The following is a 144,179-nucleotide window of genomic DNA, read 5'->3' as shown; positions in this document are numbered from 1 at the left end:
CACTTTGGTGGCTTTAGGAATTTGGACCTGTTGTCTTTCCTGGTCATGCCATGTTTCGTGAAATCATGGAGAAAAGAACCCATTCTGTTGGGGGAGGGAGTAAGTCTTTTATATATGCTGGCTTACTAGTGGCCCTATAAGGTCACACATCAATTTTATCGAACCCTAACCCTAACCCTAACCCTAACCCTAACCCTAACCCTAGCCCTAGCCCTAGCCCTAGCCCTAGCCCTAGCCCTAGCCCTAGCCCTAGCCCTAGCCCTAGCCCTAGCCCTAGCCCTAGCCCTAGCCCTAGCCCTAGCCCTAGCCCTAGCCCTAGCCCTAGCCCTAGCCCTAGCCCTAGCCCTAGCCCTAGCCCTAGCCCTAGCCCTAGCCCTAGCCCTAGCCCTAGCCCTAGCCCTAGCCCTAGCCCTAGCCCTAGCCCTAGCCCTAGCCCTAGCCCTAGCCCTAGCCCTAGCCCTAGCCCTAGCCCTTGCCCTTGCCCTTGCCCTTGCCCTTGCCCTTGCCCTTGCCCTTGCCCTTGCCCTTGCCCTTGCCCTTGCCCTTGCCCTTGCCCTTGCCCTTGCCCTTACCCTTACCCTTACCCTTACCCTTACCCTTACCCTTACCCTTGCCCCCCACCAGAAAGCCAGCCTTTGGTGGTGAGCCATTTTCAGTATATAATGTCTGGCTCTACATTTTGCCAGACCTGTTAGATTGACTAAGTGCCCTTGTGGCATAGTGGTTACAAGTTGAGCTGACATCCCAAAGGCCATTAATTTGATACCACCATCAGCCCTGTGGCAGAAACCTGGTGCTTTCTGCTTCCATGGAGTTAGTCTTGGAGAGTCACAGGGACAGAGCTACCCTGTACCATAGGATCCTGTTCAACAGCGTCCCTCACTAAGAGCTAGTATTGACTTGATGGCCATGAGTTTAAGGGCCATTTTGGCTTCCTTTTCAAAGGAACCTCATTCAGTGAACTGACTCTTTCTGGTCAATCCTTTCCTCTGACTCTGGTCTGAATGTAGCACCTCACCGGGGGAGTGAAGAGGTCTGAAGCTTGGAGCTGCCTCCCAATGAAAGAAAGTAAACCATGATAGTTCATAAAGGCACTTGTGCAAATTGTAAACCACCAACCTTGGCTTAATTCATTTTTTAATTGGATAGAAATACTCTATTTATGTTGATGACAAATAAACCAAACATATATATGTGGATATACACATACACACACACACAAATACACACACACACACACAAGACGGATGTTTAGGGGCATCTACCCAGCTCTGTCAGAGAGATTTGTCCCAGGTCTGGGCATAGGAGTCAGTCTTCTTGCATTTCAGTGTCTGGCTCTGTACCTGACCTTAAGCCCCATGACCTTGATCAGATTGCTTAACATCTCTGAGCCCTTTTGGCAACACCGTGTATCAGGGCTGAGAAGGGGCACTGGGTAAGCCCTGACACATGATGGTGGAGGGACTCAGCCAAAATAAAGCATACAAGGGTAATGACCATGGCATTCTCTCCAGTGTGGGCCTCAGAGCAGCCCTGGTTCTAGATAATCCCACAGAAATAATTTTACCAACCTGGGCCTTCAGCCCTCACGCCAAACTTAACACGTTTTTAATCCACACAATGTTTACAGCTTTGGGTTCTCATCCCTCTCCTTCTTCCAAGAGACCAAGGAGAATGGAGTGTTTGAGCAATATCCAGGCCACATGACCATCTTTCTCAGTTCTTAACTCACCTTTTCCTCTCTCAAGCACAACTTTAATGTTTCCATGAGTGTCCGTGGCTATGATAAAGAATACGTGTTATGGGAGGTAATCAGGGCCTGTGTCTTCCATAAACCAGTTGCCAAAGACTCTTTACAGATAGGTAATGGTAGGCCCATATGTTTTACTTACCTATTGCTGCTTAGTGACTTTCAATCCCACTCGGTGTATTATTTGCTCATAATTTTGTAATTTGAGGAAGGTTTGGCTGGGGCAGCACATCTCCACTCCACGTGGCATTGGCCAAACCAGCTCAAGCAGCGAGACCCGGCAAGATGGGTTTGCTTTGGTTCATAGGTCTAGGGCCTGGGTTCTTGCTGTTGCATTGGCTCCCCAATTTCCCTCCATGTGATCGTATCATGTGCTTGCCTTTAGCTTCCTCACAGCAGGGTGATTTTCAAGATAGATTTTTTTGTCAGGATAGTTGGGCTGTAGGCCCAGTGACAAAATCCCTTAAAGGGATTAAATTGAATGCACAATTTAATACGTGACTGCCAAATATCCCCCAGAGCACACAAGTTGAAACCACAAGACTTCTCCCTACGAGAGGTTCCTTGTAGCTTTTGGTTGTCTTCTAAGTCCCTTTTCCTTTTCCACAATAATGTCTGGGTTGCTTTATCAATCATCTTCTTTCTTTTTATGTAGCACTATCTCTGGCTGTTTAGTCCAAGCCAATGCAGTTCCTTCCCAAAGTTACTGGGTTTCCCTTGCACTGGATTACATGATGCATTCAATTTTATGAAAGCCATGTCCCCACATCTCTTTGAAATGGGTCCCTCTCTGTTTTAGGCTGCAATTCAGCCTATTTAGGCTGTAGCACAGCCTTCTGGAGACTCTTAGAAAACCTTTTGTGTACACGAGACTGTCTACAAGGCACTGGATTACATTCTTTTGTGATCTTAGTACAGGGCATGAAAGCTATCTTCTTGATCTGATACAACACAGAAGCCCTGCTCATGCCATTCCTATTATGGGACATTATTTTTTGGCAAGAAAGACTTGGGGTTGAAAAATAGGTTTTGTTAGGCAGATAGGCAGGAATGAGATGTCCATTGACGCATGCCCAGGAGAACCAAGCATAGAACAAAAGCCTAGGTTTTCCCGCTGGTGGGTACGGATGGGCGTTAAACCTGGATCAGCCCACCTGGGCCAGGTGATTGCAATTCAGCCAATGGGATCGACCTGGGGTCATTCACCATGCCTCTCCCCGGGAATCCTTGAAAAGGCAGGAGCGAGGGGGAGAAAGGAAAAACTGGGGACAGGAACTGGGGAGAGAACTTGAGAAAGAACATGAGACAGGTCTTTTTTTGGAGGAAAACTTAGGAGAGAGATCTTTGCGTGACCTCGAGCAGTCTCTGCCAGGCTGCATGGTGGGGAGGAATCCTAGGGGTGGCGCGTAAAACCTGAAACTTCTTTTAACTTTCATTAAACTCACTTGGATCACGAGCCAGGCTTTGGCGTGAATTCTTTCTCATGCGGAGCCAAGAACTGAGATGTAACTCTAGCCCGGATAGAGATCTTACAGTTCATATTTAAGTCCAGCAAGTCCCTGCTCCTTCATAGTTCATATTTTCTGCTAAAAAAAGCACACAACTAAACCCCAAACAGAAGTAACTTCTTTAGCTTTTCTTTACCCTTCTGTAGTTTATAATTATTTGTCTGTTGCCTCCATTGTTAATGACGCTGAGAGTTCAGATTCTAGATAAAGCAGAAGAATGTCACTGCCACCCAAAATAGTTGTTCTTAGTGTTAGTTGGTGCCCAATCAATCCCTGCCCATCCACTCACTTGCTGCCATTGAGTCAATTCTGACTCATGGCAGCAGAGTATACTTGCCCTGGTAGGTTTCTGAGACTATACATCTGTACAGTAGAAAGCTTCAGCTTTCTCTCTCAGAGCAGCTGGTAGTATTGAACTACTGACCTTATGGCTAGCAGGACAATATGTTACCAGGGATCCTTTTCAAGACTGTGCCCTTTCAGAAACAGATCACCAGGCCTGCTTTCCTAGGAACCTGTGGGTGGGTTTGAAGCATCAACCTTTTGGTTAATATGCAAGTGCTTAACAAATGGTCTTTATCCCGGTTTGGAAAACCTAAGTCACTGGTCTTTTGCCTAAAGAGTCACTTTCAATGGCCCTGGCTTGTTTCATGGGAAGGGCCAGTTCAGGGGCTCCCGGACAGATGGTGGGGTAGGATCCTTATTTAGTAGGGCCATATTGGGTGGGGTGGCAGGGAAGTGTGTGTGTGCTGTATGTGTGTGTAATCTGCATCTTTAACAAATGCCCCCCCCCCACTGAAATGAGAAACACTGGCCCCAATTGTCCTCTGCCTCTCTTGTTGCTGCCTTTTTTGGGATTTTTCTGGCTTTTAGCAGCCCTGGAGGCCCCTCCTATCTAGGCAGGAAAAGGAGCCAATAAATAAGTTCACACTAAGGTGCTAGAGAGTGATAACAGCTAATCCCTTCCAAGGGCAATTGCTCTCAGAAAGAAAGAAAAAAGAGAGAGAGAGAGAGCTCAGGGGGTTGGGGGGAGCAATTTAACTCCAATGAATAGTGTCTCCTGGAAGAGTCCTACACTTTGTCGCTGCAATGGGAGTCATATATGAACACGTGTGTGTGTGTGAAACCCCTCGCATCAGTCTCTTCTTCTGCTTTTGTGTAAATTGGACTTTAAACACATTCTCTAGGAAGTGTTTGAATGCCTCTGTTTATGGAAGCTTCTTGACAGAAGGGGGATTTTTGTCTCTTTTGTTCAGTGAGAGAGCCCCAAGGTGTGGCATTTAATAAGTAAGTAACAAGCTGGTTGAATGAATGAGTGAATGAGTGAGTGAGGTAAAGAAGCCTTCAGCAGCCTTCCAGGTCGAGACTGGCTCCCTCAGAAGCCTGGCTCTTGTCTAAAGTGAGGTAGATCTCTCCCCCTTCCCATTTCATGCTTCCCCGTGGTCTGCCTGGGATTGAGCTGAAAAATGATTTTTCATGCATGTCATCCTCATTATATCATTATCCCTCACAGCAAAACTCTCTGACCACCCTGAAGACCTGTATTTAATGTGAGGAAAGGTGATTTAATGGAGTGGAGAGCGCAGCATAAACCAGACAACCCTTTCAGAATAGCAGAGCAGGCTGTCCCTCCAAGGGGAAAGGGACAAAAAGGGAAAAGAAAAGAAAAATGGCGAGGGAGGGGGGGCAACTCTCACTCTCCTAATAGGCTGAAATAAGAAGTCATTTTGGTCAACTTCATCAGAAGACAAACCTGAAAGGGGCCCCTTGCCCTCCCCGCCAGCGCATAACTGACTTACCATGCATTTTACCGTGGAGCTGATTATGCGGTGAGTTGTGGTAGACGGGGAGAGTTTATTGACATATGGTCTCCCTTCACACCTTTTGTTACAGCCAGACATCAGGGACTGAGCTGCAGGATATTAAAGGATTTGGAAGCGTTATCAAGGAATGGTACATATTTATCAAAACCAGGGTGATATTACAAAGCTGGGTTGCTGCTACACCTGGGTGTGTTATGTGATTAAAAATAATGACAATGCATCCTCTTGATGGATTTTGCACCTGGGCGAATACTGAGCAGGTCTGCTGGACCACCCTTGGTCGAGAATTCACACCTAACAACCCCTTTGGTCTCAGAAGAAAATTGTGGCTGCTAGCTCACACTTGGAATCCAGGTAGGGCAATGTTTAAGCACTTCACTGTTAACCGAAAGAGCAACACTTGGAATTCACCAGCTATCCCGAGTGAGAAAGATGTGACCATGTGCTGCCACAAAGATTACAGCCTTGGAAACCTTCCGGGAGGTTCTTTCCTGGCCTACAGGGTTGCTCGAGTCAGAATTGACTTGACTTCCATGGCATTGAGCTGTTTTGAGTTTTGAATGGCTGAATTGGAGACTTCAGGATTGCAGGAAGATTTGAGAACAGCCTGAAATATGCAGGCGACCAGCCTTGCTTGCTGCAAGGGAAGAGGAGTTGAAGCACTTACTGATGAAGTTCAAAGATGATAGTCTTCAGTATGGATTACAACTCGAGGTTAAAAGAACAAGAATCCTCACCACTGAACCAATAAGCAACATGATAAACAGAGAAAAGATTTAAATGATGAAGCATTTCATCTTACTTGGACCCATCCACAACCAACGCTCATAGAAATATCTGTAAAGAAATCACTGGATAAATTGCTTTCAGTGAATTTGCTGCAAAAGGCCTTTTAAACATTTTTTTGAACCAAGGTGACTTTGTCACCTTAAAAATTCAGGAGTATCCTATCCCAAGGCATGATTATTTTCATGTGGAAGCTGGAAAATGCATAAGGAAGTCCTACGAGAAGAATTGATGCATTTGAAATATGGTCCTGGTGAGGAATATTGAATACACCAAGGAACTTCTAGGAGAACAAACAAATCTATGTTGAAAGAACTACAGCCAGATTGATTCTTAGAAGCGAGGATGGTGACATTTGGCTTCATGTACTTTGGGTGTTATCAGGAGGGACCAGTCCCTGGAGTTGGGCAGCATGCTTGGTCAAGCCAAAAGGAGGACAAACCTCCACAAGATGGGTTGACACAGTGGCTCAAATGTAGGAATGGCTGTGAGAAATGCGCAGGGCAGCGTGTTGTTTTGTTCTGCTGTACATAGAGTGGCCATGAGTTGGAACCAAATTGACAGCACCTGGTTACGCAATGGACTAATGGCAAGATCAACCATTCAAAACCACCAGCCACTCCTCAAGAGAAAGATGAGGCTTTTTTACTCCTGTAAAGAGTCACAGTGTGAGAAAGTCACAGGGGGAATTCTACCCTGTCATATAGGGTCACTGTGAATCGGCATCGACTCTACGGACGTGAACGGCAACAACAACAACAACAACAACAACAAGAACAACAAACACACTAATGGTGGCTGGGTACATGTGCAGACACCCATCCACTCGCACTGGAGCTAAGTTAGTGGTTTCAGCAGGAAGCTTACCTCGGTGGTTTCCAGAACTCCCCTGGGCTGAACCAATTTACACCAGGTCTTTCAAATATTCCTGGTACCCCGGGCATCTCTCATTTCCCAGAGTTGGTTGCATGACTTAAGGCTTGATGATCATGGGGCCACATGAAGGACGCCTATGTGCTCCAACCACTGCCTCCTAGAGAGTGCTGTGGACAATTGCCTTCAAGTCAGCCAGCTCCTGACTCATGCGGACTCCATGTGCTACAGAACTCAATGCCCACTGGTCCTGCCCCATTCCTTCAATGGGTTGTAGATTTGACCCCTTGTCAGCTGGGGGGTTTTCAGTGGCTGATGGCTTGAAGGAGTTCACCAGGCCTTTCCTCCTAGTCTGTCTGTAGGCAGAAAACATCGCTAAAATCTGTTCAGCATCATAGCAATATGCCAGCCTCCACTAGCAGTTAGGTGGTAGCTGTAACAGGAGGCGCACTGGCCAAGAATCAAACCCAAATTTCCTGCATGGCTAGTGAGAATTCTGCCATGGAACCACCATTTCCTCTCTCTTGGTTTCTAGTGTTTATGTATATAAGATTTCAGTACCTTCTAACAAGCAGTAAGTAAGACTGCACCACGGGTCACCTCTATTTAGCTCTCCCTCAAATTTTTCCACATGAATTATAAAGTGTGTGACAGTTGTAATATGTTTCTCTTTTTAAAAATTGCTGGGTGAACTTAAAACAGCACAAGGAAGTGCCAGCATAGCAAAAGGATACCCACCTGCTTATTTATCTTAAGAGAAGAAAAGTCGTGAATGCATTCACTCAGGTGAAAATATCATTCATGGAAAGAAGTGCCTAATGGTCACCAGGACCCATGGTTAATCCAGGCGTGGTCATCTGATTCCAATCGATCAGACCTAGCTATAAATCACTTATATGTCTGGGTAATTAAAAGCAAATATAAATTTTCAAAAAAATAACGTTGCATGGGATAGAAAGAGAATACATAACAACATCAGACATAAATATGCCTCAAGACAAACTCATTGTGCACATCCAGAATACATAATGGCTCTTGCTAAGATGCGTTTCCCACTAGACCCTACCCCAAGCCAGTAAAAGCCAGAAACTCTACAGGAAACTGTGGATTGTACTACTCTGAAATGGGAGCTGTGTCTCTAGACCGAATTTGGGGCTGTTCGTGCTGAGGACTCACCAATACCTGCTGCAGTGACAACAGTCCAGGTGAGAATAAGGAAATCTAGATGACAGCCAGGATATAGGAGCACTGAGACCTCAAATTGCTTCTAGGCGAGCATGGCCTGATGGGCTTCCATTTCTGCACCTCTGGCAGGAGGAGTTTGTTCTGGAAAGTAATGGTTTCTAAGGAAGTATTTCTTAAACTTTCACATGCATGCACTTACCCAGGTTCCTGGAAATCGGGCTGGGGGGCAGATTCTGATTTTGTGGGTTCAGGGTGGGGTCTAGGATCCAGCAGTTCTAGAGGCCCTGGTACTCTTGGGCTGTTAACCACAAGGACAGTAGTCCTAAACCACCAGCCACTCCTTGGGAGAAATATGAGGCTGTAGACTCCGGGCAAGAGTGACAGTCTGGGAAACCCACAAGGGCAGTTCTACCCTGTCCTGTAGGGTCACTATGAGTCAGCATCAACTCGATGGCATTAGCATGGGAGAAGCTAATGCTGATGTTGCTGGTTCCTTGACCTATCGTACTTTGAGTGGCAAAGTCCCAAGGGCCTTCCCGGATGTGATGGCCAAAATCAGTAGTGTTCACCCTTGGTCATACTTTGGAATCCCTTAGGAGCTTTCAAGCCTCCCATTGGCCTGGCCCCATCCCAGACCAATGAAGCAAGGCTTAGTGGAAGCAGGATTCAGGTCACGGTCAGTGAGAAAGCCCCCTTGGCAATGCCAACGTACAGCCAGTGCAGAGTCAAACTGGTCGACAACTCCACATGGTTCCATATACTTTGGTGAAGCCAGCTGTTTGGGCAAGGTTTTCAGAGTTACCACCCATGTAGACTTGTTGGTGATAGTGCATTAAATAGAGCACATGCAGTGCATTGCATGAGTGGCCTATGTCATGCAACCACATCAGGGGGATGTTGAGCCAATTTCTCTGGGAAACCAAGGGTGTTGGCTCCATCCTGAACGTTGGCAGGGTAATGGACTGACACAGAGGAAACTCGTTCTCTTTGTGGCAGTGCACTAATGGGTTCTTCACAGAAGGCCAAGTCCATGGCTTCAGATGCAGATGCTCACGGGGCTGAGGGAGCAGGTCAAATCCTAAGTCCGAGGTGGGTGTTTGCATATTTACATGCCCTCACTGCCATCAAGTCCATTCCAACTCACAGGCCCATGGGACTGAGTAAAATGGCCCCCGTGGGTTTCTGAGACTGTGATTCTTTAGAGGAGTAGAAAATCTCCTCTTTCTCCAGAGGAGCGGTTGGCCATTCAAACTGCTGACCTTGAGATTAACAGTCCAACTCCTGACCACTCTTGCCGTCAGAATTCTATTTATATACACAAGTATATATATATATATATTTATACTTTCCCAAAAGAACTCCACATTTTCAAATCATTCTTGACACTCATGGCCTTTTTTCCTTTATAGCCATGCCTTTGGTTGAAACACAGATATAAGAGAAATATTTATCTACTTATAGGGGTCCAAAAGGAGCTTTGGTGGCATAGTGTTTGCATGTTGGGCTGCTAACACCAAAGTCAGCACTTTGAAACCACCAGCCACTCCGTGGGAAGAAGAGTCTGTCTACTCCTATAAAGAGTTACAGTCTCAGAAACTCACAGGGACAGATCTACTCTGCCTCATAGGGTCACTATGAGTCAGCATCACCTCCCTGGCAGTGAGGTAGATTTTGGTTTCATAGAGATACAAGTCAGTCTTGAGCTGCTAAAGACAAGGTTGGCAGTTTGAACCCACCAGCTGCAGAGAAAGAGGAGGCTTTCTATTCCCATAAGGCGCTACAGTTTCAGAAATACCCACAGGGGAAATTTTAACCTCTCCTGTGGGATCAATATGAGTCAGAATCGACTTATCGGTGGTGAGCAAGTGGAGGGGACCCTAAACAGGTTCCGGTGGACCTTAAGAGTTCTACTCATTGTGCATGCTCTGTAAAATGTAAACCAAGATTTTACTTTTGCAAACATTATTTTTTTCTAAACACGTCTAACTGTGAAACTATACACGCATGCGGGTCTTTGAACCTGGTCAGTGGTCTGGGGAAGTGAAGGGCCCTGACACCCTTTGTTGTTGTTAGTGCTGTCCAATCATTCTGACATCACAGGGACCTTCTTTGCAACACAAGGCAGCACTGCCCGGTCCTTTGCCAGCCTCAGGGGTAGTATGTTGGAGCCCATGGTTTCAGCTACCGTGTCCTCCAGTTCACCAAGGAGTTTCCTCTTTGTGCTGCTTACTAAACCCGTTTCTGAGGAGTCCATTCCAACTCACGGTGACGCCGTGTGGGTCAGCACCACGGGACCCCACAGAGCTTTCAAAGGCTGGTCGTTCAGAAGTCAATCAGCAGGCCTTTCTTCTGAGGGGCCTTAGATTTGAACCGCAAACCTTTTAATCAGCAGTGGTTGAGCGTGCTAACTGTTCACATTACCCGGGGACACCCAACCCTTCTTACCCTCATCGCTTCATAGGTGATCCATCTCCAATCCAAGAGGGCAGAGAAGATAGATAATACAGCCTGAGCTGCGTATGTCAGGTCCAAACTTTTCAGTGTCATGGAACAAATAGCCAAAAACCTTGATGAAATGGCTGGGAAAACTCAGTCCAAATCATTCCAAAGAAATGAGTAGCGGTGCACTCTTGGGAACTTGTGCTGTGACAGCAGCCACCAGGAAGACCCCGGTAGTCCAGAGCCTTGCCACCCCAAATATGGTCACAGACTAGCAACATCAGGAGCTTGTTAGAAGTGCAAATTCTCAAGCCCTACACAAGGTCCACTGAACCAGCGTGTGCAATTTACCAAGACCACCAACGGATCGGGGTACCTGTGAAAACCAAACCAAACCCATACTCACTGCTGTCCAGTCGAGTCAGACTCAGAGCAGCCCTATGGGCCAGGGTAGAGCTACCACTGTGCATTCCCAAGACTAATTCTTTAAAGGAGCAGACAGCTTGTTGTTCTCCTTCAGAATGCCTGCTAATTTAGAACTGCTAGTTTGGTGGTTAGCAGCCCACTGCCTAACCGCTAGGCCACCAGGGCTCCTTTTGTGCTTGTGAGGGGTCGAGCAAGTACCATTAGCAACTAGAGAAGAACCTGGAAGAAGAAGAGCAGGGTGGGAACTGTGAGTCAACTTGGTCATTAGCACATTTCTGTGTTCACTTATTCTGTTCCTTCCCTTGTGTATTCAGTCAACAATTCTTCTTTGAACATCACCTCTGAGCCAGGATCTGTGATATGCTAATTAAGCTGGTTTAGGAAAGGGGTCTGCCTAAGTGACTCCTGCTTCCTGGCTTTTCCTGCTTCCAGATCCCCTCTCTTTACTTCCTTCCACATTAGAAGCACATCCTTACATGTGCAGCTGATCCCTAGTTCAGGACCGGAAGTTACGTGTTGGCATGCATGCATGCTCATAGCTCGCTCAGTGGGAGTGCAAAAAGTCAATTCCTTCAAGAGCCTAGCACAGTCTGTAAGGTTGGGATGGTGTTAAAAGTGGTGGGGTTGGTGTTAGTTCCCGTTGAGCCCATTCTGCACAGGATGCCTTCATGTGACAGAGTAGAAATGTCCCCATTGGGTTTCCTAGTCTGTCATCGTTACCAAAGGAGCCCCGGGGGGTACTTTAAGGGAAGTGTTGGACTGTCAACTGCAAAGTCAGGGGTTCACACCTACCAGCTGCTCCGCAGGAGACAGATGAGGCCCTCTGCTCCCATGAAGATTTACAGCCTCAGAATCCCATGATTGGGTCGCTATGAGCCAGAGTTGGTTCCATGACAGACCCAAAGCCCACTTTCTGTCGAGTTGATTCCAACTCATGGTGATCTTATATACGTGTTGTTGTTGCTGTCGGGTGCCATTGAGTGGTTTCTGACCCAAAGTTACCCTATGCACAACAGAACCAAACACTTCCAGGTCCTGCACCATCATCACATTTGTTCTCTGCCTGAGTTCATTGATGCAGCCACGGTGTCAATCCAGCTCGTTGAGGGCCTTCCTCTTTTGTGCTGCCCCTCCACTTTACCAAGCAGGATGTCCTTCTCCAGGCAATATGTCCAACGTATTTGGGAGGCAAAATCTTGCCATATATGCTGTCAAGGGCACTCTGGCCTGACTTCTTCCAAGACAGATTAGGTTGTTCGTTTAGTAGTCCATGGCAGGGTAGAATTTTCCCTATAGGTTTCTGAGATATTATGTCTCTATAGGAATAGATAGCTTCATCTTTCTCCCACAGTGAAGCTGGTGGGTTAGAACTGTTGACTTTGCATTTAGTAGCTCTGTGAGTAGCCCGCCATGTCACCAGAGGTCCTTTGCGTTTGATGGCAGTGGGGTGGAATGCTTACAATGGCAAGACCTTTTTCTCATGCATTGCTACTGACCGCGGTCTAAAGCCCAAGTGCTTAGCCATTGGGCCACCAGGATTCTTCGTGGTAAGGATGTGTTCCTGCCAAAGTTCATGAACACTACACAGCAGTGGGGTTTTGGAGCTGCTAGGTAGTTTAGCTTAGGGACTGAGGCATCCATTACACATGGTCTGCAGTCTGAGCCTTTGTCCCATGAACGAGTGGTACACTGCACATGCTCAGAGGCTCAGGTTCCCAGCCAGGAAGGGGAGGTACACCTGGGTGTGTTCTGCACCTGAATTGGCCCAACAAGGCCAGGTGAATTCAGTTCAGCCAATGAGTTCAACCAGGGTCACCAGCACGCCCCACCTCTTGGAGTAATTTAAAAGGCAGGAGCACAGAGCAGACCTTGTGACTTTCAGGGAAGCTTCTAAGGAGATGCACATTTCTGAAGAGCCCTGCAGGTGCCTTTATAAACCTGAAACTTCTTCTAATTCTCATAAAACTCACTTGGATCACAAACTAGGCTTGGAGGTGAATGCTTTCTCGTGTGTAGCCAAGGAGCAAGGTATATCTCTATCCTGAGAGATCTCACAGAACCATAGATTGCCCTGGCATGTTTTGGAATCCTGATGGTGTCATGGTTATGCTTTGTGCAACAGTTTAAAACCACTAGCCACTCCACAAGGGAAAGATGGGGCTTTCTATTCCTATAAAGAGATACATCCTCAGTAACTCACAGGGGAATTCTACCCTGTCCTATAGGGTTGTTATGAGTCAGCATTGACTCAATGGCAGTGAGTGAGTGCCCTGGCAAGAAACCCTTGGGTATCTACATTGACTCTCAGTTTCTGGTTAGCTTTTCACCACTTCACCCCATGAACTTGAACTGCAGAGTGGATGAGGGTTGGGAGCTCTGGCTCTGGGGCTGCTTGCTTGAATTTTCACATCATGGCCCTGCCCGTGATGGGACCTTTGACAGTTGGGCAAATGAGCTCAAGCCCGAGTTTCCTTTTCTGCAGCATAGACTGAGGAAGGAGATGTCTTCCTTCTTGTGTGCTAACTGACTTTTACCAGTTAGTATGAATTAGATCTTTCCACGAGGAAGATCAGGGAGAAGGGGGAAGGATGAAGCAACTTGGATAGAGGTGAAGGCAGCGTGAGGGGTCAGAGAGAGATGAAAGGACCACCATGTCACCTTTGACTACTCTTAGTGAGGCTGGCTTGGAGTGCGGGAGACGGGGAGAGTGAGGACACGGGCTAAAGGCAGTGCTCATTCATTACTTCCGGGCAGAGTTCAGCCTTTGGCATGCTTGTTGGATGCTGGCGCTGTGTTCATCCAATGAAACTTCAAAATTCTGTCCTGTCATTAACCCTTTGTCTCTCCTTTGTTCACGATTTAGAACTTCTATTCTCGGGTTCTCTTTAGAGCCCCAGGAAATCAAAAGTCACAAGTCACTTCTGTTTACAGAGAGGCCCCCAGCATGCAAAGGCAGGAGGGTGTGTTAACAGCACACCGGTCCAGTGGCTGGTCACGTCCATGCAGTACATTCTCCATCCCTTAGCTCAACAAAAGGAAAATCACCAAAGAGAAAAATTTTTCTTTTTCATGGATATTTACTTTTTCAGTTCCCTCCCCCACCCATAATCTGTGTGAATTACAATAGAACACGCACACACACACACATACACACAATTTTCTGCCAGAATGTGTTACTCCAGTACATTCTACCCTCCTCCCTCACTGCCTCCTACCCTTTTTTCTCCTATCTACTTTCTTCCCATGACACCCAATGGACAGGTAGGGGAATTCACAATAGACCCCAGTCTCAAATGTAGTTTAAAGCTCAATCACGAACTGCTATTGTGCCAGTTCTGACCCATAGTTACAGGATACAACTGTCCTTGTGGATTTCTGAAACAACAATTCTTTGTGGGAGTTGAAAGCTGCCCTTTCTACAGGAATGCAGCAGGTGCGTTTGAACTGCCAACCCTGCAGTTAACAGGCCAATGTGAAGGGATTTTGCCACTTTGCCACCAAGGATCCTAAAGGTAGCATGAGGAGAACATTTATTAAATCTTCCATGGTACACAGGCAAGGGGGAGACCTGAACTACAGCTCTCGGGATTCTTGGTGCCTCGCAGTGGACAGTTCCAGCCGCATCGGATCCAGGCTTCCCAAGATTTGCAGAGCCACCAGCATAGTCTTTGCTCCTCTCCAGGATTCACAATTGCTTCCTGGTTGCTCAGGTATATAGGAGTTTAGTGGTTCTCTAATGCAATCATCCCATTTTGCAAAGAAGATGCTGATGCCCAGACCGGGGAGAAGATTATCTGAGGCCACTGAGAAGGACACCATCACCTCAAGTCCTTCTGACCCCCCACAAGTTTCTGCCAACAGCAATGAGCTCTGGGTTACCTACTCAGTCTTTTGAAGCCTTAGCCAGCTGATGCAGCTGCCAGTTGGATTGATCAGGGTATGTGACCCAGAGCTCCTTAGAACGCGCCCCCTCCCAAATGCAAATTTACTGCCATAGAGTTGATACTGACTCATAATGACCCTATAAGACAGGGTAGAACTTCCCCTGTAGGTTTCTGAGACTAACTTTCAGCCTTTCTCCTGAGAAGTGGCTGGTTGTGTGGTGATTTAGATTTTGCAGTTAGCAGCCTTTCAGCATGAGAGGTAGGGTCACATTTCTGTTCTGATTATGCTCCATTTTCTGAGATGCCAGTGCCGAGGCTCCCCCCTGGCAGGTAGCAGTGAGATTTTTCTCACTAAACTGCGCTGGATGGGAAACTTGGGGCAAGTAGTGCATCGCAGCCAAGGAAGATCTCATTGACAGTGCAGTACTTGAATAAGGCAGGAAGACACAGGAGTGGCCATCTGGTGGTGGGCAAAGTGTTCCAGGTAGGAGACAGTCAGTGCAAAAGACCTTGTGATTGGGTTCTCCAAGCTTCTTCCTGGAACAGCAAGGAGACCAATGTGAGTGGGGCATGACACTCTGTGTAGTGAGGAAAGATGATCACTGTGTGGGCCTCCTGTATGATTGAGAAGCCAAGGGGAATTTTTAAACCCTAAGCCAGATCAATGCTCAAGGAAGCATCAGTCAAGACATCAAACGACACGTTGCATTGGCTAAATGTGCTACAACAGATCTCTTAAAAAGACTGAAGATCAAGGATGTTACTTTGAGGACACTGCGTGATCTTGTGCCAAATCTCGCCATGGTTGTTAGGTTGGAGTCCATTGTTGCAGCCATGGTGTCAGCCCATCTCCTTGAAGATCAGTCTCTTTTCTTGTGGACCTTCAGTTTTACCGAGCATGATGTCCCTTTCCATGGACTGGTCTTTCCTGATAAAATGTAGTAGCTACCAGATTGGATGTCATGCCTTTAGAACAGTGGTTCTCAACCTTCCTAATGTTGTGACACTTTCATATAGTTCCTCATGTGTGGTGCTCCTCCCAACTATAAAATTATTTTTGTTGCTACTTCATAACTATAATATTGCTACTGTGATGAATCGGATGACCCCTGTGAAAGCATTGTTCGACCCCCCCCCCCAACGGGGTCGCGACCCACAGGTTGAGAATCACTGCTCTGGAACATTTTCATCATAGAAGAGAGTTCGGTTGCACAGCTCTGAGTTAGAGGGTGAGACGGGTTATTTGACATTCATTTGCTGATGTGTTTGCGAACCCAGTGGAAACACTCGGGAATGAGCATGTTCTTTAGCCATTTTCCTGGATCATTCAAATGCCATCTCCCCTGTGAATGCCTCACTCCATCCTTGGCTTTCCATATTTGCCATATGAAAATGGGATAATATTTCAATACTTAGCATTATATATAACCCAGTATTTGGTATTCTGCCTCAAACAGATGCGAGTCTCTCTCTTTTTCTACTAGTATTTAATTTTGATATGTGAAAACATACAAAGCAAAATCTGTTCCATTTCAACCCTTTCTGGACACAATGTTCAGTGACATTGGTCACACGCTTCATATGAATTAGCATTCTTGTTCTTTCTATTCTAGGTGTTTCCTTTCTTTTTACTTAATCTCTCTGCCACAACCCTCTCACATATATTTTGACTTATCTGTAGCCCATTTAGATTTGTGCTGATTTTTTAAAGACTGCAATACTCAAGGATGCAATCCTTTAAGAGCTAAATTGTTATTTAGTTTAAAGATGACTTCAGGGGACAGTTTCAATTAAAGGTTTGAAGAGTAACTCAGGGTCATAGTCTCTGGGACTCTTCCAGTTAAGTAAGTCTAGATAATTAAAGAATTTTAAATTATGTTCCACAAGGTTCTCCCTTTCTATCAGCATCCTTAGGAATCATGGTGCTATGGTGCCTGCTAACCTCAAAGTCAATAGTTGAAACCACCAGCCACTCTGCAGGGGAAAGAAAAGTTTTTCTGTTTCCTTAAAGAATAGCAAGCGAGGAAACCACAGGGGGTGTTCTATACTGAGTCAAAATTGACTCCATGGCAGTGAGTTTATGTTGTTATCAAAAAAAGAACACATTTTAATGGGGGCTCTGACAGATAATATAACAATCCATAAATCAATTAGATCAAGCGAGTTTGTACATATGCTGCCACCATCATTTTCTAAACACTATCATTCTACTTGACCCCTTTGATATCAGCTCCTGTTTTTTCCCTCTTTCCTCAACCCTCACACCCTTACTAAATTATATATAAATTAATATCTTTATACACACCGTCTTCTGTGTCCCTCTACCCATATTTCTGTTATTCGGCCCCTAAGTTGTGTGTGTGTGTGTGTTCCATTGTTATCAGTTCCCTTTTCCTCCCCTTCCCTACACAGCCACCCTGTGCCCTCATGGTATCTGAGTCAGTTCGAGTTGACTAGAGAAGCACATTCATAAACACTCATGTGTCTTAAAAAAGCTTTATATAGAAGAATAATTGTATATTAAGAAAACATGCCAGCCCAGTCCAGACCACGTCCATAAGTACGAAATTAACCCATATAGCCAATAACAGTGTGTAAATTTTTTTCAGACTTATGCAACACATGCAATGACACCAAGTGCTGGAAGATCACAGGGCAGTCGGTGGAATGTCTTATGGACCCAGTGGAGGTGGAAAGTGGCATGGGTCTCCACATGACTCCTCCCCGTTCAAGGCTCTGGCTGCCGTCAATGTAGATCCATGTATCTTGTCAGCAGGAATATCAAGTCATGGGTGTCTCTCACCCCCAGGAAAGAATACAGGAGTTGCCAGAATCCTCAAGAGAAGGCCATGCCCACATTGAGACCTCACTGGCTATGGCCTGAGTGACAGACTGGACTCCACCCCTATGCAAGATGATGGGAGATTAAAAAGCTACCACAGTATCGCTACTCCCATTACTGTTCCTGAGGATTTTATCTGTCCTGGATTCCGTGCGTGGTTGCTATTTCTTTTTATGATTTTTCTTTCAGCATCTATCTGTGGTGTCCCTGATCTGAAGGCCCTGATGCAGTATCTGTGAGTCTCCTGTGAGCAGGGACTGTGTTCTCTACATCTGGGTCTTCTTAAAGCTTTGCAAAATGTTGTCATTTGAATAACACTCAACAAATATTTATTGAAGGAATGGCATTGCAGGTGACAGTCAGTACCTATTCTCCCATCAGTTATATGGTTGGCGGTCTTTTTACCTCTCAGACATATAGCTGAATCATTACAATGTGAGGGTCTGAGCCTGGTTATATTATAGGGACATGTAGTCAAAAGACAAAATATGTTTGCCTAAAGCACCTTTTGAGTATGATGTTTCAATAAAATAAATCGGACAGATCCTGGCAGCAGACATGTTTCAGCCGCTCACAAGCTATGTGGCTTTGGGTAGTGTACCCTAAGCTCTGAATTCAAGGTAAGTAGTTTCAATGGTCAATTGCATGTGAGAGCTGGACAGTGAGTAAGGAAAACTGAAGAAGAATCAATGCATGTGAATGATGTGCAAACAATACCGAAAGTCATCTGGGCTGTCAGAAGAACAAGCAAATCCCTCTTGGAGGAAGCACAGCCAGAATGCCCCTTAGAAGTGAGGATGGCAAGTCTTCATCTCACATCCAGTGGACATGCTATCAGGAGAGACTGGTTCTTAAGAAGGGACATAATGCTTGTTAAAGTACAGGGGCAGCAAGAGGGAAGAAGACCCTTGATAAGATGGATGTCCACAGTGGCTACAGCAATGGGCTCAACATGGACCAACGACTGTGGTGATGACACAAGAACAGGCAGGGTTTCATTCCGTTGTACAGTTCCGGTCTCTGGTACAAAGGAAAATAAGTTGCCCTATCCTGTGGGGTCGAGGCTATTGTGCCTGCTGTGTATTTTGTCCTAAGGACTTGCAGTGTTGTTCTTTATACAGTGTTGTTGTTATTAGCTGCTTTTCGGTCCATTTTGACTCATAGCGACCCCCATGCATTTCAGAGTAGAACTGTTCCATAGGGTTTTTAAGGCTGTGACCTTTTGGAAGCAGATATTCAGGCCTACCTTCCTTAGGCACCTCTTGGATTCTGGGTGGGATTTAACTGCCGACCTCCTGGGTGCTAGTCAAACACTACCCAGGGAGTCCTCCCACTGAATAGTGTGAGTGTATTCCCACCTAGGGTGCTCCTCTTCCAGTACTTGTTTGGACGGTATTCTCTTTTGATGCATAGGGTTCAATGGACTCATTTTCAGTAGTACATCATCAGGTCTTTCTTCCCAGTGTGTCCTAGCTTGGATGCTCTTGTGAAGCGTGTCCAGAGTGGCTTGCTCTGGTTATAATCGTAGCTGGTGACACCGCTTACAGCAATCACAGCTATAGACAAATGACAACATGATGACAAACTGACAGATGGGTGGCAGCCTAGGGAAGGAATGATCAACACAACACAACCTGAGTGGAAATCGAGCTATGGAGTCTCTGAGAGTCCAGGCTCTTCGTCCTGGCACAGCCTGGGGCAGGGCCTGGAGCCAGGAACTGTGGCTGCTGGGGTGAGGACCCCCAGCTTCCCCACTTGTCATTCCCTCCCCAAAAACAGCTGGCAGCCTGTGGGAATTGTCTTTCCCCTTGCACATGACGGCACTGACGAGCATAACGCAACCCTGCTGGTGGTTAATGACTGGTGACATTATGAGGCCACTGCCCACCTTTGGTTGAGGGAATTTGCCAATGCTCGGAAGTTGTTGGGCTCTAACGAAATGCAACCCCTGCAAGCAAGCACTGAGTCAAGTGCACGAGGTGTGGGGCACTCTGACATCCCCGCGTGACCGTGAAAAGCAGGCTGCGGAGCAGTGGTGGCTGCTGAGGCTCCTTTCTCCTGGCAATACTGGCATGCTGAAATGGCGGGCTGATTTGCCATGGAAAGCAGGGTTTCATGGGAACTTGAGGATTAAGAATCCACATGCCTGCAATCAATATTGTATGTTCATCGTATAATTTACTTTGAAAGGGAGACGACACAGTTCTCCAAATTTTGGGGTGAAGTAAACCACTTTTTCAAAGGAGTAAGTGGATTTCTGTGTTTATAAATCATGCCCACCACTTGGGGGTGCAGAGGAGGATATGGGAGGATGGTAAAGAAGAGCAGCAGGAGAGGACCTGAAGACCTCATGCTTCCTCAGGGTCAGGGGCCAGGCAAAACCAATGTCCCTGGAACACCACTGTCTCTGTGGAATGGTATTAGCACAGCTTGTTACTTGCATACTGTACTGAGTTCATTCTGACTCGCAGCGCCCCTATAGGGAAGAATAAACATGCCTCAATGAGTCTCTGAGACTATAATTCTTTACTCAAATAGAAAGCCTCATCTTTTTTCCATGGAGGAAATGGTGGATTCACAACTGCTGACCTGGTGGTTAGCAGGCCAACACTTAACTTACTATACCACCAGGACATTTCTGTTTAGCCTAGAGACTTTCAAATGGATAGAACAAGACCCATACCAACCCTGTTCATGGCTATCAACCCCCCTTTCTGTGAAGTCCCCACTACGTTCTGTGAAGTTCACCACTTTCTCCGTATGTGTGTGTGTGTGTGTGTTACGTAACCTTACCCTTGATCATTCCCTACCAGGCCTGCCACTTCCCCCTCACTACCATATTGAGTCCCCTGTTGTTCCCTTGTCCCTGTGTTTGTTAACACCACTTCCTTACCCCCGCACCTCCCCCTATCCCAAGTGCCCCCGGAACTCTCAGTCCTGTTGTTTTTCCTCCAGATAGTTCATCCAGCCTCTCTTATTTAGACAGACCTGTGGAGACACTAACATGCACGAAAACAAGACAGAGGAAAACAAAGCAACAGTTTACAACCAGACAACAAAACAACAAAAACAAACCACTGACAAAGAACAAAACAAAACACATCAAGAAAGAAGACCTTGTAGTTAGTTCAAGGATCATTTGTTGGACCTTAGGAGTGTTTTCCAATCCAGTCTGTTGAGGCACCACAACCTGGCCCCAAAGTCCACTTTCAGCATTCCCTGGGGACCTTGCCACTCCATTCCCTTGCTGTTCCACTGCACTCCACCACACTTTGCCTCGGTGTGGTGGAATCAGGTTAGGTGCAATTCGCACACTGTGTCTCCAGTGCTGTCCCCTGTATCACCCTTGGTCACTGAGGGGCATCATGTCTCATAGTGGGGCCAGCCATGTTGTTCTCTTTGTGGACTGGCTTCTCTGAGACTGGAACTCTTTAGGGGAGTAGAAAGCCTCATCTTTCTCCCTTGGAGTGGCTGGGGATTTCAAATTTGCCATTTCAGACATTGCGTTTAGCAGCCCAACACATAACCCCTATACCCCACCATAGCTACAGAAAACAATAAAGAAACAAAATCCAACAACATTCATTGCCATTGGGTGCATAACAATCCTATCGAGAGAAAATACTGCGGCCTCCTGGGTTTCCAAGGCTATAACTCTTTGTAAAAATAAAATTGTGTTATGTTTTCAGTGAAAGTTTACATAACCGATTAGATTTTCATTTAACAAATTCTCTACTTGTTTAGTGACATTAGTTAATTTTTCAATAAAAAGGAAAGCAGAAAATTAAAAAAAGAACAAATGAAAAACGTTTTAAGAGTAAAGACAAATGATAAGATGTTAATTTTTAACCTAATCATATCTGCAACAATACACTTTCTGATGTACTGACGGTGAGCAGGGTTTAATCCCATCCCTGGTGAATGGTCCCAGGGGATTTAATGGAGGCTTATTCTCTGTGGAATCTCTGCCAATGCATTTTGAGTTTTTATACTCATCTAAGGCTATAACTCTTTATGGGAGAAGAAAGCCTCATCTTCTCCAAAGGAGCGACTGGTGAATTCCAACTGCTGACCTTGCAGTTAATAGCCCAACACATAACCCATTATGCCACCAGAAGAGAGATTTGTATCTGGGTGCCTTCCAAATCAAGCACTACAATTATGCAAGGAGGATATTTTTTTCTGTACTGGAGCCAGGTCAAGTCAGAACCAGTGTGTCCATGGTTTGCAGCGAAGTCGGAGGAAGAAGAGGGTAGACTGTCTATAACTTCTCATAGCCCAGGGAAATGCTAGGCCTGGAAGGGGGCATGTGGCTCAACCATATTCAGAAAATCTGCACACTAACCTCCCCGGCTCAAATAATTACCAGCACCATGTCTCTGAATATCACCTGAAAGCAAAATAGTGAAAGCACCATTTCCATTTCATAATACTTTTATTAAAAGTAAAGTTCAATTCAGTGATGTGAAGAAGCTGGGAAAATTATCTTTTCATTTCTTTCTTTTTCTTTCCCTCCCTTTCCCCTTCTTCTCCACAGAACTGAGAGGCAGAAGGAATAAAGGCAGCATGGCACCAGCTGGAGGACACCGTGGGGTCAGGGTCACCATTTAACTCATGCTTCTCCAGTTTGGAGGGGCAACTGGATGTCCTCATTTGTGAATTTGCTTATTAATCTTTTTGAGTTAACAAGGTCATGGTAAAAAATGATTGTTGGCGTTTTTGTTAGGAACCTTCTAGTCCAGTCCAACTCATAGTGACTCAATGCATCAGTGCCGAGCTCTCTAGACCAATGGTTCTCAACCTGTGGGACCCTTGCACAGGGTGACTGTAACAAAATTACAGTTATGAAGCAGCAATGAGAATATTTTTATGGTTGTGGAGGTCACCACAACATGAGGAACTGTATGAAAGTGTTGTGGCATTAGGAAGTTTGAGAACCACTGCTCTAGGCTTTTCTATGCTGTAATCTTTACAAGAATGAGTTGCCTGGTTTTTCTTCCAAGAACAGAGCCACTGGTGGGTTCAAACCTTCAACCTTTTGGATAGCAGATGAGCACTTAACCATTGTGCCTCCAGGGCTCTTTGATAAACTCTATTAGAGGGTCTTAACCATTGCAACCCCATGGATCCTTTTGGCATTTAGGATTGGCTATGGAACACCTGCCCACTCCCCAGAATAATATTTCCAAATACCTCCAATGAAATACAGAATCACAAAGGCACAAATTGTATTGAAATGCAGTGATAAAAATAAAAGACATTGGATTTGTGGCTAATATACATGTTAATAAATCCATTAAATATGATCTGATGGTGGGTCTAATAAACCAAACCCACACCATTGAGTTGATCCTGACTCACTGTGACCCTATATAAAATTCCTCAGGCTAAATCTTGACAGGAGCAGATCATCTCACCTTCCTCTCAGAGAACAACTGGTGCCTTTGAACTGCCAACCTTGAGGTTACCTGCCCAATGGCTCACCCACAGCGTCACCATGAGTTCTAGATAGTGATGAGCATGAACTGTACTCAACGATGGCTGCAACGACTAGCATGGGGTGTGAAAGCATGTAGAATTTCTCTCGGTGGTAATCGCATGGCTATTCTGAACACAGCTGTGGACATGCTAAACTGCCCTACGAGCTTAGGGGAACTAACTCAACCAGGATTGTCCCTCATCCAATTTGACATTGCTCCCCAGCCTGCTGGGGCTCAGTGGTTCAGTGTTAGGGTCCCTTGTCTAGATACCAGGGCTGGCATGGAGAAAGTCATTCCTCTGCAGCCTTCTAGTGTGTGGGGGAAGATATTAGTGTTAAGCCTTGGCAGGAAATTGGTGGATTTTCCTGGCAGCCACATTCTTAATAACCATTTACTGGATACTTATTATATTCTGAGGGTAAATTGTGGTTCAGTTGTAGAATTCTCCTTTTCCATGTGGGAGATCTGGGTTTGAGTCCAAGACAATGCAACTCATGTGCATCCAACACTCATTTGTCAGGGGGATGCTTGGTTATTGCTGTGGTACTGAACTGATTTCTGTGTTGCTATGATACTGAAATGGGGAAGCTTGGTTGGGTGCGGCTATGAGACTGAACCTGTTTCTGTGATGTGTCCAGACTAAGATGAGCGATGAAGAAGAGCCTGGTATTCTACTTCTGAAAACCAATTAACGAAAACCCCTGTGAATCACAATCTGATGCACAACCAAAGAGATGGTGCAGGACCAGGGAGAATATTGCCCATGGAGTCACTGGGAGCTGGTTGTCACAGTGAGTTGGACTGGAGGCTGACTCAACAGCAGCTAACAACCATTGTGTTCCAGGCACTCGATTTGCTTTAAAAATCTAGCTCAGCCTTCTGGTACAGGGAAGTGATTAATCATGCCTACTTTATAGCACACCGTGAACCCTGATAAATGTCAGGCCCTGCTTGTGTTTTGTCCCTCCTTTTCCACATTCACATCACTTCCATTCCCCTCTTCAGACTAGTACCCCCTGCTGGGTGCTTGGTGTGTGTGTGTGTCCTTATAGGCATACAGCCATGTGCACTAGACCATGCTGCCATGTGCACTAGACCATGCTGCTTGGTGAATGGGCTTTCAGCTTCCATGAATGGTACTGCAATATAAATCTCATTCAGTTTCTGACCTTTTCAACTCCTTGCAATGTCATTAAGAGTTATTGCCATGCTGCATATCAATTGCATGTGCTGCTGCGTGCCACTTGGTCATGAGCAATCATCATCTTTCTTTTGTTTCCTTCTTCAGTTGTCTGTTGATTGGCATCCAATTCGGCTCCAACTCTTCTCTACTGCAGGTATCATCTTGGTGACCATTCTTGTAAAAATGCCCCAAGGGCCCTGTGAATTAGATAAATAGCTTGGCCTATATACCCAGGAATTATGCGTTGGGCTGCTAACCCCAAGGTGAGCAGTTCCAACCCACCAGCTATTCCATGGAGCAAAGAGAGGCTGTCTGCTGTCATAAGAATTTAGTTTTGTAAACCTATAGCAGCAATTCTACTGTGCCTTGTAGGGTTGCTAATGAGGAAGAATCAACTGGGGTTCTGTTTGTTTTTATACATCCAGGAGAGAGCTTTGATGGGGGAGATATTAAGTGCTTGGCTGCTAACCCAAAGGTCAGTAGTTTGAAGCCGTCTTCCACACACTGTGGGATAAAGGCATGGCTGTCTACTTCCCAATAGAAGCCTTGAAAGCATCATGGGACCATTCAGCTTTGTTTGATAGGGTCATGAGGAATGAAAGTCAACTCAGTGATTGCGCTTCTTTGGTTGTATGCCCAGGAGGGGCTCACTAGGTCCCAGGGTCCATTCAATGGGCTTTCACTAAGCTCTGCCAGATTGCTGTGCAGCAAACCTGCATCATTAGCAGTGTTTCTCTGCTTTCCCCGGATCTCCAATGACACTTGGTATGTTTGTCTTTCTAACTGTTGCCCGTTTGATGATTTTAAAAGGTCAAGCACAATAAACTCATCTATCCCAGGCACTTTATGGTTCTGTAGCAGATTCTTAGGATTGCCATGCCACATTCCTTTGACCCATCTCTGACACCATCTCACTGCCTTCCAGTCAATACCGACTCATAGCGATCCTGTGGGGCAGTGTACAATTGCCCCCTGCGAGTTTCAAACACTACAACTCTTTATTGGAGTAGAAAACCCCATCTTTCTTCCTTGGAGCTAGTAGTTTTGAACTGCTGACCTTGAAGTTAGCAAACCAACTTGTAACCACTGCACTTCCAGGGCTCCTCCTGATATCCATCATAGCAGTGGCGAACGGCTCTATGTAAGTGCAGGCTCCTGCTGAAATGGTGTCTTATCACAACTGTGCAGCACGCAGCTCTCCATGTCCTTCTGCCTCGAAGCCTTTTCAAAGGCATGGAAAGCCAAACCCAGGAAGGTAGGAGAGGTCACCTTACTAGGAGGAATGCTCAACACCACTACAGGCGAAGAAGAGCCCAGCCTCCTGTTTCTGGTAGACAATTCTAGGACAGAACCCATGTTGCTCAGAAGTCCTGGGGGAATCAAGCTCCTGTATCCTACATTAAAAGCCTCAACACCCCGTTCCCATTGTGATTGCTTCTCCCCCTAACTCAGTCTTGCGTCTGCTTTCCTATTCCCACTCCCTGCCATCAGATCTCAAATAGACTCCCTGCACCCAGGCCTGAGGAATAAGCTCGGCATGCAAGGGCACTCAATCCAAGACACACACATTACTCTGAATCTCCAAAACAACCCTGTGGGCTACGTGTGTAATCCCCAGTTCACAGATGAGAAATGGATTGAAAAACAGTGACACACCCAAGATCACACAGGCCAGGGTTCAAGTCTGTGTCTATCAGTTATTCTTTTATTCAAGTATGCCAGAGAAGACTGGGTCTTAACACTTGAGCAATCTTCTTGGAAGAATAAGGCAAACTACAGAAAACACAAAATGAATATCGCATTTGTTCGTTTATCCATTTGCAAAAGACATAATACCTATAGTGCTAAGAATAGTATTCAAAGTACCTATTACTACCCCCTCAAAGCTTACATACTAGTCACCAAACTCAAACAAATACAATGCTATCAAGTTGATTACAACTTATAGCAACCCCATATAGGGCTTCCAAGACTATAAATCTTTACAGAAGCAGAGAGCTTCACTTTTCTCCCCCTGAGTGACTGGTGCATTTGAACTACTGACCTTGTGGTTAGCAGCCCATTGCTAAATGATTAGTTCCATAATCATTACGCTTACTTAACTCTACATTCTTTTAATTATTTCTCTATCAGTCCAAATTGCATCTGGCTACATGGGAAAAAACAAACCGACTCTAGTGGTCTAATCACAAAAGCTTAATTTTTCTTATATTAACACCAAAAATACCAAACCAGTTGCCACTGAATTGATTCTGATTTACAGTTACCCCATATGATTCAGGGTAGAACTGTGCCCCATGAGGTTTTCAAGGGCTGAATTTTTAAATGTAGATTGCCAGGTTTTTCTTCCAAGGCATCTTTGTCTTAGCAGTGAATTGTGTTAACCCTTTGCACCACACAGGGGTTTGTCTTATACAACAGTAAGTCTTGAAATAGGTAGCCTAGGTCTGGCGTATTTGCTCAGGGACTCATCTTGGATATAGGAGAATGCATGCTTTTTGGTCTGCCAAACTCATGTAACCTATGTGACTCTCTCATCTTTCAATATTCTGACTAGGGAGCATGACAGCAGAAGAGCCAAGGACAAAAATGAAATGGGTTATGCCAGACAAGTGTTTTGCCTTAAACAACAACAAAAACTTTCTTGGGAGTCCTACTCAGTATCTTTCACCTACACATATTTGGCCCAAACTGGGTCAAATGCTTATGCATAGCTGCAAGGGAGCCTAGGAGTGAGCGATTTAAGTAGGTACATTATCACCCTAAACAAAATTGAGCTTCTATTAGTAGTAAGAATGAGAAAAATGGATACTGTTTAGGCATATAGCAGGGTTGGATAGAATTCTATTTTGTGTCTTAATTTACATTTTGAATGAACTCAGAAAAAGTCATAGAGAGTAGAACAAAGGGATGGATGTGCATCCAACCACCTCAACTACTCATTTCTTTTCATGCTCTCCCTCTAGCTTCCCTGAATAGTTCTTGGTTACACATTGGGCTGCTAATTGCACGGTCGGTAATTTGAAATCACCGGCTGCTCTTCGGGAGAAAGATGGGACTCTACTCTGTAAAGAGGTACAGTCTCAGAACTTCACAGGTACAATTTTACCCATGTCCTGTAGGGTCGATATGAGTTAGCATTGATTCAATGGCAGTGAGCTTGGTTTGGATAGATCTGTGGAATCTTAGGATGGAATAGTTTGAATACACAGAAAAAAATTCAGTGGAATCATAACCCTCTAAATAATTACCCTCTAAAGCCACAAAGATCAACTGTGTCCAGCATGGTGACAGTTTAGCATATGCCATGGGGACATTGCTCATATCCCAGTGTTGTTAATCAACAAAAACTCACGCACTGCCACTTATAGTGACCCTATGCACAATAGAATAAAAGCCTTTCTAGTCCTGTGACATCCTCACAATGGTCATATTTTAGCCTATTGTTACAGCCACTGTGTTGATCCATCTCATTCAGGGCTTACCTGTTTTTTGACGATGCTCTACCAAGTGTTTTGTCCTTTTCTAGGGACTAATTTCTCCTGATACCATGTTCAAAGTATATGAAATGGAGTTTTACCATCCTCACTTCTAAAATACATTCTGGCTGTACTTCTTCCGGGATAGACCTCTTTGTTCTGCTGGGCATTCATGGTATATTCAATATTATTTGCAACATCATATTTTAAAGGCATCATCATATTTTCTTCAGTCTTCCTTATTTATGTTCCATCTTTCACATGCATATGTCAAACATTACCATCAAGTCTATTCTTATTCATAGTGACCATCTAGGGTTTCCAAGGCTGTAAATCTTTACAGGGTCAAATAGCTTCCTCTTTCTTCTGTGGAGCAGCAAGTGGGTTGAACCACCAACCTTGATGTTAGTCATTCAACCCATACCAGACACTGAAATTAAGACTCCTTTCACATGCATCTAAGGTGATTAAAAATATCAAGGCTAAAAGCAGGCATAATTTGCTAATCCCCAGAGTAAAACATTTGCTCTTTCACATTTTAAAGAGGTCTTTTACAACAGATTTTTCCAATGAAATACGTTGATTTATTGACTGCTGCTTCTGTGAGTATTGATTGTGGGTCCAAGTAAAATAGGGTTTAGCTACATTTCTCTATTTGTAATGATGTTGTGTGTTTATATTTGTCAAGTTGAGAAGACATTTGTATTCTTAGTGTTGAAGACTAATTCATACTGAAGGTGTACTATATGAGCTTTATCAGTAAGTACTTCAAGGCCTATTGACTTTCAGCCAGCAAGATTGGGTCATCTGCATAATACAGGTTGTTAATGATTCTTCCTCCAATCCAGATGCCTCAACTTCTTCATACAGAGCAGCTTCTCAGATTATTTGAATAAGTATAGTGTGATAGATAGGTAGGTTTATAGTGCCAACCTGGCCAATAAGAACATGTGGGATTAATAAGTTCGCAGTTTGATTCGTGGGCAAAGAGATAAATGGCTCAGCAAGCCACACCTATCTCTCAGTTGCTCTCTGGTGATCAGACCAGTGTGTGGCTGCCTTACCTAGTTCTGCAGTTTGCTGCCTGGCTGTACTGCCATATTTACTGTTGCATGGAAGTGAGTTAAACTGAGTCCTCTGTACTGCTATGTGGACTAATTAGCTGTTATATTCCTTCGTGTTCTATCTATCTATCAAATCATAAATGTCCTGGTTTTGTTTCTCTAGAGAACCCTGTCTAACACATATGGTGAAAGGATATAACCACAACACACACTCTCCTGATTTTAAACCACGCACTATCCACTTGTTCTATTCGAACCACTTCCTGTTGGTTTGTGTACAGGTACCACAGGAGCACAATTAAATGTACGGGAATTCCCATTGTTCTCATATGTATTCATATGCTACCCAAAGTTTGTTATGATACACAGTAAAATCCTCTGCATAGTCAATAGTACATAAGTAAGCATTTTCCTTGTATCCTCTGTTTTCAGCCAAGGTCCATCTGAAACCAGCATTGATATACCTTGCCTCATGCCCTCTTTTAATACAGCCTGGATTTCTGGCAGCTTCCTGTTGACATATTGCTATAACTACTTTTAAAGGTATCGTCAATAAAATTGTACTTGCATGTCATATTAATGTTATTTTAAATTAATTTGCAAATTTTGTTGCGTCATATTTCTTTAGAATGGACACAAATATTAATCACTTCCAGTTGGTTGGCCAGATAGCTATCTTCCAAATTTCTTGACATGGACTATCACTGCATGAGCGTGTTGAAATATTTCCATTCCTATCCCTTCCTTGCTTTTCACTAATGCTTACATTGCAGCTTCAACTTCCTCTTGGCCTTTTGAACTAGTAGAACCTCAACTAATTCTTGGGAACAGAGACTCTGTACACTCCGTCCATATTCTTTGGATTCTCCCTACATCATTCAATAGTTTGATAAATAATCCTTGAACATTGTAATCCGAGGCTTGGATTTTTTCTTCTGTTCTTTCAATTTATGATATGCTGACCGTACTCATTCCTTTTGCTTTCCTAATTCCAGGTCTTTACATGTTACAATATAATTCTTTACTTTATCTTCTCAAGCTGGCCTTTCAAATTTTTCTGTTCAACTCTTTTATTTCATCATTTCTTCCATTTGCTTTAACTGCTTTAGGTTCAAGAGCAAGTTTCACAGTCTCCTCTGATATCCACTGTAGTATTTTCTTTCTTTCCTGTATTATTAATGATCTTTTTGAGGAGCCCCCAATAAAATGATTTATGATAAATAAATAAATAGCCACAGGTGACATGACAAAAAAAAAAAAAAAGATTGATGACCTTGATGCTATTTCACAAGTCTTCTGGTAGCTGATCATTAATGTTCAATATGTCCGAACCATTCTTGAGATAGGCTCTAAATTCAGGTGAGATATTGTGATAGTAAGGTTTGGTGTCAATTTAGCTTGACCAGGATCTTCAGAAGGTGCAGGTCACACTCTCCTTGGAGGTATGACCTATTTCATAGCTATAAGTAGACTGTGGAGAATGGGCTCACTCTTTTTCTTCCTGATGAAATGACCCTGGACCCTACGTCTGGCTTCTTGGGATGGCAATCACCATGAGACCTGCTGACCCTAAGAGCTGTCTGTGGCCTGCCAACTGCCTGTTGACTTTGGATTCTCCCAACTCTGCCTCCACCAACCTGTGGTTTTCCTGTTTCTTGGGCTATTCCTCCAACAGCTTCAGGAGTCTGGAAGGGCCTCTAGTTTGCATCTGATTTATGGGCTGGAGTTGGACTGGGGTTTCTTGTTGTGTGGACTTCTTAATGTAAAATTCTTTATTGATATAAATTTCCTTCTTCTACATGTATCAGTATCACTGGTTTGTTTCTCTAGAAACCCCAGCCGACCACAGATATAATATAGGCTGTATTTGGGCTCTTTTGCGTTCTTATTTTAATTTTCTTCAGGTTTGACTTGAACTTGCATATTAGTAATTGATAGTCTTTTACATAGTTGGCCCCCGGTCTTGTTTTGTCTCAATGATATTGAGCTTCTCTATCATGTCTTCCCACAGATTTAATCAATTCCATTCCTGTGTTTTCCACATGTATATATGCCGCTCCTGTTGTTGAATAAAGGTGTTTGCAATGAGGAAGTTATTGCTCTTGCAGAATTCTTTCATGCAGTCTTCAGCTTCTTTTCGATCCCCAAAGCCATAGTTTCTAATTATTCTTCCTTCCTTTTTGTTTCCATGTGTGCATTCCAATTGTCAGCAATTATTAATGCATTTTCAGTACATGTGTGGTCAATTTCAGACTAAAGAAGTTGGTACAATTCTTCATTGGCTTTAGTGGTTTGTGAGAAAATTTGAATAATGGTTCTATTAACTGGCCTTCCTTGTGTATGAAGATAGATATTATTCTGTCACAGGCAGCATTGCACTTCAAGATAGATCTAAAAATGCTCTTTTTGAGGATGAAAGAGACATTCTTTTGAATTTGTCATTGTCAGCATAGTCATTCTTATCATTTTAAGATTCAAAGGGACTATTTCAACTCACCAATGCCTAGGATATTGATCTTTATAGGTCAGATTCCGTTTTTTTATGATTTCCAATTTTCCTAGATTCTTATTTTGCACGTTTGATGTTCTGATTATTAATGAATGGTTGCAATGATTTTTCTCATTTTGAATTATAATCCATTAGCAAATGAAGGTGCCAGAAGCTTTAGTACACTTTGTTGCTAGATGCCTTCAAGTCAGTTCTGTCTCATAATAATGCCTACACAACAGAATGAAACATTGCCTGGTCCTACCCCATACTCAAAAATTTTGTTATGTTTGAGTCCATTGTTGTAGGAATTGTCTAGATCCATTTGATCGGGTGTCTTCCTCTTTTTGCAACCCCTCCACTGTAATGTGTATGATGTCCTCCAGGGACTGGTCTGTCCTGATAACATCTGCAAAGTACATGAGATGAAGTCTCGCCATCCTATCTGCCAAGGAACATTTAGCTGCACTTCTTCTCAGACAGATTTGTTTGTTCTTCTCTCCACCCATGGTACTTTCAGTATTTTTTGTCAGTACCTTAATTCAAATGCACCAGTTCTCCTTCAGTCGTTCTCATTCAATGTTCAAATTTCACATGCATAAGGTGTGGCGGAAAATGCCATGCCTTGGGCCAGGCGCAACGTAATCCTAAGTGAAATTCTTGATCTTCAGTACTTTAAAGTGGTTATGTGCAGTAGATTTGCCTAATGCAATATGTTATTTGGTTTTTTGATTGTTGTTTCCATGAGCATTAGTTGTGAATCTAAGCAAGACGAAATCCTTGATAACTTCCATATTTTCTCCATTTATTATGATGTTATCTACAGCTCCTGTTGTGAGGTTTTGAGTTATCATTAAGGTGGACTCTACTTTGAGGAAGCTCTCCTTCTCGGTGATATTTTGATTGTTTTGCAATCTGAGGGGCTCATTTTCTGGCATTATATCAGACAATATTTTACTGCTATGCATAAAGTTTTCAATGGTGAATCCCTCAGAAGTGGACTGATTGTTTTGTCGTCCTGTCAGTTCTTAGTCTGGAAGCTGTGTTGAAATCTGTTCACCGTGGGTGATCCTGCCTGGTATTTGAAGTACTAGTGGACTAACTCCCAGCATCACAGCAAAGCACAAGCTACCACAGTGCAGCAAATTGACAGATGGGGCACGGGAGGGGAGTTGTCATTGTTAGACACTGTTAATTTGGCTCTAACTCATAGCACCCACAGCCTGTTTCCTCACAGTGAATGTTGGAGACCATTTTTGCAGCCAGTATGCCAATTCATCCCATTGAGGACCTTCTTCTTTTTTTCACCACTCCACTTTACCAAGTATGATATCCTTCTCTAGGGACTATGCTCAGCTGTTAACATGTCCAAAGTATGTGATATGAAGTCTTGCCATTCTCACGTCTAGGAAGCATTCTGGCTCTACTTCCGCCAAGAAAGATTTGTTCCTTCTTCTGAAAGTCCATGGAATAATCAATATTCTTCACCAGCATCATAATTCAAAGACATCAACTTTTATTTTATCTTTCATAATTATTGTCCATTTTCAAGTACATATGAGGTGATTGAAAATGCCATAGTATGATAGTTATATAATTTTATGTCAGTTTGAAGATATGTAAAAGTGTAAGGTTGGTATCCAATCTGTCAATCACACCATAGTCTGATGGTGCCTCTTTGTGGCCATGGCCTTCTCATAAGGAGGGCCCTGGGAACCTCCCCTTCTTTTTGCATTCACCTGACTGCTTCCTGCCCACGTTGAGAGCTGCCAGAGTCTTGCCATGCTTCCATCGACCTTGGGTCCACACGACATTGCAATCACTGGCCTTTGACATCCCTGCATTCTGCATCATTGCATGTAACTGCGTAAGTTGGAAAGGAACTTATGGGCTAGTGTTGGACTTATGGACTTGAGTTGGACTGGCCTGGGATATTTCCTTGAAATAGAAATACTATAATGACTTCTTGATTAAAAACTATTTATTGCACATATATGAGTGTCACTTGATTTGTGTCTCTAGTCAGCCTGGATTACATCCAGTTCTCTGCCATCAAGTTGATTCCAACCCTTAGCAACTCTATAGGACAGGGGAGAGATATCCCTGTGGGTTTCCAATACTGGAACTTTGTATGGGAGCAGAACTGCTGATCTTGTGTTGAGCAACCCAACCGGGTTGGTTCTGATGCATTATGTTTGTAACCACTATACCACTAGGGCTCAGCTGTGCCTTATTCCTCAAAGTGACATCTTTTAACACTGGAAATTGGTCTTCAGCAAGATCTACCAGTGTACTCGTTCATATGACTTATTTTCTTTTTACACTGTTTTGATTGTGATGTGAGGGAAAATCTACAGAGTAAATTGATTTTCTTTACAATTCATGCAATGTTTTATGATATTGATTGCAATACCTACAATGCAATACTACTTTTCCTATTCCCTCCCTTTGTTTGCCGTTTCCATTGGTCTTTCGTTCCCATGCCTTCCTGCCTTCTGAGTAACTCCCTGACAAATGCTGGGCTCTGAATTGTACATCGTTGACAGTATAGGTCTCCTATTTGGGGGCTGAAAGTTGAGCCATGGAGGTGAGGTCAGGTGTCAAATGGGAATTCCACTAGTGCCTATCATATCCTAAGGTTAGTCTTCTTATTTTGAGTTCTACATTTTCCCCAGTTGATCCAGGGCCTACTACTGTGAGCACTTTCAGAGCAATCTGCAGTGAGAACCCTATGCTACCTTGGTCTTCTGGACTCAGCGCTGTGGAGCCTGGGCTTCATGTGGTCAGTGAATCCCTTTCATCTTCTTTTGATGCTATCTGTGTAATTCTGTATTTTGAATTTCTCTTCAATTTTTTCAGCTAGTGAAATGCACATGCTTTTCATTTTTGCTGTCCTAATTCCAGGTCTTTGCACCTTTTAATATAATTCTTTATTCCATCTTTTTGAATTCCCCTTTGAAATTTTATGTTCAGCTTCTTTATTCAGCGTCTTTACTTCATCAATTATTTCTATATTTCTCTCTCTCTTTTTCGTACTTCATCATTTCTTTCATTGGCTTCAGCTACTCCACATTCAAGGTGACATCCGTTTTGTCTGTTCTTTAGTTTCTATCTTTTTAATTATCTTTGAATTTCTTTATTTATGATGTTCTTGATATTATTGCAGAACTCGTATCATCTCAGGTGATTTGTGTTCAATGTGTCAACTTTCTTCTTGAAGTAGCCTCTAATTTAGATGAGATATACTCAAATTCATACTTTGACTCTTGGGGACTTGTTTTAATTTTGTTGGAATTCGAGTTGAATTTGCCATTGATGGTTTGTTCCACAGTTCGTCTCCAGTCTCGTGACTGATGATATTGAACTTCTTTATACCGTAAATACTTGAGTATAAGCCGAGATTTTTCAGCACATTTTTTATGCTGAAAAAGCACCCCAGCTTTGGGGGGTAAAATTAGTTGCCTTGGGTTATACTCGAGTATGTATAGTAGATTATTTCAACAGATATAGTTGATTTAATTCCTGTGTATTTCTATCCAATATACATAATCCATGTCTATGGTTACTGTTTACATCCCTGAAAAATAAATGTTCAATCAATAAGCCATCCTTATTGGAAAATTCTATCATGAGATCTCCCATGTGGCTTCCATCCCCATGGCCATATTTTCTAACTAGTGATCCTCCTCCTTAGTTTCCAATTTTTGCATTCAAGTCATCAGTAATCTTGATTGCATGTTTCATCAATTTCAGACTGAAAAGGTTGGTAAAAATCCTCAATGGCTTTATTGTTAGCATTAGTGGTTGGTGTGTAAATTTGAATAATAACTTTATTAATTATTCATCCTTGTAGGTGTAATATATCCTACACCTAACAATGGTGAACATTGGAATCGATGTTGAAACATTCTCTTTTTTAACATGAAAGTCATCCATTCCTTTCAAATTTGTTACTCTGGTATGTAAACCATATTATTGTGACATTCAAAATGGCCAATACCAGTCTATTTCAGTTCAATAACACCTAGAGTGTTTGATCTTTATGTGTTCCATTTTTTCATGGCTTCCAATTTTTCTAGATCCATATTTCATGCATCCCATCTTCTTGTTAGTGGTTATTGCAGTACTGCTGTTTCTTCTCATTTTGAGTCATTGCCACATCAACAAATATAGGTCCTGAAAACTTTATATCACTAAGGTCAACTCTACTTTGAGGAGACAGCTCTTCCCCAATTATATTTTGAGTGTCTTCCAACTTGAGGGGTTCATCATCCTGCACTATATGAAACAATATTCCACTGCTATCAATGTGCTCCACAAACACCACTATTTTTTTCAGATGTAGATTGGCAGGTTATTCTTTCTAGTCTATTTAGCTTGTAAGCTTTTCTGAAAATTTTCCACCACGGGTAACTATGCTTGTGTTTGAAATACCAGTGGTATATCTCACAGGATCATGATGACTTTCAAGTTATGATAGTTCAAGAACCTGACATGTCTGACAACTTGGCATGCTAGCCTAATTCCGAATGGCCAGCACATCTCTCTTCTTGCTTTCTCTAGTTTCTGTAGACCACTGTACCTGAGCATGCATGGCTTAGGAGGTTGTGGAGTTAATTCTTGCTTCCTGGAGTAACCCTTAACCAATGACCCATAGGAGTTGTTGGACAAATAGCCACACTCCCTCACATTCTAGCAGAATAACTAGTGGATTTTCTACAGTGTCTCCAGTAAGATTAACCTTCAGTTGCTCACAATTTTAAATTGTTTGATAATGTACTTTTCATTGGCTGCCTTCTTTCCCTTTTCTATTTCCCATTTCCTTATTGATATCTCCCCCAGAAAATGGCTTAATTAAAACCTTTGTCTCAGGATCTAATCCTATGGGGAACCCAAACTCAATCACACAAGACATTTGTCAAATCATGGACTTAGTGGTTATATCTATTATATGTGTAGGTCATGGAAGAGGAGAATTCATACCATCCCTTTGAATAGTCACTCGGAGTGCCAACTGGGTCCCCAGCATAGATCCTGGACATCAAAACTCACTGTTTCCTGTATCATAACACTTCCTTTTAGACTTCAGTCATTCAAAAAACTCAACAAATAGCTTGCTGTCTCACTTCAAATTTTGTAGTGTGCAAATATGGCTATGTTTTCATTGTGTGTTTAGCCCTGGACAAATCAGCTTTGACCAGGAAGGTGAAGTCATGTGGAAAAACAAACCAAAAACACTAGCAGCTGTGTGTTGTGGAAGAAAACCCTGTGGATGAAGTGCAATTTTTAGGGAACAGAGACCAGTAAGATAAACCAATAAGTGTCCACTGTTCTGATGTTAAGGAGAACCCTGGTGAGGCAGTAATTAAGCACTTAAGGGCTAATCAATCAGCAGTTCAAACCCACCATCTTCCCCAAGGAAGAGTTACGATGTGGCAGTCTGACCCCCTTAAGATTTACATTTATTACCACTACCAACTGATCTGAGAGGGATAGCATTAGGGGATCCTGGATTGCATTCTTAACGAGCTCTAATGGCAGAGTGGACTCCTCATTGATCTCCTAACCGCAAAGAAAGTGGTTCTAACCTATCAGTTGGTCCATGTGAGAAATATGAGTTTGTCTGCTCTGGTAAAGATTTAAGCCTTGGAAAAATCAAAGGGTGAAGTTCTATTCTATCTTGTAGGGTCTCTATGAGTCAGCTTCAACACAATGATAATGAGTTTGCTTTGGAATTTTGGGATAGAATAGGAGAAATATGTGCAACAAAGTTTAAACTTATTTTAAATGTTCAGTGGTATTGCTCAGAGAGAGATTCTTGGAACCCACAAGACTGTTGTCCTTAGGCACCTTCAGATCTGGAACTGAACTCACTCCCTTGGCTCAATCTTCAGCCAAACAATAGGTAGATCTATAAGGTAAAAAGTAACACTAATCAACTATTTGAATCAAAAGGATATAATTTATTCAAAGATAAAGTTCAGAAGGGTCAGGAAAGAAGGGGGAATGGAAACAGGAAATACAAGGAGGAAGTGCGATAAGTGATATTACGTTGAGCAGATTGCAGTCAATATCATGAAGCAAAATATGTGTGAACTGTCAAATGGAAAACGGATGTATTCTGTAAACCTTCACCCAACTCACAATAAAGAGATTTTTTGTCAGCCTTGGAAACCTATGAGGCAATACTATTCTGTCCTATAGGGTACCCATGAGTTGAAATTAACTCAGTGGCAATGGGATATTGATACTGATGCTTTCTGCCGATTCTAAAAAATAGGGTTATTAGCAATTATTGTGGAAATAGCATGAATGAGACTATGTAAATGGGGTTGGTTACAGATAAATTCTTGCAAATGTTAAAGGATAAGTGATTGAGGATGGACTTACCCAAAAAGAGAAAATTATTGCAAGACTTTGTTCCAGGGATAAAATAAAAATAGGTTTCCTGTGGGTAAGACTTAAGCCTATAGATATGGAATTTAAGGAACTGGTATTCCATGATGGTCACCTTCCCGACACAATCACTCAAGACAAAAAGTGGGTGTATAAACAAATGAGGTGAAGAAAGCTTATGGAGCCTAGCTATCAAAAGATAAAGAGTCTAGGGTTTTAAAAACTAGAAGGTTCACAAGTGGCCATCTAGCTTAGAAGCAATAAAGCGCACATGAAAGAAGCACACCAGCCTGTGTGATCACAAGATGTAGAAGGGATCAGGTATCAGGCATCAAAGAACAAAAAAATCATATCATTGTGAATGAGGGGGGGTACAGTTAGGGGATCCAAGATCTATCTGTAGGCAACTGGACAACCCCTTACAGAAGGGTCGCTGGGAGGAGATGAGCCAGTCAGGATGCAGTGTAGCAACGATGAAACATATAACTTTCCTCTCATTCCTAAATGCTACCGCGCCCACTATCATGATCCCAATTCTACCTTACAAACCTGGCTAGACCAGAGAATATACACTGGTCCATATAGGAACTGGAAACACAGGGAAACCAGGACAGATGAACCCTTCAGGACCAGTGCTGAGAGTAGCAATAACAGGAGGATGGAGGAAAGGTGGGGTAGAAAGAGGGATCTGATTACAAGGATCTACATATAACCTCCTCCATGAGGGAGGGACAACAAAAAAGTGGGTGAAGGTAGATGTCGGACAGTGTAAGATAGGACAGAATAATAATTTATAAATTATCAAGGGTCCATGAGGGAGGGGAAGGGGGAAGGAGGGGAAATGAGGAGCTACTACCAAGGGCTCAAGTAGAAAGCAAATGTTTTGAGAATGATGATGGCAACAAATGTACGCAGTGGATGTATGTATAGATTGTGATAAGAGTTGTAGGAGCCCCCAATAAAATGATTCTTTTTAAAAACCTCAAAGAGCAAAACACACTATGGTTTATTATACATCAATGATACTTCAATAAAATTACATAAAAAAGGGGAAAAAGAAATGGAATTTAAGGTAAAGAAAGTATTCCCTTTGAGGACCATATTGCAAATATATATTTAGGCAGGCAATTAGATAAAGACATTTTAAGTCTGGGCTTCTATACCTGCCATCTGTCTGTTATGAATAGTATAATTAGCAACTAGAATCTCTCACACAAAATCAACTCAATATGGTATTTCTGGTCTGACCTCCGTGGTGTTCTACTCTGCTTTGATGGAGCTCATCATATCATGACTCTATAACAAGATTGAGGAGTTATTTGCATTCTTATGTGGAAGGTAAATCTGTTTGGCCATTCTGTTAGACTAGTTCATTTTCTTTCCTACCATCCCATCTGCCATTTTAATTCAAAACAAGGAGAAAAGCATGTATGTGCCTTTTGAGGAAGGAGAAGATTTTGGTGTGGAAGAAATTCTCTTCTAGACTGCAAGGTAAGTATTTACCCCCTCTAGCCCTGTTGGAGGAGGGGAAAAGGAAGAGAGACAAGGCAAAGAGAACAACATAGTTAGTTTCATGCCTCCTTACTTGACCTGGGGATTGAGGGGAATATCAGTGACTATGGACCTGTTGTGCTCCCCATTTGGAAGCATGAAGAATAGAGGCTGCCAGGCAGAGCAGCCCTCTGGGAAGTCACTGAAGACAAACATATAGAGAGTGCCATCAAGTCTACTGTGATCCATGGAGACCTTATATGAAATGGAATGGAGTGCTGTCTGACCTTGCACCATCGTCACACATTCCTGAATGTTGAAGTCCATTGTTGCAGCGATTAGGTCAATGTGCCTCAATAAGGATCTCCCATGTCCCTCTATTTCATCAAATATGATGTCTTCCTCTAGCAATTGTCCCCTGATAGTGTGTCCAAAACACATTAGTCAGTCAGTGTTCTCTTGTGATCCATAAGGTTTTCTTTCAGTAATTTTTGGAAGTGGACTAGCAGGCCCCTCTTCCTTGTCTGTCTTAGTCTAGAAGCTTCACTGAAACCTGTCCACCATGGGCAATCCTGCTGGTATTTGAAATTCTGGGAACAGAGCTTCCAGCACCATAACAATACACAAACCATTATAGTACAACCAACTGACAGATGAGTGGAGGATATCTATATCTATATATGGAGAGAGAGAGAGTAAAACTGGCAATGCAGTCTGATTAGGCAGTATTCTGATAATCTGCTGCTAACAGAAAGTATCCCCACAAATAACATCTTAAAGTAATGATAATATCAATTTTGCTCACAAATCTGCAATCTGGGCAGAGCTCAGCGAGGACACTAGTTTTGGCTTCATCAAGCATTAGCTGGGGTAGCTCAAAGGACAGAGGCTGCAGCTCTCTTAAGACTCACTCCCTCACACGACTGATACTTCTATTGGTTGGAGCTCAAGAAGAACCCTATATGTGACATTTTCATTTGGCTTGGTCTTCCTTGCAACATCCTGACAGGGTCCCAATGGTGAACAACCCAATACGACCAGGTGGAAGTCACAGAGCAACACTTCTGCCATAGTCAAAGGCCTGCCAAGATGCAAGGAAGAGGGAAAGCAGGCCCTGTTTCTGGAAAAATGAACACAAATTCATCTTGTAACAAGAGAATGTGCGATGTGCAACATTAGGACAGTCATCTTTGAAGGACACAACCTGCCATGAGCCAAGAGACAGATTTCTACGAAAACGAAAGGGCAGGACTTAGACTTAAAGATAAAGCCACAGACTTCATAGGACAAGAGCAATAGGGAGACAAGCAAAGGAAAGCTCTAGGACGCAAGCCTAACATGGCTAAAGATAGGGACAATGTCAGGACTGAACTGGAAGCAAGCAGACACCTGTGCAAGGCAGAACCCGTGAAGTTGTGAGTGCCTTCAAAGCTAAGTCAAAGTACCTTGGGGCGTGAGAAGGGAAGGAGCAGGAGAAGGAATTAATGGGTAGGTTTATGGAATTTGTAAGTCTGGAGACAGAGCATCAGGAATAGCTGGGTTCTGGCACTCAGTTGAGACCATCAGAGTTTGAACCTTTTCCTTTCAGAGCTGTTTCCTTTTGAGTTTCACGCAGGCTTCCTGATGACAGCTGTAGTTTTATCTAGAAGCTCAGGAATTCTATTAGAGAGAGGCTCTTTTTCTTTCTAATCATTGGTGGTACTATCAGGTAAGCATTGGATTGCTAACTGCAAGGTTGGCAGTGCTACCCTACCAGCTACCTCATAGGGAAAAAGATGGAACTTTCTGCTCACATAAATATTTACAGTCTGAGAAACCCCACAGGGACCTTCTATGATTCAAAATGGACTCATTGGCAATGGGGCAATTGTTTCTGGGGCATTTTTTAGGGTTAGATATCATTAACCTAGCATGAGTCTCATACTGAGTCTGACCCAGTCCCTTTGGACAGAGGAAAGTCATGCCCTGACTAGCCAGGCCTGGAGCTGGCAGATTGGGTCAATGCCAGCAGAAGCATGGAGATGGAGCATGGTGGAAGAGTGATCCCAAAGATACAAGCCATGTGCTGTGAGTGGAAGAAGGGCAAATGAATGCTGCATTAATTAACCAGTCATTGACAAAATGAGGTTGCATGACAAATGGCTCCAAAACCCAGCAGTTCAACAAACAGCCCAACCCCTTCCCTCCCACACACACAGTTCTTAAAATTCAGGATCAGGGAGATTAACTGGAACTTTGAACTTGGCACTTCAGGGCTTGGAAGAGGTGACAGTGCATGTAAAGGCCTTGGGGCAGGAGAGATCTTGGTGTGACTGAAAGCCCAGAAGAAGACTAATTTGGGGGAGGTGAGATAATAGGAATGGAGTTTTCAGTGAGCATTTCCTTGAGAGCCTTCAAGCGAAAGCGATTTTTCTATATTCATGTTTTAGAAGTAGATCTCCACCCATTGGGTAAAGCTTTGGGTATTGGATTGGTGTCGGTATGCAGGAAAAAAATAAATGGGCTTGTTATGGATTAGGAGCCTGTGGTAGTCACCTAATCTTGTGTCAAGTTAAGGATTAGGAGTGTAGGCGTGGAGTTTAGGCTGCCAATCTGGAGAAAGTCAGTGAGACTTTTATGTGGGCATAGCCTCCTTCTGAGAACTCTGAGAAATCTGGTACTTCCTCCTTGGAGGTGGAAGACACCTCTCGCTCTCTCTCTCTCTCTGCTACTCCTTGGGAGACATTGCAGAAGGCAAGCCAAATGGATGCGACCAGACCTCTGAAGCCAAAGAAGCCTCAGAGAGATCGCTGCCAGCACTGAGATGCTTACAATGCCACTGGATCCACAAGACTTTCCACCCATTGGCCTGTGAGTATCCTGCATTCAGCATCACTGCACATGTTTTATGGGTCTGAAAAGGAATTTATAGATTGGTATCAGACATATGGGCTAATATCAGACTTATGGATTTGATGTGCACTGGGCTGGGACGTTTGCTTAATGTACAATTACTGTTTGATATAAAACTCTCTCTCTGGATTTATAAGGTAGAATTAGACCAGAACATGTACTCTGGTACAGAGAGGAGCTGGAAACACAGGGAATCCACGACAGATGATCCCTTCAGGACCAGTGGTGAGAGTGGCAATACCAGGAGGGTGGAGGGAAGGTGGGGTAGAAAGGGTGAATCGATTACAAGGATCTACATAAAATCTCTGCCCTGGGGGACAGACAACAGAAAAGTGGGGGAAGTGAGATGTTTGACCTGTAAGATATGACAAAATAATTTATATATTACCAAGGATTTATGAGGGAGGGGGAGGAGGATGGTAGTGGGGAAATGAGGAGCTGATACGAAGGGCTCAAGTAGAAAGCAAATATTTTGAGAAGGATGAGGGCAACACATGTACAAATGTACTTGACACACAATGGGTGGATGGATGATGGATGGATGGATGGATGGATGGATGGATGGATGGATGGATGGATGGATGGAATGACTGTGATAAGAGTTGTATGAGCCCCCAATAAAATTATCAAGGGTTCCTAAGGAGGGGGGAGTAGGAAGGGAGGAGAAAAATGAGGAGCAGGTGCCAGGGGCTTATGTGGAGAGCAAATGTTTTGACAATGATGAGGGCAATGAATGTATAAATGTGCCTTATAATGGATGGATGGATGGATGGATTGTGATAAGAGTTGTATGAATCCCTAATATAATGATTAAATAATAGGGAAATGATTTTTAAAAACCACCAACTCTCTCTCATACACATGCGTCTCCCTCGATTTTCCTCTAGCATACCCAGACTAATACACAGTTCGCCCCTGTCCTATAGGGCCGCTATGAGTTGGCATGGACTTGAGGGCAGTGGGTTTGTTAGGGCTTTGGAGTTCAGCAGGCCTTTGTTGGTGTGTTTGAGTCTATTTTTGTAGCTGTTGTGTGCAGGTCAGTGGCTCATCTTCCAGCACTCTATAGGACCATATTTTGTTGTGACCCATAAGGCTTTCATTTGTTAATATTTGGAAGTAGATCACCAGGTCTTTCTTCCTAGTCTGCCTTAGGCTAGAGCAGTGGTTCTCAATCTGTGGGTTGTGACCCCTTTTGGGGTCCAGCGACCTTTTAACACGAGTCACCTGATTCATGGCAGTAGCAACATTACAGTTATGAAGTAGCAAGGAAAATGATTTTATGGTTGGGGGTCACCACAACATGAGGAATTGTATTAAAGGAAGGTTGAGCACCACAGGGCTCGAGGTTCCACTGAAGCCTGCCCATCATTGCTGACCCTTCTGGGGTTTGTCATATCGGTGGCACAGCTTCCAATTTCACAGCAGCACTCTAGCTACCACTGCACCACGAACTGATAGACAGGTGGTGGACTGTTCTTAAAAGCCACCTGATTTACGATGCTTTGTTTTGACAGCCCTGGAAAATGGATACAGAATCTAGTTTCATAGTCAATGCAAGACACACCTTGGGGCAGTAGGGATGGCATGAAGTGAATAGATTCAAAGTATATTTTAGGGAGAGGAAGGATGACAGTTAATGCCTGGGGGGTGTGCAAGAAGGAAGGAAGCAGAGACACCATTGATATTAAGTGCCTGAGTTAAGACAGGAATTTCCAGGGAAGCTGGTGGGTCATGATGGGAGAATTTCACACTCCCCGGGGACAGGGGGAGCATTGATTAGTTCATATGTCTGCGCATCTTCTCAGACAATAGAGGCTTTGTCATCCTCAAATGAAGCATGCAGTTGGAGCTCAGAGAGGGCATGCAGTGCAAATGAAGACTGGCTTGGTTGAGATGGGTGGACCAGGGCCACTAGTCAATTCTGAGGAGCTTCAGAAAACCTGCCCAGTGTCTCTTGGAGAGTGGGCATGTCTCATGGCCACAGAGGGCCTTTTAATGTTTCACCTCCCACTGCAGCAGCGAGAGGCTCTATCAGCTCATCCTGGAAAGGAAACATACTACCTGCCATCAGGTTCATTTCTTCAAAAAGGATGGAAGAATACAAATGAAAGACTACAGTTTGAAGGGGTCTTAGGCAGACTATCAGGCTCATTAAAGCTTCATTTATTAAAACTTCATTATTCAGAGACATTCTCCAAGTAGGATGTATGCTGGGGTGGGGGTGGGCATGAGGAGGAACGCTTGGAGCAGGGTAGGGGAACAACCCCACACCCCCAAAAAATACCTTCCCAAGAAGCAATTCCAGTGGGCACAGATTAGATAGAAGTTTCATCCTCTGGTCACTTGATGTTTGTCCCTCTCTTTTATCTGAATGCTCTTTCCACATTGCTCAGATGAAGCATCAAATTTATATTAAAATGCAAGTTAGGAAGCATCATCCCCAACCAACCTTGTTCATCAAAATGGTAGTGCTCTCTCCGGGTACCCTGAGTTCAGTTTGTCAACAAGCTGAAGCAGTTGAGCTGGGGCTCTGTGAGGCCCAGGAGCATGAGTTCATTAATATCTGACCCATAATGCCTTGCTGGGTTTATGCCAACAAAGCCCTGTCACTCCTTACCTTAGGATTTACTCACTCTTTGAAACAGGCATTTATTTACACACAGTTTGACCTCATGATGGTGTTCAGCAGATGTGGATCTTACTTATTTGCATTGTTCTGTGACAGTTGCAAAATTCGTTAGTGGCTCAGGGATCAATCCTCTGTGGACTGCCCCGAAGCTAGATGAAGCAAGCGGGTTCTCCCTGATTCATCCTCCCTCCTTAGCAATGCTTGCTAGTCAGGATAACATAGTGCCCATTAAAGAAACTGCCTGTGTCACTTTAAATTTGTGACCTGGGCGGGAGGGAGGGTCATGATCACAAGTGACAGAAACTGACGCTTGACTAACTTAGGGAAAAAGGCCTAATGGTGGATAAATGTTGGGAAGACAAGAAAATGTGGCAAATGCCTGGGCAATCTCAGGGCTGTGAAGCAGGTAATGGCGAAACACTCCTCCTGAGGCCAAAGCGTGCCCTCTGTAGTACATTAAATCACATTCACACACACCCATTCATGTTCACATAGGACCTGAGGCTATGGCCTTACTTGGAGAGGAGGTCTTGGCAGATGTGCTTAGATAAGTATTTCAAGAGCTCCATCTTTCTGGGTTTAGATTTCAGATGGATACTACATGCACTGATTGGTGTGTTCTTATAAGAAGAGGAGTGGGCACACAGAGACCCCGTGTGAAGACACTGGCAGAGATTGGATCAGTGCATCTATAAGCCAAGAAATATCAAGGATTAGCAGCAGTGACCGGAAGCAGAGAGAGGCTACTTTGATTCTCCTTCAGAGTTCTCAGAAGGAATGAATGTTGCCCACACCTTAATTTTAACCCATTGTCCTTCAGAAAAGTGAGAGAACAAATGCCTGCTGTTTAAGTCACTCGATTGGTAGCCATTTGTTACAGCTACCCAAAAGAACCATTATGGATTGATCTGTAGCCCCCTCAAAATATGTGAGAAATTTGAACCTTGGTGGACATGATCCTGTTTGAAAAGAAGGGAGTTCTTTTGTAATATAAATGAGGCCGTATGGCCACTGGAGATCCCTTCATAGAGGGGTTTAGAAGAGGAGATGGGTCAGTCAGGGTGCGAGGTAGTACCGATGAAGAACACAGCTTTCCCCCAGATCCTGTATGCTTCCTCCCCCCAACTACCATGATCCAAATTCTACCTTGCAGGGCTGGATAGGGCAGAGGTTGTACACTGGTGCATATGGGGGCTGGAGGCACAGGGAATCCAGGGTGGATGATACCTTCAGGACCAAAGGTGTGAGGGGCGATGCTGGGAGAGTGGAGGGTGAGTGGGTTGGAAAGGGGGAACTGATTACGAGGATCCACATGTGACCGCCTCCCTGGGAGATGGACAGCAGAGAAGGGGGGGAAGGGAGACTCGGGATAGAGCAAGATATGACAAAATAACAATGTATAAATTACCAAGGGTACATGAGGGAGGGGGGAGCGGGGAGAGAGGGGAAAAAAAAAAGAGGACCTGATGCAAAGTGCATAAGTGGAGAGCAAATGCTTTGAGAATGATTGGGGCAGGGAATGTGCGGATGTGCTTTATATAATTGATGTATGTATATGTATGGATTGTGATAAGAGTTGTATGAGCCCCTAATAAAATGTAAAAAAAAGAAAATGATTAGGGCAAAGAATGTACAGATGTGCTTTATACAATTGATATATGTATATGTATGGATTGTGATAAGAGTTGTATGAGTCCTAATAAAATGTTAAAAAAAATGAGGCCATATGAGAATAGGCTTGAGCCTAAACCTAAACACTTCTGAGTTAAAGGCCAGGATAGACCCAGTAACACACAGTACGGGGAGAAAGATAGAGAGGAATGCCAAGGAACTTTCTGGTATCCACAAAGAAGGACCCTGACCTAGAGTCGCACCCCAAATTTGAACCTGTAAGCTCCAAAGCAGGGGGAAAAGTGTTTTAAGGCTACTGACTTGTTGGATAATTTTTGGTTAAGGAGATTAAGACAGGAACTTAAGACATCCTCCAATCCTTCCTCTGGCTTCGTTCCATTTTTCTCACATTCAAGAGTCCTCCTAGAGGATTCAGTCAGGTTGTTGTTGTTGTTGTTGTTGTTGTTGTTGTTCAGTGTCATAGGGAGGGTTTGGATTCATTGTGACCATACATACAACATAATCATACACTGCCCGGTCCTGTACCATTCTCACCGTTGTTCTTAAGTTTGAGCCCATTGTTGCAGCCACTGTGTCAATCCCATTTGTTGAGGGCCTTCCTCTTTTCATTGCCCCTCTACTTTCCAGAACACGATGTCCTGCTCCAGGGACTGATCTCTCCGGACAACATGTCAAAGTTAAGGCGAAGTCTCATTATCCTTGCCCTGAGGAACATTCTGGCTGTACTTCATCCAAGTTAGATGGGTTTGTTCTTTTGGCAGTCCATGGTACATTCATTACTCTTTTACATCACTACTAATCAAATATATCTATTCTTCTTTGGTCTTCCTTATTCAGGTTTCAACTTTCACATGAATATGAGACAGTTGAAAATACCATGGCCTGGGTCAACCCGCCCCAGTCCTCAAAGTAATCTCTTGCTTTTCAACACTTTAAAGAGGTCTCGTGTAGCAGATTTGACTAGTGAAATGTGTCATTTGTTCTCTTCTCTGCTGCTTCCATGAGAATTGATTGTGGATTCAAGCAAGACAAAATCCTTGACAATTTCGATCTTTCCTCCATTTATCATGATGTTATCAATAGGTCCAGTTGTAAGGGTCTGGGCTTTCTTTACATTGAGTCATAATCCAAACTGAAGGCTTTAATCCTTCATCTTCATCAGCACGTGAATCAAGTCCTTCTCATTTTCAGCAAAATTGTGTCATCTGTATAATGCAGGTTGTTAATAGGCCTTCCTCCAACCTGATGCTCCATCAGGCACTGCCCCTTAATGAGTTTAGGTCATGAAGGATAGTCCTCCATAGGCACATTGATTATTACACTACCACCCTCACATAATAAATTCAGAGAGAGAAAATTTCCCCAAAGCAATGGAAAGCTTACTAGAGAAGTGGAGGGTGCTAAAAGCCAAAGGTGACACAAACTGGAAATCAATACTAGTTTTCAATACCTGCAGTCATCTAATAGTTCACTGCAATATCTAAGGAAAGGTGAGGAGAACTGGGGCAATTCCATTAAAAAAAAGACAATGCAGGGTATATAAGTCCGTCATTCCTCTGGAGAAGAAAAACACATAGTTGGGTTGTAGAGCTTTGTTTGCTAATCAACCGAATGTAGTTGTAAGGCAGGGGTGTGTGTGTGCGCGTGTGTGTGTGTGCGTGCGTGTGTGTGTGTGTTGAAGGGAGGGGCTTGCCATTCTATTTCATAGCCAGGAGAAAGATGAGCCTCTTCCCATATCTTTTGCTCTGTGGCAAGTTACTGATCTACAAGGAACTTTTATTTGACAAGGACATTGCCGAGCAAAAAACGGGAAGCTTGTGTTCATCTCTGCTGAGAGGTGGAGTCAAAGAGATGGGCTTTATGACAGACACCCTGATCGTGCAACCAAACTATGAAATGGCCTCATACATTCAACACACATTTGCTGCACCTTCCCAGTGTGCTGCCCAGATATTACCAGGCAGAGTGTTTTATGGGCAGCATTTTAGAGTTAGGCAGGCAGAGGGAGTGTCTTTGTGGGTGTTGCCTTTACCAGTCCTTGGATTGTTCTGGGACAGGCATGTCTTTTTCCTCTAAAGTAACTGATTGCGTGTAAAGAAGGAGTCTCCTCAGTAAGACGGGTTGAACCAAACCCAACCTATGACAATCATCTCAATTGGAACACATAGCGACCCTATACAAATACCTGTAGGGTTTCCAAGTTTGTAACTCTTTTGGGGGGGTCAACTACCATATCCTTCTCTTGCAGAACCACTACAGAGTTGAGTGTTGTGTTAGCAGCTGAATGCTTAATCACTGTGCCCATTTTGTTTGCTGAGCCGCCCTCAAAACACTGAACAGGTTTTCTGGGTACCAAGCATGTCCACTTCTATATCATGCCTAGGGTGTTTTCTCCAAGTTGATAGGAGGTGCAAATCAGTTACTAGGGGTTTGGCAGAGTCAGTATGGAAACTGGGAGGGTGTGTGAAATTTGAACCAGAGTAGAACAATTCCAAGACACTTCCTAGGGATTCCTGGCATATAATATGCAAATGATAGTCAAGATATATAACTGTGTCTCTGTTCTTGGTTCTGTCAGTACCTGGTGTGGCCACAAAGGAGAAACCTGGTCTCCTGCTATTTTGAGCATCTAGTGTGAATGACAGGAGATAAGTCACATGCTAATGAACCCTGGTGGTGTAGTAGTTAAGCACCATGGTGCCTGGCTATCAAAGCATATAGCGTCTGGGGTCTTAAAGGCTGGAAGATAAACAGGGGGCCATGTAGATAAGAAACAACAAAGTCCACATGGAAAAAGCACACCAGCCTACACCAACATGATCGCTGAAGACAAAGCGGGTGCATAAGCACATGTGAGCATGTTTTCTTGATGTGCACTCACCCTTTACATACAACTCTCTTATACATACGTGTTTCTGTGGATTTGTTTCTCGAATGCACCCAGACTAACATAAGCAGCGTGGAACGCATTTTAGAAGCCTAGACAAGGGCAGGGCAGGATATTCAGAGGGACTGGATCCAGAATTAGAGAGGAAGGAGCCCTGGTGGCAAAACGGGCTGCTAGCTCCCTGTCCCAAGGGGGACAATGAGACTGCTGGCTCCCATGAACATTTACAGTCTTGAAAACTCCATACAGGGTCACTGTGGTTGGAATCCACTGGACGGCAGTGACCTTTTGGGATTGAAGGTGGAAGCCACCAATGACTTCCTGCCATTGAGCCAAGGAGCCTCCGGAGAGTGTGTGAACTTCTGGAATGCAGTGAACAACCTCTGCACATCTGCTTTTCGTGCTGCCCAAGTCATGCCCTTGGCCTTTGCTTAAACATATTCATCCAGAAGTGAACCATCACAGCTGCTCCCTCGGGAAGCTGGGGGCTGAGCTCTCTGGTTCCACTCTGTCAGCATTTCTGGTCCGGGTACCTCCCCTCTGCCCGGCACAGGCAATGTGCTTTTGGAAGCAGTGCTCCCTGGGTAGTGGGTGTGATTTGCCTCCTCTGGCCTAACATGATGAATGCTGAGAGGGGGTGGATACTAGGGGGTTAAACTCCCTGAACTTTACCTAGCCCAGGGGAAAACTTATTATTTAAAGTAAGCTTTAGACAGAATCTTTAGAAAGAGAAATGGTTAACTTTATGTACACAATTACTCCCCAACACATAGGCTCAACCTCATAGGCTGTGGATGACCTTGAGCAGGTGCTCAGTCACAATGGGTTTCTATCAGGATTGAGAGTTCAGCTCTCTCAACTCTCCAACTGGTTATTGGCACCATAGTCTCGTTTCTATTTTTGTATTTACTTTGTTTTGAGGGGGAAAAGACTCCCATCCAACTATATTTTATTAGGAACTCCTTTGCTAAGTTTTACACAAGAAAAAGGCACAAACTGCTGTTCTGGATGAAGGAGAGGATCCGCATGAGGCCACAATGGTGTCGGAAGGACCCACAGCCACAGTGACTTAAATAAAATGACACCCATTCTGTCCTGCTGACTCTGACTCATAGTGACTCTGTGTAGGGATCCTGAAGTTGCTACCTTTACAGGAAGCAATAACCTCATCTTTCTCCTGTGGAATGACTAGTGGCTTTGAACCAGCGACCTTGCTCTTAATAGTCCAACACTATCCAGCATTACCACCTGGGCTCCTGAAAACTTAAACAAGACATAGAAAACAAACAACTTTGTCACAAAATTGTGACTGAAGACAGATCAATTCATGGAGTTTCAGGAGGGCCTGTGAGAGCATGAGCGGGACCTTCATTGGGATGTGCACACTACCGTATATCGTTGAGTGTGGCCCGGGGAGTGGATGCAAGCACACTGCTTGAGGGACAAGCTTTCCACTGCCAGTCAGCAGTAAGAAAGAACTCAATGGTGGCTGAATCTGTGGCCCCTCAAAATGGATGTAGCGTCTCCACATAGACTCGTCTGTTTCCTTAAAATAGGGTACTGCCAGGAACAGCTAGAAGTCTGCATGACCTATCAGATCTCAACGCCGATCTCAAATCACTTCACATGATCCATTCTACCAGGCATGTCAAGGACAACTAGAGGTCTGCATGAGCGAGCCCAAATCGCCTCCTCACTTACCCATTCCAGAGGCTGTGCCTGTATAACCTATCGACTAACACATTCCCATATGCCGTGGTTATGAAACCAACCATCATGCTGGAATAAGGACCAATCACGATGCAAGGGTCAGGGTCAATGGGAAAGCAAAATAGGGGTGAGGGGAGCCAAGAGGGGTCGCTTCACTCAATCCCTAAACCTGATCTAATGTCACTAGACTGGGGTCTTCCTCACATCTCAAGGGCACCTGATTCATGATTGAAGTGAATTGTGCTTATTCAATCTTTGTTCTGCTTGCTGTCCTGCTGTGCTGCATCCTCTTCTTGCTTTTTTGTGCATGGCTCCCTCTGTTGTGGTGACAAATGGATTGAGAGGGATTTGACATAGGGAGAAAGCCCACCCACATCAACTGTCACCAGAAGCAGACACTAAGTCCATTTCTCTCACCTCACAGAACTATGCACACCAGACACTGGTAGGGCTGTCTGGGAGGGGAACACTTAGTGCAGTGGTTCTCAACCTGTGGGTTGCGACACCTTTGGGAGTCATATGACCCTTTCACAGGGCTCACCCAATTCATAACTGTAGCAAAATTACAGTGATGAAGTAGCAAGAAAATCATTTAATGGTTGGGGGAGGGGGGCATCACCACAACAAGAGGACCTGTATTAGGAAGGTTGAGAACCACTGCCCGAGTGTGTTTAGGACTTTGCTGCCCTCAAGGTCATCAGACATTCCTGATGGCAGAGCCACTGCAGGAAGCCCTTCTGGGAAATGCCCTGAAGACAGGTCTCAACCAACTCCACCCTCACCCTCTGAGATCCTAATCATAGGATGCATGGAAATGCTCCCTGCCTCTTCGAAGGCTGTAAGTCCATGGGAGCAGAAAGCCTCCTCTTTCTCCCTTGGAGTGGTGGCTGGAGAGTTCAAACTGCTCACTTTCTGGCTAACATAACCCACAGACCAGCTCCCCCTGAGCTCAGTTTGGTTTGCCGCACAGCACACATTGTTTGGAACCTTCTGAAATAGCTATGCACATGTGCAGGTTGGGGGGATTTCGCACAAGATGCAGTTTTCCACCCTCTCTTGGCAAAAATAATTTTTGCAAAAGGCTTGTATTCTCTTCTGGATCTGAGTAGCAGCTACTCTCATGAAGTCATAGCACATACATTCATGCTACAGTCCTCCCAACTCCCAAATGTCTTACGCCGAGTCTGCTCCATGCTTTTCTGTGTCCTACATGGCAGCTGTAGGCACCCAAGGCATGGGCTCTGCAGCCTGGGTCCAAATCTCTCCTTCCCACTTCCTCACTGTGTGGTCCTAGGGTCATGACTTTAGAGTTGTATGAGCCCCTAATAAATTGTTAAAAAAAAATGATCCTCAATTCTATCTGAATCCTTGCCATAGCTCCAAGTTGCCTTAATAAACACGAGCAAGAAAAGTACCTCTGGCAGCAGACCGCTCAGGTTCAAATCCAGGCTCTCTAACTTATTGACTATGCGACCTTGGGCAAACCTGGACCTCTCTGTGCTTCCAAAGATTCACTTTCCAAAAGGGAAGTCATAAGCCAACTTTTCTTATTCCTCACTGGGTTGCTTTGAAGATGAAATGAGACATCTGTCTAAAAATGCTTCTGACCATCCCTTGGTTCTCACAGCTCCACAAATGCTATGGATTATTGTTATAAGATTATGAATGATTTTTTTCCAAGGGTAGTGCAAAGATTAACATCAGTGCTACTTCTCTCTGACAAAATATCAATCCAAATTTCTAAAGAGCAGGGTCTGAACGGATGCGCTGTTAACAGCATCTTGCTTTTCTCCCATCACTTGTCACAGTAAATCTGATAAGAAATGCTGGGCTAGGGCTGGCAGCCAAGCCCCTCACTGGCAGCGTGCAGGACCTCAGGTTGTTGACAGGCCAAGGGGCATCACAATGGCAAGAGGAGACTCCACAAAGAGCCCCTGATTCCTCCCCCACGCCCTCCTTCCTCACGTTCAGGGTTAAACGTCAAAATACTATTTTTTTGTCACCTGGTGAAATAATGAGCCCCCATTCCCGTTGCCTTGGTATCATCAGAGCGCAACAGCCACGTGGGGTAATCGCTGTCTCCGTGTTAATGCTGCTCACTTCAAACATTTTCACAGGCCCTGGCGAAATGAAACCTGTGCTTTCTACCTAGGTGGAGTTTGAGGCGATTCAGCCCATTTGCTTCTGCTGAAGAGGCTACCTCAGAAAAACAGGAAATAAAAACATAGAGGGTGCCATTGACATTAGGTTTCTCATTCTCTTCCTTTCTTCCCTACCTTTCTTTCTTCTTCTTGCCCTTCTCTTTCTCTTTTCTTCCTTCCCTCCCTTTGCTCACGTGTTCCTGCCTGCCTTCACCTTCCATCTTCCCTCCCACACTCCTCCATTTCTTCTTCGCTCCTCTCTTCCCACCGCCACCTTTCTCCTTTCCTTCACTTCCTTTTCCCTTCAGCCTCCCAGTCTCCCTCCTTCACTCTCTCCCTTTGCTCCTTCCTTTCCCCACCTTGTTTTGATCCAGTGATTTGTACTCCTTTCTTCCTCTCATCCCACCCCTCCCCATTGCTGGAGAAACATCAGTTCCTTGTGGTGCTGGTTTCTTGGCGCCAGACCCTGTTCTTTGGGTGTTCACAAGTTTGCGTCCTGTGTGCAAACATAAGACAGACATATGATCAGGGTTGGACAGAAGATGGGATTTGACAGGTGTACTGCATCCCAAATCTCCAGGAGGCAAAGGTAAAGTCAGGCTCCTGCCTTTAAGGTTATGTCTCCCATTGTAACTGCATCCCACAGAGGCTCCTGCCTCCTGGCAACCTGAGGCCTGCTGCCTGCCTTCCTCTAGCTCCTGGGGAATTGGGGCAGCAGTGGCAAGAACAACAAAAATCCCCAGGAGTTGTCAAGAAGGGAGGCTGCCTTGCTCGAGAGATGGCCCCCTCACCCACCTGCATGTTGTTGAGATGCAGGTTCTCATCCCTGTGGCTGGGCAAGAAACGCCCCCTCCCCAAACGCAGTGGCTTCAAACAAGGACCATCATCGTGTGGTTGCTGGGAGGCCACTGGGTGGTGCTTGGAGTCTCCCATGAGTTGGCAGTCACATGGGAGCTGGGGCAGGGGCCTCTGGTGACTCCAGTGCCTACATGTGCACTCAGAGGGCTGGAAGCTGAAGCTGGGTGCTTAGCTGGGTTGTTGGTTGGAGTGTCTCCACGTGGCCTTTCCAGGCGGCTCAGGCTTCTTTCAGCATAGTGTCCGGGTGCTGAGAAGTGTCCTGAGAGGTAGCACGTGGAGGCTGGACATTCTAAGGGTGAGCACTCAAGAAGAAGTCTTTGAAGGGATTTTTCAGAAGCTGTGAAGCACTTTGTGGGAGGGAAGGGGGTTGCCCAAACTAGATGTCACAGTGTCATCTTCTCCATAATCTATTGGTCACAGAGGTCATGGAACATCCCAATTTAAGGGGAAAGGGCATAGACTCTACCTTCCTATAGGTAACCTGTCAAGGAATTTGGGGGTCACATACGAAGACTGGGAGACCCTGGGTGGCACAAATGGTTAAGGACTCAACGTATCAAGAGGTGGGCAGCTGCACCCCTCAGAAGAAATAACTAATGGCCTGCTTCTAGAAGCCCACAGGCTTGAGAATCCTGTGATGTGTAGTTTCTCCCTGGCACCCAGGGGGTCCTCGGGAACCAGAACCAACATAAGAGCAATGGGTTGGGTTTTTGTTGGTTTTGTTTGGGCTAATATTAAAACGACTAGTATGAAATTATATATGTATTGTGTTTAACTCTCAGGACTCTGATTATGCTGAAGTTGAACAAAACCGTCTGCCTCTTCTATGAACACCAGCCGATGGAGGCAAAGGGTGAGGGTCTAGAGGAAGAATGAATGTCCCATTCCCGTCCTTATGTTTCAGTTGTCCTTAAAGGGCACAGGGGACAAACCAGACGTCTTTGATATGATTTTAGCCTAATGATGTGCTAGTATGATGATGAGCAGCCTGAAAAGTGGTTTTAACTAATGTGATCCAATATTTGAAAAGTTGACGATTTCACATCGAATTTTATATTCTCAGCATCTCAGTTACAAACAGAAAATCAGGCCTTAAAATCCTTGCATTTCCCCAAGGCAACAACAGTCTGGAGCTAGAATTTGAATGTCCCCTGTGGATGAGCTGACACGTGCCTGTTAACCACAGTCCCCAACCATCCCTATTGCCCCCAAAACAGAGGTTGGCTACAAGTATCCTTTATCTATATGGCTAAATAGGTTAGTTAGTTTGGATTGGGTTGCTAGTTTTTCCTGTTTTGTTTTGCTTACTTTTGATTTTTTGGGGGCTAGGAAATGGTGTGTATTTTGGTACCATGTCTTCCAAAGCGAGAAAACCAAACCCAGTAAGCCAAGAAGGTCAAACAGTCTAGATTAATGATGAAAGGAGGAGCCCTGTTGGTGAGGTAGATTATGAGTTGGACTTCTAACTGCAACATCAGAAGTTCGAAACTCCCCCCACCCCCACTCCACAGGAGAAAGATGAGATTTTCTACTCCTGTAAAGATTTACAGCCTTGGAAACCCACAGGGGCAGTTCTATACTCTGTCCAAGGGGTTGCTATATGTCAGAATTGATTCCAGGGTAGTGAGGTTGTCATGATTGATATAAATAATTTTTGGTGAGTATTGAAAAATCCAGTCAATATTATTTTTAATACACATCAAAGAAGGTCCACATTAATTGTTCCCACAACCCTGCCACATTCTTTCTTTATTCCCTTGCCTCCCACTCTCCTTTCTTCCTCCCTATGGTCTTTTATCTCATTCATTTTCTTTCAAGGGTTAGCCTAGGAGTGGGAAAGTCTGACTAATTCTTAACCAAAAGACTAAATTGGTTTTATTGTTGGTGTTATTACTTGGGTTAAATTTTTTTCTTTTCTCTTCTTCTATTGGTTTGCGTCATGTAACCCAGAAAATGGGGAAACATTTGGAACATCAAAACACTATCCTTTCTCAGTAGACTACAAGCATTAAAGGCAACAGAGATAAATACTCCAATAATAACAATAACATACAAGGATAGCTAGAGAGATAAATAGATAGATAGAAAAACCACAAAATCTGAGCAGTTGTGGGAAGGGGAATGGGAATAGCCCCATGAATAAATATAGGTTTGCCAGAGAATAGTTCTATATACATATTAGCATATACTACAAATATGACCATGAATATAATAGTGCATCCAGGAGGCATAGTTAGGAAATGTCTTAGCTAGAACAAAACCCCTTGAGGGAGCGTGTCCTAAATATCGGGGATCAGGAACATAGCTCTGAGAGACCTCAAGATCAATTGGTACAAACTAGCTCACAAAGACAATGTTCTATATCCATCAGGGAAGTGACTGGGGTCTTCAAAAGCTAGTGAGTAGCAAACTAAAAGTCGGTTCTTGGTCTCACCCTATGTGTTGGACAGGGTTCTCTAGAGAGACAAAACCATATTGCTAGTAATTATATATAAATATATTTTTAAAGCTAGATATGCAATACAAGAAATGAACCACTAAATTAATTACAGATAGATAACACAAGAAACTAACAGTTAAATTATAAAACAGTGAGACACTAGCAGTCCTTTAAGGCTTGAGAGCCGCCAGTTGCCAGTCCCTTTCTGTAGAGAGAGCTGGGCTATATATACCCAGGCAGCAAACAGCAAGGCAAGTCACCAACTGTCACCAACTGTCGGTCCCCAGCTCCAGAGACGAACATTCCAATCCTGTGGGATTAAATGGACCTCAACTTACAGCGACAGAGTCCACAAGCTAGGCATCCCACAGGTAGTGTACCCCTTTAAATTGAGGCATAGAACAAGCAAGGTGAGGCTCACGAAGCCATTTATCCCTCTGTCCTTTGATTAATCCTACTTGTGTTTATCGGCCAGGCTGGCACAATAAACTATTGCACCCTGTCTGGAGCGAATAACATTGAAGAAGCTCAAGATGCCTGGCAACAATTAGTCCAAATCAGTAATGGACTATGCGTACCTCAGCCTCTATGATGCTAAGGTCAGAAGAACTAAATGGTGCCTGCCTATGACAAACAGCTGCTCTGAAAGGGATCATGGTACATGGTCCTAGATAGAGTGGGGAGTAATGTGTAAGAAAACTGAAAGTCATACTACTACTACCAATAGTAATAATAATAATGGTAAAAGATGAGGTTTATTGGTTAGATAGACTAGTGAGATCCCCACTACTATGGTCCTTCATCACCCTTCAGGTCTGGAACTGAATTCAACCCCCTGAAAAATAGACAGGTTTATAAAGTGAACCTTATGAGAAAAGATTGCAGCCCTCAGTATGGATTACAACTCAATGTCAAGAAGACACACATCCTCACAACTTGATCAATAGGTACCATGATAAATGGAGAAGTTTGTTGTTTTTTTTACTTGGTGTTATTTGTTGAAGTTGTCCCGGATTTTTTGTCTTGATGAGGTCTATAATCAATGCTCTTGGAAGCTGCAATCATGAGATCAAATGACGCATTCCATATGGATACATTTGGTGCACAATACGTCTGTAGAGTGCTAAAAAGCAAGGATGTTACTTTGAGGACTAAGGTGCACCTTACCCAAGCCATAGTAATTTAAATTGCCTCATAAGTATGTGAAAGTCAGACATTGAATAAGGAAGGCTGAAGAAGAATTGATATGTCTGAATTGTGGTGCTGGTGAAGAATATTGAAAGTAACATGGACTGCCAAGGGAACAAACAGATCTGTCTTAGAAGAAGTATGGTCAGAGGGCTCCTTAAAGGCAAGGATGGTGAGACTTCCTCTCACATACTTTGGTCATGTTCTTAAGAGAGACTAGTCCCTGGAGAAGGACATCATGCCAGGTGAAGTAGAGGGACAGTGAAAGAGAGGAAGCCCCTTAAGGAGATGGATTGACAGTGACTGAAACAAGGGGCTCAAGCTTGGGAACAATTAGGAGAATTATTCAGGGCTAGGTAGTGTTTCTGTCTGTTTGGCATAGGGTCAATGTGGGTTGCAACTGGCTCAATGGCACCTGATAAGAACAACTACACCAAAATGAATCATAGCACTGAGGAGCACACATTCCTCAGAACCATCAACCATTCAAAAGCAAATAGGCAGTATTTGCCCAAGGCCAAATTCAAAAGGCAGGCAAGGTTAGGGCAGAAGGGTGAATGAAAACAGGAAGCAGAGTTTCAATGGCATGAGTGATATTACATTGCAGGAGATTGTCATCAATGTCACAGAACAAAACGTGTATAAATTGTTACGTGCAAAGCTGATTTTCTCTGTAAACCTTAACCCACCTTACAATAAAAAGTTTCTTTTTTTAAAACAAAGACACCATCGTTCATATTATAGACACAGCCAAAGAAAGATCTCCTGGACAATCCTAAAAGGATCTCCCAAATGATTTGGGTAGTTAGCCCTCCCCAGGGAGTTCTACCCATTGAAACGCTGGGCGGTTATGGCTGCAATTATATTTCAGGCCAGAAGAGGCAGCAGAGGCCTGGTTGTTCAAATGCTACAAAACTACCAGACAATGGGCAAACAGTTTCTTTCCACGGACGACTAGCGGCTCTGTCATATCCATGTCTGGTGTTCAACACTTGGCGACAGAATCCAGCCCGCTGGGTTTGGGTGGGGTCTGTTTCTCACCCATGCTTGGCTTGGGATTGTTCTATGGCATCCACAAAGTGGAGTCCTTTCCTTTCTGATGTCCCGAGAAAGCTGTTTTCTCCTTTTTCTCTCTCTGGCCCTCTTCCCAAGAACCCTGGGGTTCACTCTGCTTTCCTCTGGTTGATGTTTCTCAGGCAGTTACTTGACCTCGGTTCATCTACTGCAGGTGACCATAAGCAAGTAACTGTACCGTCCTTGGATGGTATTGTTCATGAGCTAGGCTGCGAACTACGGGTTAAAGGTTTGAGTTCACCCAGAGGTGCCTTCCAAGAAGGGCCTGGTGCTATGCCTCTGGAAAAAAACCCACCCCAGCCATGGAAAATTCTAGGGACCGGACTTCTCTAAAACATTTGGGCTCTCCATGAGTCCGAGTTGACTCAATGGCAATTGGTTGCTGGTATTCCTGTAAGTAGAAGACAACAATCTTTAAGCAGTCCCTCTTGGATTCATGGGAGGAGGGTGGCTTCCTCTGAGAGAACTTCTCAGGGCTCCAAGGGCTCAATGATCTTACAAAAAATGAGAGAAATGATGAGCCTGATGACAGATGATATTGCTATGCAGGCCTCGTTTCAGGATGCTCAAGTTTCCAGGTCTTTCCCTGACTCACAGTGTAGCCCTGTGAGGTTCCAAATAGAAGGGCACCCTTGCTCCCAGGACCTGGAGCCTTGTAGCTGAGCAGAGCAGTCATGATGAGAAAGAGGACCCAAGGGGGAAGTCAGGGGGCTGCTTCACTTGTCTCAGTGTCAAGCAAACAAATGTTTTGGCAGGAAATTTCTCTTCAAGAGTGTTCTGATTTCTTGAAGGAAATATTTTTCTGAACCATTTCCTCAGGGGAAAACCACTCAACTACCTTGGGAAGGAAGATTTTTCTCCTTCCAAGCTTACCAGGCTGTGCTAACTCACAGAGGAGGTGTGACTAGCAGGCAATGAAACTGATTTCCAGACTCCTATGAAAATCAGCAAGTGCTCGGCTGCTAAGTGAAAGGTCGGCAGTTGGAAAACCCCAGCTGCTCTGCAGGAGAAAGTGGTGGCTGACTGTGTCTGACAAGATGACAGCTTTGGAAACCCAATGGGGCAGTTCTCCTCTGTGTTCTACAGTTGCTTTGAGTTGGAGTGGACTTGACAGTGATAGATCTGATCTTTTTCCCCATGAAAATCAACTTTCACGAATTCATGTGCATTCATGGATGTCTGTGTCTGCTTTGGCATGCATGTGCACATATGTGCCTATTTGCACGTGGATGAATACGTCTGTGAATGTGGGCGTCTCTATTTACTTTGCCATGTGTGTGCACATGTCTGCCTTTGTCAGTATGCATGCGGGCTCAGGCAGCATAAATAGATCACAGAGAAACTTGGAGAGAAAGAGAAAAGTAACCTATTTTCTCATGGGTCTCCCATACCTGACGGTCTACTGGCATCCACCGCCACGAAGACCAGAGGTCACTTCATGCCATGTGTCCAGCTGCACATTGCTGGTTGAGGTAGGCAAGTGAGACTGGCCTCGCCAACCTACCACCCACCTGCAGGAGTGATTCCCACCATCTGTCCTGGAGCCCCTCCCACCTTACTCAACCTCCCTAGACCTTGAGTGAAAGGCGTTTCCAACGTTTTTACATAAAGATTTCTGAGATTGACTGAAGAAATAATTTCATTTGACAAAACAAGAAGCTTTGAATTTAAAGATTTGAGGCAAGTGCCCTTCAGAGAGGGGGACACAGGACGGGGCCATGCTCCCTTCCGGTATGCACAGGGGTTGCTATGAGTTGGAACCAACTTGATGAGCACCTGCCAGCAACAACAACAACCAGAAGTTGTCCAAACTTCTGTGGCCTCAACTCGGAAATGAGAATATTATTATTGCCTCCTAGAAAGAACTCAAGGTATGTACAATTGGTTAATAGGCGTTTGGAAAGTGAGTACATTAAGTGGACTGATGACATTGATAAGGCAATAAGAAACTGAGAAGGCTTCACTAACAGGTGCTTTCACATCTGTAACCAGTAGATTCCTTCCTTCTTCATCTCTTGCCATCTTAATCAGCTCCCACACTTTCCAGGCAGCTTGAGGGATTAAATGTTCAGTCTGATCCTATTATAAGCCTCAGCCTCAGAATCAGAGGCTTTACCTGAGGTTTGAGGAGCTATACTGGGAATGAGGGAGAGTAACCTGTCTTTTCTATTGCTCTCCTATCGCTCCCTCTTCCCTAGCCCTTCCCTGTCTCTGGGCCTGCCTTTCCTCCCTAGAGCATTGGCTTCCGGGAGAAGGGGATGGAAACAATGAGCACAATGAGCACATTCCTGACCAGGCCTCTTACCATGCTATGTTCCAACCCTCTCTTGGAAGGGCCTCCACGAAGTCCTCTTATGTCATCTCACAATAACTTGTTAGATACCATTGAGTGAGCTCCTGACTCATAGCAAAAGTACACACAAGAGATTGAAGCACCACCTGGTCCTGCACCGTCCTCACAATGGTCCTTGTGTGTGAGCCCATGGTTGCAGCAGTGTGGAGGAGATCCTGTCCAAGAAGGCTGCCAGTGGGTGGGAGGGGCTGCAGCTTTCAGAGACTTTGGAGGATGCCAAGGTGGATAGTTCACGGCGTATCATATGAGGTCAGCCAGCGGGCCTTGGGGCCCCTTCCCATTATCCATAGATATATGAAATAAATGGAGGCCCTCAGCAAGATGGGCTGCAGACACCTCCAGGACTCACTTGATCCTTGGCAAGCTCCCTTAGCCTTAGGACACCACCTGCTGGAACTGTGGCTTTGCTGCCTCTCCTGGCTCTCAACTTCCCTCCTAGAGGACTCCAGCCACCCTTCTCCTTCCAGATCCTTCCAGCAGGAGGCAGATATTGGTCTCTATGCTTTTGCATGTGGCCAGTTTTCTAGGGACAGATCAGCCTCTCCCAAGAATTTGGGTTCACCAGAGTGAGCGTGCCCACAAGTCTGCAGAGCGTACGGCCAGGCCTCTGAAGAGAGAACTGCTGGAAGATTTGCCCCTTTTCAAAAGCGCTAATTCCACAGTTGAGAGCTCGTCTCCTGGGGACTCAGCTTGAGTCTCAAGGAGCACATCCCCTTTGACACTGCTGGCAACTCGAGGTGCTGTGGGTCATTTTCTTGCCTTTGAGGAGTGCAAGGGAAATGCTACAATATGTCCCTTCACATGAACCACCAATCCTTATCTGGAGAACTCTCTGAGATGACAGGGATGAGAGGGAGATGTTCCTGGGGCACGCTTTCACCTGCACATCTCTCAGGTGAGTCAAACATTTGACCCCCAAAAGTTGAGTATGATGGTGAGAGTTCAGGCTGGGAGATAGAGTGTCTGGGCTCAAATCAAGAGACTGCACATCTCAACTCCCATGGTTCTCCTGCATAAAACCCAAGCCAAGCAGTTTATCACTTCCCGGCTGAGTATCCTACTGAGGCCAGCTAAACTCATTCTTTGCTGATGACAACGTTGCTTGTACCAAATGGCTTTGCCATGTAGCCCTTAGCAATGGCCAGAAGGGCTGCTCATCAAACCGCAGAGCAGGGCTTCTGGCGCACACGTTAAGAAGGGGGCTATTCACAACAAGGTCAGTAGTTCAGAACCCACTAGCTGTTTCTCTGGAGAAAAACTGTGGCTGTGTGCTTCCATAAAGATGCCCAGCCATGGAACCCCCCTGGAGAGGGCCATGATGAGCTGGAGTGAGCTCTACAGGAGTGGGATTTTTTACTGTGGATGTAATCCCACCTGGGCAGAGATTTTCTTTGTGACTTAAAGAGGCTGTACCTTACACCAATGACTTGGCTGATACAAAAGGATTCAATTCAACACTGAAGCAAACCAACTCCAAGGGAAGAAGGCAGCTGCCATGCAGAGAGCTCCAAGGACCACCAACCATGGAGGTCATTGAAGCCAAAACAAGAATACCGCCCACCAGCCCTCAGCCCCCAGGGATGGACAAAGAGAGCGTGCCCATCAAGCTGGTGCACTGGCATGATGCTGTCAGCCTCCGGTGCTGTGAGAACATTGACTTTGGTGTGTTAAAGGCACCCACTTGCGGTATGTTTGTGATGTCAGCGTGTGGAAACTATGGCAAGCCCCCCTCCCTGCCTCACAGCAGCAAAGCCTCGGCATTAAAACCCTGTGCCTTCTGTGGCGCTTGCCAGCTGTGAGAGGGCAGGAAATGCCCTTGGCTTTTCTGCTCCTTGTTGCGACCTCCCTCTGAGGCAGGGAGCAGAGGATTTGAGGTTGGAATCTGTTTTGTTTCATCACTACCCTTTGTCATCTCTCTGAACACTGTCATGTGCTCCTCACCAGTGCTTCGCCCTCTCTATCACCACGCCATGTGCTCTTTAAAACATGCACACACACACACACACACACACACACACCTAATGTTCACATTTTGAGGCACATTTGTCTTTAATTCACTAATAATAACAATAATTATTCAAAGCCACTTTACCATCTGAAAAGAAATCTCTATGCATACACTTAGATCATGGATGCCAACTGCCTTCTTAACAACATTTCCCAATGAAATATTCAGCAGCGATTATATTAAGCCTGAAGTTGTTCATCCAGTTTGTGTTAATCAAAACAAAAACAAGAGACGAAGGGATCCAAAAGGACATGTAAGATCATAGACTGAAAGTAGCCCCATCGAGCACCAAAGGCTTGTCCAGAAGGGCAGAGCCACAGGGTAAAGCTACATCTCTCTGGAGTTGCTGGCATTTAACTAGATGCAAAATGTCAGCGCAGGAAATGGCTTGCCCAATGCAAATACTAACAAGGGAGGCATGTGTTCCTGTGTAAATGGAGCTTTAGCCAATCCGGGCCTTCAGGATCCAGCTCTCATCGCACCATCCACGGGAAGCACCAGGGGAATGTTCCGTTTGCTTATTTTCCCTCTCTTTGCTAAGAAGAAAAAGAGCCTTTGTGGCCTAGTGGCTACAAGTTGGGCTGCTAATTGCTATATCAGCAGTTTGAAACTACCAGCTGCTTTGTGGGAGAAAGATAAGGCATTCTGCTCCCATAAAGAGTTCGAGTCTCAGACACTCACAGGGGCAGTTCTACGCTGCCCTATAAGTTGGCTGTGAGTCAGCATGGATTCGATGGCAGTGAGTTTTCTAAGAGTAAGAAGTATCTAGGGGTGTAAACAGTTAATGAGCTCTGCTATTAAGGGAAAAGTTGTCATTCCCAACCCACTTAGAGGAGCAGTGAAAGAGAAGCCTGGCAATCTTCTTCAGAATCCTCGGCCATTGAAAAGTTTATAGAATGTATTGACCTAGGTTGTTAAATAGATACAGGTATATGGTGGAGCATACAGGGACCAATGTCATAAAACGGGGTGGGGGTGGAAAAAATCTCTGAGACAGATGCAAAAACTGTGAGGGAATGAGTTTTTGAGGCTGGGGGATCAGGACCATCGTCTCTGGGATTTTCAAAGTTCCTGAGCAATCAGGAAAGGGGCAAGAGTTGGTCTCTCCCCATCCAGAGGACAGCAGAAGAGGAGAACTGATTGGGCACAATGAATCAATGACTAGTGACTCAAGCAATGATCACCCTCCACCACTGGAGACCAGAAGAACTAGATGGTGCCTAGCTCTCACTATCGACTGCTATGAAAGAGATCACATTAGAAGGGCTTGATTAGAGTAGAAGGGAAATGTGGGGCTAAACTCAAAATCATGATTGTCGCGCGCCAGGTCTCGCCAGCAAGAAAAGACGCACCACAACAGGATTCTTCCACAAGCATTTAATTTTTCATAATGCGGTAAAAGACCCCGAAACCCCAAACTACTGCTGCTTATATATGCTCTATGGGGACGTGCTGTGCCCTGATTGGTGCATTTGCCAAAACCTCATGCATTGATTGGTGAGTTCGCCAGAACCTTCGTTTGCATACTCCAGGGTGGAGTTATGACTACGTCATCTCAGCATCACGCATGCGCTAAGTGGTTGTTTATCACTTAGTTGGACCACCGCCCTGACTGCCCGGCGCCATCTAGTAATGGCGGCGAGAGCTGCGGCTACCCACATCACGAGAGCTGTGGCTTCCCACATCTCGCGAGAGCTATGGCTTCCCACATCTCCTCCTTTCTTTTTTATTTTAAGCCTAATCGATCGATCAATTCCAGAGCCTCCATCAGCTCCAAAAGATCAAGATGGATATAAAGTCCATCGATCCATCCCGGAGCCTCCAGCAGCCCCAGGAGATCAAGATTGATATAAAAACCCAAATCTGGTCACTCTAATGTGTGCAATGAGCAAAGCTCCACATGGTGCAAGCGCTGACCAAGATCCAATTTCTGTCACTCTTCCCAGTGCAATGGGACAATTCCCTTGGGGTGCAGGAGCTGACAACTTATGGGGGTTAATTTTCTCTTAACAAAGAAAGCCAAAGATCATGGGAACCACCGCGCTCAATCGCTAAGAGCGCCTGCGTGATGATGACTTTGTCACGTTTTTGCTGGGCTTTAAGCTTGCAGAGCAACCATAGCAACAACACTCCTCCACAGCACATTATTGCAGCAAATGTAAACACCCCCACCCACTCTTTAAAGTAGGAAAAGGCAGTAGAAAGCCAAGAAGTAAAATCTCCAACAGTTATGGGTTTCATTCTTGTGCCATTAAGAGTCGTAATCTGCATCCGGAGTTGTTCTTGAAGTTCTTCCAGCTCAGCTGTCCATTGTCCTGTAAGATACTGGGATATATTCTTGCTGCTAAAAGAAGACTCATTCAAGAATTTTAAAGGTGTTATGCACAAATTAGGTGTTGAAGAAACACAACTTAATTGCACCATGCTCATAAGAGTATCCACTTGGTGTTGTAATAAATCAACTCTCTGGTTCACTAACAGTAAACCAGACATTAATCGAGCATCCAACATATGGACTGTAGATAAAGCTTCTGATGTAGATTGTGTAATATTGCTAATGACATTTGCTGTCATTACTTGATTAGACATAGCCAATCCTGCTGTAACCGCTGCTGCAGCTGAGATAGTAATAGCTGTAATAATTGCTGCGGTAATGCCAAAATCTCTTTTATATCTATAAAGTGTAGCAATAGGAAAAGTATTGGGATCTGCTTCAACCGGTACAGGTATCATAGTGGGAATCTTTACTATCAAGGCAAATGCCTCAGAGCCATTCCAACATTCAGTAAGCCAACACTGACTGCTAAATCTATTACATGAAGCTTCCCAAAATGTATCATTTGCATGACTAAAGTTGAATGTTAACAGAAAGAAAAATGGGGGCTGGACACAAATAGGTGATGGCTGAAATTGCACTCTTGATATATTAACCATAGTATTTACTTTCAGCCTCTTTGTAGTGGTATTGTATACACCAGTGACATTGTATAAAGTATCATTAATTCCAAACATTTTTGCAAAAGGAGTTACTATCGTAGATGCTCCACGTTGATTATATACCATCCATTCATACCATGGCCAGGTATTATCAGGACCAGTGGTATTAGTATTACTATTCCATTTTGCTTTACCTAAAGTCGGAGTCATATCAAAACCTGGTATAATAGGGTTGCTCCGATAATTTGGAGACTGACATTGAGTAAAAGTAGGCGGAAAACTTTTTTCAGGTGAGCAACTAGGTAATATGACACGTCTGGTCACATTAGGTGGCACTACTGATCCATTAATGGGCCCAGAGGGCCTGGATCCTTCACGAATCACCGTAAGTGTTGTTGTATTTACACGTTTTCCTTTCTCAGAGGTGCCACTTCCACCTGTAGCACCTTGTGCAACTTTCATAAGGGTGGATATAATATTATTAAATGTAGAGTCTCCAGAAGGATCCACCCAATTGACTAAAGATCCATTTCTTACAGATATACAAGGTGCACTAGTATTGATGGTGGTAAAACACAAACTATATGCCAATGTAAAATTGCTTGCATTATATACTTTAGGAGGCTCCCCTCTAGGCGTAATACATGGTATTCCCAAATCACATTGCGTTGATAAGAATAAGGGTAATATTGACGCATTCGAGTGTATGGGAATAGGTACAGGCCAAGTTTTAGCTATGGCCCATAAAAAAACTCCTTTAACTATTGGGGTCCATATTACCATCAGTATCAGCAACATTATTAGGTTGATCATCGTCTTCTTCATTCTTCCTGCTCGCACGATCTTCATCCTCCTTAATTAATCTCACCAGTCTCTCTGGCACCCAGATGGGGTTTTCTTCTTTCTGTGGAAAAACACAAATTGCTCCCCTGGACCTGATTAATATGGGGTCCGGGCCATACCATTTGTTGTCTAGGACATTTTTCCATCGGGCCATTTCCTTTGGTGGCTTTGGCCATTGTCCATGTCTGTCTGCAGCTGATTGGCCTTTCTCATCCAGATTTAAAAAAATTTCAGTTTCTCCCTATTGAGTAAGATGCTGGCAGTTGGTTTTTCATATATGTCCCTGATTTCATTGAGAATTTCCCTTCGATTCCTATTTTTTAGTATTTGTATCTAGAATGGCTGTTAGATATTATCAAATACCTTTTCTGAATCAATTGAAATGCTCATGTGGTTGTTTTTCTTTTTTATATGGTAGATCACATTCATTATTTTTCTCATTTCAAACCATCTTTGCATCCCTGGAACCAATCTCACCTGCTGTGGTTCTTTTGCTTAGCTTTTTGATAGATTGTTGGATTCTGTTGGCCAGGATTTTGAGATTTTGCCCCTATATTCATAAGGGATATTGGTTTACAGTTTTGTTTTGTTTGAAATATTTATTTCTGTTGACAAATAAATGAAATTTTGTCTTAAAGCATGGTGCAGCATGGGTAACAATGTTCACTCACGGTACTCACATGTGGGTGTATCTGCATGTGGGCGGACCCACCTAGAGACAGATAGAGGAGCGGTGTCTTGGTTCCTAAGAACATTGGTAACACAGAAAAATATGAGAAAAAAGACAAAAAGGATGGTAATAGAAATAAATTAATAAAAATATCTATTAAAGGCTACAAAAGAGAGACAATGGGAAGAAAACATAAAATTTAAATTTACAAGACATATTTTTGTTTTAAATTCTATACCATTGGCTAAATTAACTACACCATCAATAAAATTGCCTTATGCCCAAGGGGATGATTGATAATGTTCTCTAACAGAAAATAACAATTATATCTCTGAGGTGAACCAGAGCCAGATGAACCATAAATATGTGAATGGATTTTGCACTTGCACTTAATTCTAGCCTCAATCTAAGTACAATTAGTTCTTATGAAATGGCCCTATTTGATGCTCGTCCTCATGAAGAAATCACTCAAGACATGAATGCTATAGGAAAGTGTAATGAAGAAACTAGATGGTGCCCACCTATCAGAAAAAAATAGCCTCTGGGGTCTTAAAAGCTGGTCTTAAACAGCCATCTAAGTGAGGGATCAACTAAGTCCATGTGGAAGAAGCACACCAGCCTGTAAGGTCCTAGGATTTTAACTCATGAAATTCAAATCTGAAGGAGGGAATGATATCAGCTTCAATTATGAACACCTGGTTTTAAGGTTGTGGATAACATTTGCAAGCTCTGGGGAATCCTCTCTGACCAGAGCCATGGGGTGTGAACAGCCCTGTTATCAGACAGATAGCATTGTAAAATTGGTTATTGCAGATGTATTTAAGTTAAAATTTATACATCTCCCTTTTGACTCATTTTAAATATATTCCAGTTCTTTTAACCTCTGCTTTCTTTTCTAGAGCTTTTTTAAATCTGTTTTCTTTGTTATTGTTGTTAGGCTTTTAAAAATACATTTTTCTGTATATGAAATCCAGGATAACTAAATCTATATAGACAATGGTTTGGGGGCTATGGCAGGGGAGGTTGGGGGAAATAACATGAATACAATAAAGAAAAAATGTTCTAAAATTGATTGTGGTGATAATGATTATTACAATTTATCTTAATATAATTGAGCTATTGTATGGCATGTGAGTCATATGCCAATAAAAGTGTTTTTGTAAATGAATTAAAACAATTTTTCCAAGCTGTTCTCAGCCTGCTAATTGTTTCTGTCTTGGAAATTTCAACGACAATATGTTCCAGTGTTTTCTTTTGGGATCTGTGGTGTTTTGGGTTCTCTCTGCTTCCTGGAGAATTATTTTCTCCTCCTCTGTTCTGTTAAGGAAGTATTATTCCGGAATTTCTTATATGGATAGAATCCCACTTCATTCTTATGTTTTCTTCAGATTCTTTTGTTCTTTTAGCTGATTGTATCACTCATAAATTGGAGTTAAGAGATATGCCTTCAAACTCACCAATTCAGCTTTCCATTTCTTCAATTCTCTTACTCTGTTCTTCTAAATTGTTGCCTAATTCTCTTATCTTAATATTTTCTGCATTTCTTTTTAGAGGTTTTTGTTGAAGATATCTAGCTTTTCTATTCTGACCATTGTTCTCGCAGACTCTTTGTTGAAAGTACATGACAACATTTTTCTGAATTCAATTTATGATAGTTTCAGAGCCTGTTCTTTTTAAGAAAATTCCTTGAGATCTGAGTGTTGTTCATTTGTTAATCCTTCTTCTGATGAATCAGGAGTGACTGCTGCCACTGCAGCATCGTGGCCGGGTATTACGCTTGGGAGGGCTGCTAGATTTTGTGGGAGTCGATGACTTTGTTGAGTAGTGCCAGAAATGAATAATAGAAGAGGGACGGGGGAGGGAAAAAAGGCTTTGGGCAGTAAAAGGCTGTACTAAGAAAAGTTGGGAGGGGGAGGAACACTGTACTTGAGTGTATTCTTCCCTAAGGCCTAGAGCTTCTTAACATAGTCCGTCAAAGCACAGGCAATCTTCAGGAAAACCATCATGGTGCCAAGTTTGTCCTTGGGATAGCCTAGGCTGGTCCTTTGGGACCTATGCTCCGGGAACTGTGCAGGCCAGCTTGCTTGGAGAGCTGGAAGCCACATGGGACCTGCGTGCTTATTACACGTGAAGCTTTGGACCCTGCTCACAATGATAGTCTTTGAGGAGTGGAGCTGGGTTGCTGTAGCCAGCAGTGCAGAATGGAGCTACAGATGGGTAGCAGGAGACCACTGGGCGCCTCTTCAGTGGACCTGCTCTTTCCTTCCCTTCTCTGCTTGCTCCCACAGTCTCTGATATATGGAAGCCTCCTTTTACTTCACTTTCAAGCCATTGTCTGAGATCACAGGCCACCTGTCTTTTCTTAGGGCCTAGTCTATCCTGGTTGTTACATAAGGATCTACCTGTGTGTATGTGTTCAGTTGGACATGTTCTAGTCCCCTTTCTTTAATGTTTTTAAAAGTTTCTATAGAACTGGTGTCAGCACTTCTGAATTTTTTATGAAATATCCCAGTGAAGCCATCTTGCCATTGACTTTTCTTTTTATATATATTTTTGGTCTTTTTTGAAGGGGTGGAGCAGGGGGTTAATCACATTCTGAATTGCTTATTTCATAATTACTCTGCTTAAACCTATTTCTATTCATATTAGTTTAGGTATGTCGTATATTTTCAGGAATTTGTCCCATTCATCTGCACTTTCAAATCTGTTGCAGTTCTTTTTCATAGTGTTATGATTCTTTATTCAATGAATATGTTGTGTTGTCTCCAGATTCATTTCTTTTGATTATTTGCCCTTCCCCCCCCCCACCCCCCCAGTATATCCAGTAGTTTGTTTCAGTGATTCTTTTCAAAGAACCAACTTCTGGTTTGATTGATTTTTTTCTGTTGTTTAACTGTATTCTATTTCATTTCTTTCTCACTGGTATTTATTATTCATTTCAGCTAGTATCTTTGGCCTCTTGCTCTTCCTTTCCTTTTTGTTCAAGTTTTCATTTAAACAATTGATTTTCATCCATCTTTTTAAATATGGGCATGTATTGCTATGAATTTCCCTCTGAGAATGGTTTGCGCTGTGTCATAAAGGATTTGGTATGTTGTGCTTTCCTTTATATTTGATACCAAGTATATTTTTATTTCACTTTTAATTTCTTACATAGAGAAATTGTTTTCTAGTCGTACAATATTTAATTTTGGTATAATAATAATTATTCATTTTTATTCTTCCTGTGATTGATTTCTTACTTCATACCATTATGGTCAGAAAGTATGCTTTGTATGATTTTAATGTTTTAAAACTTGAGATTTGTGGCATAATCTGTAGTTGGTTCTGGAAAAATTATCCTGTGAAAATGTCTGCTGATGATGGATGGAGTGTTCTAAGTTAAATTGGCTTATGATTTTCTTTATGTTCTTAATGTCCTTATTGATTCACTTTTTAAATGTTCTGTCGAGAACTGAAATTGAAGGTTTCAAAACTACAAATATTAATAGCGGCACTGTAATTTTTTTCTTTGATATTAGTGTTTGTGTCATGTTTTTGGACAGGTTAGGTGAATATATGCTAATAATTGTTGTATCTTCTTGAAGTATTAGCCCTTTTATTATGTAATAGCCTTTATCAGTATGACCACACTCCTTTTTTTGGGTGCTGGTTGCACGGAACATTTTTTCCATCCTTTATTTTCAGTCAGTTTGTGTCCTAATGTGAATGTGTGTTTTGTGTAGGTAACAAAAGATGAATCATGTTTTTTATCCAGTCTATCACTCTGCCTTTTGTGTAAATATTTTGGCTATTTACATTTTCTTCATTCTTTTAGCTAATTGGGTTTTGAGTTTCTTTTATCTGGTTTCTCTTTTTATCAATTTTCCTGTTATTTTTTGTATTTAGCATCTTTTGTTATGAGCTTTAATTCCTCTTTACATATTCTCTTAGTGGTTACTACAAATATTATACTATACAACATGCAATTACAGTAACATTTAGCATGCAATCAACAATGAATGTGAAATATTAAGTATTCCTGGTTTACTGTTCCCTCTCCTTTTTCTGTTGGTGAACCTCCAGTGACAGTAATGTACACCCTACATCCAGTAGTCGTAATATGTACTTATTTTCTGAGATCTCTGTCTGACTCCTTCCTCCCCCTTTGTGTACATTTGAGTGTTTGATTAATGTTCTTTCCTTTCCATTTAGAAAACTTCCTTAAGTACATGTAGGGCTGGTCTGGTATTGCCAAATTCCCAAGGCTTCTGGTTATTTGGGACTCTTCTTCCCTGTTTCAAAGAAATGCCTTGACTTAGTGCTTTTCTGTTGTTTCCTTTTTAATTAAAGTAGGGCGATGCCATCTATCGGTTGGCGTGTGTCACATATTGGTATAAGGAGCCCTGGTGGTGCAGATTGGTGTGATACTGCTAACCACAAGTCAGCAATTCACATCCATCTTTCTCTGTAGGGGAAAGATCAAGCTATTGCTCCCATAAACATGTACGCTCTCAGAACTCTAGGGTAAAAAAAGAAACCAAGAAACCATGGGGAGCAGTTTTACTCTTCCCATAGGGACACGAACAGTCAGAATCAACTTGAAGGCAGTGGGTTTTTACCTGTTGTTATGGAATTAAAGAATTTCCGATTTATTACCAAAGGTTTATAATTCATTACTGTGCTTAGATTTCTGGTGTTCAAATTGTGCCAGACAGGTCAACCTATCTGCTAAGTTTTTGCACTGCACCATCATTGTTTTGGTTGTTTTATTACGTGGTTCCTGAGATACTCCAGATTTACCTTGTACATTGCTGCCATTTACCCCAGAATCAGCCATTTCTCCAATGACTGCCGGTTCATTTGACAAGAGAATGATTCTTGAGGTCGATTAGGTTACCAGATGGGCTCATTGCTACAGGGATATCCTTGCTTGTTGGCTGAACTCAGTGTCTTACACTCATTCTACAGAAGGAGAAATAGCATGACCTTTCCCCCTGCGTAGCGCCCATTCTTTTCCAAATTTTAGCGTAAAGTTTCACTGTAATTTACAATGCATATTGCAAAGCACAACAACCATGCTTCTTCCCTTTGTCGCTGAATTTTCCTCCAATTTAGCTAACATTTTAACTTTCTTTCTCTTTCTCTCAGCTGGTAATCTTTGTTTTCTCGATGAGGCTGCCCTTGGCAAATATAAGATTTTAGTCAGATCGCTTTCAGTGGCAGTTTTTACTGCTATTGTGGACACTACAATGGATTTATCAAATGTTCTTTCTCTTTAAGCATCATTTCAGCTTTTTCTTTTTTTTCCCCAACTGTCCATCTTGATTTTCCTGGTGAGGCTGCCTTTGATAAAAGGAAATATAAGATGGTAACCCGCTATCTTTGGTTTGATACTTTTTTCTGCTGTGTATTTTGCTGGACACCATAATGGCTTTCTGTGGCCTCTGTAAGAAACCCAGAGTCCTTTGTTCTTAATGCTGTGATAGACCTGAGTGGACTTGCTACTTCACAAGACTTTCCCCAGATTCCTTATCACCTTCAACATCCACAGCCACCCACTTAAGCAAGTGATAACTTAAAAACAGTAGTCTGACTTCCATCCTTCCAGAGAGCCACCAAGTAGACGTGCTAAGGCCCTGCTGCTCCAGCTCAGGCTCCACACATCTCTACCAGTTGTAATGGACTATGCTCCTAGGTTTTGTGTTACTAAATCTCAAGACAGAGAGACTTCGACTCGTTGTATATCAGGCATCAGCTTTCTCACACTGCTGAGTGGTAGGGATGTGTCTAAAGGAGTCCTAGTGGTACTTAGTGGCTATGTTTGGGTGCTGTTAAAATCTAGGTCAGTCGTTCAAACCCATCAGCCAGTCTGTGGGAGCGAGATGAAGCCGTCTGTTCCTGTAAAGATTTTCCACCTCAAAAACCGAAAGAAGTAGTTCTCTGCCCTATATGGTCGTTGTGAGTCAGAATCAACTTGTTATCAGCAGTGGACATTTTCAGAATACCTATTTGGAATATAAGAAGAACCACACAAGAAGCAGGCCACCAGATAAATATGACTGTGGATGTTGCTTCCAAGATCCGTGCTGCCCAGTGGAAAGGGAAATGAGCTGCAAGTGCACACAGTTGATGCATCCCACTGCCGACTGCGAGGCTGGCAGTTTGAGTCCACCCACATTGAAAGGGATATTGAAAGAAAGACCTGGTGATCTACTTCTGAAAAATCACCATCGAAAACCCTGTGAAGCACAGTTCTACTCTGACACCCATGGGGTTGGCAGTACTACTCAACCGGGTGCCTAGCAAGACACCATTCTTTGTGGGATTTTTCCTATTTTAATTACCATCCATTGCTTTTTATTTTTTTAATCATTTTACTGAGGGCTCGTACAACATTTATCACAATCCATACGTACATCCATTGTGTCAAGCACATTTGTACATTTCTTGCCATCATCATTCTCAAAATATTTCTTTCTGCTTGAGCCCTTGGTATCAGCTCCTCATTTTTCCCCTCCCTCCTAACCCTTCTCCCTCATGAATCCTTGATAAATTTATAAATTATTATTATTTTGCCATGTCTTACACTGTCCAGCATCTTCCTTCACCCACATTTCTGTTGTCTGTCCCCCAGGGGGTGGTTATATGTAGATCCTTGTGATCAGTTCCTGCTTTCTACCCCTCCGTCCCTCCACCCTTCCTGTTTCGCCGCTCTCACCACTGGTCCTGAGAGGGTCATCTGTCCTGGAGTGCCTCTGTTTCCAGTTCCTGTGTGTACCAGTATACATCCTTTGGTCTAGCTGGATTTGTAAGGTAGAATTGGGATGATGATAGTGGGGAGGAGGAAGCATTGAAACTAGAGTAAAGTTGTATGTTTCATCATTGCTACACAGCACCTTGACTTGCTCATCTCCTCCCTGCAACCCTTCTGTGAGGGGATCTCCACTTGCCTACAGATGGGCTTTGGATCCCCACTCTGCACTGCCCCTCAATCACAGTGATAATAATATTTTTGTTCTTTGATGCCTGATACCTGAACCCATCAACATCTCATGATCACACAGGGTAGTGTGCTTCTTCCATGTGGGATTTATTGCTTCTCAGCTAAATGGCCTCTTTATTTTTAAGCCATTAAGACCCTAGGTGCTATATCTTTTGATAGCCAGGCACTACCAGCTTTCTTCACCACATTTGCTTACGCACCTGTGTTGTCTTCAGCGATCGTGTTGGGAAGGTGAGCCTTATGGAATGCCAGTTTAATAGAACAAGTGTTCTTGCATTGAGGGAGTACTTGAGTAGAGGCCCAATGTCCATCAGCTACGTTAATACTATAAATATATGCACATAGATCGATTATTTCCCCATTGTCATATATAAATATGTTTGCATATGTACATGCCTGTATTTAGACCTCTATAAATATCCTTTGCCTTCTAGTTCTTTCCTCTATTTCCTTTTACTTTTATCTTGTCCCTCTATCATGCTCAGCCTTCATTTGGGTTTCAGTAATTCCTCTCAGTTACATTACCCTTGAACAAGCCCTACCAGGCCTTTTACACCCTCCTCATCACTGATTTTGGATCACTTGTTATTCCATTGTCCCTGGGATTTATTAACACCACTTCCTTTCCCCCACCTCTCCCTCTACTATGTCCCCTGGAACCTTCGGTCCTGTTGTTTTCTCCTCCAGATTGTTTATCCAGACTCTTTTATCTAGACAGACCTGCAGAGATAATACTATGCACAAACCAAGACAGAGCAAAACAAAGCAACAAAAAAGAAAATAGCTCAAGGTCTATTGACATTTAGGAGTGTTTTCTGGTGGAGTCTGATGGAGTGCCACACCATGGCCCCAAAGTCTATTTTTGGTATTCCCTCGAGACGTCCTTGCTCTGCTCCCCTTGCTGTTCTGTTGCACGCCTTTAGTGTTTTGCCTCGGTGTGGTGGGGTCTGATCAGGCATAATTCCCTCACTGTGTATCCAGTGTTGTCCCCTATAGGGCTATGGGCCAGTGAGGGATGTCATGTCTCATAGTGGGGTTGACCATATGGCCCTCTCTAGCTATTGGCTGCTCTGAGCAGGGATATCATCTTCAAGTCTTGGTGGGCCAGGATGTGCTCCACTCTCTCTTCCTCCCCCCTCATTTGCTCCTGTGTGCTCTGATCAGACATGTCCCTCTCCCTGAGCTGTAGCTTCAGTGCTGCCCCTAAGGTAAATTCTTCAGGGGGCAGGGGTGGTTGTCCACATAGTTGGGATTGGGGCCTGTCTCTCAGACCCCTCTACTGGTTCCCTGCTTCATGCCAGTATGTTGCATTCACATCTTAGAGCACCGCTTTGTAGTCTGGTCCCTCTTTCCCTGAGAAGATATGAATAATACACTCCCCTTGGGGGAGTTAGTGCCCTGTTCCCCAACTACTCATTTGTTTTTTCTCTCTTTCCCCTTCCTTTTTAGTTGTCTACCATATGTATTCCTGGATTTGGTCTGGTCCCTGCCATACTCCCTGAACCTGAACCCAGGAATGTTTATATACAATAGTTTTTTCCCTAAGCCCGTTTTGCACTTTTTTTTTTTAAAGCTTTCCTCATCAGACTCATATAGTACTTCTCATTTTCTGCTTGGCTTACTTCGCTTAGTATAATTTCCTCCAATTCTTTCCAATGTGCTTCATGCATTCATCACTACTTTTTTTCTTATTTTTTTAATCATTTTATTGGGGGCTCATAGAATTCTTATCACAATATGTTCTTGATCCATTGTGTCAAGAACATATGTACATTTGTTGCCATCATCATCCTCAAAACATTTGCCTTCTATTTGAGCCCTTAATATCTGCTGCTTATTTTCCCCCTCCCTCCCCACTGTCCCCTACCTCATGAACCCTTCATCATTAATAAATTATGATTATTTTGTCATATACTACACTGTCCGATGTCTCCCACCGCCTTCTTCTCAACTGTCCCTCCCCCAGGGAGGAGACTATATGTAGATTCTTGTAATCAGTTCCCCCTATCCACCCCACATTCTCTCCACCCTCCAGGCATCGCCACTCTCACCACTGGTCCTGAATGAGTCATCTGTCCTGGATTCCCTGTGTTTCCAGTTGCTATCTGTACCAATGTACATCCTCTGGTCTAGCCAGATTTGTAAGGTAGAATTGGGATCATGATAGTGGAGGAGAGGAAGTATTTAAGAACTAGAGGAAAGTTATATGTTTCATCGCTGCTACCCTGCACTCTGACTGGTTCATCTCTTCCCCACAACCCTTCACTAAGGGGTGTCCGATTGGCTACCAATGGGCTTTGAGTCTCCACTCTGCACTCACCCACATTTTCAATGATATGATCTTTTGTTCCTTGATGCTTGAAACCTGATCCCTTCGACAGCTCGTGGTCACACAGGCTGGTGTGTTTCTTCCATGTGGGCTTTATTGCTTTTGAGCTAGATGGCCACTTGTTTATCTAAGAACCTTTAAGAACACAGACGCTATATCTTTTGATAGCTGGGCACCATCACTTTTCTTCACTACATTTGCTTACACACACGTTTGTCTTCATTGATCGTATCAGGGAGGTGGGCACCCATTGATATGATTTTTAGTTCTTTCATGTCTGATAACCAGTCCCTTCTGCACCTTGTGGTCAGACAGGCTGTGTGCTTCTTCCATGTTGGCTTTGATGCATCTCAGCTAGATGGCCGCTTGTTTATCTTCAACGCTTTAAGATCCCAGACGCTTTGATAGCCACGTACCATCAGCCTTCTTCACCACATTTGCTTATGCACACATTTTTCTTCAGCAATCATGTTGGGAATGTATGCATCCTGGAATGCCAATTTAATAGAACAAAGTGTTCTTGCATTGAGTAAGTGGAAGCCTAATTGTTTTATTAGGAGTTCACACAACTCTTATCACAATTCATACATACATCAGTTGTGTAGAGCACATTTGTACATTCATTGCCCTCATCATTCTCAAAACATTTCCTCTCCACTTAAGCCCTTGGCATCAGGTCCTCATTTTGTCCCCTCCATCCCTGCTTCCCCCTCCCTCATGAACCCTGGATAATTTATAAATTATTATTTTGTCATATCTTGCCTTGTCCGACATCTCCCTTCACCCACTTTTCTGTTGTCCACCCCCTAGTAACAAAGTCAAATGCAGATCCTTGAAATCGATTCCTCCTTTCCAACCTACTCTCCCTCTACGCTTCTAGTAGTGCCACTCTCACCACTGGACCTGAAGAGATCATCCACCCTGGATTCCCTATGTTTCTGGTTCCTTTCTGCACCAGTGTACATCCTCTGGTCTAGCCAGACTTGCAAGGTAGAAATCAGATCATGATAGTGCAGGAGGATGAAGCATTTAGGAACTAGAGGAAAGTTGTATTTTTCATTGTTGCTACATCACACCTTGACTGGCTCGCCTCCTCCCCTACACCCCTCTGCAAGGGGATTCCGGTGACTGACAAATGGGCTTTGGATCTCCAATCTGCACCCCGCCCCCCTACCTCATTCACTATGGTAAGATTTTTTGTTCTGATGATGCCTGATACCTGATCCCTTCAACACCTTGTGATCGCACGGGATGGTGTGGTTCTTCCATGTGGGCTTTGTTGCTTCTGAGCTAAGTGGCTGCTTGTTTGCCTTTAAGACACCAGACGCTATACCTTTTGATATCCGGGCACCATCAGCTTTCTTTGCCACATTTGCTTATGCACCCATTTGTCTTCAGCGATCATATCATGGAGGCAAGCACAAAATGTTATGATTTTTTGTTCTTTGATGCCTGATAACTGATCCCTTTGGCACCTTGTGATCACACAAGCTGGTGTGCGTCTTCCATGTGGGCTTTGTTGCTTCAGAGCTAGATGACCACTTGTTTATCTTCAATCCTTTAAGACCCCAGACGTTATATCTTTTGATAGCCGGGCACCATCAGCTTTATTCACCACATTTGCTTATGCACCCGCTTTGTCTTCAGCAGTTGCGTTGAAAAGGTCAGCATCACAGAATGTCAATTTAATAGAAGAAAGTATTCTTGCATTAAGGGAGTACTTGAGTGGAGGCCCAATGTCCTTCTGCTACCTTAATACTAAACGTATAAATATATGCACATAGATCTATTTACCCATCCTCATATATAAATATATTTGCATATATACATGTCTTTATCTAAACCTCTATAAATGCCCTTTGTCTCCTAGCTCTTTCCTCTATTTCCCTTGACTTTCCTTCTGTCCCACTATCATGCTCAGTCCCGACCAGGGTTTCAGCAAATCCTCTTTGTTACATTACCCTTGATCATGCCCTACCAGGCCTCCCAGCCCCTCCTCACCACTGATTTAGATCACTTGTTCCCTTGTCCCTGGGTTTGTTAACACCACTACCTTTTCCCCCACCTCTCCTATGTCCCTCCTGAACTGTCGGTCCTGTTGTTTTATCCTCCAGATTGTTCATCCAGCCTATCTTATTTAGAAAGACCAGCGGAGATAATAACATGCACAAAAACAAGACATAAAAATACCAAGGAACAATATACAACCAACCAACAACAATAAATCAATGACAAAAAAAAAACACAAGAAAGAAAAGTTTGTAGTTAGTTCAAGGATTGTGTGTTGGCCTTTAGGAGTGTTTTCCAGTTCAATCAATTGGGGTACCACACCCTAGCCCCAAAGTCCACCTTCATCATTCCCTGAGGACCTCGCCGCTCCATTCCCTTGCTATTCTGTTGCACCCCCTTAGTGTTTTGCCTCGGTGTGGCGGGATCAGATCAGGCGTAGTTCCCACACTGTGTCTCCAGTGTTGTCCCCGGTAGAGCTATGGGTCAGTGAGGGGCGTCATGTCTCATAGTGGGGCTGGCCATGTGGTCCTCTCTGTGGACTGGCTGCTCTAATCAGGATAATCGTCCTCAAGACCTGGTGGGCCAGGATGTGCTCCACTTTCTCCTCCTCCTCCTTCATCATCACCCATGTGCTCCCATCAGATATGTCCCTCTCCTGGAGCTGCAGATTCAATGCCGTCTTTTGAAATAAGTTCTTCTGGTGGGAGGGCCAGGCGTCCTCTTAATATTTGTCATCACTGCTTTTTAGTGATGTGTAGTACTCCATTGTATGTATATACCACTGTTTTTTAATCCAATCATTTGTTGGTGGAAATTTGGGTTGTTTCCAACTCCTTGCATTCGGATTTGTACCCTTGTGGAACTGCTGTTCAGGTCCTTTGCCCACCTCCTCGGTGGGCAATTAGTTTTTTTTTCTCTTTGGAAACTAGCAGAGTATTGTAGATTTTAGTAATAAGGCCTTTGTCTGATGTGTCAGGCTAAAGATGTTTTCCCAGTCCGTGGGCTCTCTTATTACTCTCTTGGTGAATTATTTTGATGTACACAGATGTTTTATCTTCAGTGTATCCCACATGTCAATTTGTGACTCATGTGCATTTGTGTCCTTCCCTGTTTCTGCTATCCCATGTATTCCCAGTGCCAAAATTCTCAGATTGGTCCCAGTTCCCTTATTGATGGACCTAATAGTTTGGAGTTTTACCTCAAGGTCTGTGATTTACCTTGAGTTTATTCTTGTGCATGGAGTCAGATAAGGGTCATGCTTCATTTTTCTGCAGGTAGATATCCATTTTTTCCAACACCGCTTGTTAAAGAGGGTACCTGCTTTTGATATTTTGGGGGCTTTATCAAAAGTGAGTTGTCTGTATCCTGATGATTTTATTTCTGGGTTTTCAGTTCTTTTCCAGTAGTCTAAGTATCTGTCATTATACCAATACCTCCCAGTTTTGACCATGATGGCATTATAATATGTGCTAAAGTCAGGTAAAGCAAGCCCTCCCACTGTGTCCTTCTTAGGGAGTCTCTGCTAATTCTGGGCTTCTTCCCTCTCCATATGAATTTGGTAATCAGTTTTTCCATTTCTTTCAAGAAAGATGAGGGTAATTCTCTCAGGATTGCATTAAAGTTATATAGTGCCTAGGAGAGAACTGACATCTTTACTATATTGAGTCTTCTGATCGACAAAAATGGGATATTCTCCCATTTGCTGAATCACTCTTGGTTTCTTGTAATAGTGTTCCATAGTTTTCCTCATATAAATCTTTTGTTCTTTTAGTCTGCTATTTCCCTAGATATTTTAATTTGTGCTTGGCTATTGTGATGGGTACCACCTTTTTGACCTCCTCTTCTGTTATTTTAGCTGATATGTATAGCAGTCCAGTGGACTTCTGTTTGTTGATCTTGTATCCTGCCACTCTGCCCCTTTTGGATCTTTTGGGATTTTCCATTTATAAAATCATGTCATCTACATATAACGATAGTTTTACCTCTTCCTTCCCCAGACGAATACCTTTGATGTCTCTCCTTTGCCTTATGCTGCGAGCTAAAACCTCCAGTACGATGTTAAATAAGAGTGGGGACAAGGGGCATCCTTGTCTGGACCCTTTTTCTGTGGAATTGTGTTCCTCTTTTCTGCATTGACTACCATGTTGGCTGTTGGTTCTTCATATATAGCTTGTATTGTCTTGAGGAATTGTCCTTCCATTCCTATCTCCTGACGTGTCTTAAAAAGGAATTGGTGTTGGATGTTGTCGAATGCTTTTTCCACATCTATCAATATTATCATGTGGTTCTTAGAGTTTTTCATGTCAATGTGGCACATGATACTAATGGTCTTTCGTATGTTGAACTATCCCTGGTATGAATCTTGCTTGGTCATGGTGAATTACCATATATACTCGTGTATAAGCTGAATTTTTCAGCACAAAAAATGTGCTGAAAAACTGGGGTTTAACTTATACGAGGTGTAATATCTCACAGGTGATTGTCGTTCCTCCGCTGTTCATTCAAAGCCCCACTGATACTGCAGGGCTTTGAATGTTTGTTACTCACATCTAACCAATCAGAGCCATCCTATGACGTGGAAGGCTCCAATTTGCAGAAGCACCCATAGTGATTCACTTACGCTGGCAGCTGAACTGGTCAGGATGTGTCCGTGGCTGCGCTCCGTCTCTCCCCTCTGGTCTCTGTGTTAATTCACATCCTGCATTTCCCACCATAGGCTTATACTCAAGTCATCAGTTTTTCTAGTTTCCCAGGTAATAACTAGGTACCTAGGCTTATACTCACGTCGGCTTATATTCAAGTATATATGGTATTCGTTTTATATACATTTGTATTCTATTGGCAAGTATTTTGTTAACAATTTTTGCATCTGTGTTCATTAAGAATATTGGTCTGTAGTTCTCAATTCTGGTAGGATTCCTGCCCTGTTTGGGTATCATATTTATACTTGCTTCAAGAGGTTGCCGTCTTTTCTAGGTTCTGGAAGATTTTGTGTAGGATTGGTGTCATTTCTTCCCTAAATGCTTGGTAGAATTGTCCTGTGAAGCCATCTGGTCCAGGGAATTTGGGGTTGGTAATCCCTTGATATCCTTGTCTATTTCTTCTATTGCTATGGGTCTATTGACATTCTTGATGTTCCTCTGGGACATTCGAGGGAGGGATTGTTTTTCAAAATTTGACCATGTCTTCCAAGTTGTTGAATTCATTGGAGTACAGTCCTTCGTAATACTCTTTAATTATCATTTTGAATTCATTAGAGTCTGTTGTAATGTCCCCTCTTTCATCCCTCATTCTTGCTATTGAAATTTGTTCCCGTCTTTCTTTGGTTAGGTTTACCCACGATATGTTGATTCTGTTTATCTTTTCAAAGAACCAACTTTTAGCAGCATTAATTTTTTCCATAGTTTTCTTATTTTCCCTCTCCTAAATCTCAGCCCTGATTTTTATTATTTCTTTTCTTTTGCTATTAGCACGATTGTGCTGTTGACTCAGCCCTAGTTGCTGTAAATTTTGTGCCAGCATATCAATCATATGGCTTTCTTCCTTTCTCAGGTGTGCATGTATTGCTATGAAACTTCCTCTGATAACTGCCTTTGCTGTGTCCCATAAGTTTTGGTACGTCTTATTCTCATTCTCATTGGTTTCTAGAAATTTCCTAATTTCATCTATGATCTGAGCCAGTACACACTCCTTTTTCAGTAGAGAGTTATTCATCCTCCAATTGTTTGCCTTGTTTTATTCATCTTCATTTTGCTGATTTCCAGCCTTATGGCACAGTGGTCAGTGAGAGAAGTCTATATGATATCAATGTGCTTAAATTTATGCAGATTTGACTTATGCCCCAGCATGTGGTCTATCTTCGAATATGTGCTATGTGGGCTTGAAAAGAATGTGAAATATTTTGTATTTTCATGAAAAGCTCTGTAAATATATATCAGGTCAAATTGACTAATTGTAGTGTTTAGATCTCTGGCCTCCTTGTTGAGTTTCTTTCCCTGTGATATTTCTTTCTCAGAGAGTGGTGTATTGAAGTCACCTACTATAATTGTTGAGGCTGTGACTTCCTTTTTCATATTTTGAAGCATTTGTTTGACGTATTCAGCAGGTCTGTCATTTGGGGAATATGTTTACAATGCTTAGTGGTTCTTTGCCTACTGCTCCCTTGAGCATTATATAGTGTTCCTCATCTCTTTTTATGGTTTGCACTTTGAGGTCAGTTTTATCCAAGATTACGATTGCAACCCTTGTTTTTTTTTTAATTGCTGTTTCTTTGGTATGTTTTTCTCCAGCATTTGATTCTCAGCCTAGTTTTGTTTGTAGTCTTGACATGTGTCTCCTGTTGGCAGCAGATTGATTAGTTGTATTTCTAAACTAGTCTAAACTAGTCTGCTAGCCTCAGTCTTTTAATGCCTGAGTTTAGTTCATAGATATTCAGGGGTATTATTTCCTTCCGTGGACTCTGTGATGTCATCTTACACCTTTTGTGTTGGGTGTTTTCCCACCTCCCTTTCTTTTTAATGTAGTGTGTGTGTGTGTGTGTGTGTGTTTCATTCTTGACTTCTTTTCACCCTTAATCCAATGCTATCTTGGGGGCTGTTTTCTCTTTGTTTCCCTCTGGGTGAGGTTGTTCTCTGTGGCAGTCTCTTACTTATGCTAGGTGAGTGCTGTTCTTCTGCCTATACTGCATCGACAAGGATCCAGGCTGGGTTTCTTCTAATGTATTCTTTGAGTTTTTCCTTCTCTAACAAGACAATTACTTCTTCATCTATCTTGATCAGTAATTTGGCTGTGTAGAGTATTCTTGGGTTTGCATTATTTTCCTTCAATTTTTGCAATGTTACTCAACAACTCTCTCCTCTTCTTCATAGTGTTCTCTGATACCCTGTTTCCCCGAAAATAAGACAGTGTCTTATATTAATTTTTGCTCCCAAAGATGCACTAGGTCTTATTTTCAGGGGATATCTTATTTTTCCATGGAGAAGAATGTGGTACACGTTTATTGTTTATTGTTTTATTAAAAGAGACCTCGTACTACCTGTCTGCTCTGACTGCGCTGCAGCCAATAGTGAGCTGCGTGGTGGTGCCCACCACTATGATCCAGAGTCCAGAGTTACGGTAGCTTCGGGGGTGCTGATTTTTGGGGAGGTCTTATTTTTGGGAGATGCCTTATATTTCAGCCCGAGGCAAAACTGTAAGTAGGTCTTATTTTGGGGGGATGTCTGACTTTTGGGGAAACATGATAGGTCTGAGCATATTCTTATTTGGGAAACTATGTGATTGCTTGTTTTTCCCTAGCTCTTCTCATGATTTTCTCCTTTTCCTCAAAGTTGGATAGTAAGTATGATGTGCCTTGATTTCTTCTTGGGTTTCAATCTGACTGGTGTTCTTTCAGCTTCCTGAATGGTTGCCAGGCTTTCATTCATTAAGCTCGGGAAGTTTTCCTCCAAGAATTTCCTCTCTGTTGCAGTTGACTTCTTTGTGGTGTCTTCCTCTGGTAATCCAATAATTCTAATGTTGTTCCACTTCATAGCATCAGACCTAGCTTTTAGGTTCTCTTCATCTTCACTAATGATCTTATTAGATTTTTGTTCGCATTTAAAGTCTCCTTGGCTGTCCTCTAGGTCACTGGTGCAATTATCTGCCTCCTCCAGTCGATTCTCGTGGTCTGCGTGTCTGCTACTAGTTTTTGTTATCTCTTCCCTGATCTCTTGTATTTCCCTTTGGTGTATGGACTTAATCTCCTCTTTCATTTCATCTTTTTTCTGTATTGTTTTTCTCATATCCTGTATTACAGCAAGAAGTATTCTGAAAAATTCTTTATGTGGCAGATAAATATCTGCTTCTTCTATGCATGTCGTTCGGTTCAGGACATCTCTGCCATTGAAGTTTGTTTCTCATGTTTTTTTGTTGAGGTCATTGGGCCTGATTGCTGTTTGTTTTAGAGGAGCCAGGTGCCATTTTTCAGGGAGTCAAAGAGCACTGGCTCTCTCTGGGAGACTCGTAGGAAAGCTTCTTCGAACTGCTACAGCTAATTTCACTATGGAATTAGCCAACCACTTTATCCTCCTGTGGCTTCACTCTTTCCCTAGTCAACAAGTTGGATGGGCCTCTCCGGAGATGCTGGTTGGGTTGTTGTGGATCCACGAGGATGGTGCTTTACTGGGTGATCTCACAAGAATCCATGATGGTGTGGCCCATGACGGCTTGGGTTGCCACAGGTGGCATGCAAAGGTGCCCGCTGCAACAGGAGTGTCACAGAAATCTGGTTGGTTGCCTGCTTTGGTATAGAGCACCGTGAATGTTGGGCGGAATTTCCGTGATCAGGTAGATCACTGCATAGGTTAGGCAGAGGTTCCCACTGCTCCGTGGAAAGCTGGTGAGTGTTTGATAAGCTTTCTTAGTCTGTGAGGCACTACAGCAGGCGGGAGGAAGCTCCCTCAGTAACGTGGGACCACAGAGGATGGATAGGAGCTCCCCAAGGCACACAGGCAGGATTTCCCCCAAAGAAGGGGTGCCGAATTTCTCCAGCCATGTCTTAAGCACTACAGAGGACCGGCAGGTGGGCTTTTCCAGGGAAGAAGTTGGGCAGGATATCCCCTGTTGGAGTGTGGGTGGGCTTTCCCAGCTTCCGGTTATGCTGCAGAGGGAAGAGCTCGCCCAGCAGGGTTGAGTGCAGGCATTAATGCCCTAGGCTAAGGGTAGTGGTCAGGATGTTGGCAGTGCTGTGTGAGAGAAAGGGGAAGAGAAAAAGAGATGGAAAAAAACAGCCCACTGACACAGGGGGATAGGGGGGAATAGAGAGAAGAGAGGGAAACTGAAGCATCAATATAAATGAACCTGATCCTTGACCATGGGGCTGCAGGGGTTTAATCCCTGCCCTGAGATGGTGTCAAACTGTGGCTGTGTTGAGATAAAGCCCCTGTGTTGGCTACAAATGATCCTGGCTCCAGCCAAGACAGTGGCCGGGCCAAGGTAAGGTGACCAGATTTTAACATTGGTATAGCGGGACACCATTGATAAAACTCATATCCTGGTGAAATTGCCACATGGCAGCCAAAAACCGTACATACCCTCACTTGTTGTCCATTCTTTCCAAAAATTGGGACTTTTTAAAAACACCATAGACACGAGAAAAAATGTTTAAAAAGCGGTACGTCTGGTCACCTTAGGCTAAGGTCAAACCCTAGCTGGCCTCCATTGTGGTAAGCCAAAAGACCCAGCTCCTTAAAACCTATTGGATCTCTGCCTACTTATCTTTCTGATGCTCCTTCTGCGACCTGGCGGTGTGGAATTTCCCTCTTAGTGACTCTCCTGCACAGATTTCTGTGGAGTTCCTCTGCTATGTGTTACTCAGTCGCCATCTTCCTGGAAGTCTCTACCATCCATTTCTTAACAGATTTTTGTGAGAACTTTTTTTTCTCTCCCACTTAAAATTAATATACTTTTCCCCTCAAGAGGCTGTAATTTACCTTTGTAAATTACAGGAAAAGGGCTTCAAAAATTCATGGAAAATTCCTTTACCTTTTAATCCTATTTCCATGAGTTATTTGTGGCTCACTCATACATGTTATTCCAGTTACTATGGCTCCATAAGAAATTATCGCCAACACTTAATGGCCTAAAATAGCAATTAAATATGCTCATAGATTTTATATTTTGTGGGAAGGAACTCAGACATAGCATAACAAACATGTTTCTTCTCTGCCCTATGATGCCGGGGCCTCAGCTACACACCTTACTGGCTAGACCAGAAATGTCTGAAAGCTCGCTTACCATGTGGCTGCCTGATGGGCCAGTTTGGGCTTCTTCACAGTTCAATATCTAGTGTCCCTCCAGAGTACGTTTCCTAAAGGAGAAACCAGGTAGAATCATACTCCTATAGTCCCTGGGAGCACTGCTGCCGTATTCATTAGGTCTGAAGAGTCCCAAGTCCCCCATCCCCAGGTGCACAAAAGGGAAAGTGACCACACACCTCACATTCCTTCACGAAGGGATCTAGGGTCCCTGAGTAAACCGCATGGAGTGCATAGCTGACCTCTGGCTACATCAAGGAGAAGAATCCTACGTAGCTCCATCAATCAAGGCTGATTGCCACAAAATAGAGATCAGGCATGCCTCCACCCTCCATCATTCTTTACCCTTTTCTGATAGTAACTGTTTCTTCCACAGCATTCTACTTTTGTGCTGTGTTCTATAATCCATTGCACTGGTCGCACAGAGCTCACAGGCAATACTCACAATTAAGGGAGCTTTTTAGAGAACTTAATGGGTTACTACAAGCCAAGATCAGAAAACACTAAGGATACACTCATTGGTCCACAGTATCATCTCGCCTCAATCAAGTCTTTCTCTAGTCCTTAGTCTCTGTGTTGCTCTTCAATTCTGTCTCGTGTCTCCTTGCCTCAGCCTCTGACTTTGTCTTGTTCTTTCAGTCTGTCCAGTAATTTCTGTTTCACAGCCTCTGGTTCCTCTTGTCTTTAGACAGAGATCTCATTTGTTCTCCACTGGTAGTTCTTTATCCCTTAAGTTCATGGGATTCCTCTGTTCCTGTTCTAAGATAACACATCCCTATGGCCAGGGAAGTGGCAACGAAAATGAACCAGTCCACTCTGTTTTGGGTTAGACATGCCCTATTTGCAAAGTCCCACCTAATCATCAATGGGAATCACAAAGACCTAGACAGAAGAGCCATGCCAAGAGACTTCACACCACGATAGTCCCACAGACAGGCGCTTCTTGCCTTCTTACCCTTAAATCTACAAGTGAGAGCTGTGTCTTGGGAGATTCGCCTCTAAACCCTGGCAACCAAGTGTGCTTTTTACAGTGCATTTCCTCAACTCCTGTGCAGACAGACCACTGCAGCCAGGTGCAGATTCAGGGCAGCCTCCCAGCATTGCCTGTCTGTCCTGCAGCCCCCTCTCTATGTGCCTCATTGGGCCTCAGCCATCCATGTGGCCCTTCTGCTCTGCTGGGTGGCATTTTGTTTTAAGATGATGGCAACGCCTTGACAGTCAAAGCTGCAGAACCCTCTGGAGAAAGGACACCAGTGAGTTGCTTTTCTTGCCCACACCCCATCACTGTGGTGGACTTGCACACATTCCTGTTGAGTCAGATGTTGGTGATCTGCATTTCTCCTCCACATTCACTTCACTTTAAAAAAAAATTTAGCCCCTGCTATGATTCTAGTGATAGAAGGCGATGTAGGATTTAAGAAAGCTGAATTATCCCTGTCATGTTTAACTCACTGCATAGTTGGAAACTTATAATTTGAATGTTACATGTTTGCTGTCAGGAATTGAATTTCCTTTCCACTGGGCATCCTGCAGACCCTGCGGTGCTGCATTGCTCCTTGGGCCTTGCTGTGTAGCATGGGGATTGCAGGGCCATCTCTACTCTGCTTATAGGACCTGCAGGACCGCAATGATGAGTTGCAGGCTGCGCTGGAAGGCCTACAGACATGGATGCACAAGACACAGAGTAGCCCATCTAGTTTCCGGCCAGATGGATGCCTGCCCCCAGCAGATTGCTCCGAAGGTAGAGGATCTTCTTGGGGAAAGGGTGGAGTCCTTGTTCCAGCAAACTGGGCTATCTCTCAGACCTACCCGTAGTTTGTGTCATGGGCCACTTCCAAGCATCATAGGGTATATTGAGGCACAAACACCTGCCCCAGACACACTGGCACCACCCGGCTGAGTTCCTTGTAGCTGGGAATTTATGGAAGGGGATGGGGGCTTTATCAACTGTAATGAAATGGCAGCAGTTATGTGATCTCACAATGACCTCATGAGAGGCATGTCCATCACTCGTAGATGTTCCAAAGCCACCTCCAGAGTTGTGATTAAGATGAAGGGACTTGGTGGTGAGGTTTCAGCATAGGCTAGAGACAGAGAGAGTGAGGGTATGTGACAGTAAATAAAGGAGCTATATTTCCTTTGCCCAGGTCACAGACCAGTCTCTATACAGATTGTCCTCTGAGCTGTAAGCTGGTTGATGTGAAAACTCTTTTAATAAAAGAGATAAATTATATCTAAAACATATTAATGACTCCCTGATGTTCAGAGAGAGCTTGAGATTTGTCCCCTTGAGTGTCAGAATTCGTCAGAATAGACCTGTGCCAGCGGCGCCTGTGCAGGACACAGGTCAAGCACTGGAAGCAGTTGGGACCTGTGTGCATAGGCGTGCATATCTGCTTAAAAGTAGATATCTCTGGCTTCAGGATCCTCTTAGTGCTGAGGTTTATGACAAATTCCACCTACAGTGTAGACTGTGTTTGATTAATCTCAGCTCCTTCAAAAGACAAGAACAAGGAGGTAACACAGCTGCCCTAGAGTTTTGTCATAGTCCTGTATAGCCAGGGGTTGGTTCTTGGATCAGTGCCCCCAACTGTGCATCAGCAGACACCATGGCAAGTCTCTCAGCCCTGCTGCCAAAGCTCTGATACACAGTGGTTTTGTGTGCTAAGTTTTGGCCACTCCCTCACCCCAGGGAGATCTGTGGACACTGACAGGCCACTCCCTCACCCCAGGGAGATCTGTGGACACTGACAGGCCACTCCCTCATCCCAGGGAGATCTGTGGACACTGACCTGTGGATCTTTGGCAGTCGAGCATTTTGCATCCTCCTCCCTCCCAGTTTTGTAGTGCTCTAAAGCTATTTATTTAATAAAATGTAAATGAATTATAGCTAAAAGAGCCAACCTGGGAACCTTAAGTTTTCTCTGAATGTGGGTACAGCGTCTTTGGACCTCAACATAACCTGCTCACCTGCAAATGGCAGATTGGTGTCTTGAAATCCTGTGAGTCAACAGCCAAAGGCCATTAGACTCATTTGGGAAATGTGGGATGGAGCCTGACACAGCCAGCTGCACCACATCCAGAGATGCCAAGGGTGCTGTGACATCCATTTAAGGCATCCTACGTATTCTTCCACACAACAGACAGGTCAGCCATCCCCAGGGAAATGGACACTGTGTCCCCTCAACTACACAGAATTTATGGCCCTCAGCACGAACCACTGACCCAAAACCTGGGAGACAAGGCCCTGAAGTCTTGGGTCTGCTTGAGACTGGGGACTGCGGCACCAGATCACAGACCTAGGCTTCATGCCATTGCTAATGAAACCTAGCAGTTTCACAATGTGGCCTTTTTATGTACTGTCCTCCCATCCCTCTGATGGAAACCATTTTAGAAGCAGCACCAAGGCTCAGTTGACCCTTCCGATGTTTGTCTGCTGCTGAGAGAATAGTAAGAAGCTGGGTTGCAGTAAGCCTAGTGATGTGGACTGTCCAGCCTCACGGACCTCCTGTCAGCCCAGGTGACTGCGGAAGTTGACAGTTCTCAGTTTCCAAGGCAAAGTAATTCTTTCCAGAGGTTCTCATTCAGGTTTTTGTCTTGTCCCTTATGTCAAAGTTTGTCACCATTTTCAGGGTGACAATGAGAGTAGAGGATGACTTTGCCACGTCCCATCCTTGACACTGCAAAATGAAGACTGAGTCATGGCATAAATGCAATTCTGAGTCTCAGACCAGCTCTCTTCCAAGCCCTAGCAACACACGTAGTTCAAAGATGTGCCTTGTGTGCCTGGTGTGCGTAGTGGTGATTCAGGTCGGAAAGCGAGTCCTTGCAGTGCTCTCAAGCACCATTCCTCATTCCACACGTATGGAATGTGCCTGACTGCTTTATTTATTATTATTATTATTATTATTATTATTATTATTATTATTATTATTGTATTTTAAAATCATTTTGTTGGGAGATCTTACAAGTATAACATTCCATAGTTAAATCACATCAAACAGTGTTGTACAGTTGCTGCCACAATCCGTTTCAAAACATTTTCTTTTTCTTGAACTCCTTGATATCTGCTCCCCATTTATTCCCTCCTTTGCCTACCATACCCCGCCCCAGGAAACCTTACTTTATTTTTTTCCATATCTTGCACATCCAATATATCCATTCACATACAATTCTGTTGTTCAATCCCATTGAGTGGGGTTATTCAGTCATCAGTGCTCTCAGCTCCCTGTTATCTCCTCCCCCCTTCCTGTACCCTCAGGGAACCGTTACTCCATTTATTGTTTCTGAAGGGTTATCTATCTTAGCTTTCATGTATCAAATGATATTAAATATACGATGAACCTGCATCAAATCTGATATGATTAAAGAGGCAAAACAAATAAAAACCATAATCATAAGGGGAGGGAATATTAAGGAACTAGAGGATAATTATGTAGTTCATCAGTGCTATACCACACCCTGGATTTATCATCCCTTCCTGTGTCCCTTCTGAGTGTGACTGTCCAATTACCAGAGGGGCTGTGATTTCTGGGTCTCTACTACATCCATGCCCCTTCACATCAATTTGGTTGCTTATCTTTTGAACTTCTGATACCATTTCTCCTCAACACCTCATGATCACACAGGCTGGTGTGCTTCCTTGTGGGCTGTTTCTTACCTGCTAGTTGGGCACTTATTTAACTGCAAAGCATCTAAGACCCCATATGCTATTAATAACCAGGCACCATCAGCTTTTTTCAACCACATTTGCTTATGCACCCATTTTGGCTTCAGCAATCATCTGACCAGTTTATCGAGCAACACACAGACTTACTGCCATCAAGTTGATGCCAACTCATAATGACCCTATAGGACATGGGAGACCTGCCCCTGTGGGTTTCTGAGACTGTAACTCTTGATGGTGGTTTCAAACTGCTGACATTTCAGATCACAGTCCAATGCATAAACACCATGCCACCAGAGCTCCTACATATCCTGAAACCCAGCATTATTTGTGTGATATAATAATGTGGAGGAGGAGGAGGCCAATTTGAAGTCTTTAGCTAATAAACAGGCCATGAGGTGTGTCTGGCCACCTTCACACACAGTGAGGCTCATTCCCAGGCATCACACTGCCCAGAGGCATGTGTCACCAGGTCACCCCACTTCTTCCATCTCCCCACCTCCTCTATGATCCTGGCATCACCAGGGAATAAACTTGAAGTGAAGTACAAGGGGGCCTTACATTCATGGACAATTCCATTATCTTTTTCTTCCGTGTTCTGGAGGTTTTTTGAAGTCCCTTCACACGATATCACTGCCACTTTGTAGGAACTTGAAGGGTGTGATGGGCTGCAGGAGCCTCCTGAGCAATCTGTTCTGGTGAAAGTGTGAAATGGTTCTAAATGAGTGTTTCCTAACGTGGGCAATGCTGCCCCCTGGGGGGCACTGGAATAATCCGTGGGAGCTGCCAAAGCAAATAACCTACACCCTATCCTGGATTAGGGATGGGCTATTGTATAAAAGTTAATTGCCAGAGGGTTGCTGGGTAACTATTTTTCTGAAAATTGGACAGCTGACCAAATAAGTTTGAGATCCTTTATTCTACATGGATACAACATAGCAGATCACCAGTGATGCGTGCTGTTGTACGCCAGTGTGGCAGGACTCCACCATCACTGCCTTTCCCTTGAAAAAGCACATGTAGAATCTGTGCTTTGTTGTCCCTTGGGAATAGGAAAGCTGTAAGAAACCTGTAATGTCCTCACTGAGCTAAGCTGAGATTTCCTCTTCTTCGCAGGCTTTTTCACATGCGTTACAGCTCCTACTCCAGTGAGCCTCGAAACAGAACTCATGATGGAGCAGGTGAAAGAACGTTACCAAGACGTCAAGAGCCAGCTGGAGACGAAGGTAGGTGTGAGGGGTGCCCGAGGGGGAGCCTGGGGCTTCCTTTTGTGCACAGAGAGCCGTGCTTAGTGCTGACCCTTCTCCAGGCAGCTGCCTTGGATTTCTCTGGTTGGTGAGCGGGCACTAAGAAGACAGTTTGAGGGAAATACAAGCAGAAATGACTGTCAGTGCCTGGCCCAAAGTCGCTGGGGGCTGGCATGCTGAGTGCAGCCCTGCCAACTGCTGTGCGGGAATTCACACCACCTACCTCATTCTTAGCATAACTTATCCTTGGCTTTGCCTCTCTTGGGATGCTGCATAGTTTCTCAGCCAGGATTACCCTGGCTCACAAGGTCTTCTCAGTGAAGTTAGCTCCTGCCTCTCCTTAGATGGTGACTAAGAGAATGTCCGCACACAGTTGCCATGTGCCGCGTTCATTCTACTTTCAGGACTCAGAGAGCCAGCCACCCTGTTTCCACCGGGACCTCTGAGCTCCTGGGTGCAAGTTACTTACCTAAACGGAGCTTGCCAGCCAACGGCCAGACAATATCTTCTCCCACGGGAGGCTATCCAACTGGTCCAGACAAGGCTGTGCCTACATCTTGAGCACTGAGTCTTGGGGATGTCACCGCTGCCTTTTCATCCCTGACTTCTGCAGGCCTCAGCTCCTTGGCATGCCCGACAACCTTGCTGTTTCCATGTCATATTGTCAGGGGCTAATGTTTCTCTTTCCAGGTAAACTACAAGCAGGAAATTGAACTAATGAAGAAAAACTTTGAGAAGGAGAAAAGGGAAATGGAGCTTATGTTCAAAAGTGAAGTCAGCATGCTAGAGAGCCAGAGAGCAGACCTGGAGGCGCTCCATGCACAGTCTCAGGATGCCCTTTGCAGCCTGCAGGGGCAGCTGTGGGAGATAAGGAGTGGGGGCCCACATTGCCCCAAGGAGTTGGCCACCTTAGCTCAGTGGCCAGACGAGAAGCTACGCCTGAGACACCAGCACGGACTACCACAAATCAGGTCTGCTGCCCTGTTTTCTTCTGGGTCCTCCTTCAGTCTGAAGTTCTTCCCAAAAACCCACATTAGATATTTAATTCAGGAAATGACTCAACTGCAGTGCATGCTAAGTGGGTAGTTTTTCTCTGGCCACAGAGAGGAAGGTAGGAAAAAATAGGGCTTTGTATGAGTTGTTTTAACTTAAATTAGAAATATATATATTAAAACTTAAGTTATGAAGTAATTTAGTTTGTAGACTACTTTTAACACATTCATATTTATTTTCTGCCTCAGACTTCTCTGTAGCAAAGGAACAAAGTAGCAAAGCATCTTCCTTATTTAATGTCATGTTCTAATTTTCCAGTGCACGCGGTAGCATGTGGGCAAATGGAGAAAAAGGCTAAAAGCTCCTTTGCAATAGGGAGGCCAGTTATCTGCGAAGGTAGCTTTTCAAAGCTGTCCTAAGCGAAAGGAGCCCTGCTGGGGCTTTGGGTTAGCATCAGGCTGCTAACTACAAGATTGGTGATTCCAAACTCCCAACTGCTTTGTGAGAGAAAAACAGACTTGCTCCTCCAAGAAGAGGGACCATCTGAGAGCCTCGGCAGCAGTTTGCTCCATCCTGCAGAGCATAGGAGTTAGAATCGGTTTCATGGCAGCGAGTTGCTGTGTCATCACAAAGAAAAGCAATGCAAGATTTCTTTGGAAAACTGAGCGTATCAAGTAGGTTTCACTTAGTGGAATGATAACTGGTTGCTGCCAGCCCATGCCTATTTATCATGACCTCACTCTCCCACAGAGAATCTTGGCCCTCGCCAACTTGGACACCAAGCGGGCTAGAGCCCTGCTGACCAGACCTGCAAAGCCTCCTTGGGAAGCATTCTTAGCTGGGAACATGGCTCGGGTTAGAAGTGGCACTACGATGACAACAGTGGACCAAGCCATCTCCCGTGTCCTGTGACCTGGGGAGGTTGATGATCCCAGAGCCAGTCTGCCTTTCTGTCATGGTGCAAGGAAATTGAGGCAGCTTGAGTATGGGCGGTAAAGAAAATCCTGGACTACTGAATTGTACCCTCTTCTGTACCCTGCCTTTCTGTTCCCCAAAAGATGACCACACAGTGGCCTCAGACCTGGGCGTTGCAATAACACATACTGCCCGCTAGGATGATCCAGAGCTTCCTCCTGAGAATTTTGCTTCATAGTATCTGAACCTGTGAACTGTCTGGTAAAGGGCGGGCTACTGTCCAGAACACCTTATAGACCATTGCCACTATTCCCAAGCCCTCTCAGGCTCTAAGAAGCAGCAAAGGGACATGTCTGGTCCCAGGAGTTTCCTTAACTGGCTGGAAGGCTGCTCCCACCCCCATTCCCACCCCATGTCATGATTGTGAGTCGAGCCATATTGCATGACTCTGATGAGCTGAGTTACTCTTGTTCTCCCAGGCTGACTGCTCTCAGCTGGGCCTCACTCCACCTCAGTGTTATTTTCCTGGGGCTTCTAAAGGCCTCTTTCCTAGATGTTTCAAATACTTTTTAGAGTAATTTCGACTAAAGGTACTTTTTTTTTTTTTCACTAAACTTTAGGCCAGTACTGCCCAATACAGCTTTCTGTAGTGATAGACATATCTTGTGTTTGCCTGCCCATTACAGGAGCCACTGGCCACATGGGGTCACTGAAAGTGACTGATGTGACCAAGAATCTGAGCTTTGATTTTATTCCATTTTAATCCGTCTAAATGTAAATTTAGTCCCATTTGACAAGTCGTCTCTGCTGCATTATCAACTAGATCCTGTGCATGCACTCTCTGAGCGCAGCTGGCACGAGTAGCGAGGAGTTGTGCACTTAGAACGTGCGCTAGGGCAGGCCTTTCTAACCCTGTGATACATGTGACATTCGTGTTTCTGAGCCAGGTCCATGTGAAAGTTTCTGTAGAAAGGGGGCAAAGGCTGAACTGAGCCAGAAACTCCTGTGGATGGAAGCAGCGCACTTGTTACAGCAATGGGACTGTAAAAAGAAAAAGATGCTTCAGAGGCAACTGCAGCTAGTGACAGACATGGGAGCCCAGCTGGACTTGGACAAGGGATAGAGAAGAGAGGCAGAAGGAGATGCTAGCCCAGTGCAAGAAGCAGCAACGCAAGTTGGGTGGGGGGTGGAGGGTGGAGGGTGGCAGGGAGGGCTGATGAGTAAAGAGCAAGCTAAAATTTGCAAAGTGTTTGCACTTGAAAAGTTAGAAACCACATATAGGAAGCAATTAAAAGGGCTTTCCCTGGAGGCAGAGGGGCTGAAAGCCTTCTTGAAGGAGGGAAAGGCAACTGCCTCCAGGCCTGCTGAGGTCCACAGAAGTCAGAAAGGAGACGGGACCAGCAGGGTCAGAACGTGGAGAGGCTGAGTTCCTGTGTATGCCAGGGAGGCATCTCACTGCAGATCCTGTCCAGAGCCCGGTCCCGAGAGCAGCCCCACAGCCCAGAGGACCCTCTGCATAGCTCACTATCAGGGCCATCCCATCTTGGTGAATGATATAGAGGTGGCTCCTGCTCCTTTAGAGACATGGGTGATCTATGCTATCCCCTAGAGGGGCAAGGCCCATGTTCCTGGAGAAACCCGTACCTTTGGCTAGCAGCCTTGCTGGTCAGAAGCAAAGATCATCTGAGCAGCAGGAGTCCAAAGCCACAGAGCAGCCCTTACTGGACATGGCTGGACACAAGCTGCCCCTCTAGGAGCCTCTGTGTCTTGGAAGGTGAGCATGGGGTAGGGACCACTAGGACAGGACAGCAGAAATTAGAAGCTGCTGTACCGATAACAGAAGGTAGAAACTGTGCTGGAGAGAGAAAAGAATGACATGAAAACCAGGCTCCTACAGCTGGAAGATAAGCTTCTGGCTAGGGAGAAAGAAGCAGACTCGAGAGAGAATAACAGGTTTGCCCTCTATCCATTCTTAAACAAGTGGAACTGAGTCATCTCAGTCCCTGATGACTTGATTGCATAACCCCCTTTCCTCCTAGCAGGCTGGTAGACTCGGCACCAGGAGAATACCACGTAGCCCAGGTGTGCCCAAGCTTACAAGCCCAGTCTGGCCTGTACTCGGGCCGTGGTGTTGCTAGGTGCTGTGTGAGTGCGAAAAGAGAAATTTTCCATACAGAAACCCCCAGAACTTCACCAAGAGGACTGCTGTGGCTTAGACTCAGGTTTTCACTATCTCTGTCGGCAGGAAATCTGTGCTTGTCTCACGGGGCCCACGAAAGACTGCCCTGAACCCCATTTCATTCCTTTGGGGTCTCTGAAGGTCTCTGCCTGCCAGCTCCAAGCACCTTCCTTTAGTCCCACTGTGTGTATTTATTGAAAGTGTCCTTGGCGCAGATCTACTGCTTCGTGAATTCTGTGAGAGCCCCAAGAACTGACTGGGACACTCGGATGTTGGCCGCAGAAGCCAATGCCTTCTAGAGAAAGCTGAGCTGAGAGGGAGTTCTTAATTCCACCAGCTGGGCAGGCTGCTTGAAAGGCCACAGGTGGAACTGGCCTTCTCGCTTGAGGACTTTGGCTGGCAAATGCTCTATCTCAAAAGCCTGGGATATAGGAAGGCCTTTCCCAATATTTTCCATAGATGGGCCCATGTCCCTGAGTGGCTTAAAACAACACAGATTTAATATCTTACAGTTCTAGACGCTACAGGTCAGAAATAGGTTAAAATTTAGCTAATGTCTTGACAGCTTAGTTGCATGTTAGCTAGAACTGAGAGCTAAATTGTACTCTAATCGAGGTGTCATCACGGTTGTGCCCCTTCCAAGGGGTTCTAAGGAGAACCCATGTACTTACTTTTTCCACCTTCTAGAAGCCACTCACATTTCTTGACTCGTGGCCTCTTCCACTTTTCAAAGCGTCCAATGGCTGGCTGAATCTAAGGCTGTGCCTCTTCTGCCTCTTTCATTTAAAAGGACCCTAGTCTGTACAATAGGCCCACTAGAATAGTCCAGAATAATCTCATTATCTCACAGTCAGCTGATCAGCAGACTTAATTTCATCTTCAACTGTAATTCCCCTTAGCCATGTAACATAATATTCACAATCGGGAATTAGAACATGAATAATGTTTTACCAACTGCCATCGAGTTAATTCTGACTCATATCCACCCCAAAGGGCAGAGTAAAACTGATCCCTAGGGTTTGTGAGGCTATAAATCTTGATAGAAGCAGAAAGCCCCATCGTTCTCCTTTAGAGCAGTGAGTGGGTGGGTCTTTTAGCTGCTGGCTTTCCAGTTAGCAACCTAGAGTGAAATGCAGATGAATACAATACCAACTGCACCACCATGGCTTCCCAGAACAGTCTTTAGGAGGTCATTAATCTGCCAACCACAGCAGTGATCTGGATGTTTTTTATCTCTGATACATTCATGATCACATATCTTTGGTGTATTTAGGTGTGTATTTTTTAAAATATTCTAATGTTATATGCAATAAAAAGTGTACTGCTATGATTTTATAAGAAATTGATCAGATCGTTTTACCAGCACCCAAAACAAGAAATAGAACCCTCCTGGATTCCCCACACATAGCCAGTATCCTGACTTCTAACTCCTTAATTTTGCCTGTTTTTGCACTTTATATAAAAGAAGCATACCATCCGTCCTTTCTTACCATATGTTGTTTGTGAGATTCTTCCATATTGTTGCTTAGAGCTATAGTTATTTCATTTGCACTTTATTTTTCATTCTCTTGCCTGCATTTTTCTACTGCTATGAAAGTTCTGGGTCAATGCAATATGTTTGTATGGAATGGAATTTTTTAGATTTTAAGATATAATAATGTTTACCTTTTTATTGACATAAGAAACAATGTGTCTTGTGCAAAACTCAACTACAACTCTTTTTTTAATGAAGTTTTTATTGTGAATTAAGGTTTACAGAGCAGATCATACTTTAACACTCTGCAATTCATACATATTTTGATGCCATTCATTCATTCCAGTCCCCTTAATGTGCCCTCCCTTAGTCCACGACTTCCCTGTTTTCTATGTCCTTTTCTCCTCCTTTCCTAGCCTTCTGTCTTTGGGTGAATGCTCCCCATCTCATTTTAACGGTTGACTTTTCTAACACAGTAGTGAGTTGAAGTCCAGACCCAAGGGAGCACGGTCTTAGGGGCCCTACCAGACGCTGTCTGACCAGTAAGCCTGGTTTCTTTTAGGATTTTGATTGACAGGTTCTTCTTCTCTTTCCAGGACTCTCTAGTGTGATTTTATGCAGAGCTGGTGGTGGTGGCGCCAGGTATCACCCCGTTCTTCTGGGCCCAGGATTGTGGAGACCGGTGTTCTCACTGTCCCTTCGACTAAGTGTTTTCCCTGTGTCTGTTTAACTGCCACCCCGCTGCTCTGCTCTGGACAGGGAGAGATCAGTCCTTGCACCCTAGACGGCTGCTCAGAGACCTTTAAGACCGCTGCTACTTACCAGATTAGAATGTAGAGCACTGTCTTTGTGAACTATGATATGCTAATGGATCATTTTGTCCCCTGCAACTATTGTGATACCACTCCCCCAAAGCCCAGTACCTTATTCCTTCAGAGTATCTGCTTATATTTAAGAAGTTGTCATAATTTTGTCCTCTGTTCGCCCCACCACATTCATGGATATATTTGCAGTAAAAGTAAATATACGAATACTCTCTTTTAAACACACACACACACACACACACACACACACACATATATATATATATGTGTTTGTAAAAGTCTCCTATCTGTTCAGCCTGTGTGTATGTCCAAGTACTCACTTGTAGATTCCCCAATCCCCCACTGTTGTAGGACTTTGAATCTAACAGTGTTTGCGTCTGTAGTTTCTCACTCTTGCAAACTACCGGTGTACTCGCCTGCCTGCCTCCATCGTTTCTCCTGTGTGTTGCATTCCCCTCCGCCCAGGCTATCACTTGCCTGTGTTCTAGCCGCACCTCCCCACCCTCCTTTCCATCCTCTGCAACCATCAAAGAATGTTTTTATTTCCATAAGAAAACTTACTGTTGATTTTTATAGTGGTGGTCTCATACGATATCTGTCCTTTTTGTTTTTGACTAATTCCACTCGGCGTACTGTCCTCCGTGTCCATCCCTCTGTGAGGGCTTTGCAGGTGCATCGTTATTCTTCGACGTTGCATAGCATTTCATTGTGTGTTTATTGCACCCAAGTTTGTTCATCCATTCTTCCACTGCAGGGCATTTAGATTGTTCCTGTTTTTTGCTATTGTGAATAATGCTATGATGAACATGGGTCTGTATCTATTTATTTGTGTCATAGTTTTTATTTCTCGAAGACACATACCAAGTAGAGGGATTGATGTGTCATGGTATTTCTCTTCCCAACTTTCTCAGGGTGCACCATACTGCCTGCCACAGTGGCTGCACCATTTCCCAGTTCCTCCGGCAGTGTATGAAAGTGCCAGTCTTTCCACACCCTCACCATCATTTGTTGTTATCTGTTGTTGTTTTTTTAACCTTCCAGTTAATTTGGGGGGTGAGGTCGTATCTCATTTTGATGTGTATTTCTCTAATGGCTAATGATTAAGAGCATTTCTTCATATATTTTTGCCCCCCTGAATGTCTTCTTTGGTGAAGGATCTGTTCACATCCTTTGACCATTTTTTAAATTAGATTGCCTATCTCTTTCTGTTGAGATACTCAATTTTCTGTAAATTTTAGAGATGAGTCTCTTGTCCAGTATGTCATTGTCCAATATGAAATTCCACAGCCTTTGGCTGCTCTTTTGACTCTTGGTGGAATCTCTTGACACATACAATTGTCTACGTTTTCGGAGCCCCTAGTCATCCATTGTCTTCTGCTCTGAGTGTGTTCTCCATTACTTCTGTGAGGGCAGTTACATACTTGGCTTCACATAGTCTCTTAATTGTTCAGCAGATAGGATGAGCAATCTTCAGTGTATCTGCGCTCCAAGCAGCCAAAAGTAGAATTCCACCTCCACCTAACACAGTGTACACACCTAGAATCAGTCTGTTTCCCATACTAGAGCCAGAGTGACCATTTCAAATTTCATGTCCCATTTATTTGACAGCCCTACTCTAAACCCTTTGCTGCTGTTAAAGTTCCCATGACTTCTTTTTCTCTATTTTTCCCTTAGTGCCCCATGAGATCAAATGAAGTCAGATGAGACATACTTGTGCTTGATACTAGAACATAATGCATAAGATAAGCATGGCAAGGTTATATAGTACCTGGATTACTTAGATTGGGAAAATTAGAATCTAACAAGATGCCAGACAAAGACGTAGTTGGGGGGATAAATATCGACATGTGTTCAGGACAGAAAGTATGGGTTCAAAGCTCATTAGGGATTTTTTTGTTGGTAAAAATACTTGCCTGTCATAAATCACTTGTGTTGTCTTGGCAGAGATTCTTTAAGAATTGTTTGTCAGGAAATAATGTGGCCCAGGGTAGCCTTGGTCATGGAGTAGATAGTGACACCTGCCTTTCTCTGCTGAGGTATTCACTGTGCATCAGGCCGCTCCATAAATCAATATGTGATTCTTCCTCAGTTTTTCCTTCCAGTGATGACCTTGGAGTATAGCAGGTGACAGTCTCACTAAAGAGGAAAATGTGTGCATATATTTTAAGCTCTGGTCATTCTTGTTTCTTAGATCCCTGCCGGGATTCACTAGCAGGGAATAGCTTTTGGAATGCCCCAAGGTCTCACATTCAGTATTACGCATTGATACCAACCATGGGCACATGGTTCCCAACTTACTTCTGATTGTCAATTGTGCTTGCAGAGCCAAGCTACAGAGGCTTTCTGAAGAAAACACATCGTTGACAAATGAATTGGGAAGGATTCAGCAAGAACTTAAAGTTGCAGAAAGAACAAATGATGTACAGAGGTAAAGGCTTGTCCAGGTTCAACTTAGGACCTTTGAGCTTGTGACCCAGTTTTCACATAGCAGAATGAGTGGTTTCCTCTCAGTAAAGTGAGTGTAGAAGTTACTGAGATAGAAAGTGGGGCGTATTCTCAAATCAACCTCACTTTCCAGAAAGCCAAGAGTGGATGAACCTAATTGGTCTCTGACCATGACATGACACATATGTAAAGGGCCCTGGCCTACCTCCACATGCAGGCAGCCCCTCTCATACCTGAATGCCTGGTCTCAGACGTAAAAGGTAGAACACGTATGTATGTGGCAGCATTGCCCACCCCACAGTGAGCAGCTGCTACACCCATCCTTCTTACCTCTGCCATCGTGGCATACCACCTTATTCCCTGTATGAAAGTACTCCGCATCACACCTGATGGTGAGGACAGGTGGACATAGTTTAGTACAGTGAAATGATCCTAGGGCCTTCCTAGACAAATACAATATCTATGTTCATGACTCAGTAATAATTTCAGGTGGACTTTTCACCACGGTTTATATTTGTATGTAGATATCGGCATTAGGGGTAGGTCTGGGCCCTAGGACACTGAGGCAGGAACAAGGGACAGGGAGTGGAGTGCTAACACTGGTCAGTGAGTTTTCACTGCTGTAGCCATATCCAAGGGCAGTCTGCCTTTTGATTTTTCTTCCAAATAAGAAGTTCAAGATAAAGTCAACTCTGACCTGCTGCGAGCATGGAGCATAGTTGATGGAGTAGCCATGACGGTCAGAATATGGATGGCAGGGGAAGGGACCAGCGGGGATTTGCATCATTACAGTTCTGAAATCCAGGAGGTCTTCCCTTGAAACCATTTTCTCCTAAGTTTACTACCAGACTCCATTCCCAGCAGATCGCAGTGAGGGTAAGATGGTTTGTGTTTGTGTTGCTGGGTGGCTAGTTCCATACTTTGCTAAATCCGTAGTAATTTGCTTGACTAAGGATTGCCACGGAGAATGGTCCTTTTGTACAATCTGGCAAAATCTTGCAAGCGAAAACTAAACCCACTCTCATTGAGTCTGTAGAGGGTTTCTAAGACTGAATCGTTAAGGGGTGTGGGAGGCTATACCATTGACCTTGGCAGTTACCAGCACAAACCAAGGTGACACCTGGCTTTGGTTTCACCCTCCCTGCTGAAAATTTTCATTTCCGCCTCAAAAAGAGTCACCTGACGAATCCCATCTGACCCTAGACCAAGGATGGGACCAGCCTTGTTCTCATGTAAAATGCATTGGAAAGGGGATTATTGGAGATGCAGTTAGTTTAAAATTTGGCACCTTGTCTTTTGATCTCTCTTAAGTTCCATTTTTAATTTGTTCCAGTTTTTAATACTTTCTGCTTTCTTTTCTAAAGGTTCTTGTCTGTTTTACTTTGTTATTGTTAGTTGTTTCTGTTTTTTTTAAAGTATGTTTTCCTATAGATGAAGTCCAGAATAGGTGCATCTATACAGACCCTAACTGGATTAATGGTTCTTTGGGAGTTTCACACAGTTGGTTAGAAGGAAATGGGAAGCTAATAACGACGAGTACAAGAATGAAGAAAATGTTCCAAAACTGATTGTGGTGATGATTATACAATCTTGATATGATTGAACTATTGAATTGTATATATGTGAATTATGTATCAATAGAACTTTTTTAAAAATTAAAGAATCGCCTGAGAACTTTGCTAAAATATTGATTGTGATTCAGTATATTTAGGTCAAAAATTCAAATTATCAACAGGGGTTGGAACTGGAATGAATCGGTTTGAAGTCCTAAGGGTAAACTTTCCTAAATTCTTCTGGCTTTAGGAGCTTGGGATCAAGATTGAACCATCACCACTATTATCAGTCATAGCAGTAGCAGTAGTGTAGAGGGATCTGGGCCGTAGAATATGAGGGGAGGTAGGGGTGGGCCTTTTTGTCCAAGCCATGGTGGACTGTTACTAGAAGAAGAAAACTCATTAATTGGCAATGATATTGTTAATTTTGCTTTTTCAACAGGAAAGAAATTGATATTTTAAAGAAAGAGAAATATCAGGCCTGCCTTGAAATGGAAATGATCAACAGTCAGGTTTAGTATTACCACCTGATGTGAAGCTAATGAACTTTTCTTTCTCTCTTTCTTTCTTTCTTTAAAAACTATTTTCGAATATTATAGAGGACTTTGTTCCTCAACGATTTCAGAATGCAGTAACTACCTCCCTTGTCAAAAATCAGAAAGTTCGTGTGGATACATTACTGCCGTCAGGGACACCCCATTTTGGTGCTGCCAGCCATCCTGATAATTCTTAGAATCACATGTGGCATTTATATCATGTCTTCTTGTCTCTTTCTCTCGGTCTATTCTTTATTTTGGAGACCATGGCACTTTTGAATATTACATGCAATTGTTTTGTTCCGTGTCTTGAAGTTTGGGTTTGTCTAGTCATTGATAATAATTAGATTGAGATGAGGCTTCTTTGGCAGAAGTACAAGAGTAAGAGTTGTGCAGTCATCAGCACCATCAATGTCAGAACTCTTCCTTCTTCCACTCATTGTTAGCTTCCCACTTCCCGCATCCTCCCTGCCATGCCCCTAGCCAACTATCACTCCAGTTACTGTCTCTAGAGATTTACATAGCCTGGATTTCATACACAGAAAATCACACAAAGCACAAACAATGACAAAGCAAAACAGAGAAAAACCTCAGCCAAAAGAAAATATAAAATGTTAGAAACTGCCACCAGTTAGAACCTCCTTGGGAATTCAGCCAGTCTCAGCCAGAATCTTAACAATGAGACACACTTTCACATAAACTAACAAGTACTAGCAGACCCCTTAAAATCCCCTTTTTTAATTTATCAGAAAACCACTATAACCAGAACACCACTTATGATTATTTCTGTCACCTAAATCCTACTCATGTATTCCTATCTCCTATTCCTTCTACCCAGTCAGCTCTATCATTTCTTCCTCATCTCAACAGAATACAATTTCCAGCCCCTATCTGAACTTTCTCCACTAACCCAAAGAGCAAGTCCTGTCCCTCCCTCCTCCACCTACTCACACACAATCCAGAACCTTACATACCATCTACAGTTGGATCACTATGCCATGCAAACAACAGTCAGCAGTAGTAACCACAAAAAAATCAAGATAAACAAAAGTCAACAACTGAAGATTACGCAACTTCATTGGAATACACAGAAAGTGAAGACCTTAAATTACCAGAAAGAGAATACAGGTGAATGATGTTTGTGACCATACAAGAGATTTGGGGATCAATTCTGAAAAAAGGAAGAAAGTGTGATACTAAAAACCTCACACCCCAAAGAAACCGAGAAACAAAACAATGAGATAACAGAATTAAAAAACATTGTATGAGAACTGAGCAATACCGGTGTTCATCGCAGCACAGTTTACAATTGCAAGGAGTTGGAAACAACCCAAATTTCCATCAACAGATGAATGGATTAAAAACCTATGGTACAGATGTGCTTTACATAATTGATGTATGTATGGATTGTGCTAAGAGTTGTATGAGCCTCTAATAAAATGATTTAAATAAAAACTATGGTACATACATACACTGGAGTACTACACATCACTAAAAAGCAGTGATGAATGCATGAAGCACCTTGCCACATGGGAAAAACTGGAGAAAATGATGCTAAACAAAGTAAGCCAAGCACAAAACACAAATACAACATGAGTCCGCTGAGGTAAACTTAAAAAAAAATGCAAAAGAGACATAAGGAAAAAGCTACTGTATACAAACATTCCTGGGGTGAGGTCCAGGTAGTATGGCAGGGGCCAGACCAAATCCAGGGATACATATGGTAGACAATTAAAAAGGTTGGGGGGTGGGGGAAGAAAATGAAATAAATGGGTAGCTGGGGAACAGGGAACTAACCCATCCAAGGGGAGGGTCTTGTTCATATCGTCGCCGGGAAAGAAGGACCAGACTTCTACCCCATGCTCCAAGATGTGAATGCAACATACTGGCATGAAGCAAGGAACCAGTAGAAAGGTCTGAGGGGTTGGCCCCAATCCCAACTACATGGACAGCAGCCCTTGCCCCCAGAAGAAAGTACTTCAGAGGATAGCATTGAAGCTACAGCTCCGAGAGAGGGACATGTCTGATCAGAGCAAATCGAAGCAAATGAAGGGGGAGAAGAGAGACTGGAGCACATCCTGGCCCACCAAGCCTTAAGGACAATATCCCCACTAAGAACAGCCAATGCACAGAGAGGACCATATGGCTGGTCCCACTATGAGACAGGACATCCCGCACTGACCCATAGCCCTATAGGGGACAACACTGGAGACACAGTGTGGGAATTAGACCGATCTGACCCCACCACACTGAGGCAAAACATGAAGGGCATGCAACAGAACAGCAAGGGGAGCAGAGCAAGGAAGTCCCGAGGCATTATCAAAAATAGACTTTGGGTTCAGAGCATGGCACCCCATCAGGCTCAATCAGCAAACACTCGCAAATGTCAACAAACAGACCTTGAACTATTGACAGGCTTTTCTTTTTTGTGTCATTTGTTTTTTGGTGGTGTTGTTTTGTTTTCTTTTGTTGCTTTGTTTTGTTCTGTCTTGTTTTTGTGTATATTATTATCTCTGCAGGTCTATCTAGATAAAATAGGTGGGATAAACAATCTGGAGGAGAAAACAATGGGACTGACAGTTCCGGGGGGACATGAGAGAGGGGAAGGTTGGGGGAAAAGAAGTGGTTAACAAACCAAGGGACAAGAGAACAACAAGTGATCCAAAATCAGTGGTGAGGAGCGTGTAAGAGGCCTGGTAGGGCTTGATCATGGGTAATGTAACCGAGAGGAATTACTGAAACCCTAATGAAGGCTGAACATGAACAAGAGCAAAGTAAAAGGAAATAGAGGAAAGAACTGCAAGGCACATAGCATTTATAGAGCTCTAAATATAGGCATGTACATATGTAAATATATTTATATATGATGATGGAGGAATAGAACTATGCATATATTTATAGGTTTAGTATTAAAGTAGCAGATGGACATTTGGCCCCTACTCAAGTACTCTCTCAATGTAAGAACACTTGTTCTATTAAACTGGCATTCCATGATGCTCACCTTCCAGACACAATCACTGAAGGCAAATGTGGTGAAGAAAGTCAATGGTGTCGGCTATCAAAAGATATAGCATCTAGAGTCTTAAAGGTTTGAAGGTAAACAAGTGGCCTTCTAGGCCAACCAAAGCCCACATGGAAGAAGCACACCAGCCTGTGTGATCATGAAGTGTCAAAGGGATCAGGTATCAGGCATCAAAGAACAAAAAATAATATCATTGTGAATGAGGGGAGTGCAGATTGGGGACCCAAAGCCCATCTGTAGGCAACTGGACACCCCCTTACAGAAGGGTCACGGGGAGGAGATGGGCCAGTCAGGGTGCAGTGTAGCAATGATGAACATACAACTTTCCTCTATTTCTTAAATGTTTCCTCCCCACCACTATCATGATCCCAATTCTATCTTACAAATCTGGCTAGACCGGAGGATGTACACTGGTACAGATAGGAACTGAAAACACAGGGAATCCAGGATAGATGAACCCTTCAGGACCAGTGGTGGGAGTGGCAATACTGGGAGGGTGGAGGGAAGGTGGGGGTAGAAAGAGAGAACCAATTACAATGAGCTACATATAACCCCCTCCCTGGGGGATGTACAACTGAAAAGTGGGTGAAGAGAGACGTTGAACAGTGTAAGACATGACTAATAATAATTTATAAATTATTAAGTGTTCATGAGAAAGGGGGGCAGGGAGGGAGGGTAAAAAATGAGCTCATACCAAGGACTCAAGTAGAAAGCAATGTTTTGAGAATGATGAGGGCAACAAATGTACAAATGTGCTGACACAATGGATGTATGAATGGATTGTGATAAAAGTAGTATGAGCCCCCAATAAAATAATTACCCCCAAAAAAGAACTGAACAATAGAATGGAAGAAAATGAAAATTGAATCTATGAACTTGAAGACAACCATGCAGACTTCAGCAAATGAGAGAAACAAACAAAAAAGTAAAATAATCTGAAGTAAACCTGAGGATGATGTGAGAAACCATGAACAGAAGTAATGAATGTCTTGTTTGGAATACTGGAACGGGAAGAAACAAACAAATCTACATATAAATTAGTAAGAGAATTTGTGGAGGAAATTTTCCCCAGTACTATAAAGGAGGAGATAATATCCATTCAGGAGACAGAGAGAACTCCAAGGAGGTTAGACCCGGGGGGTGGGGGTAGGGGACATGTATAGGAGGGCATCAGGACATATGATAGTCAAAATATTCAACTTCAAGGAAAAGGAGAGAATCTTGAGAGCAGCTAGAGAGGGAAAAAGTCACCTTCAGAGGTAATCAGATTGGAATAAGCTCAGAGCTCTCAGCAGAAAATATGCAGGAAATAAGAAAATGGAGCAACATAGATCAAACTTTCAAAGTAAAAACCTGCCAACCAAAATCCTGTATCCAGCAAAGCGATATATCACATATAAAGAAGAAATAAAGGTATTCCCAAACAAGGAAATAGTTAGAGAATTCATAAAAACAAAACCAGCATTGCCGAAAACACTAACCATATCTCTATGGTCAGAAAATCAACAGCACAAAAACATTATGAGATCGCCACAGTCCGTGCTACTATCCAGAAGTCAACACACTAAAACAACACCCAAAACAGTAGATCTAGACGGGAAACAAGGACATGAATAGATTCCTCCCTCCCAAACACAGATAATACAATATGATAGTAACTCACCTGCATTTGGAATTAATACCAATGAAAATCAATGGGCTAACTACCCCAGTCAAAAGACAGAGTAGCAGACTGGATTAGGAAACAAGATCCATCAATCTGCTGCCTTCAAGAAACACACCTCAAACTCACAGACAAAAACAGACTGAGAGTCAAAAGATGGAGAAAAATTTACTAAACCAATGACAATGAAAGGAAGACCTCACACAAATAGAAAACTACAAGCCAATATCTCTCATGAACATAGATTCTCAACAAAATCCTGGCCAGTAGAATTCAACAACATATCAAAATAATAATAATACTTCATGCCCAAATGGGATTCATACCACCATATAAACAAAATATAGAAGAACCAGATGATCATATTGATGGATGTAGAAAAAGCATTTGACAATATCCAACACCCATTCCTAATAAAAACAATAATTAAATATAAGGAAATTCTTCAATATACTAAAGTCCATATCTTAATATCCAACAGCCAGTATCATACTGGATGGAGAAAAGCTGAAATCATTGCAATTGAAAATGGGAACCAGACAAAGATGCCCATTATCCCCACTTTTATTCAGCATTGTGCTAGATCCTAGCCAGAATCAAAAGGCAACAAGAGATTAAGGGAGTGCAATTGGGCAAAGAGAAATTAAGCTCTAGTTATTTGCAGATGGTATGATTTTATAGAGAGAGAAAAACCCAAGGTCTCCACAAAACCCTGTTGGAAATAATTGGAGCTTGTTTCAAATAAGCACCCATCTAAGTGAGATGTCAGTAAACTCACCTGGAAGAAGCACACGATCATCGATGATCCAAGGATTATCAGTTATATAAACCAGATCTGAAGAAGGGAGTGCTGTCAGAGCTGAAATTTGTGACATTCTGGTGTTCACAAAGCTATGGCTGACAGTGGGAGCCCAAAATACATGTTCAGGTTCTCCACAGGGAATAAGCCTCCAGTGGCCCCCCTCTGACTATCACTGAGAGATAGGAATAACCTGGTTATCAGGCAGCTGGTATTGGAAAGACGATTATAGTAAATTAAAATGATAAATAGGGCTTGAATGGTTAAAATCTTGTTATTTGAGCTCCCTTTAGATACACTTTGACTTTTATCTAGTTTTTAATATTTTCTGGGTTTTGCTGTTGTTTTCTAGATTAGGTCTTATCTCTGCTGTATTTTGTTATTTTGGTACCTTTCTTGATTCTCTGTTATGTATCTTTCTGTGTTTGGGGGTTTATCAAACCCAGATTGGGTGAATCTGTAGAGGTAATAACTGGAGTAAGAGTTCTTGGGGTGTATTGATGGGGAGGAAAGAGGTAATGGGGAGCTGACATCACGTAGTATGAAAAGGAAGAAATTGATTATATGCAGTAATTGCACAACGCTGCTTGATCTGATAGAGCTATTGGTATGATGTCTGGATTATGCCCTAATAAAATGATCTGGGAAAAACATAAATTTTAAAAAATCAATTTTCATTTACATCAGGGCTATCACATTTTTAACAAAACTCAAGTGAATATTCCCAAATTAATTAAGTTTTCCCACAAGTTTACAGGAATGCTGCTGCTCCACATAACACAATACTTTTTAGCGTTTTAATGAAGGTCGGGAAGACCTCAAAGATGAATTCAAGGCAAGTCACCTCAGAAGGCTTTGGAGACTCTCTTTCTGGGTTTCAAAGGAATCCTCTTTATATTTTCTCAAGGATGATCACAGAGACTTCTCAGGAAGACATCTGAAGAGAATGGAAAGCTGCGCTGGGGAGGAGGAAGAAGGACAGGAAAATGTACCACGGCGTGTGTTCTGTTACGGCGCCATACCTGCTCCTCCTGGAGGGTAGCAAGGACTGTCTGACGAGCTCCTCATTGGGAACGACCCATCCACTTGACGCAGCCTTATCTGCCTTCCACACTGCTCTGTGTTCCCAAGCTCAGAGGACATTTAAAACGAACATGATTTGCATCCCTTGAACATGACAAAACTCCCATTTGACATGACATAAATTGAAGAGTGAGAATTCTTTGGGAAATGAATAGAAAGATGAAAACACTTCAGAAGCATATAGGCATAGATAAAGATATGACATGAAACAGTAGCTTCATATTTTGATAGTTTTGTTTAATTAAGGTTTCTTTTTTTAATCCTTTTATTGGGGGCTCATACAACTTATCACATTCCATACATACATTCATTGTGTCAAGCACATTCATACATATGTTTCCATAATCATTTTTAACAAGTTTCTATTATACAATGCTTTGATACTTACCCTTGTGTGTGCGTATTAAACCTACAAGATAAAAATGATATGATTCTGCTCATTGCTGAACCATAGGTATTCACACCAACGTGGGAATACCTTGGAACTGTGGTTGATCTCTCCCCTGAAAACTAATTGTTGTGAGAAAAAAAGAAAGGCAATCCAACAAAAATGTAATTTGATTCTTTTAAATTGTAATTTATTGAAAGATGCTCCTGACCAGTGGTTGACAGTAACTGAAATCTCTATGGTGAAAAACTGAGAAATTTTCTAGCAACTGTTGGAACACACGGCCATTTGTGTATACACCAAGAGGACATCTGTCAGACACTCTAATTTCCTGGCCCAGTGGTACTGAGAATATCAACAACTTACTGCCAGATAGATTTGGATATCAGGGACAGGTCAGAGGTCCTTTTGAAGAGATTCATATGCTTTAAGTTTCTTCCTCCCCCCCCCCTTAACACGATGTTTTAAATAACTTAGATAAAAGTGGGAGGTCTTCAGAACAGTGGTTTGAATGTTCTTAATGGTCTAGATGTATTCTCACTTCTTCTCAGGAATAAAGCAGAGTTCTCAACTTCAGCATCATTGCTGTGTGAGACTGGATAAGTCTGTATAGGGGCTGTCCTATACACTGTAGGATATTTAGTAGCATTTCTACATGTCAGTAGCCACCCCTACCTACCCCAATTATGACAATGAAAAATGCCTCCAGATGTTGCCACGTCCCACAGTGAGACAAAATTACCCCTCATTAACCACTGAAAGGATCTGCTGGGGCTTCGTTTTTGTTTTCAATCATTGTTTTACCCTTTTTTGCTCTAGAGTCAGAAATACAAGGATCAGTTATCTCAGCTCAACCATAGGATCCTTCACCTGGGTGAGGAGGCCTTTGTCCACAAGGCTCAAAATGAGAAAAACCAAGTACCCGTTCAGTTGCTGACACTGAAGATGGATCGGGCTGGTCACCAGGTGAAAGAGCAGGTGAGTGGGCAGTGCAGAGTGGGAATATGAGAGCAACAACTTAAAGATATGGAGACATACACTGCCCCACACATAGCCAGGAAGCCTGGGGGAAAAGAACATGGAATATCATAGTTTTTTATAAATCTGCTTTATTTAGAAGAGTAGCATAAAGGAATTAAATCTTAAAAAGAGAGTAAATTCCTACAACCTTTCTGAAAAGACAAGTTGAAAATATAGATAGCAAGAGCCTCAAGAATCTCATTATAAGAAGTGAAACTTCACTGTTTGCAAATAATATGATTTTATATATTGAGAATCCTAAAGGGTCCACAAGAGACTAGCTGGAAGTCATAGAAGAGTTTAGTAGAGTAGCAGTATACAAGAGTAACAATTGACTTCTTCTATACCAGGGATGGGGGTACAGAAAAAGATACCAAGGAATCAGTATCCTTTGCAAAAGCTGAAATACCTGGGAATAAACTTAACCAAAAACCAAGACTTGTACGAAGAAAACTATAGAACATTACTATAAGAAGCCAACCGGGATCTACACAAATGGAAGCATATTCCGTGTTTGTGGATCAGAAGACTCAGTATTGTGAGAATGTTGATACTATCTAAAACAATCTACAAATAAAATGCATTGCCGATCCAAATTCTAACATCATTCTTCAAAGAAATGGAAACACTGATTATTAACTCCATATAAAAAGGGAAGAAACCCAGGATAAGCAAAGAACTCCCCAAGAAAAAGAACAAAGCAGGTGATCTCACATTACTTGACCCCAAAACCTACTTATACAGCCACAGTTGTCAAAACAGTCTGATACTGGTATACTGATACATGCTCCCTGTCACTAGCCACCCAGGAAATGCGAGTCAAAATGACCATAAGATCCCACCTAATGCCCATAACTAGCCCAATTAAAAAAAACCAGAATGTGAAAGGGAGGATAGGGCGGAGGTAGGGGGAGGAATGAGGAGCTGATGCCAAGGGCTCAAGTAGAAAGAAAATATTTTGAAAATGATGATGGCAACAAATGAACAAATGTGCTTGACACAATGGAAGGATTACAATAAGTTGTACAAGTCCCCAATAAAATGATTTTTCAAAAGAAACAGAACAACAAATGTTGGAGAGTGTGTGGTGAGATAGGAACTCTTATCCCCTGCTGGTGGACTGGTAAATATGTACAGGCACTCTGGAAGGCAGTATGGCGATACCTAAAACAGATGGCAGCTGAACTACCATATGATCCAGCAATACCATTGCTGGTATGTACCCCAAAGAAATAAGAAGCAGATCACGGACAGATGTTTCCCTCCCCTATGGTCATCACAGCAGAGTTCATAGTAGCAAAAAGCTGGTGGGTGGGCAGGAAGAAGCTGGAAACAGCCTACATTACCATCAGTACAAGAGTGGATAAAAACTCTGGTACATACATAGAATGGAATACATCCCTAAAAACAGCAATGAAACACCTCAAGTTGTAGAGGCATCTGGAAGATATTATGCTGAGTGAAGCTAGTCAAGCACAGAAGGATAAACACTGTGTGAGTCCACGATAATAGGAACATGCAGCAGAACGGGCACAAGTTCAAGTGTGCAGGCCATCCAGTCGTCTGGCTGGGGACCAGGCAGGCCGCTAAAGAGCCACACATCATCTGCTCAAAGTAAGTATCATGTAGGTCACTTGGCCGAAGGTCACCTCATGAGAGCTGGAATCAGATGGATGGGGTGGGGTTGATGCTGGTCCCTGAGAGGTAGCCATGTGGATTTGGGGTGAGGTCTCCCAGAGAGGGAATCAGCCCTGTCAGAGGAATGGGGCTTACTGATGCGAGGGGCAGCACAGGAAAGAAGAAAGGCAATGGTCAAATTTGGGGGAACATAGGTGCATGCCTGTTGAGGGGAGAAGAGGGAGGGCTGACATTGTGGGGGGAGGGGTGTCCAGTGAGGTTGCTCTTGGGAGGACCTGATGCAGAGGGGTTAAGTGGAGAGCAAATGCTTTGAGAGTGATTAGGGCAAAGAATGTATGGATGTGCTTTATACAATTGATGTATGTATATGTATGGATTGTGATAAGAGTTGTATGAGCCCCTAATAAATTGTTTAAAAAATAATAATAAATTTTTTTAAAGTTGTATGAGCCCCTAATAAAATGATTTTTTAAAATACTGTAAAAAAAGAAACCAAACTTGACCAACAGTTACCATGGGTGAAGGGGAAAGATCTGTTGCTTTGGGAGCATTGAGTTTCTGTCACTGTGGTCGATAGTTTGAAAAAGGATAACAATGATAGTTGTACAACATGAAGAATATTATTGAGCCTCTTCTCGCTCTGAATTATACAACTAGAAGTTGTGCAATTGGAAAATATTTCTGTATATTTGTGCCACAGTTAGAAAAAAATAAGTACATGAATTACAATGAGTACAAGGAAGAAGAAAAAGGTTTTGAATTAAATATTGTAACAATTGGACAACTTTTCTTGATCTGATTGAATTGTATGACGTGGGTGAAGTGCTAATACAACTGTTTTAAAAGATGTGATGCAAAACAATAATATGGATTATTCGGGAGAACATGATGCTGAGTGAAATTAGTCAATCACAAGAGACAGATATTGTATGAGACCACTACTGCAAACGGTTTTCATATTGAAAAATAAATAACGAGATAGAAAGAAACTCCATGTGGTTACAGATCAGATCAGGTTTTCTGGGATGTTAGAATTACAGAGTCAGATCATGACCAAGAAAGCCCCATGGAGCACTTCGACTCTGACAAATACATGTGTTGCCGTGAGTTAGAACTAACTCCACAGCATCAGTTTTCGTTATTAACTGCTGTCTCTTGTTCCCATTCAGGATGACGCTTAGGGTTGCCCGTAGGCATGCCCTGTACCAAAGATTAAAGTTTTATGCAGAATAATTTCACTGCCCTTAAAATTCTCTGCTCCACCTGTTTGTTCCTCTATTGTTCCTTGAACTCCTGCTAGTCGCTGACCTTGTTTCTGTCTCTTTAATTTTGCTTTATAATTGGAATCATGCATTATGTAGCTTTTTCAGACTGGTTTCTTGTACTTAATAAGTACTTAAGTTTCCTCCATATTTTTTTCATGGCTTGATGGCTCATTTATTTTTTTTGCTAGATAATATTTCCATGATACAGATATGCTCGTTTGTTTAGCCATTGACCTGTTGAAGGACCTCTTGATTACTTCCAGTTTGGGGCAATAATGAATAAAATTACGATAAATATTTGTATGCAAGCTTTCATGTGGATACAGATTTTCAACTCATTTGAGTAAATACCTAGGAACACAACTGCTAAAACATATGACAGGCCTTTGGAATAGTGGTTACATTACCAGATAAGTATTGGACTGCTGACAGCGAGATTGACAGTTCAAATCCACCAGATGATCCGAGGGAAAAAGATAAGCCTATCTATTCCCATAAAGAACTCCTGTCAGAAACTCTATAGAGGGACGCTGTGAGTCAAATTGGCTTGATGGCATTGTTTTTGTTTTTTTGTAAGCCTATGTAAGAAACTGCCATTGTCGGATTCCTATGCAAAACACTACGCCCTGCTCCACACCTATACTCCTGACAGAGCTTGTTAGCATCCCATGTTCAGACAGAGGCTCGTAGCTAGTAACTTGTAGATGTGTACATTTCGCCCAAATACCATTTTAAATGTCTTGAAGTTAGTTCTTTTAAAACATAATTTTTTGATTGGTAACCTCCTTTTGTCAGGAAATACATGAAAAACAACTTAATACCACAGAAAAGCAAGTGGATAAAGTGGAAATGATCTTAAAGAATATGGAAATGCTTCTACAAGAAAAAGTAGATGAGCAGAAGGACCAGGTGAGTGATAAGTTCTTGTCATTTCCTCACAAACATCTTATATCTGCACACTTCTACCTCCTGGGTATTCACACAGCTGGTGTAGTAAGAGACTGTCTGGTCACAGACTCCGAGAGGCCATGTTCATTAGTTACCCCTCAGACTGAGCCTCTGTCAACACCTTATACTTGAACATAAAGTAATTTGCCACAGGATTCATAATTAATAGCAGTCAATAAAAGATTCTATTATATATATATAACTAGCTTGTTTATTGACTTATTTTCTTTTGGGTATCATTTTAAGGTTTCTTTTTTGAGATGGCCACATAACCTCAGGAAGGTTATGGATTTATTCATGCATCCTTCATTCAGCACATTGCCTACTGAGCACCTACTGTGTAGGAAAGCATTTTTCTAGGTAGACCTGAGATAAATAAGCCCTCATGGAACTTAAATTCTAGAGCTGATGAGAGCTATTAATAAGATTGTAGTTGGCCAAGGGCTTTGAAGAAAACACATTTTCCTGGACTGTAGAGTCAGGGTGTTAGGGGAGACTATACTGCACAGATAAGGTATCTGAGCAGCCCCTTAATCATGACCTAACATATATGAGTGAGTAAAAAAGAAAAACAGGAAAACTCCACTCTGTGGAGCTTTCATAGGATGCATTGTTCCTACTAGCTGAGCATCGAGCAACTTGTTCTGAGTTAGTGCACCCAGCGGCGTCGCCTGGGAAGGTTCTCTGGTCACAGTGAATTTTTTCATAAAAGCAGTTTTGCTCACACCTTGTTTTTTTGTGATGGCTCATTTAAGAGAACTGCGTGTGGCTGTGAAAGTTTGCTTTCTGCTCCAGAAAAATGTCACAGAAACTGTTGTGATGTTGAATACAACTTACAAGGATAGCACTCTGAAAAAAACTCAAGTGTACCAGTAGTTTTCTTATTTCCAAAAAGGTAAAATGTCGATCGATAACAAACCTTATTCTGGATGTCCATCAACTTTCCAAACAGACAAAAATGTCCAAAAAATTCATCCACTTTTGCTTGAAGACCAATGATGGACCATTAAAAAGATGGGGAAGTTATCTGGACTATCTTGGAGCTTAGTTCAGTGAAGTTTAACAGAAGATTTGTGACAGGCCACCAAGAAGGAGTGTCAACTGGAAACAAGTCATTCTTGGAAAGAACAACTCTGAAGTGATCCAGACTTTTCTCAAGGTCATTACTGGTGACAAGCAAACTTCAGTCAAGCCAGGGGAAGACACCATCATCACCTTGCCCAAGAAAAACTCGTCAAGTGAAATTAAAGATCAAGATTATGCTCATTTGATTTTTTTGATGTCCATAATATAGTGCATTTAGAGTTCCTTCCACTAGGTCAGACTGTTAATCAAACTTTCTATTTAGAGGTTTTGAAAATATTGTGTAACAATGTGCAACAAAAAAGACCTGATTTGTGGCAGATGGGGGACTGGTTTTACCATCATGACAATGCAACTGCTCACATGCCATCTCAGTGTGCCAATTTTTGACAAGAAACAGCATGCCTCTCTTGTCCCATGCACCTTACCTGACTTCACTCCATGCAACTTCTTTGTGTTTCCACCAATGCAGAGGAACATGAAAGGACAGCTAGTTGATGATATAGAAGAGATGAAGCAAAAAAATGAGAGAGGTGCTGTCAGCCGTCCAAACAGCTGAATTTGAAAAAAAACAATGTTTCCAAGAATGGAAGCGCAGAATTGACAAATGTATTAGGTGTAATGGAGAGTACTTTGAAGGTGATAAGGTTGTTTTGTAAAAAAAATTTAAATACAAAGCTTTGAAACAAAATTCCAGGTTTTGGGGGTACCCCATCGTATACCTCAAGTAGAAAACAGATTAGCATTGGGGGAAGCATGTTGCTCACTGGTGGAATATCACATGTGTTGTACTTGAGAATCCTTCCTGACAGGTGCTAAATACCGGTAACATTTCCTGATCACCAGACAGCCATAAATAGGCACCCACACACTTACACTTCCCTGTTCGTGGTTGTGGGAAAATAGTCTCGGCCCTGTAAAAGGTTTTGCTCTACCGAGTGCCAGGCACCATGCCTGTCACTGTTCTACTGTTCCTTTACTTCCTCCTGTCCCTCCCCTACTCCTCTTAAGTCCCCTTTCTCCTCTTCTTTCCATCCTGCCTTGCTCTTTTTTATTCCCCCACTCACTGGGAGCCCTCCTTGCCATAAGTATGTAAGCCCATTGTAAAGAAGCCTGGCCCTCTGGCCTAGCCCTCAGCCCTCCTCTCTGCTCTTTAAATGCCCTTCAAAGACTCTGTGCTCACAACCCTGCTTCTCTCCCTTCCATGCTCCTCTCATGGCTCAGCCACTGTTCGTCCCCCCTGCCTGGGTCTACACCTAATTCGCAGCTCAGCTTTCAGAATGGATATAGACTCCAAGCACTCGTACCCCACTGATCTCACTCTGGTCCACACCCCCTCACTTTATGCCCTCTCTCTGGCCTTCCTGGTTCTGCCTTGCATACCGGCCTTGATTTCTTCTTAGCACAGGCGCTGCAATACCTCTGAGATCTCAGCTCGCCGCGCCTCACACCTTCCCATCTTCTTCAAAGTAAAAGTCAACCTTGTCACGGTGTCCTTTAAGGCTCTCTTAGATTTAGTGTCCACTCCTGCCCTGACTTCCTGTCTATGTTTCCTCAGGAGCACACACCTTCAGCTATGGTGGCTGCCTGCTGCTACCTAGTCACCCGAGGCCCTGACCAGCTGCAAGGTCTTTGTAATCTCTCTTCTTGCTACCTGGTGTTCACATAGCCCCTAGATTCCTAAACTTACTTGGCCTACCACCCCTTTTTACAGGAAAAAAAAATCACTCATTGTCCACCTGACCATTAAAATCTTTTGTACTATTGCCCTTAATTCAGGATACGGTTTGGGTGTCTGCTTGTGTAGCGCCCCTGGATGCTTTGAGGCCCAGACATCGTCACTGGACTGTTTCACTGCTACCCAACGGGCAGTACCGCCCCCTTTGGGAAATACTGGGATAGTCTCTGGACTCTCATTTTACTCAGAACTCCGTTCACATGTCATCTTACAGGAACAGCCTCGGGGTTTCTGTAGACAAGCAAAACCAGTAAAACATGTATGTAAATATATTGAGAAAATTGTACTTCGTGACTCACACACATGGGGGGGTTAGCACGTCCCATATCCGTGGGTCCAGTGGCAACTTGGAGACCTCTGCTGGTTCATGGGGTAGCAGAGGAACAGATGTCTGCAGGTTTATGAACTAGAACTGCAGGCCAGGCGTTAAGCAAAAACATAACAAAGAATCGAGACGGCTAACCACGATGACAAAATACAACAGAAATAAACCCCCATAGTTTTAACTGTTCGAGATTTTAGCTATTCAAGTCAGAGTTATCATTTTAATTTCCTATAGTCATCTTCAGTACTCTCATCTGGTAACCAGGTTCTTCCCATTCCTCAGTTTCATCGGAAAATCACTGGAGACTTATTCGCTGAGTAGCTCCTGCAAATGTATTTTGGCCTTCCGCTCTCATCCATTCCCTTCTGAAAACCAGAATCTCGCCTGCTAAGCTTTGATACTATTCCCTTCTTCCGATTTGGATTATATAATTTACAATCCATGGATAACAGATGTTGGTGTGCTTCTTCCATGTGGATTAGTTGACATCTCACTTAGATGGCTGCTTGTTTGGAAACAAGTCTTTAAGATCCCAGATGCTGTTCTGTCTGATTAGTGGGGCACCATCTAATTTCTTCACCAATGCTACCCTTAAGGGACCTGATCTCATTCAAGAACTTTTTGAAGCCCCCTTGTATTCTTGACCTTGATAGCTAAAGGTACACTGCTTCTGACAGGTATCAAGAAAAAGACATTGATTAAAGCAATAGCTATGTGCTGTCTTCCAGGAAATGTACTAATGTGCTCAAGCAGTGAAACCACATCTGGATTAGCAGTTACAATCAGAGCCACCACTGGTTAAGTTTATATCAATTCACTGTCACTCTCTTAAGATCCTTTTTTTTTTTTTTTTTTGCACAAGACAGATAGGTAAGTTGAATGAGATTGTGGTGGAAATCATCCCCCTCCATTCTTCAAGTCTTTATGGTGACATTAATCTCTGCAGGTTCTCCAGCAATGTAATACTGCTTTTGGTCTAATATTTCTTTGAGGAAAGTTCTAATGGCTTCCACTTGGCCTTTCTTACTGTAATAACCCTTTCTCCATGTGTCAGGGATCCAAAATTCTGCCAATTGCATATTCTGGACCTGGAGAGATTATTACAGGATTATTTCAGAGACCACTGTACCCACTGTTGGATAGGCATGAGCTGACATTTGGGCCTCCTAGAATGAGTGTCAGTTTAGTGCCATAGGGATCCTTTGAGAAATATTAACTATCTATATTCTGACAGTGTAGTGGATTTCTACCTCAGAGGATTCATAGGAGTTGTGGGCCTATACACTTGCTCATCTTGGAATTGATAGAGCCCTCTAAGCATCCCCTGCATGTGTGGGTATGTCCATCTTGATAAATCTACTCTAACATTCCAATTTACTTCAGCTTTTAGATCCCTTTTCCAGTATATAAAAGCAATTCAACTTCATTCAGTATAGGCCACTTCATAGTCCTCATTGTCGTCCCGCAACAATGTAACTACTAGGTACTTTTCTGACGCCGTGAGCTGAAACATCGAATGAAGACTTGCCACTTGGCAGGCTCATAGCACTACACTCAGACTGACACAGTTCCCACACCTAATCCCGAGGCCTTTGTTTCTCCTTGTGTTCAGTAGGAAAAGCAAGCAGTCTCTGTCTGGAGTATGCCATACCTCCTCCTGGGCCACACTTTATGCCTCAAAGAAGTCGTGTCACGGGACAGTGGACTTCACACTAGTTATTGTTCTAAAAGCCAAAAGTGCATCTTGCAAAGCATTTGCCTCATACAAAGATTCCTGGGACACAGCTGTGGGACTATGGTCAGATGAGGATAAGAGGGCTGATTTTACTCTCGAAGGTGATTCAGGCAAAGAAGGTGGGTTAATCCCTTCAGATGGGGGCAGGAGGCTGGTCCTTCTGAAAATAAAAAAAGGTAATTCAACAATAAGGGCTCCATGTCCCTAGCTTGATCCTTTTATTGTCCACATTTTCCCATCTCAATTTTCAGGATCTCACATCTTCCCTGTCAAACCTTTCAACATAAGGGATTCAGTTGATGGTGTAATTAGCTATTCTTCAGCTAGGACTCAGGAATGATGGTGGTGTGTGGGTTACAAACTGGACTGTTAGCTAAAGGTCAGCGATTTTAAAAGCACCAGCCACGCCCCAGGTAAAAGATGAAGTTTGTGCTCCGATAAATATTTATAGCCCCCAGAGCCCTTGAGGACATTCGATTTTGGCTTATGCAGTCACTGTGCATTGCAGCCAACTCAGTGGTAGTGAGGATAAGACTCTGGATGGGTTTTCAGCAATCTCAACACTGCTACAAGAAATAAGACTTTATTTCAAGACCCAAATAGCAACTTTCAGGTCCTTTATGTACTGCTTGAGCCAGGACTTTGAAGCTCTGGACTCATCATTTTCTCTTTCCGCGTTGTGTATCTGAAAGCTGAACCAGCCAGCTTCACTATGCTTGTGGGTGTAACAAAAATGTTGAAAGATAATAATGAAATAGTAGTCACTCACAGCATTGTCTCTCACAGATGTTTGATCTAATGGTGGGGATATTATGCTTGTCTTTATTGCCACCTCATGCCATGGATTACTATGCCTCTTTACTATTGGAAGTCGAGCAATTAGTACTTTTAAATCCAGCCAGACTTGAGAATAAGTTCAGAAAGCATGCTGTAGTGGAGTTAACAAACCCAGGGACAAGAGAACAACAAGTGCTCCAAAATCAGTGACGAGGATGGTGTAAGAGGCCTAGTAGGGCTTGATCAAGGACAATGTAACTGAGAGGAATTACTGAAACTCAAATGAAGGCTGAGCATGATAGTGGGACAAGAGAAAAGTAAATGGAAATAGAGGAAAGAACTACAAGGCAAAGGGCATTTATAGAGGTCTAAGTACAGGTGTGTACATATGTAAATATATTTATATATGATGATGGGGAAATAGATCTATGTGCATATAGTTATAGATTTAGTATTAAGGTAGCAGATGGACATTGGGCCTCCACTCAAGTACTCCCTCAATGTCAGAACACTTTGTTCTATTAAGCTGGTATTCCATGAAGCTCACCTTCCTGACATGATCGCTGAAGACAAATGGGTACATAAGCAAATGTGGTGAAGAAAGCTGATGGTGCCCAGCTATCAAAAGATATAGCATCTGGGGTCTTAAAGGCTTGAAGGTAAACAATTGGCCATCTAGCTCAGAAGCAACAAAACCCACATAGAGAAAGCACAACAACCTGTGTGATCATGAGGTGTCGAAGGGATCAGATATCAGGCATCAAAGAACAAAAAATCCTATCATGGTGAATGAGGGGAAGTGCAGAGTAGGGACACAAAGCCCATCTTTAGGCAACTGGAGATCCCCTCACAGAAGGATCATGGGGAGGAGACAAGCCAGTCAGGGTGCAGTGTAGCAATGATGAAACATACAACTTTCCTCTAGTTCTTAAATGCTTCCTCTCCCTCCCCCGCCATCATGATCCCAATGCTACCTTACAAATCTGGCCAGAGGATGTAGACTGATACAGATAGGAAATGGAAACACAGGGAATCCAGGATGGATGAACTCCTCAGGACCAGTGGTGATACCGGGAGTGTCAAGGGAATGTAGAATAGAAAGGGGGAACCAGTCACAAGGATTTACATAAAACCCCCTCCCTGGGGGACAGACAACAGAAAAGTGGGTGAAGGAAGATGTCGGACAGTGTAAGACATGACAAAATAACAATTTATAAATTATCAAAGGTTCATAAGAGAGGGGGTCTGGGGAGAGGGGGGAAACAAGGAACTGATGCCAAGGGCTCAAGTAGAAAGCAAATGTTTGAGAATGATGATGGCAACAGATGTACAAATGTGCTTGACACAATGGATGATTGTGTGGATTGTGATAAGAGATGTAAGAGTTCCCAAGGAAAGTATATAACTAAAAAAGAAAGAAAGCATTCTGTGTTGGGCCGGGTTGACTAGAGAAACAAATCCAGAGATACTCATATATGTATAAGAAAAAGTTTTATCTCAAGAAGTAATTATGGATCAATAAAACATTCCATCCCAGTCCAGCTCTTCAGTCTATAAGTCGCTCTTCAGACTCATTAAGTCACATGCAATGATGCAGAATGCAGGACAATCACAGGCCAGTGGGTGTAGTTATGTGGATCCAACTGACCGTATCGTAGTGCTTGCAGCAGCCAGGAAAGTGAAGGCACAGAGAGTGGGGGAGGTGCCCAGGACCCTGCTTATGAGAAAGTCTCGCCCACAGAGAGTCACCATCAGGGTGTGACCTGATTGACAGACTAAACTCTACCCTTACACTTTCATATATCTTCAAGTTGACATGAAATGATGTAACTACCACTTATTCTTTGAGTTTTGTTCTTCTAGAATCACTCTTGGTGCCAAATAGCTAAGTCTGAGTTCTCAAGAGGGGTGCATCAGTGAGATGCACACATACATACATATAAAGAGATTTGCTGCACGGTAGGGGTTTATGCAGTTGTAGAGGTTGGCAAGTCCCAAACCTACCGTATGTGTCCAGTGGAAGCTAAGGATTTCTGATGACTTGTGGGGTTGTAGGACTGGTGAATCCACGACCTGCTGGTTAGGATGGAGACTTCTTCAGGTTTATAACACAGGAACTGCAGATCAGGCAACTAGAGTGCAGGTCAAGAAAGAGAGCAAACTTTGCCACAACTTCCACTTCGATAAAGGAAGCTGGCCACACTCCCGAGGCAATTTCCCTTTCAACTGATTGGCTATTCATATCAGATTACAAAAATGAAAGTTGATTCCATTATGAAAAAGCACCTGTCAGACTGATGAGAATCACAGTCTAGTCAAATTGAGGTTTACATTAGTCGTTACAGTTCCCTCAACCAACTAGCTGCCCCCCTCTTGCTCCTTGCTTGGTTTTCTCAGCACTTCCCCCATATGGCATACTAAGTTTGGTTCTCATTAGCATATGTGGTGCACAGCCCAGAGACTACGTTCACCACTGCTTCGCTAGTGCTAGAGCAAGACCTGGCATGTGGGCGCTTACTGACTATGTTCTACAAGTGAAATTTGGTGTTGACTGAACCCCATGCTGGGATTCTTGTGCCCTTGTATTTTGAATGAGGTCATTGCTAGTGTTTCCTGTCATTCACATCTGTGAAACCGTATGGGTTTGGCAGAAAGCTCAGACCCAGGAAACAGCAGTGGGGGTCAGGGCCACAGTGATTCCTAGGGCAAGGGGCAGTAAAGAACCAAAAATTGTTGTCATTCTTTGCAATTCATTATTGTATCGTACAATAGCCTTTCTGAGAACTGTTGATTTGTGACTCTTGGGTCTTCCGGTTAAACTGATTCCCACAATTTCCCTTAAATTTTCTCCAGTACATAATTCATCACACCCTCAGTTGGAGGTCTCACTTCAGGGTAACAAGAAGTGTCATACACGCAATATTTTTGTTATATCCTTAAGAACCTAAAGTTATCATTTCAACGACCGTGGAATGAACAGGGTCGGGAGCATGTACCCCTTCCCTGCACTCACAGTAATGGGTGGCTCTCTTCCCTCTCTAGTTTGAAAACAGCGTGAAGTCCAATTTGCTGCTCAAGGAGCTTTATGTGGAGAATGCACACCTGCTAAAAGCCCTCCAGGTTACTGAAGAGAAACAAAGAGGAGCTGAGAAAAACAGCCTCATCTTGGAAGAAAAACTCAGAGCTCACAACAAATTAATCAGTAAGATTTCTCCGGCATCCCTCTGTGTGTAAAGACTGCTTGCTTTCCTGGAATTCATTCTGAAAAGAAAATCTTAAAACCTGAGCCACTGTGATGCCTTAATCACTTGCAGCTTATTGGCCATGGTCCTCAGAAACAGGGCGACTGTGGTGTCTGGCTCGTTCCAGCAGCATCTGCTCTGTGCCAGATCCTGGGAACATACACGTGTTGGACAAGAGCACATTTTTATAAAACTCCCAATTTTACCACTGGGAAAACATGATGGAAACACTTGGTCAGGCCTGACAGAGAAAGTGGGTTAAGATAATGCAGTTCCAATACTGCATTTTCGACTTAAGCTCTCATTGCCATCGAGTCAATTACAATTCGTAGTGACTTTGGCTTCAAAGATTAAAATGTAAAGTAGGGCTCTAGACAGCTTTATCATATTTTTCCTTTTAAATTTCATTTATGTTTTCTTAAGCAGACACACAACAAAACATACATCACTTCAGCAGTTTTTAATGTATACAGTTTGCTGATACGGATTTTATTCCTCCGGTCTGTAGCCATTTTCAGCTTTTTTGAGTTGTTGCTCATCTGTTAGCATAAATTCACTCCCCTTAGAGTTCCAGGGGAGTCCAGGTGGCATGGTGATGACAGCGCTGGGCTTCTAGCCACAAAAGCAGCACTTTAAATCCAACAGACTTGGGAGAAAGACATGGCTGTCTGCTCCCATGAAGAGTTGCGGTCTCAGAAACGCACAGGGGCAGGTCTACTCGGTCCTGTAAGGTCATTGTGAATCAGAATTGATTTCATGGCAGTGTGGTTGGCTTTGTTTTTTGTTTAAAGTCCCAGGCAAATACTTCAAGTTGTTTTCCATTTTATTCCACATACATAGTTGTTAAAAGATCATCAAGCTCAAAGCAGACTTTTTTTTTACTAGTTAAGCCAAACTATTACTTGGTTTCAAGAAGACATTATGGTACATTTCTGGTTTAAGGCAATAGTTTTACGAGTTCAGCCACCCTCCATGGCTCCAGAAAGTTGGGAATTATGAGAGTTTTCTATTCTTGTCTGTATTTTTGCCCCATTTTGTTCAGGATCCTTCTCTGAACTCTTTGATCAAAATGCTCAGCAGTGGTAGCCAGGCACCATGCAGTTCATTTGGACTCGTGACAAAGGAGGGCATTGTTTATGGAGGCAGCTAATTAGCCATGCATTCCAGAATCCTACTCTATTCCATTCTGTTGTTCCACATGAATCGACACCAACTGTGCCTGACAACTGAAGGAGGAGGTAGAACAGAAGCACCAAACATGTTAATAAGCCAAATAATGGTATGTCCCATGAAACCATTACCCTGAACCTAAGAGCTTTACTGTCTGGTTATTCAGCTCTGTCCTCTGTTACACTTCCCAATGGCTGCTGAGTGCAGACTTTCCAGAAGGGCTTCCCTCTGTAAGCAGAGTGTCCTCTAGACAATAAAGGGGAGGACTCTTGTTCGTTTGGAACCACTTTACCACATGTAAATTTTGGTACTGTGGTTACATCTGTAGGCTTGTATTTATTGTACATTAATCTTTTTTTCATTGGAGTGTTTTTGCACTGGGAATTGAACTATATGTTAAAAAAGATAAAAATATAGTTTTATACCAAAATTGATGGTCATTTGTTTATCTGAATGTACTACTGTAATGTGAAATGAGTCACTGTATTTGCAGTTTTTCAATTAAAAAATTTCAATTTTGTCCTTTGTTCTTCAATTATAAAATATCTCAAATAATTAGAAAATACAGTTTTAGGAGAAAACCCATATACCCATCAACTAGATACATTTAATATAATATTTTGAAATTTTTCTTTTTAAAAGGTATAAAATATTTTAGATAGAGGTGAAGGTCGTATTCTATTGATTGCAACCTTTTACTCGTCCTAAAGGCACACACTATCCCAAAGATGGTAAGTAAGTCTCCTGGTCTCTTTGTACATTTATTATATATGCATTATATAGTCTTGATTAGTGTCCACTCTTTTACTTTTGCATGTATCCATTGCAACGGCTACACAGAAACTCACAGACAAAATGCGTGATGAAAGAATTTAATAACTCAATAAGTTATAGTGCCAAGAGAAATGCTCAGGGTAGGTGTTTAACAGGACACATTACAGAGTTTCAGGTATGCTAATAAACACCCGAAGTGGCATACAACTCTGCTATGAGCCTCAACCCAAAGACATTCAGCTCAGGCTCTGGTCAAACCCAGGTCAGCAAACCCAGGTCTCCGAATTAAGTGCCCAGACTGAAGGACCAGGAAAACGTCAGTCTTCACAACCTAGAAATTGAAAACATTGTTCGGCACCCAGCTACCATGACCAAGTGTTATGAAAAGGATCACAACAGAAGGTTCTGTCTAGAGTGGGGGAGAAGTTAAGAACATAACCCTAAAGGATGCCAGGTTTACTGATCGAACAGAGATAGGCAGGACCTCCAAGATTTGCACACTTCCCCTGCAGATCGGGAACTGAACTCAAATGGTACATTGACGGTATTGCTGCAATTATTGGGTTGAATCAGAATGCATATGAATTGTGGTAAATGATGTAAAAATATCACCTGATCTTTTGAGGGCAGGCCAGGTATGAGTGATAGGCTTTTTCACTGGGGTCAAGGAGGGGAGCCAAGCCCTTCTTTCAAAAGATATTTTTAATTAAAAGTTTCTTTTTTCATATAACACTGTTTAGGAATGAATAAAATGTAGCACAAAACCTGTCTCTTTCAGCCCTGCCATGTTCCCAAACATGCTCCGCAGTGTTCCCCTTGCTCATATGATAAATATGATTATATCTATCCATACTTGTTTTATGAAAAATGCTCACACTGTACAAGTTGTAAAGCGGTCCTTCAAAAATTAAGGACTGTAAAAATTGTCCTTCAAAAAAAAGTTAAGTATTCCAAGATAAAAGCTGAGCGTTCATAGCTATTAGACTCCCATACAAGAAAACTTAAAGCCAGTCCTCCAACGTGAGAAATGTGAAGGAATGATACAAGAAAGTCACTCAAAGTTGAACACAAAAGGGAAAATGATTAGAACAAATGTACAAATGTGCTTGAAAATTGATATATTTATGGATTGTGATAAGAGTTATACAAGCCCCCAATAAAACTATTTTTTAAGTTGTACGAGCCCCCCAAAAACTGATTTAATAAAAAAGAAAGAGCTAGATCTGGAAATGGTGGAATGTCACCTGGCTTATATTCTTTTCTTATTTTTTGTACAATGACTAAATTCCTTTCTCTCTTTTTTAATCATTTTACCACAATCCATATCTACACCCATTGTGTCAAGCACATGTGTACATTTATTTCCATCATCATTCTCAAAATACTTTCTTTCTACTTGAGGCCTTGGTATCAGCTCCTCATTTTTCCCCTCCCTCCCCACCCCCTTCCCTCATGAACCCTTGACAATTTATAAATTACTATTATTTTGTTATGTCTTACACTGTCCAACATCTCCTTTCACCCACTTTTCTGTTGCCTGTTCCTCAGGGAGGGGCTTATATTGTAGATCCTTGTAATTGGTTCCTCCATTCTATCCCACCTTTCCTCCACCCTTGAATTATCGCCACTCTCACCACTAGTCCTGAGGGGTTCATCTGTCCTGGATCCCCTGTGTTTCTTTCTGTACCCGTGTACATCCTCTGGTCTAGCCAGATTTTAAGATAGAATTGGGATCATGATAGTGGTGGGGAGGAAATATTTAAGAACTAGAGGAAAGTTGACTCATCCTTCCCTGTGGTCCCTCTGTGGGGAGATTGTTCCACTATCTACAGATGAGCTTTGGATCTCTGCTCCAGCCCTCTCGTTTTTATTTGTTATGTGTCTGCTGATGCCCAGTTCCTATGACTCCTCATGATCGCACCAGCGATGTGCTTCTTCCATGTGGACTTGTTGCTTCACTGCTGAATGGCAGCTTGTGTGACATCAAGCCTTTTAGACCCCAGACACTATATCTTTTAATAACTGGGCACCATTTGCCCTCTTCACCACATTTGTTTATGCACCTATTTTGTCTTCAGCGATTGTGTCAGGAGGGTAAACATCTCATGCTGCTGACTGGTTAGAACAAAACTTTCTCTTTTTTAAAAAATTTATGTATTGGGGCTCATGCAATTCTTATCACAATCCACACATACATCAATTGTGTAAAGCACACTTATACATTCATTGCCCTCATCATTCTCAAACTTCGCATTCCGCTTTGGTTCCTGGAATAAGCTCCTCATTTTCCTTTTTTCTCTCCCTCTCCCTCCCCGCTCCCCTCTCCCTCATGAACCCTTGATAATTTATAAATTATTATTTTATCTTATCTTACACTGCCAGGCGTCTCCCTTCACCCACTTTCCTGTTGCCCATTCCCCAGAGAGGAGGTTATATATAGATCCCGTGATTGGTTTCCCCTTTCTACCCCTCCTTCCCTCCCGGTATCACCACTCTCACTGTTGGTCCTGAGGGGGTTCATCTGTCCTAGATTCCCTGTTTCCAAATCCCAACTGTACCGCTGTGCATCCTCTGGTCTAACCAGGTTTGCAAGGTAGAAGTGGGATCATGATAGTTGGGGGGAGGAAGTGTTTAAGAACTAGAGGAAAGTTGTGAGTTTCGTTATTGCTACACTGAAGCCTGAGTGACTCATCTCCCCACTACCGCTCTGCAATGGATGTCCAGTTGTCTACAGATGGGCATTGGGTCCCCATAGAACAAAGTGTTCTTGAATGGAAGGAGGATATGAGTGGATGCCCAAAGTCCATCCCCTACCTCAGGGTATTGCCATATAAATATATGTACATGGGCCAATACCTCTATTTTTGTAGATTAATGTATTTACTTATGCACACCACTATGTTTATACCTCTATCCATTGCTTTGCTTCCTTGGTCCTTCCTCTGTTGCCTTTTACCTTCCTCATGTCCCACTGCCACTTTCCCCTTATTTCTGCCTCTTGGTAACCCCCTTAGCTAGTCTGCTGTTGCTCCAACATTACCACCACCCCCACCTTGGATCCCTATATCCTCATTACTGGCTCTGACACCCCAGTTGTTCCCCTGTCCATGGCGCAGCCTGCTCAGCACCCCCTTCCTCCACCACTCTGACCTCCCAGGTCTCCCTGGAACCGTTGGTCCCAATGCTCTCACCTCAAGCATGCCTCCCATACCTATCCTATATAGGTAGGTACACCGACTATGACATAGCCCAAAATGATTTTTTAAAATAAAAATAGTAAATCAATAAGAAAAATTTTTTAAAAAGAGAAAAGAACTATACAAAAATCCTGGGTCTCTTCGCTGGCCTTCAAGACTGTCCAGGAGCTGCCTCTCCCAGCCTGGAGTGCATGTAGACCCTACTATGAAGCACCAAACCATGAGGACAGCATGGTCACATGGAAGGATGCATGAAGAGAGAGAGCTACAGGCTAGGGAGAGGAGCCAGCATGCCACACCCACACAGAGGCAGGCCAGGAGAGAGGAAGAGAAAGAGAGCGGGACTAGACCCCACGCTGGCACGCCAGGCTCGGAGGATGACGTCCCTGGGGGAAGCTAATGGGACACAGAGGGAACTGGACAAATGACAACAGCTGGTGGCATGCTGTCCCCTTGCTGGAGCAGACTGCGACAAAGTATATTTCTTGATCACAATTGAATGTAAACAGAATTTGGTAACACAATGAAACTGAAATACACAATTATATGGAAATTAAACCATTATACAAACAACCAGTGAATATTTAGAGTCAAATGAAAATGAAGATACAACACACGAAAACATTTGAGACTCTGAAACTGTTAGGGTGGGGGAAGGGAAGTATACTTATTACCAATTAAGTGAAGGTTTACAGAGAAGTTCATCAGTTTTACATCGAAAAATTCATACACATTGATTTTGCACATCCCCTCCAATACCTTCCATGTGCCATCCTACTTCCCCACTGGGCTTTCTCTTACCATCACTCCTTCTTTAGTAACCCTCTGGACTTTGTCATTGGGTAAATGCTGCCCTTTGGGTTTTAAGCTGTTGATGGTTTTAAAAAAGGTCATTTCAGTTCCACGCCTAGAGGACATTGGCTATATTCTTGGGGTATGCTACTAGACTCCATTCAACCAGTAAACCCAGTCTGTTTTATGATCATGAGTTCTGTTCCACATTTTACCCCCATTCCATTGAGGACCTTCTAATGTGATTGTGTTCAGAGTAATAGGTAGCAGTAGTCAGGCACCATTTAGGTTTTCCAAGCTCAAGATTATAGAGACTAATGTTTGGGTTGTTCATCATTCTATTGTAATAATTGTATTCAACATGTCTTTTGACTTCACTCTTGTTTCCTCCGAGTGCAGAGAGACCAATAGTTACTACTGGCTGCTCATGCACAGTTTTTCTTATTTAAGTCACTTTTTTAAAAAACAAAAATTTCAAAAGAGGACCTGATGCAAGGGGCTTAAGTGGAGAGCAAATGCCTTGAGAATGATTGGGGCAGGGAATGTATGGATGTGCTTTATACAATTGATGTATGTATATGTATGGATTGTGGTAAGAGTTGTTTGAGTCCCTAATAAAATGTAAAAGAAGAAAAGAGAAAAAAATGATTAGGGCAAAGACTGTACAGATGTGCTTTATACAATTGATGTATGTATATGTATGAACTGTGAAAAGAATTGTATCAGCCCCAATAAATTGTTAAAAAAATTAATTTAAAAAAATTCCTTTTATTTTTTTTGTACTGTCCGATGTCTCCCTTCACCAAATTTTCTGTTCTGTTTTAATGTAATTTTTATCATTAAACTGTGAGTCTAATGGTAACAAAATAGAACGTGTGTGTGTCTGTGTTAAAACAGTCATTAAAGAATAGAATTCAGAGACAGAGAATTTTTTTAAGTTTTTAAAAATATTTTCTATTGTTACTTAGGTGAAGGTTTAAAGAGCAGACATCAGTTTTACATTAAATAAGTCGTTAAATCTACCATTGTCTTTTCATTTCCAATATTTTTTGCCTATCTCTTGTTTTATATTGTCTTCCCTTCACAAAAATAACACCTGTCTACCCTCTAGCTTCCACAGACAGAGAACTTATTGTTGACAAAGGCCTAAAAAACATTAAATGGGAAGCAGACACCTCTTCAATAAATGCTATTGGAAATACTGGCTATCCACTTGCAGAAGAACAAAAAAAAGACGACTGCCTCACCCATGCACAGAAACAAACTCAAGATGGATCAAATTCCTAAATGTAAAACCCAAAGCTCTCAGGATCAGAAAACTGGGACAAAACTAGGAACCCTAGTGCAGTAGATGGGCTATCAGAAATAACAAAGCTGACACAATCCATAGAAAACAAAATAGTGGGACATATTAAAAAATAAAAAACTTGCATACATTAAAAGACTTCATTGAAAGAGTAAAAAGACCCATAGACTGGGAAAAGATATTTAGTAATGACATAACAAAGGACTAATTACTAAAATCTACAGAATTTACAAGGTGGCAAGAAAAACAAACTAGTAGCCCTATGAAAAAGTGGGCAAAGGACCGGAGCAGATGATTCACAAAGTATGATACGTGAATAACTAATAAACATATGAGTAAGTTCTCTCAGTCATTAGCTATCCAGGAAATGCAAGTGAAAGCAACCATGAGATACCACCTAACACCCATAACTGTAGCCCAGTTAAAGTAAAAAAGCTGAGAACAGCAAATGTTGGAGAGTGTGTGGTGAGATAGGAACTCTTATCCTCTGCTGGTGGACTTGTAAATATGTACAGACACTCAGGAAGGCAGTATGGCGATACCTAGAACAGATGGCAACTGAACTACCATATGATCCAGCAATACCATTACTGAACATATACCCCAAAGAAATAAAAAACATCATAAGCAGACATTTGCTCCCCCATGTTCATCACAGCACAGCTCACAATTGCTAGAAGCGGCCTCCATTCCCAACAATGGATAAAAAACCTCTGGTACATAAACATGATGAGTACTGCGCATGCCTGAAGAACAGCAATGAGACCCCTCACGTCGTGGAGGGCTCTGGAAGACATGCTGAGGGAAGCGAGTGAAGCACGAAAGGACAAGCACTGTGTGAGTCCAGAGCAGCAGGAACAAGCAGCAGAAGGGGCGCAAGCTCAAGCGTGCAGGCCATGCAGTCGTCTGGCTGGGGTCAGACAGGCCGCTAACGAGCTGGACCAGTGCCAATGACCTACACATCATCTGCTCCTGGTGAGTATAGTGTAGGTCACTTGGCCGGAGGTCACCTCACGACAGCTGGGATCAAATGGAGGGTGCGAGGGGGTAGTGGCTGTTCGCTGAATAGTAGCCATTTAGATCTGTGGTGAGGTCTCCCAGAGAGGGAGGTAGCCCCGTCGGAGGAATGGGGTTTACTGATGAGAGGTGCCGCACAGGAGATGAAAGGGAATGGTCAAATTTGGGGGTACATAGGTGCATGCCTGTTGAAGGGAGGGGAGGGAGAGCTAACCTCCAGGTGGGGGACAAAAGACTGAGGATGCTCTTGGCAACAATAAATGGGAGGTGTCTTCAGTGGCATGCAATGGGTGGGCAGAACTGGTGTAGGGCATCTGGGGGGGGGTATCCCAGGAAAGCAGACCAGGTGCCATAAAATGCTGGGACACCAAATCCTGGATCTTTGGGGTGCATGCATGCTCCAGAGGCTACATCAGTGAGCCCCATATGGGAATCCCACTGGGTGAACTAGACTCTACCTCAGACACACTTGTAACATGAGGACTTAAGCGGGAAATACATGGTGCCTGAGGAAGCAGAAAACAGCTGTACCAAGAGTGGTGTACTGATGGTTGGTGGACAAATAAGGTCATGTTACAGCAACCCCCTTTATGCTGGGTTAAGATATCTAGTATTCTGGAAATCTTGTGACAGCCCCTCTACTGTGTGTTGCATGTGCTTGGGTATATTAAGGTGTGTCTCAGGGGTGCAGCACCATGGGGGTCACTTTCTTGAAGCTGTTATTTGTTTCTGCTTTTTAGTAAATGAGACCCAGAGACTTTGAGAATGAAAATATAACAATAGTTTGGGGGGGCGAGGATAAAGAGGGTCGGGGGAAGTAAGAGGGAGATGATGTCAAGTAGTCTAGGAGGGAAATGTATGTGTGGAGACTGATTGTGGCAGCAATTTTACAATTCTGTTTGATGTGATTGAACTATGGAATAATATGACATTTGTATTAACTCCTAAGTTAGCAAATTTTTTAAAAAGCATAGATTCAGGAATGGTTTGGGGGCTCACACTTAAAAAGAATTATCATGGCCCTGCTCAGTACTCACCTTCATGAAATGGTCACTGAAGATAAAGGTACTACAGCGAAGTGTCGCAAAAAAGTAGATAGTAGCACTCCCTCAATGTATGAATACTTTCTTTTATTAAATTGGCACTCTGTGATGCTCACCCTCCCGACACAACTGCTGAAGCCAAAGCGGGTGAACAAGTAAATGTGAAGAAAGCTGATGGTGCCCGGCTATCATAAGAGATAGTGTCTGGGGTCTTAAAGGCTTGAAGATATACAAGCGGCCATCTAGCTCAGAAGCAACAAAGCCCACATGGAAGAACACACCAGCCTGTGTGATTGCATGGTCCCGAAGGGAACAGATATCAAAGAACAAAAACTCAATTCATTGGCTGCACACCTCCATGATACAATCACCGAAGACAAACAGGTGCATAAGCAAATGTGGCGAAGAAAGCTGATGGTGCCCGACTATCGAAAGAGATAGTGTCTGGGGTCTTAAAGGCTTGAAGGTGAACAAGCGGCCATCTAGCTCAGAAGCAATAAAGGCCACATGGAAGAAGCACACCAGCCTGTGCAATCACGAGGTGCCAAAGGGACCAGGTATAAGGCATCATGCAATATATATATATATATATATATATATATATATATATATATATATATATATATATATATATACACACACACACACACACACACACACACACACACACACCATAGTGAATGAAGGGGGAAGTGCAGAGTGGAGACCCAAAGCCCATTTGTCGGCCACTGGAGATCCCCTCATAGAGGGGTTTAGGAGAGGAGATGGGTCAGTCAGGGTGCGATGTAGTACCGATGAAGAACACAGCTTTCCCACAGATCCTGGATGCTTCCTCCCGCCACCTACCATGATCCGAATTCTACCTTGCAGGACTGGATAGGGCAGAGGTTGTACACTGGTGCATATGGGAGCTGGAGGCACAGGGAATCCAGGGTGGATGATACCTTCAGGACTAGGGGTGTGAGGGCCGATGCTGGGAGAGTGGAGGGTGAGTGGGTTGGAAAGGGGGAACTGATTACAAGGATCCACATGTGACCTCCTCCCTGGGAGATGGACGGCAGAGAAGGGGGCGGGGCGGTAGACTCTGGATAGGGCAAGATATGACAAAATAACAATCTATAAATTATCAAGGGCTCATGAGGGAGGGAGGAGCGGGGATGGAGGGGGAAAAAAAAGAGGACCTGATGCAGAGGGCTTAAGTGGAGAGCAAATGCTTTGAAAATGATTAGGGCAAATAATGTATAGATGTGCTTTATACAATTGATGTACGTATATGTATGGGTTGTGATAAGAGTTGTATGAACCCCTAATAAAATGTTTTTTTAAAAAGTACTAAATCTAAAAAAAAAAAAGAGTGGCTGAATTACAACACTAACTGAACCCTCTACTTAGAATGATTTCTGATGTTAATAGGAGAGCATGGATTGGGACTAAATGGGAACCTGAAAGTTACGGTGGAGAGGACTGTGCTACGCTGAGTTTTCTAGAGAAATAAATCAAACTACACTCAAATAACTTTATAGCAAAAATAAATTTACATCAGGAAGCCCAGCCCAGTTCAACTCAAGTCCATGGGTCAGATGCTAGATGAAGTCCCCTTTAGACTCACCCAGCTTCCAGCCAATGAAGCAAAGGCAAAGCAGGAATCGGGAAAATCACAGGCCAGTAGGGGCAAGAGCATCTGGATGTAAGGTCAGCAGGAAGAGGGCAGGGCACTGCAGCTCCTATGATCAGCAGGCCGGCTCGGCCATGAATCCTAGAGATGCAGAATCAAGGTAAGCAGGATGGAGGGAGAGGGAAGGAAAGTTGTCCATGGCATCTCTCTAAATTGGGCACCTCCTCCAAGGAGAGGGCCTTATTGAGATTGAACTCTACCCATACTTTCACAGAGATGCATCAAACTGATATAAAATCGAACCATCATAGGGACACACGGAAAGATTATTCTCAGAAATATCAGAACATGGATCCTTGACATGCCATTGAGTTACTTCAGCCAACAACACTACCACTCACATCTGAAGAGTTTAATCCATCATTAGTAAAGCCATTGTCCCCTCCACCTGCACTTGAGCTTAGCCCAACTTTCCCTGCTGATAGGGAACCTCGAGTTGTATCTGGAGCATTCCCTGCAGCAGATGCCTTGCAAGATAATGCTGACACTTGCTGGGAAACACCTTCGACACTCATGCCTGCTTCGACACTGCCTCTAAACTTGTCTCAGTAATCCCAAAGGTGACCTCCAAATATTGATCCAGAAAGAGCTGTGCTATCCTCTTAAAGGACTGCTAGCATTTTCTAGTATGTACAGGCAGAGACCCGAGGAATGTGTGCGGGAGTGAGATGATGATGCAAGGAGCGAACGGTTGCATCAGTCTGAATGTGTTGACGTGGACCAACTAAGCACTGATCCTTCAGTCAGTGTTTCAGCACCAGACGTTAGGACAGAATCTAATAGTTTATCTGTTTGGTTTACTGAAGCAAAGCTTCTGCAGTGGCTTAGAGCAAGTTAAGTTGAAGTACCAGACCTAGCTTGGTATACTTTAGAGGATTAAGGGAATGGGCGTGTTTCAGGGCAGACCCATAGACTCACAAATGGAATGCACTGAGGACACACCTTTTCTCTCAGTGGGAAACAAATTTCTGAAGGGATCATAAGTATCTCTAAAGACTGCTGTGATTGATATTTTATTTTGAGCCAGTTTTGACAGTGGAAAATACCCTAATTAAGACGTTTGCACATAACATGGCTGATTGGGTCCCATGGTAGTAGGCGGTAAGCAGTAGCATTTAACAGAGACAAGGTGGGTGTGGTTGCCAAATGGTTAGCAGAGTCAAAGTAGTAACAGAATAGCCTGATTTGTATGGCATTGGATACCTAAGCAGAGTGTCCCTAGGAGTGAAATAAATGAGAAACCTACCAAATCTATCATTGATCTGTACAAGTTGAAAAATTCTAGGCCAGTTGAATAGCAGTCTAATTGAAATAGCCAGATATAGAGTCGCAAATGCTCGATCAATTCCCAAAAATTGAGCCAGTTCACAAACCCTTCATTTACGGGGAAGCCAGGTCCCTTTGAGGAAGGCACCCACTACACTAATAAAAAAAATGCATAGTTAGCCTTTCTCCCAGGCCTGCCCAGTGGAAACTGCGCCTTTTATAAGTGACAATTCATTGGAGAAAGGAAATAATCAGACGTTGGGGATGGTTACTGGACATTGGCTCCAAACTGACATTAATCTAAGTGACCCTAAATTTTAAGGTCCCACAATCAGACTAGGAGCATATAAAGGTCAAGTTATAATGGAGTCTTAGCTCAGGTTGATCTCACAGGGGATCCAGTATGAGCCCAAACCTATCCTATAGTAATTTCCCTGTTCTAGAACACATAAATGGAATAGACAGACTCACTGACTGCCAGTACCCCATATGGCTACCTGACTCTAGAACATGGACTACTATGGCAGGGGCAGGAGTGGAAGCTAGTAAAGCTACCTCTACTTAGGAAAATGGTAAAGCCAACGCAATTATGTTTTCCTGGAGGGATTGCAAAGATCAGGGTGCAAAGATTGCACCATCAAGGAATTGAAGAATATAGGGCTGGAGACCATTACTTCCGAACTGAGCTGTTGTCTATGGGGGGACTAGCAAACTCTAGACCTATGTGGTTTGTAAGGGTCCAGGTATAAGCTGTGCTTACACACACACAAGCACCAGCAGCGGTTAAGCCAGTTTTTAGTGTGGGGTTTTTTAATCACTTTATTAGGGGCTCTTACATCTCTTTTATAACAATCCATACATCAGTGGAGTCAAGCATATTTGTACATATGTTGCCATCATCATTTTCAAAACATTTTCTTTCTACTTGAGCCCTTGATATCAGCTCCTTTTTTCCCTCCCTCACCCACCCTCCCACCCTCAAGACCCTTGATAAATTATTATCGTTTTCCTATCTTACACCATCTTCTGTCTCCCTTCACCCACATTGCTGTTGTTTGTCCCCCTCAGGGTGTGGGGGTTATGTCTACATCATCATTGTAATCAATTCTCTGTTTCTCCCCCTTCTCCCCCTACATTCCCCCTAAGTGGCCTACGCTGATAGTATTGCTACTCCCATTACTGTTCCTGATGTGTTTATCTGTCCTGGATCCCGTGTGACAAGAGCTCTTATCTGTACCATCTGGTCTAGCTAGATTTGTAAGCTAGAACTGGGATTTGTAAAGTAGAAGTGGGGTCATGATAGGTGGGTGGGGTAGGGTGCGGGAAGCACTAAAGAACTAAAGAAATGTGTGTCTCATTGGTGCTGTACTGCACTCTGGATGACTTGTCCCTCCTGTGAGGGATGTCCAATTGTCTACAGATGGGCTTTGAGTCTCCATCCGACTCCCTTCATTCACATCATATGATGGTTTGGGGTCTCCTGATGTCTGATACTGTTAGATTCCTCAGGTGGAAATACCTGGGTCATTGGCTTCCCATGAGAATGAATTCACACCGAAGCCTGGTTTGTGATCCAAGTGAATTTTTATAAAGGATAGAAGTGTAAAGGTGAAACTGAGGTACAGGGAGGAAGACAGACATAACTGACAGGACAAGGAAAGCAGAAACAGAAATAGCTTTATTAGGTGGGGCAGTAGGGCGGCTCCTGGGGCTCCCTGCCGAGGTTTCGTGACCTAGGCATACAGGTCAGGGAAGTCCCATTCAGCAGCTGGGGGTGAGGGTTTTTACAGGGGTAGTGAGGAATGTATGGCAATTAGCATATGGGGTCTGGAGACCTGGAGAATTGCTTGTCATCTCCTTGCAATTCTGACTTTTCAGGGCCCTCCACTGGGAGGCGTGGTTGACAGTACTGGTTGACTCCATTGACTCAATTAAGCTCACCTGGCCTAGATTGAGGTCCTCCCAAGAGTGCTGGCTTCGTCTCAACTGCCTGAATTTATTCATGCCATCCAGCCTGGAGCAGCTTCCCACAGTCTGTAAGGGTGGAGGGAGGCCTTGGCAGGTAGAGGTAGAGGTTTCTGCCTCTAGCTCCCTAACACTTTCTGATCCCATCTACACCTTGTGATCACACAGGCTGGGCAACAATTTTATTAGAGCATAGATAGAATCATTTCCAAAGAAAGTATGTGAGTCCTTCTGGCATGGTGAAAAGGATACCTTAAGCATAGATAAAATATGCTTTGCTCCCGGAATGTAGTGGGGGCCCCTTTCACAAATTAAGAAGGGTCATTCATTGTCTAGGGGAAGACTCCTAGTTTCTAAAAGACAGTTTTAAAGGGGAGGAGTTTGCCACTCCACAGATGTACAATTAGCTTTCTAATTAGTTATTTAGACCACCCTTGAGGCTCTTTAAATTACAATCTCAGCTTTTGTCTCTGGATCAGTGTGCTGTCAGATTTATCTCCAACAGCACTGCTGTGTGAGGACATTCATTAGGGCCTAGCTTCAAGGTTGACCTGCTTACTAACCTGTTCTCACAAGGTCTTCTGTTAATTCCCATATTGCAGGCAGAAAATGCCTCTTCTGTCCTTGTCAATTTGGTCAGTGCAAAAAACAGATGGATCTTTGAGAATGGCAGGGGGTGCCTGGAAACTTATCCAGGTGGTGACTCCAATTGAAGCTACTGTCCCAGAAATGGTTTTATTGCTTGAGTAGATTAATATCTCTTCTAGTATCTGATAGCAGCTACTAATTGGGCAAATGTGTTTTTCTCAATTCCAGTTTTAAAGGAGAAGCACAAGCAGTTTGCCTTTAGCTGTTGTGGCAGTTAGATGTTATGTCAACGTGACCCTGTGGGAAACTGTAGCACTAGTCCCACCTATCAAACAGGTTACAGCCTGATGACTCCTCCTAGGGGATATGAACTTTGAAATAAGAAAGACAATGAGAGCAGCAAGAGGAGATAAGCAGCACTTGAGAGGGGATTGAGGGGCAGCTGGGAGGAGGAGGATGACCAAGCAGCACACACTGCAGAGAACAGCGCAAAAGAGTTACTGAAAGGGATAGCACTTCCAGACCACAGGATTGTCACCATAAAGATAGGTAGACACAAATAGACTACAACGAGAGAGCAGAAACACCAGCCAATTAGAACCGCTTAGGGCATCTCCTCGGCCGCCTGAGGGGAGATTCCCGGGTCTTTGAATTGGGAAGCTAGCTGAGGGGGTGGGGGGTACGTGCCAGTGGGGTGTGATGGAGCAAAAGGATCATAATTCGAAGTGACCAGACTGGGACCAGGGAAAATAAAAATATAAATTTCTTTGGCTTCCTGCCAAGACCAGAAGACTGCCAGTGGAGATCCCCCATCTAGGACTCACTCCTAGTAGTGGGTACTTCACAGCTTACTGAGCCTCACAGGGCTGAGAACAGGGCAGCTGAAAGCAGGTGTTAAGTGATTAACACCAAGAGCTCCAGCCCCCTCCTGAGGTACCACTCAGCACAACCCCTGATCGGAAGACACCCCAAAGGCCTGGTACCTTAAATAATTGGGCCACTCTGAGGATTTATTTTCATATTACTTGTTACACATACCTGGATTGCATACACCTGACTCATTGACTAAGTATTTGCATCACAAAACAAGAAGCTGGAGCAGGTTTGGCAGGCAGAACAGGTTTTACAAGCCCAGGCAAGGAATTTATATAAGGGAGTTTATATATATCATTTGTATATATTTGTATGATATATTACTTTACGTTTTTTCCTTCCGATCTCATTGGTTTATTTCCTAGACCCCTAACACCCCATCTACCTACTAGTTCGCACCCACAACAGAGACTAAGCTCTGTGTGAAGCTTAGTGTCCCGGACAAACATACATTAACAGCTCTCCTGCATCTTATGCTAGTATGATTTTTCCTATTACTATTATTAAAACTTTCATCTCTTACCCCTTTTCTTTCATTTTCCTTTCTTCAGTCTAAATATCCAAAGTTTTACTTCATAACATCATTAACCTGTCTTTTAGTTTCACTGTACTGATCATCAAAATTTTTCTTACATTTTCAGACTCATAAAACCAAAGACTAATACTACTATCACAATATTTAAAATTGTTTTTGCTCTCAAATACTAGTACCCATTGATCCATCGTTGCAAATGAGGCATTTCAGGGCCAAATACCCCTTCCTTTAACCTACTATATAACACTACCTGATCCTCCACCCTCTTTTTTAACCTACTGCTTCCTTCACTCTCCCAACACTCATAACATTTCCTCCCCAAATTTCATATGACTCCCTTAACACATAAATTAGCAACCTCCCTCAGACACTTAATACAAACTATCCATTAGCCCTCTACTGCACCACCTAATAGAGTTAACCAGTTCCAAATAACATCGCCTACATAACACTCCCAATAGACTCCAAGATGACAAGGAAACAACAGAAGATATTAGTCACACACACACACACACACACACACACAAAACAAGAGAAACATAAACAAATAACCAAATAGCAATCAGACTTAAATGTAATACCTGAAACTGTACAAGTTATGGATTTCCCAGAAAAAGAATGTAAAGAATGATGTTTGTGCTCATGCAACAGCTGAAAGAAATCTGAAAGGAAAAATAAAACAATAGAAAAGCTATAACCTCATTAGAGAAACAAACAGAAACACAAAAATCAAACACTACAATAAATAGCAGAATTACAAAGCAGGGGTGTCAAACTCAATTAAAAAGCGGGCCATTTGGTGCAACAGGCAAGATTCACATGGGCCACATCACATTTACAAATTTTGTTCAATTTCTATTTTGAAGTGAGGATTCAGGAATATCGATAGGATAATTAAAATACTATAATAGCTTTTATTTAAATATTTATTTTATTTAATGTATTTATAAAAGTTAAATTATTGTTTTACCCTTAACTTGACAGTGCTTTCCTTCTACTAGTTTTCACTACGTCTTATGTTGTGACCGGAAAATATAACAAGGTAACTAATAAAAAACACCAAGATTTGGGCAGCTGACAAACGTGATGCACAATTGTAATGGCTTCCCTCTAAAAATGTTCACTAGCACTGCTGCTAGGTATGATCATAACAGCACAACCCAGAGTGCTATTTTTCACCTTTTCACTATTGGGATCTCTTTACATTATGTGACACTGAGAGTGGCAGACAGATCGCTTCCAATCATCACTGGAACTAGGTCAGTGCATTTATACACATCCACAGGCCCCCCAGAAAGCACTGGGCCACATGTATACTCATCTTCAGATAAAGGGTTAACGAGGGAATTGTGTGTACGGTATTGCCTCGATCTCCCCTAAGTGCTATTTTCTTCATAACAATTTTTTCTATTTTCATTTTATTTCAGAGCATCGCAGGCCACAAAAAATGCTCCTCAGGGGCTACATGCGGCCGACAGGGCCAGTTTGACACCCCTGCTATAAAGGAAAAGCGGGAGGCTGTAAAAAAAATAGAGATAGAGAATTGAAGAGATAGAAACCCAAATTAGTGAACTGAAAGACAAATCTATAGATTCCAATCAAAAGGAAGGACAAATAACCAAAAAATGCAAAAGAGACTGAGAAAAGCTTGATAATAATGTGGGACACCATTAAGAGGAACAACCTGCATCTTGTAGGAATTCCCAAAGAGGAAGAAACAAACAAAGTTACATCCACACAGAGAATAGTCCAAGAGCGCCAGCCAAAGAACTTTGCTCAATGTCTAAAAGAGAAAAAGACGATTGTTTAGGAAGCCAAAAGAACCCCAGCCAGGAGAGATTCTAAAAGGCAAACTCCACGGCATATTGTAGTCAAGATGTCGAACATCAGAACGGAAACAACAAACAATCTAAAAGCACCTAGAGAAAAAGATCAATTACACACAAAGGTTCAGCAACTAAATATGGTGGTATAATACAATTATTTCAAGACAAGAAAAGCCAAAAGCAAGACCACCATTACAAAAAATACTCAATGAAGTACTGTGGCCAAAAAAACCAACAGCAACAACACACAAACCTGAAACCAACATTCAAGACAATTCCTCACAAAAACCAGCACACACAGAACAACACCCAGAGCAAGGGAACGACACAGGAAGAACAAAGAAACTGAACACAATACACATCCAAACACACAACACACGCATATATAAACCAAAATGGTGGAAACAAATACACATACATGTCAATAATTTCACTGAATGTTAATGTACTAAATACACCAGTACAGAGACAGAGAGAAGCTGAATGGATAAGAAAGCAAGCCCCATCAATATGCTGCCTACAAGAAAAACACCTCACAAACAGAGACTTGAAGACATTAAAAATCAGAGGTGGAACAAAAGCATACCCAGCAAACAGCAACAAAACTCAGCAGGGGTAACAATATTAATCTCCAAGAAGATAAACTTCAAGGTAAACAACATAACGAGAAAAGATTGAATACTACATAATGATAAAGGGAAAAATAGCTCAGAAAACCATAACTATAATAGTCATCTATGCACTCAATGAAATACCTTTGAAATACATCAGATCCTCATAGAATTGAAAAAGGACCAAGACACATCGACAGTAAGAACAGAAGACTTCAATACACCACTCTCAAAGAAAAAAAAATGTCAAGAAAAAAGGCAATGAAGACCAAAAAAAGTTTAATAACACAATCAATAAAAACTATCTTGGATGTATGAGCCCCTAATAAAATGTTTTTTAAAAAAAACTATCTTGGAGGGAAGATGGTGACTGAGTAACACATACCAGAGGGACTCCACAGAAATCAACCCAGGAGAGCTACTAAGAGGGAAATTCAACACTGCTGGGTCCCAGGAGGCGCATCATAAAGATAAGTAGGCACAGATCCACAAGGTTTGAAGGGACTGGTGGGCCCTCAAAGTTTAGTATTAAGCTAGTAGATAGACATTGGGCCTCCATTCAAGTACTGCCTCAATGCAACACTGTGTTCTATTAAACTGGCATTCCATGATGCTCACCTTCCCAACACAATCGATGAAGACAAATGAGTGCATAAGCAAATGTGGTGAAGAAAACTGATGGTGGCAAAAGATATAGTGTCTAAGGTCTTAAAGACTCAAGGTAAACAAGCGACCATCTAGCTGAGGAGCAACAAAGCCCACATGGAAGAAGCACACCAGCCTGTGGGATTATGAGGTGTCAAAGGGATGAGGTAGGAGCCATCAAAGAACAAAAAATATTATCATTGTGAACGAGGGGGGTGCAGATTAGGGAACCAAGAGAGACTCATCTGTAGACAACTGGACATCCCCTTACAGAAGGGTTGGGGGGTGGGGCGAGACAGCCAATCAGGATGCATTGTAGCAACAATGAAACTTACAACTTTCTTCTAGTTCTTTAATGCTTCCTTCCCCACCACTATCATGATCCCAATTCTAATTTACAAATCTGGCTAGATGAGAGGATGTACACTGGTACAGATAGGAACTGGAAAAACAGGGAATCCAGGACAGATGATCCCTTCAGGACCAGTGGTGAGAGTGGGGATACCAGGAGGGTGGAAGTAGGGGGGGTGGAGGGGAAACCGATTACAAGGATGTACATATAACCTCCTCCCTGGGGAATGGACAACAGAAAAGTTGGTGGAGGGCGATGTTGGACAGTGCAAGATATTACAAAATAATACATTGCCAAGGGTTAATGAGAGAGAGGGCAGCGACGGGTGGGGGGGGGAATGAGGAGCTGATGCCAAGGGCTTAAGTGGAGAGCAAATGTTTTGAGAATGATGTGGGCAACGAATGTACAAATGTGCTTGACACAATTGATGTGCTATGGATTGTGATAAGAGTTGTATGAGCCCCCAATAAAATGATTTAAAAAAATAAAGATTTATTTGAACATAAAAAA

Source organism: Tenrec ecaudatus, unplaced genomic scaffold, assembly GCF_050624435.1.
Source record: "Tenrec ecaudatus isolate mTenEca1 unplaced genomic scaffold, mTenEca1.hap1 Scaffold_474, whole genome shotgun sequence".
Classification (NCBI taxonomy): Eukaryota; Metazoa; Chordata; class Mammalia; order Afrosoricida; family Tenrecidae; genus Tenrec; species Tenrec ecaudatus.
Note: the sequence above shows the minus strand (reverse complement) of the source record.